At 42.1% G+C, this 144,179-nt stretch overlaps 1 protein-coding gene across 1 annotated transcript; it reads left to right on the forward strand.

The window, feature by feature from the left end:
* The first annotated feature begins 31,686 nt into the window (after nt 1–31,686).
* On the forward strand, nt 31,687–106,681 carry LOC121271705 (kinesin-like protein KIF18A). The gene is made up of 17 exons (XM_041177874.1): nt 31,687–31,745; nt 41,327–41,684; nt 45,717–45,874; nt 51,558–51,662; nt 55,501–55,611; nt 56,247–56,444; nt 58,422–58,598; nt 59,824–59,898; nt 67,161–67,267; nt 76,931–77,093; nt 80,827–80,991; nt 82,313–82,434; nt 84,355–84,602; nt 96,992–97,601; nt 99,365–99,478; nt 101,977–102,050; nt 105,313–106,681. The coding sequence occupies exons 2-17, from the start codon at nt 41,366–41,368 to the stop codon at nt 105,453–105,455; spliced, it is 2,889 nt and encodes a 962-aa protein (XP_041033808.1). The 5' UTR covers nt 31,687–31,745; nt 41,327–41,365; the 3' UTR covers nt 105,456–106,681.
* The last annotated feature ends 37,498 nt before the right edge of the window (nt 106,682–144,179 follow it).

The following is a 144,179-nucleotide window of genomic DNA, read 5'->3' on the forward strand; positions in this document are numbered from 1 at the left end:
TGAGATGCAGCTCCGAATTCAGGAATAAAACCACCAAGCCTCAAGCAGTTTTTTATATCAAACTAAAGTAAACATTTATTAATTTACCAACAAAGTTAAACATGTCCTCAAATTACTACCATAATAACTCTTAAACAAATTCCCAAATTAATCACTCCTGGGTTAATCTTCACCAATTCAACAAAACCCAAAGACTTTAAACAGACACCAGGCAAAGCACATTTGACCTTGCGAATTCAAAATTAGGTTCCTTTCAATTTTCAGACACTGTTGTTGGCTTACAGGTTAGTTAGATCTTGCATGCCTCTGACCTGCACACACAAAACTCCTTTCTGTTTATACTTAGATTCTGCTTTGAATGTAAATTTTCCATTGTATTACTAGGTCTTTTAATTTTACCTCTCCTAACAATAATCCTTTCACTCCACAAATTTTATTAGCAACATAAACACATTGCTTGGTGTCACCCATTCTTTTGAAAAATTTATTCAAAAAATGCAAATTGCACTTTACCTTTTACTCCTTACGTTTATCTAATTAACGTCTCAAACTACTATACATCAAAGCACCCAGACTAGCTGGCTTTAATCCAATTAAACCACACGCAGACGCACACACATAGGGCAGACTTTTTTCCAGTGTGCAGGGGCGGGCCCAACACGCCCACGTGTAAAATGATGCGCGATGACGTCGGGCATGCAAAATGTTCCAAACGGGACATTTTGGAAAGCGGGCGCTATGAGTCCAAGGCACGCCCGCCATTAACTAACGGTCCAGTTAAGGCCCTTGAGGCAGGAACTGACTGCGATTTTTCGCAGCCCGTGCGGTTTTCAGGGTGTCGCACGGACACAACGGGCAGATGGGCAGGCCACATTTTTAAAAACCTCGCCCACAGCCGGGATAAGAGGGGTGAGCGAGCTCACGAATGCAAGTTGTTAGTACTTTAGTTTTTTTTTAAACTTACTGCTACTTGCTTGTGTGAACAGGACAACTTTATTTCTTTTCAGGGCTGCTTTGACATAAAGAACGGCTTCAGTTGAGGACTCTGGAGGAATCATAACACTTAGGGCCTTGCAGGTATCAGACAGCCTTCCCTTACCCAGGGAATGGGGATTCTGCTCTCCGCTGGAGGCACCTCCTCTGAGGAGGAAGAGAGAGCCAGAAGGGGGAGGAGGCCAGGAGTCCAAATTCAGCCTCCAGGGGCGCAACCTTTGGGAAGACAGGTGCAGGCAGGGCCAACAGGAAGTATAAAGCGGAAGGGGCCGCAGTAGACACCACTATCCTGCTGCCAGGGTTTACAGGTGGCGATGTAGCTACCTCAATATGTCTGAGGTGCAGTGCCGAAGTTGGCTCCGTCTCTCAAGGGAGACAGTGACCTCCATCTATCAGCTGATTGGCCCTGAGATCAGCTCCAACTGTGTGGGTGGACACCACATGCCAGTGGTACTGAAGGTCATGGTTGCCCTCAACTTTTATGCCTCTGGATCATTCCAGGGGTCAGTGGGTGATCTTTGTGGAGTCTCCCAGTCAGCTGTTCACACTTGTGTCAAGCTGGTGACAGACACACTGTTCAGGCGTGAGTTGATTTTCATTCACTACCGCTCAGATGAGGCCAGCCAGGCAGAGCAAGCCAGAGGCTTTGCTGCGATTGCTGGGTTCTCCCATTGTCCAAGGTGCAAACGATTGTACACATGTGGCCATCAGGGTACCAGCGGGCTAGCCAGAAGCCTTCATTAGCAAGAAGGGAATACACTCCATGAAGGTGCAGATGGTGTGTGACCATAGGATGCAGATTCTGCAAGTCTGTGCAATGTACCTAGGCAGCTCCCATGACGCCCATATCCTGAGGCACTCACAGGTACTGAGGCGCTTCAGTGCTCCAGCCTGGCTGGATGGATGGCTGCTGGGTGACAAGGGCTATCCCCTCAAAAGGTGGCTCATGACACCTCTCCACCATCCAAAAGCAGCGGTACAATAGGAGCCACGCCTCCACAAGGGCTGTAGTAGAGAGAACCATCGGTCTTCTCAAGATGCACTTCTGATGTCTGGGATGTTCAGGAGGCACACTCCAGTACTCTTTCCACAATCTGGCATTGAAAAGGGGAGATACAGTGGAGGAAGATGTAGATGCAGATGCTCTGGCTGCAGATGATGAGGCCAGTAGTGAGTCCGAGGATGAACACGCACAGGAGAACGCTGAGGGGATAAACGCCGACCCGGACAACCTCCAAGGAGGCAGGGACACCCGGGACAACACTCCTTCAACTAGTGTGCCAAAGATGAACCACCAACACATGCCAGGGCTGTAGGCTCCATACTCGGTACCTGACAGCAACATTTGCCTGGTCAGGAACATTAACTATGTGCCTTATCAATATAGCTCAATGACAGGGAGCCGCGATTCACGCTGGACAGGCCTTAATTGGTCCGCCCATGTAAAATGACGGCATGGAGCTGATCACGGGTGGCGATTTGCTCTGCGCCTGCCCACACCTGCTCCCGCCCAACCCGCCCACCATAAGTAAAATCCTGGCAAAAGACACAGATCTTACTACAAGTCCAATTTAAAAATAATTTCTAATAACATTATAGACATTAATATACCTTCATGACACCCTGCACATTTTTTCTATCTAAATAATCATCCAATGCCCTCTTGAATGCCTCAACCACACTTCCAGACAGTGCATTCTAAACACTAATTACTTGCTGTGTGAAAATATTTTTCTCACCTTGCATTTGCTTCTTTTGCAAAACACTTTAAAACTGGGCCCTCTGGTTCTCAATTCGTTTACGAGCAGCAACAGTTTCTCCCTATCTACTCTGTCCAGGCCCCTCATAATTTTGGAAACTTCTATCAAGTTTCCTCTAGGCCTTCTCCTCTCCAAGGAAAACAGTCCCAACTTCTCCAATCTTTCCTCATAACTGAAGTGAACCATTCTTATAAACATCTCCTGCACTCTCTCCAATGCGTTCACATCCTTCCTATAATGTGGCGCTCAGAGCTGTACACAGTACCCCAGCTGAGGTCTAACCAGTGTCTTATATAAGTTCATCATAACCTCCCTGCTCTTGTACTCTATGCTCCTATTAATGAAGCCTAGAATACTGAATGTTTTAGAAACAGCTCTCTCTACCTGTCTTGCTACCTTTAATGACATATGTGCATCTGCATCCAGGTCTCTGTTCCTGCATACCCTTTAGAAAGTATCTTTATTTTATACTGTCTCTCCATGTTCTTTGTACCAAAGTGTATCATCTCACACTTCTCTGCATTGAACTTCGCCTGCTACCTATCTGCCCACTCCACCAGTGTGTCAATGTCCTTTGGCAGTTCTACACTGTCCTCCTCACAGTTTACAATTCTCTCAAGTTTTGTGTCATCCACAAACTTTGAAATTGTCCCCTGCATACCAAGATCTAGATCATTTATATATATCAGGAAAAGCAAGGGCCGCAATGCCAACCCCTGGGGAACTCCACCACAAACCTTCTTCCAGCCTGAAAAATACCCATTAACCATTACTCTCTGTTTCCTATCTCTCAGCCAATTTTGTATCTACACTGCTACTGTCCCTTTTACTCCATGACCTATAACTTTCCTCACAAGTCCGTTGTGTGGCACTGTATCGAAAGTCTTTTGAAAGTCCATACACACCATCAATAATGGCCCTGCCATCATCAACCATCTCTGTTACCTCTTCAAAAAACTCCAGCAAGTTCATTAGACATGATTTTCCTTTAACAAATCCATGCTGACTGTTCTGAATCAATCCACATTTTTCCATGTGACTATTAATTCTATCCCGAATAATTGTTTCTGCCACCCTGAATGGCATATTACAACACCATCCACTTGTTCAGTGGATGTAAAACACCCCAAGGCAATTTCAAAGCAGAGAACGGGAGTTCTCCCCAGTGTCTTGGCCAATATTTATCCCTCAATCACCATCACAAAAAATATCTGGACATTATCACATTGTTGATTGTGGATGTTTGCTGAACGTAAACTGGCTGATGCGATCCCTACATTACAACAGTGACTTCAAAAACTCTTCATTGCTGTAAAGTGCTTTGAGATGTCCAGGGCTCATGAAAAGTGCAAGTCTTTCTTTCTTTTGAAAACATTAAGATGTGATACAAGTGCTGGCCTGTATGTCACATTATGAGTTCTAAGGTAGACCGAGACTACTCTCTCATGTTAAGTTCTCGTGTAAATCATTTATACAGTGGAAATACTTAAGAGGAAACAATAGTCATCAGGCTATAATGAGAAAATTTATTTCAAAGCTCTTCACAACCAATGCAATATTTCTGAAGTGTGGTCACTGTTGTGGTGTCGAAACTAAGCATGAATCACATACCAATTTCCTACTTCAGGAGTTCTGTATACCTGTATTTGCCAGGTTGTTGACAAGGCACTTTACCACTTATAATGTCCTTTTTAGCACTCGACACATGTTCATTGTGTCTGCCTCAAGTTATTCATTGCGCACACGGGAGTTAGGATCAGAGACCTCTTGCTCCCATATTTTCGAGGTAAAATATAATCATTTACTTTAGACTCCTGTGTCAACAAGAACAGAAGTGCCTTAGGAATGGCTCTGCCTCCATGTGGGATGTTTCTGACCTCTGGTTAGCATTTCTCTCCAATACAGTTAAGGTCAGGAATTCAGTGATAGAGTGGAAATCAAACTTGCATCCTAACATTCCATGGTGCTGTGAATTGCACCACCACACTACATGACAATAGCCATATTTAAAACTGGTTATGGCATCCCTTATTTTCTAAGACTCAGATTTTGAGATCTAATGCACACAAACATATTCAAAATCTTGCAAAGGGTGTGCGTTTTTTGTCCACAAAACTGATGTCCTGTTATCACAATTCTGATCTCACTTTTGTGTCATTTACTATTATAAATTAGTATGTCAACATTTATGATTTTTTTCAATGTCAACCATCTTAGTGTACCTGTAGGCACTACCAGGTGGCTCTCTGGAGTGAATTTCTGGAGTCACTACCAGCTGCACCAATATATTGTATATAAAATAACTTTAAGGCACCAATTTTGACTTGGAGCACCAACCAGGCTGGCGGGAAATCACCTTTGACCTCATCAAGTGTGATACCAACCAATTTCTGTGTATAAAGCTGAACTCTCAACCAAATATGTTGGGAATCGCTACCTTGCCAGGAAGAAGGAATCTAATGGGGCTTTTGGGCAGCAGGAGGCCATTGCCAGGCACCTGAGGGAATAGTGCCAGCATAGATAAATGGTGAGAGGGGATTGTCCAGTGTCAATTGTATTTGCGGGAGAAAGAGGGAAGCCTAAGTCACAGAAGGCTTAAAATTTCCTTGTTGGGTCTCAGTGGCGTAGCACTCCAGTTCCTCTTCCCCAACAAGGAAATCATTTAAAAAATTTAAAATATCAATGTTTCTGGGTCTCAGCTGGTCCTCCTTACCCCTTGCCAGCATGTAATCTGGCACTGTGCATTGGGCTGGATTAAAAATCATGCCCAGGGGCCTAATTGTGCCATAAGTCCTAAATACCAATGTGGCTCTTGCCTACCTGTGGAACACACCTCAATGCTGCTGTTAAAACAGCAATAGGTATATGTGTGCAGGAATGCGTCACATAACTGTCTGACCACCATTTTTAGCACCTGGTCATCATGCTTCCGCCGAGGCAGCATGCTTAAAATCAGGCCCTTACTTTCCTCAACTAATTGTGGGCAATGCCAAAGGCAACTTACTAGTCTTTTTTTATTAAATTGGACACTTTACATAAGATCACACTCATAGTGCAGATATGACCAAATATCTCTGACACATCTCTCAACAGATAAAAAAGCAAAATACTGCAGATTCTTGAAGTCTGAAATAAATATACATTGCTAAGGGTATTTCATGCCTACCTTTTTGTGGGATATTTTGGAAAATAAATGTTCATGGTGTAGTGGGTAACATATTGGCAAGGATAGAAGATTGTCTAGCTAACAGAGAGTAGGCATAAATGAGTCATTTCTGGTTGGCAAGATGTAACAAGTGGTGTGCCACAGGGATCAGTGCTCGGGCCTTAACTTTTCCAGTTTATATAAGTGACTTGGATGAAGGGACCAAAGGTATGGTTGCTAATTTTGCTGATGACACAAAGATAGGTAGGAAAGTAAGTTGTGAATATGACATAAGGAGGCTACAAAAGGATACAGTTTGGTATTTCAAAATTCATTCATGGGATGCGGGTATCACTGGCTAGGCCAACATTTATTGCCCATCTCTAATTTCCCTTGAGAAGGTGGTAGTGAGCTGCCTTCTTGAACCGCTGCTAAACACCTGCAGTGCTGTTACGGAGGGAGTTCCAGGATTTTGACTCAGCGACAATGAAGGAACGGTGATATGTTTCCAAGTCAGGATGGCGGGTGGCTTGGAGGGGAACTTCCAGATGGTGGTGTGCTTGCTGTCCTTGTCCTTCTAGATGGTAGCAGATTTTGGGTTTGGAAGGTGCTGCCTTAGGAGCCTTGGTGAGTTTCTGCAGTGCATCTTGTGGGTGGTACACACTGCTGCCATTGTTCATCGGTGGTGGAGGGAGTGAATGTTTGTGGAAGGGGTGCCAATCAAGTGGGCTGCTTTGTTATGGATGGCATCAAGTTTCTTGAGTGTTGTTGGTGCTGCACTCATTCAGGCAAGTAGAGAGTATTTCATCACACTCCAGACCGGCTTTGGGGAGTCAGGAGGTGAATAACTTGCTGCAGAATTCCTAGCTTCTGACCTACTCTTGTAGCCACAGTATTTATATGGCTAGTCCAGTTCAGTCTCTGATCAATGGTAACCCCCAGGATGTTGATAGTAGGGGATTCAACGATGGTAATGCTATTGAATGTCAAGCGATAATAGTTAGATTCTCTCTTGTTGAAGATGGCCATTGCTTGGCACTTGTGAGAGGGCAAAGATCTAGCAAATGGAGTCTAATGTGGGAAGACATGAAATTGCCCATTTTGGCAGGAAGAATAAAATAGAAGCACAATATCTAAATGTTGAGAGATTGCAGAGCTCTGAGGTGCAGGGGGATCTGGGTGTCCTAGTGCATGAATCACAAAAGGTTAGTATGCAGTACAGCAAGTAATTAGGAAAGCTTACACTTGTGTGGCACAAATTTTACTTGCCAATTGTTAGCCCAAGCATAGATATTGTCCAGGTCTTGCTGCATTTGGACATGGACTGCTTCAGTATCTGAGGAGTCGCAAATGGTGCTGAACATTGTGCAATCATCAGCGAACATCCCCATTTCTGACCTTATGATGGAAGGAAGGTCATTGATGAAGCAGCTGAAGATGGTTGGGCCTAGGAACTACCCTGAGGAACTCCTGCAGTGATGTCTTGGAGCTGAGATGACTGACCTCCAACAACCACAACCATCTTCCTTTGTGCTAGGTCTAACTCCAACCAGCGGAGAGTTTTCCCCCTGATTCCCACTGACTCCAGTTTTGCTAGGGCTCCTCGATGCCACACTCAGTCAAGTGCTGCCTTGATGTCAAGGGTAACTTAGCAGCGAAACTGAAGAATAATTTTAATAGAGATGGAAACAATCAGTCTTTTAGCAATTGGCAGTTTAAAAAAATCAAAAATTGTCACAGAAATGGACATATGATGAGGCAATGCAAGGAAAGATTGAAGCAGGCTTGTAAACAAAAGAAGAAGCCCAATGAAATCTACAATGTAGAAGAGCCTGAAATAACAAATTCAGACATTTACTCATTGTTTAAGGTTGGAAAGACAGAGCCAATATTTGTCACAGTACCTTCAGACATTTGGATAATGGTGAACATCAATTAAGTTTGGAACGAACAGATGTCAAGCTAAAAACATATACAGGTGAAGACATTCAAGTAAAAGGCATAAAGAGAGCAACTGTCCATTATGGAAGCCAATCGGCAAAGCTACCCTTGATGGTGGGAGCAGGTGAAAGGCCAAGCCTGCTGGGCGAAATTGGTTCAAGGAGATTAAGTTAGAGTGGTCTGAAATTTTCCAGTTGAGAGCAAGTGGGCTACCAAAGCTACTTAGAAAGTACATCACCCTCTTTAAGGATGAACTGGGGAAAATATAATATGTATAGCCAAGTTAAAGGGGGAGGAATGTAGTGATTATGGGTTTATTTACTGTACAATGTACCTTTAAGAATAATACTTGTTAGGCACGATTATATGATCTGTAGTAACCAATAGGAGAGTAGCACAGGCTCTCACAGCAGTCAATGTAGAGTTAGAGTTGGAGTTGAAAGCACACGTATAGTTGCTGCTGAGTATATTGTAAATAAACTTAACATTTCCACACAAGACGTGTCTGCAGATCGATTCTATCACTAACATTACAACTCGGCCATCCTACAACAGATTATTAACTTATATTGACTACAAGCACATGGACTCCCACAGCTCCCTGATCACACTTTTCACACCCCACTTCCTGTAAGATCTCTATTCCATTCTCCCAGATTCTCCATCTCCATAGTGCCTGTTCAGACAATGCAACCTTTCATACTAGCATTTCCAATATATCTTCCTTTTTCCTCAAACAAGGTTTCCTGACGTCCCTCTCACCACCTCTCCCCCCACCCCACTGCGATTAACATGGCCTTCAGCTGTTTCCAATTTATTTAACATATTTCTGCTCTCATTCCTTCCTCTCCCTCCTATGATAAAAATCTCCTTGTCCTCAGTTTCCATCCTGCCAGCCGCCTCATTCAACAAATCATCCCCTACCATTTCTGCCACCTCCAGCATGATGCCAACACCAAACACAACTTTCCAAGCTCTGCCCTCTCAGCATTCTGCAGAGACAGTTCCTTCCACATCCCCCCGGTCCACTCCCCATTCACCCTAACACCCCCTCTCTTTCTTACAGCAGCTTTCCATACAAGCGCAGGAGATGCAACATCTGTCCTTTTACCTCCTCCCCTCTCACCATTCAGGAACCAAACACTCCTTCCAAGTGAAGCAGCTGTTTATTTGTACTTCTTTCAATTCAGTTACACTGTACTCGCTGCTCACAATGTGGTCTCCTCTACTTTGAGACCAAACATAAACTGGGTGACTGCTTTGCGAGACACCTCCATTCAGTCTGCAAGCATGACCCCAAGATTCCTGTCCCTTGTCATTTCAATTCTCCACCTTGCTCCCACTCTGATCTTGCTGTCTTTAGCCTGCTACAGTGTTCCAATGCAGATAAACGCAAGCTTGAAAAAGAGCACCTCATCTTTCAGCTTGGTACTCTATAGCCTTCTGGACTCAACACTGAGTTCAACAACTTTAGATCACAATCATCTTGTTTCATTTTTTTTGCTGGATTGGTTTTCCTCTTGCTTCTTTGTTAATCCCTTTGCATTTGGAAGGCTACTATCCAGCCATTCACACCTCGTCTAGGCACATCCTTTGTTCCTTTACTTTACCCATTACCTGTTTCATCCTATCACAGACTTTCCATTTTATTCTTCTGCTTGCTCGAAGCCTATCACATTTCTAAATGTTCTCAGTTCTAATGAAAGTTCAGACACCTAAAACATTTAGTCTGTTTTTCTCTCCACAGATGCTGCCTGACCTATTGAATATTTCCAGCATTTTCTGTTTTTACTTCTCCCAACAGGTTACTGAAAAATTGTTGGAGAGAGATAAATTATTTTAAGGCCACCAATGTAGATGCAAATCAACTTTCTGTACCTGTATCATCTCTATGCTCACTGATTGGCTTTGGTCAAGCAATGCCTTGGTTTAAAAATTCTCCTCAAAACCCTCCATGTCTTTAACCCTCCCTATCTCTGTAACCTCCACCAGCCCTACAACCTCCAAGATCTCAGTGCTCTTCCAGTTTTGCCATTTCTGCATTCCCAGTTTTCAAAGCAAAGCTCTCCACTGCTCTCCCTCTCTCTCCTCCTTTAAGGCACTCCTTAAAACCCACCACCTTGACCAAGTTTTTAATCACCTAAACTGTTGTTATTTGTGGCTCTGTGGCAATTTCAGAAATTCGGCAAATTTTTCTCACTGAAAAATACGTCAGAAGAACAACATTGTCTTTGTGAACAAAACAAACTCTGTGGTTCCTGTGTGAAATTGTCAACTGAACTGTATTAGCAACCTTTCTGGTTGAGCAAATTTCAAAAAATAATAAATATACTTTGCAGAACTTCTGATAGTTTAACCTCTCATGGATGGTAAACAGTGATTGAAATCTTCATGTGGCTTAATCAGTTTTAGAAATCAACTGTGTTTCAACAAACACTGATGTCAAACTAGCAAGGATGCTTGGCCCTTGACTCCATCTCTCAACTTATTTTCTATTGTACCCACCACGCAAGGTCTCAATCTATGGTGATCAATGATGGGAGTCTATAGGGTGTTTAATCTTGCAAATCTTATGTGACCTCTCACCTTCCACATGATTACAGGCGATGCAAATCTTATGTGACCTCTCACCTTCCACATGATTACAGGCCACTTCCAAGACCACCCAAATTGGTTCAATATAGGTCTTCCGGGCATCCACTTGTGGGACAGACCCCAGAATGTAAAGTTGGGAAGAGGGAAGCAATCTTTCATAAGAGAATATATTCTGTACAGTTAACAGTGGTTTTCCACCGAACTTTCACTTTCTCACAGCTAAAAATAAGTACAGAAAATACTGGAAAACTACAACATCCGAAAAGAGAAAAGGGAAGGTAACATGGGTGGGTGTCCTTGATAAGAACTAAGGAGTTCCAAGAAGTCTGTGGTGCATTTCCAGAAAATTCTATTTATTTCAGCATTCCTATGTGCAATGTTTACCATATCTATAGGTTTCATAACTGCTGTAAGATCATCCCAGAGTCTGAATTTCAAATTGTTCCTTGTAGCATCAAGCTACTGTGCTAGGAATGCAAATTTTATTCCAAAGAGTAATGTACATCAATGAGCAACAAATTCATTTGAAATTGTCGTTTGATGAGAAGACAGGCAGGCTGATCTACAGGAAAGGTACTGACTCATTGGACTGAACAGTCTTTTACTGTTCCTTCAATATTATTTGCTCTTAAATTCCCGCTTAAAAATTTCTGTAATAAATTAACTCTTACATGTTCAGTTAGCATCTGTTACTGCAGCATGATTTAATTAAACAACTTCACTCTTCATCAGGCTTGTCTATGTTTTTCCCATTAATGGATTTTTCTCTATACGGATATTTGCATCAATATCTTCTCTTGGATTTGGTGTCAATTTGTATTACATGCTGTTGAATGAATGCAGAACCATAACAACACTTAAGATAAAAAAGTTTGTTGCATAATCTCTTACCGCAAACCCTATGATGAATAGGTATCACGTTTCATAATCTTCTGAGGATTCTTATGAATTAATTTAAGTACACTTTACAATAGGCAGTATTTCCACACAAACGCAAACAAAACATTGCCTACTCTACTCACTCTCCTTTATATAAAATTTGCATAATTTCAAAACCAGTAAAGCCAGTCTTTAAACAAACACAAGAATTTTTTCAGACTTGCCAGAACAGTTCTCATGCACTCCGCTGTTTAGAGTAATCTTGCAAGATTGATTAAGGGGAGACTTCCGGAGCAAGGGGCCGCGACCTTAAAATTGGAGCTGAGCCTACCAGGGGCTGCTTTAGGAAGCATTTCTTCACATAAAGAGTACTGGCAATCTGCATCTCTCTCCCTCAAAAAGCTGTTGAGGCTTTATGAGTTCATAACTTCAACATGCTTTATGGAGAAGAGTTGATTATTGCATTTTCCGTAATGACTATTTGAAATATTCTTTTATTTATTTTACGAATAAAGTATAATTTTAGAAAAAAATACTGTTGACGATAGGGGTCTGTTAAAAATATCAAAGCAAAGTTTGATAGATTTTTGTTAGGCAAAAGTTTAAGGGATTACAGAATCAAGACGGGTAGATAGTTAATTTACAGCTCTAATTGAAAGGTGGAACAGACTCAAGGAGCTGAATGGTCTCCTCCTGTTCCTATATTCCAATTCCCTTCAAACTACATAACAGTAAGAAGCAGGAGCCAAGTCAACTTTCCTTGCCATAGTCTGGAGGCTATTTGCAGTGTGCCCAACACCAAGGCCAGAATCTTCGGGTCGGCATGTGAGGGCAGGTCCCGCTCGTCAACGTGTAAAATAATGCCCGGTGATGTCCGGCGTGTGTCCCGACATCACCGCGCTTCATTCCGATCTTCAGTTCGGCAGGCTCGCACTGGAGTCGGCTGCACGCCCGCTGAACTGTCAAAGGCCTATTAAGGTCAATTAAAAACTAATCAAAATAATTAACGGAGCTGCCCGTCCAACCTTAAGGTTGACGGGCAGGCGAACAGCCCAGGCGGCCTTCGCATTTATCATGAAACCTCGGGTGGAATGAGGTTTCATGAAGTGTTTATAAATGTAATAAAAAATTTTTTAAAAAATTCATTGACATGTCCCAGCTCATGTGACACTGTCACATGAGGGGACATATCTCAATTTTTTTTCTCTTTATTTAAATTTTTCACAATGAAATTAAACTCCCCGAGGCAGCTCCGTGTCTCAGGGAGATTTCTGCGCTCTTGCGTGCGCATGCGGAAGAGCGCAGGCCCCGATTCAGCCTCCTCCCCACCCCACCACACACCCCCCACCCCTGCCCGCACAGTGAGCGCTCAGTGCTTCTGGGTATGTGTCACGCTGGGCAGGCCTTAATTGGCCCACCCATGTAAAATGGCGGCAATCAGCTGCGCGCCCACCTGCGCCTTCTCCCACTCCCGCTCAGACCCCCCCCCCCCCAACGGGGAGAAAATTCTCCCCCATATGATTAGTTAACTCAAGCAAACACCAGGGATCAAACGTGGGTTCTTCCTGGTATATATGGTGCATTATCAATGATTTTTCACGCTAAGCACCTTGGGGGAGGCTAGCGGTCCACTTATCAATACGGTGCTTGGGGTTATTGTCAATGTTAAGGGAGATTTTTGTTGTCTTCTTAAAATCATAGTTCCCAATTTTAATGCGCCCACCCAAAGAAAAATGGCAGTTAAAATCTGATGAGTCGCTTACCCCTCCAATCCCACTGCCAGCCCAATCCTAATCTGCTCTTTTGAGCAGGACACCTGCAGGTAGTAAAGTGAGGTCCTGCTAAATGTTGTAGATGGATCCTATAAACCATCAGGACCCAATCTGTAATTTTAACCTGAGGCCTGAGTGGGGGAGAAATGCTGGCTCCCACGTCAGGCAAAGCTGCCAGCCAGATCGTGGGCCACAGGGCAAGTGCAAAGCCTTGGGCATTCCTCTCACCCTATCCCCCTCAATCCCGCCACCAATTTCAACCAGATCCTTACCCCTGTGCCTCCTGCCATCTATCACAAATTCCTTTTCCCACCCGTCGGCCAGCCAAGGTTTCAGGCAGGGGTCTGCACAATTTTATTTATAATACGGCTACCAAGTCCTCTACCTTGCTGCTACAGGGCTCCTTCATGCCACTTCTGCCTCCATCTATGTGAAAATACAGACCATTGAATCTTACAGCACAGAAATATGCCAATTTTCCCATCATTCCAGACGAGCTCTTTGAAAGAGCTCTTCATTTAGTCCCCCCACTCTATTCCAAGTATTAATTGAGGCGTTGGGATCAAGTTAACTGTCCAAATAAGTGCACATCCCTCATCTGCCTATAAGCTGCGGGGGAAGCAAACTAACAGAAATAGAATTTGAGAACATATTTCATAAAAATAAGAACTGTGACCTGTCTCTTGGATTGGAGTGTTTGATGCTATCATTGAGTTTTAAGGGAGACACCATAAGGATACTTCCTGCTGTTGTCCCAAACTTGAATAGGCACAATATTTAACATTTAAAGTGAAATTGGTTTAGAAAGTTCTACCTATATTCAGAATTAATAGACATAATGGAATGTGAAATTGAAACGTGCAAGTGTTATTCTACCTTTAACTCAAAGCAGCTGTGTATCTGGAAGGAATTTGGATTGCAAAAGGGTTTGGTGTACATGTTTGCTTGTACCAACGCATTGTTAATAATCCCTTAATTTAAACTTTGGATACATTTATGGAAAATCTTACTTAGTGGCAGACTTCACAAAATGATAAACCCGACATCTGAAAGATGAAAGGGTCACCAGGGTTAATCTCCAGTAATAAGATAACCATACCTTGTTTCATGAACTTCCTCAACATTCTTGTGGGAAGGCATTAACAGTGTAACACAGAGACCAGAAGGTCCCAGGTTCAAATCCTGGGTTGTGCTCGATTTGCTTGAGCCTCAGTGAGGGATACAAATGGCCTCAGTGCCCTGGTCTGCAGAGGAAGAAAACAATACTAGGTCAGTTCCCCACTTCCTAACAACTAACCAGGCAATTGCCCAGGTTTAGATATTGGGTTAGGATCATGCTCAGTTGGTAAAAAGATAAACAGCTTGTCAACACTCTCTGTCTGAGTTTGCACATGCCCAATATACTGGAGGACTGTTGGTCCTATGTTAGCACTACTACCTGGACAGAAAATTGGGGAAAGAAATCTAAATGATATATCAGATTTGTTTGTGCTCAGCGCTCACTTATGGGCATCTGACCTTTTTTTAAGTCACTGCAAGTGTTGTGCTCGATGACCTACATTAGCTCCCCAAACTGACAATGCCTCAAAATTCACACAGTTGTTATCAAATCCCTCCATGATCTCATCCCTCCCAATCTCCCTACCTCCTCCAGACCTACAACCCTCTGAGATCTCTGTACTTCTCCAATTCAAGCCTCTTGTACATTCCCGATTTTATTCATTCCACCACTGATGCCTTCAACTGACTAAGCCCTAAGCTCTAGAATTCCCTCCTTAAGCCTCTCAGCCTTGCTCTAATCCTTCAAACTGCCTCTTTAGCCAAATTTTTGGTCATCTGTCTTAATACCTCATTGTCTGACTTGGTGACAAATTTTGTTTCCTGTGGAGCTGCTCGGGATGTTTTGCAACATAAAGGGTGCTATGCAAGCACATGTTGTTGTGATGAAAGGGAACTGCTGTCAGGGTGGAACTGAGTGTGTGGGACAGGAGTGGAAAATGTGACCATATGAATAAATCAAATAAAAATACAGAAATGTTCAAAATTAAAAGCTTCCAGTTTGTTATGAAAACCGAGGAGAAGAAATACCCTTACATCTGTCAGGGATTAATTAAAGTTATCAAGTTTGTGGCTTACCTGTGTGACATGTGGTTAGGAATGTGCAGACACCATTCTTGCTGCTCCAGTTTCTAAACACAAATTGGAGACCTTGATCTCTGCATGTCATATGATATAAAAGTAATTTTGTGCTTTGCATATTATTGCTAAACCCCACTTGCCTAAGGGACAAAAGCCTTGCAGAAAAATTCAAACAGGTATTGTCACCATTAGGGATTCTGAGCTTTCAAATCAAAGTTTCCCAAAAACTAGCAATAGCTTGGAGAATCATGCATGTCTGTTGCAGATTTTTAGGGAAAGGAATTTTCAAACCATGCTTTATTAACTTTCCAATGAATGGAAATAGTAGGTTCAACCGCTGCCTCCTATTAGTGCCACTCGGCTCATGTGATTAAAAGTTAATGCTCTTCTCCCACTTACCTTTCAACACCCCTTACCTGAATGCACAATGTCAGTGGCCTCTTTTGTTACTGGACAACTAATTCAAAGGCTTGAACTAGTAATCCATGGAATGGAAGATCAAATCTGACCACAGCAGTTGGAGAATTTTATTCAGTTTAGAACAAAATCTGGGAATATAATAACCTGTGATCATTAAAATATCCTTGAAGCCCGATTGCCCCAAAATTCCAATGGGTTTCCTAATGTTGTTTAGAGAAGGAAAACTGTCATCCTGACCTGGCCTGGTTAATATGTAACTCTGGTCAAATGCTGAAGCGTTTGACTCCTAACTGACCTTTGATGTGGTCTCGCGAGCCCCAAGGTTACGCCAAACTTTAGAAGAAGTTCCACAGCCACCTTCTCAGGATAACAAGGCAACAAAAGGCAGCCTTGCCAGCCGTACCAACAAGCCATGAGTGATTTTATTAAAAATGTTTCTTGATAACCTTTGCCCCACCATTGCGTGGCACCTCAGAGCACTAGCCTATGTCATTATGACACAGAGCAATTACACCATCTCTCACTACTGCAGCAGCTATATAGATGCAAGTGTAAATATACGTACTATAGAATGTTTACATAGGGAAAAGATTATAGCAGATTAACATGGCACATACTGGACTGAGGGAACAAGACTTAAGCCAAATATGGGATTCTAGGGAGAATGTATTCTGCTACATCTTTGTGTTACAATGGGTCAGGAGGGTTAGGTGGAAAGTGTGACAGGGTCCTAATATTCTTGGTGCCCATGGCCCTCAGAATTCTTCATGCCGATCTGAGAAAGGTGCTGTATCCATGGTTCATTAGCTCTATGAAAAGATTGAGTTCAAGCTTAAACATGTCACTTTTTTAGCAAGTTACAAGACAACTTGTATTTCTTTTGCTTACCCAAGATTGTATTCGCCATCCTACAAGCCTCAGTTTGTATTTGTACAGATCTTAAAAATGTTATCCAGCATTTGTCATTCTGGACAATTTCTCAGTGCATTCCCATCTAATTCAGATGGAATATAAACTTACTTCATAAAACACATGACTGATCGTCTATCCAGATTCCTGAACAAATGAATGGATCTGGAATTTATCTGACAAGTCTTCCATTGTGAAGAGTAATGTGAAGATTTCAACATGCCTACCATTTCTTGATTAAAGCAAATTTCAGTAAAATATATTCTTTACACATCTTATGGGCAGGATTTTATGCATCGGCAAGCGGGGGTGGGACCCGCTCGCTGACGCATAAAATGATGCGCGGTGACATTGGGGGGAACTCCCCATTTAAATTTTCAGGAAGGTGGGGGCACAGCAAAATCAGCTGAGCGCCTGCCAACCTGTCAATGGCCAATTGAGGCCATTGATAGGGTCAATTAAGTGATTAAAAGACCTGGGGCCCTAGCAGGAACTAGAAAAAACATGATACCTCATCCACCAGCGGGATGAGGTTCATGTAGGCTTTAAAAAATTTTAATAAAGGTTTTGTAAAAATTATGGACATGTCCCAACTCATGTGACAGTGTCACATGAGGGGACATGTTAGGGAAATTTTATTTTTCTATTTTTATCTTTTTTACATTTACAGCCAATCTCCCTGAGGCAGCACTTAGCCTCAGGGAGATGAGTGCACTCTATCGTGTGCATGCGCGAAAGAACGCACTCTCGATTTTGGGATTCCCCCCCCCCAACCCCAGCACAGGTAGCGCATAGCCGGTCCATGTAAAACGGCACCATGCCTCTGATTGGGGGTGCCGATCAGAAGCGTGCCTATGTGCGCTCGCCCTTCAACTTCCCCCCTAGCGGGGGCAAAATTCAGCCCTATTTGTTTTCTGACTCTCCACCCATTTCACAAGTCACAAATGATTTCTCTTTGCTACTTCCCACTGTTTCGTATAGTCCAATTTTTGGATTTTTTTTTAACTTTTCCCATGGAAAAGATTTAGGTAAATATGTTCTTTTCAGTGGTGAGCTGTTAAAACAAACAGTTGTTACACAGGTTTGGAGGAGAAAAACTGCACAAATGAAGGGTGGTAAACATGCTAATAACACAGACATTGAAGCTATTTCCCCAAAGACTGTAACAAACCCATTGGCCTGAATTTTCAGCTTGGCGGCCAGGCCAATCAATGGGCCCAGGATCGGCCGGGAAGCGGACCGCTGACCTCGATCGGCACCCCCCGACCACGATTTCATGCTGGCTGGCTAATTAATGGCCAGCCAGCGTGAAATGCACGTTGAAAAGCTCAGCGCTGCTGGGGGGTGGGAGGAGGGCAGGCGAAGACAGAGAGCTGCCTTAGGGAGCTGAAGACCTGAAACAGCAGAAATAAAGGTTTCAAAAGCTGAAAAAAGTGTCTATGCATCATAATCAGTCACCTGAAAATTTAACTAATGAAAATGCTGAACACAGAAATTTATTTATATTTCATTTCATCACGGAAATCTCATCTCGCCCGTGGATGAGGTTTGATTAAAAATGCAAAGGCTGCCTGGCTGATTCACCCATCCGCCAACTGTAAGATTGGACGGGCTACGTAAAATGACAGGCAATTGTGCTGCTAATGGGCTTAACTGCCATCTTAATTGCTAGTGGGACGCTCACCCGACATCATCTTGTGCAATTTCACGCCCGATCGAGTTGGGCACATACCCGCCCAATCAGCATAAAGTTCAGCCCATTGTGCTGGGAAATTTCTAGTGTGTTGTGTAAGAAGATAGGAGGGCAATCAGTGATTATCTTTTTGAAGTCAAGGATGAATACCCAATGAAATGGCAAAACATGGTATGTTCCTTACAACCAGTTCTGATTGAATTGAGTTTAATTATTCCATCACACTCCTGACTTGTGCCTTGTAGCTGGTGGACAGGCTTTGGGATGTCAGGAGCTGAGTTACACGCCACAGAATTCTTAGCCTCTGACCTGCTCTTGTAGCCACAGTATATATATATGACTGGTCCAGTTCAGTTTCTGGTCAATGGCAACTCCCAAAATGTTGATGGTGGGTGTTAGCAATGGTACTGCCATTGAATTTCCAGGGGAGGTGGTTAGATTCTCTCTTATTGAAGATAGTCATTGCCTGGCACTGGTATGGTGTGTGTTATTGTTTTTGACAAGATTAGAGACACATGTTGGAGTGAGATGAGCTTGTTAAAGTCACAAATACCGGTTCAGATTACAAAGGAGTAGTACTGTCACACCCTGATTTGCACTATTGTGTAAGTACATACTGGGTAGAGTAAATCTTCTGTGTGGAAGAGGTGTTGGATCCAGTTACATGGACAACTGAGATGGCTGAATACAAAAGGTATATACAGCAGATCTGAATTTTGAACACTACATTCTATTATTCTCTCGTACCTCAACTGACTTTAGCATAATTCCAGTAAATACTACTTCTTTTTCCCTTGGTAACATTTAAGATAACTCTGTTTTGATTTTATGTTTGGATCTCCTGATTTCACCACTGTAATCTCAATATATTCCTTTCCACAGTCATTTCAGTAATTCTGCCCACCCCGATTTTAATCACTACATCTTTGGAGGCTGAGACTTCAGTTGCCTAGGCCCTAAATTCTGGAATTCTCACCCTAAACCTCTCCATCTCACTAACACCCCCAAGATACGTCATAACGGGGTGGAAATAGAGTTAGGAGGAGAATTATGTTACTAAATACACAAACGGTGAACCTAATTTTCCTCCTTTAGGATAGTCTTTAAAATCTGTCTCATTGACCAAGCTTTAGTAGCTCAATGTCATATTTTGTTTTATAATGCTCCTGTGAAGCATCTTGGGATATTTTATGTTAAAGATGCTATATAAATGTTATTGTTTTGTAATTCCATACAAAAACATTCATTTTCCACCCTCAATTTGTGTCCCATTCTACTTCATATTCAATTTCTCCAGTACCTTCTCCTTGGATATCCACCAAATCTCCTCTTCAGAAGTACCACACATCTGTTTTATTATTTTTACCTTTCTGTTATGATACTTCATATGGTGAGTGCCAGGCAGATCAAATCCATGAGGGAAACTTGATTGTGCTATCACAACAGTTTTGCAATTTGTATTTATTTCAATTGCATGCACTGATTTCAGAAATAATAAGTCCGCCAAGACTTTGAGATTTTTTTAAAAACAAAATTAAAATAGTTATTAACAAAAGAGAAGATTTCAAGCACATACATAGAACTACAAAGTACTACTATAATAATTCCTAAAATCTCTAATTAGTCTGACTCCTAGTTACATCCCCTTTAAGGCAGCGGTCCAAAAATTGATTTTAGATTTTAAACAGATCCAGCAAATTAACACAATACCCTGGACAATGGAACTCCAAATGGCTTTCTCCTCCAGCTTCAGTTTTGGTAGACAGCAAGCTTATGCACAAATACTGGAGGCTTCATTAAAGCTATTTCACACACTTCTGTTAGATATTACAATCCTTACTTTGACACAAAGCTTCATTCTCTTTTATATATGTTTCTCTCATTTTTAATGTGTAAATCTTATTGTTTCATTTGTTTTTGAAACTGTATCTTCCTCACAGTATAAAAACTTTTATGCTGTCACTATATATTGTCAGCAACCCTTGGGGAAAACAAACACATTCTTTGGCCTTGCTTGTCTGGCTATTTGTAAACAGACTGAGATCCCTTGGAAATCCAAAGCCTCCTTCACACCTTATATGCTAAGCCAGCATCCGTGTTTACTGTCAAGCATGTCAAGCACCTAGCTCCTTTTGATGAGTCAAAGCCTGCTCTCTATTTGACTTCAAATGTAATTAAATCTCACACACAGACAAACCCAACTATTTACCCCCACAAACCTACTTTACAATAAACCAGTAAAATATTATGAAAATTATTACACTCTCATGACATTTCACATTTGCAATTATGGGTAGATAACTAGATCTTTTAAAATGTTGTCAACTTGCAGGTCACTAATCATTTAATTGATTGTCAAAAAATAATAAATCTAAAAAGTAGAAATAAACTTGCAGAGCTATGGGGATAGAGCAGTGACATGAGACTGACTGGATTGCTCTAGAGCGCTAGCATGGACTAAATGGGCCAAGTGGCCTTCTTCTGTGCTGTAATGCCTTTATGTCAGCACCTGTTTACCATGTTGTGTGCAGAAACTGATCATTTATCATAAATAGATACAAAAATTGCTGGAAATACTCAGCAGGTCAGGCAGTGTCCGAGTCATGTATTACTCCTACATAATAGTTATAAATCCTTTCCAATTAAAGTTTTGCTTTTCTGTATATATCACGTGTGAACAGTTTGGAATAATTTGCATTTATTGGGTTTCAGGTTTAATGTTTTGACATGTCTGAAACTTGGCACAGAATTAAGCCACCCATTTAATTGTCTTTTGGCCTCAAGTGCCATTGTGGATTTTCCACAGATTGTATTGTGGACTGGAAAATCTGTGTGAATCCTTCTTTGACAAATCAGCATTATGGTCTTAGTGTATCAATACTTCATCTTCTGGGAAATAATTTAATTTGCACAATATAACTTTTTACCTCCCTATAGCAGCACTTAAAATTCTGTGTTAGGACCTGTGAGAGCATTTACACGCAGTTTTTGAGTCTAACTAGCTCTTCAGCAAACCCAGTACAGCCCATAGCCAGAACCCGCACATGGAGAGGTTGTTGCGCTGCAGTTACCATACAGTTCTGGCTAACCAGGAAATTTGCCCACTCTTACCACCTGCCATGAGGCATATTGGAAGAAAGTTACAAGTCAGTAAATCAATCTGTTTAGCTCCATTACAAACATACCTTCCATAGCCATCAAGTCCTGAAGTGGGACTTGAACCTAGAACTTCTCACTTAGAGCTAGGGATGCTACTACACCACCAGATCTCCTATGCTTCTAACTAGCTAGGTGTGGTGAAAGCCATCAAAGTAATTCCTGTATTATGCTCATAAATCATCAATGTTTTCTGAGCAAACAGATCATATTCATTGATTTCAAACTCTCATTGTATTATTTCTCCAGCAGTAAATTCTATCAGCCACATACATATTAAGATAAAATATTTAATTATCTTAAATAGGAGAATTAAAAATTGCTGAAACAATGGCACAGGTCATAGTTAGTCATGTGATTAAACAATGCGCTATTAACAAGGCTAGTTCCTTGCAAATTGTTTGATTGTGGCACAGATATTTCATATAAAAGGAAGCAAATTGAAAATGGCAAAGTTAGGACCAAGAAAAATCAGGCATAATATTTATTACTATGGTAGGGTTCCAGAGAAAATTAGATGTGTAACTGGAGAGAGGATGGATTGCAGGGTATGCAAGAAGGCTGGAGGTGTTAGTTCAGAGTAACAAAAAATGGCCAAGTTGCTTGACCAAATGGTCTTCATGTTATTATGACTCAGTTTCACTTCTGCGAGTCCCATTAGTAACCTCATCTCGCGTAGAGCTGTCCATAAAGATATCAAATGAAAACAAGATGTATCCCTAAAATGTTGACCATGTACTGTACCTCTCCAATGCTGGTGGTGAAAGATGCATGTGGGACCCAGGACTTGAGACCAGGTGAATAGATATTCCTACTTGTATACATGGACCTTACGTAGAGAAGAAAACACATCATAAAGAAAATTCAACTTAAAACTATATCGTTTTCCGTCTCACTCATCAAGACAAGTAACCTAAGCAGGTGGGCTCTCCACCCAAATGGGCTTTTATAAAAATATCATTCAACAATCTCCAAACAAAATTTGATGCAATAATTGTGGCAAACCCTTACTTTTCTGCCATCACGTCTAAAATTACTAATGTAGCTGCTCTGTCAGCATCAGTGTCCTTACAGACTGGACTCTAGTAACAAGGATTCCCTGGCCTCAAGCCAGGAAAATGTCTCAGATAGCCATGCTATTCCCTTGAGAAATGAGGGACATAGTATCGTACAAAGGGAACTCCTGATGCAAAATCTTTCATTGTTGCCCATGGTAATTCAGTATCTATAACAGCATTCCTGTTTTCCACCTTTTAAGGTAAACGCCACACAGCCCAACATCATCACCAATATCACTCATATCAAAAGTTTTCTGTCTGTGATGTCAAAGTTTGGTCTTCAAAAGAAGAGGGGGAGATGTAGGAAACAAATATGTTTACAATATCTGGAAAAATATGCTATGAGACATATGAATGCAATATACATATATGGAGGTGGTGGCATAGTGGTATTGTCACTGCTAGTGATCCAGCCTAATGATCTGGGGACACGGGTTCAAATCCTGTCACGGAAGCTGGTGGAATTTGAATTCAATTAATAAAGGCTGGAATTAAAAGCTAGTTTCAGTAATGGGGACTGTGAAATGTTGTAAAAACCCATCTGGTTCACTAATATCCTTTAGAGAAGGAAATCTGCTGTCCTTACCCAGTCTGGCCGACGTGTGACTCCAGACAAATAGCAACGTGGCTGACTCTTAACTGCCCTCTGAAATGACTGAGCAATTAGGGATGAGTAACAAATTCTGACCTTGCCAGTGAAGCCCACATCCTGTGAAGAAATACAGGAAGGAATTTTCCATTCCGGGACTAAATCCTGGGGACGGGGAGGCTGACGGGAATTCCCACGATATCATGTGACCCCTCATTAATCATGCAGTCGGGGGTTTCCCAATGTTTTGCACGGCACGGCAACACAGGCTGGATGGAGCGTGAAAGTGGACCAACTGCACATGGGCGGCCCTTTCCCAGCCAGCACTTGCGTGAAATCAATGAACTGCGCACGTGCGGCCATTCTCTGGCCGGTGCATGTGCAGGAAGCCCAAAACCCGCTGGCAACTGCAGTTCCCAAACTGCAAACTCCCGATTTAGATAAGTATTTTTGGGTTTCCTGACACGAGTATCCAGTACCCTCCGGCAATGACAAAACATGAGGAAGCCATCCATACAAACTACAAAGGCATTTGTTTCCAATACAATAACCTTTCTTCCCAAAAAGAATCCCACAATGGAACAAGCTATCAAAGGAAATAGTCACAGCCCCATCACTTGAAATCCACAAGACCCATTTTTAGATCATTTCCATTTATAAGTTTTTCATTATCATGGCCAGCATATTGGTAGGTCATGTCTGGTTCAGCAGGCACTAACCACATTTCTAAATATTGGCGGAATATGGATGTTAGCCTGTGATGCCAACAAGACGAAAGCAGAGGCAGAAGGCAGCGCTCCAGGTAGGCCCAGAGGCCCTCTCTACCTGCCTGGTTGCTGCAGCAGCCGCCCCGTATACAGGAGTTCTCCACACCAGGGGTCGAGTCTTGTTGTGGCATTGGGTGGGGTCTCGCCTACCAGCTGGAGGGGCAGCGAGAGACCCGCAGTGCCTTTTTTCAGGAAGGCCTGTTGAACCACATGACACTCGAGCAGTGGCGAGATCACCAGCAAGCCTTTCCTTGGAATCAAGACCCTGGCGACGGAAGTCCCACCTAGAGAGAGCTGTTGGCCAATCGGAGGCTGGCAGCTCTTACAGTCAGCAGCATCACCGAGGAGCCCTCTGTTGGAAGGACATTTTCCCCACCGGAGTTCTAGAATCGAGGACCCAGGCTACAGGTAAGTAATGTGGGTTGCAGAGAAAGCAAGAGCGGGGGTTAATCTTAGAGGGCACCACACCTTCCCAATGTCTAGTCCCTCGAGCAGGCACTGATTGCTTTAGATCAAGGGACACCACTGCCCCCACCCCCCTCGCCCCCACCTCTGAGATGACACAGATTCACCTGTCATGCACACCACATGACATCAGGCCTGCTTGTGGCTGGGTTAATCCCTGAGATGGCAATGTGAGGCCCTTAAGTGATCTACTTAAGGGCCTCAATTGGTTTGCCAGTTGGGGGGGGGGGTCAACCATGAGCCCTCCCGCCTAGGACTTAATTCTGGTGGAGACGGAAAGGTGGCAGGGTTCAGATATGCCACCACCCCACGACTAAGTAAATGCCCTTCCCGTCTCCAAGCTCACCACCAGTGAGAGAAGATTCTGACCAACGAGTGGCTTGCTTCCAATAGTCATTTTTTAGTTTCAATTTTTAAAAGTTGGAGAGAGCGTACCACCATTTTGAAATGCCCTCTCCCTCATTTACCTGTGGCTTGCTTTCAAGTTTGAAGATTTCTAATTGGCCCTCCAACTTTGAGAGCCTGCCAGCTGTCCTTAATTTCCAAGTCAGGGTGGTGAGTGGTTTGGGAGGGAACTTGCAGGTGGTGGTGTTCTCATGTGTCTGCTGCCCTTATCCTTCTAGATGATAGTGGTCGTGAGTTTGGATGTTGCTGCCTAAGGAGTCTTGGTGAGTTCCTGCAGTGCATCTTATAGATGGTACACACTGCTGCTACTGTGCGTCAGTGGTGAAGGGAGTGAATGTTTTTGGAAGGGGTGCCAATCAAGCGGGCTGTTTTGTACTGGATGGTGTCAAGCTTCTTAAGCTGTTGGAGCTGCACTCACCAGCCAAGTGGAGAGTATTCCATCACACTCCTGACTTGAGCCTTGTAGATGGTGGACAGGCTTTGGGAGTCAGGAGGTGAGTTACTCACTGCAGAATTCCTAGCCTCTGACCTGCTCTTGTAGCCAAAACAAGCCCATCTTCTGACTATTAATTGGCCAACCTGTGGAAGAAAACTCACACAATCGAGTGGCTGTTTCCCACACTAGGCAAGTGGCAAGTAACATTCACGCCACACAATATTCATGCCACCTAATAACCATCTTCAACAAGAGAGAATCTAACCATCACCCCTCGACATTCAATGGCATTACTATCACTGAATCTCCCACTATCAACATCCTGGGGATTACCATTCACCAGAAACTGGAATAGCCATATAAATACTGCGGCTACAAGAGCAGGTCAGAGGCTAGGAATTGTGCAATGAGTAACTCACCTCCTGACTCCCCAAAGCCTGTCCACCATCTACAAGGCTCAGGTCAGGAGTGTGATGGAATACTCCCCACTTGCCTGGATGAGAGCAACTCCAACAGCTCAAGAAGCTTGACACCATCCAGGACAAAACAGCCTGCTTGATTGTCACCCCTTCCAAAAACATTCATTCCCTCCACCACTGATGCATAGTGGCAGCTGTGTGTACCATCTATAAGATGCACTGCAGGAACTCACCAAGACTTCTTAGGCAGCACCTTCCAAACTCACAACCACTACCATCTAGAAGGACAAGGGCAGCAGACACATGGGACCAACACCACCTGCAAGTTCCCTTCCAAGTCACTCACCATTCTGACTTGGAAATATATCGCCGTTCCTTCACTGTTGCTGGGTCAAAATCCTGGAACTCCCTTCCTAACAGCACTGTGGGTGTACCTACGCCACATGGACTGCAGCAGTTCAAGAAGGCAGCTCACCACCATCTTCCCATGAGCAGTTAGGAATGGGCAATAAATGCTGAGCTAGCCAGCAATGCCCGCATCACATGGATGAAGAAAATAAAACAGTGCGGGCTTTCCCACATTTTAGCTTGATGGCAGGGTTCAAGAAAATCACAGAGAAAATCAATGTGGCGAATCTGGGCTCCTCAGAAAAACTCTGCTGACAGTCATCTAGATGTGTGTAAATCACAATTTTTTTTGTTTTTTTCTGCGGCGGGTTGGGGGAGCAGGGTGTGGTCTCACTTGCAATCCACAGTTGCCTTCACAGTAGATGTCCTACTGCAGGTGCCTCGTGCCTCCTTTTGTGGACTGCTCAGCAGTGGACAATTGACACAATGGCATTCTCTTCCTTTCTCCTGCTTACTAGAGGAGTCAATGACATTTTCCCTCTTTGCCCCATTCCTGCTCGCAATCAAAGGAAGGCAAAAGGCAAGGCTCTGCTAGAAAATAAGTGAAAGGGTTCAATTAAACAACAGGAACTACAGTTTTTAAAGAATATCATTAGTTGTATGATTCCTTCGGCAATAAACCTGACCTCCACTCATCAACTACCTATAAGAGCCTTGAGATGATTTCACTGCATTAAAGGAGCTATGTAAGTGCATGTTGTTGTTGGGACATAAGTAAAACCAAGAGTTTCTCTTGTGGACAATGGCAGGAGAATTTAGATGTCCCACTCTTCTGATGCAGTGTTTTGGAGTGTTTCTAAAGGTGCCCCCAAAATAAGATAATGCTGGGGACTGGGACTCCCAATGACCAGCTTGTAACATTTGTTTAAGCTAATGGAGCCAAATCTCCAATTGATTGAGGTACTAAAGTGTTGCCACCACATGTGGATTCATAGCACTTACAGGAAGTACAAAGGAAGGGCAATCAAAGCAAGCCTTGAACCTACTCCATCAGAAAATAAGTGTTAATTTTTGCTAATTAATGTAGCGAAGTCCAGGCAATAACTGGATGTTCCATTCTCTTTAGAATTAGTAAATTGATTAGGAGTTGGTAAAATATTAAACGCTTTAATAAAAACCTTCAAAAGTACACTTGGATCTGCAGCATATTAAGTTTATTTTCTGACTATCCTAGAATTTCATTACACAAACTCAATTGTATATCCTGGAATAGTTAAGGGGTGATTTGACAGAAGTTTTCAGTATATTAAGTGGGACAAATAGAGAAAAAAAAGCTATTTGGCTATTTCCGCTGGTTGGGGAGTCTAGGACTAGGGTGGCATGGTCTAAAATTAGAGGCAGGCCTTTCAAGAATGAAATTAGGCAACATTTCTACAGACAAAGGGTGGCAGAAGCTTGGAACTCCCTTCCGCAAATGACACTTAACGCTAGATCAACTGTCAATTTTAAATCTGCGATTGATAGATTTTTGTGAATCATAAGCGATAGAGGCAAAGGTGGGTAAAAGTTAGCCATAATCTCTCTGACTGATGGAATAGGTTCAAGGGGATGAATAGTCTCATCCTGCTCCTATGTAATGTTTTAAGGTAAATAAATTATGGCTGATATTGGAAAAAGCAGTTATGGCACAGAAGATCTCTTTGGTCTTAGTTGCTGTTGAGGAAATTAACTGGTAACATGTAAAGCTAGGGTACGTTTGAGCAAAGCACCAGCAACCTCAGGAATAATTGTAGATGTTGCTAACTCATGCCCCATAAGATTTAATTGATGTTAGCAACGTAGATGGTGAGCACATCTTTGGCCGTTAACAACACTGATGAGGCTCAAAACCCACATAACCACCTATCCTCCTGCTACCCACCAGCCCACCCCATACCAGTACACATAGCGTTTGTACAGCAAAACAACATGTCCTTATTCAAACACATTTTCCATGGCATTATCATCCTGGTAACACAAGAAACCAACAGTGAAACTTTTATAATCTGGCATGCAAAATGGTTGGCATTGTCTGGCACTATATGGGCAGGTCTCTGCAAATCATCATACCACACGCTCTCAGTCCCAGTTATGGCACCTTGAAATGGCATCAAGTGAAGCTCAAATTCTTTCCCACAGAGTAAGGAGGAGGAGTCACGCTCACATACGAAGAGGCTCGGGAATAGGTTGTTTGTGATAGGCTTCTTAAGGGAATACATGAGTCGAAAATAAAAAAAGTGCAAAAGCCAGAGGCATGGAACAAAATTCAAAGTGCGCAGGTACAAAGTCAAAAATGGGGCAATTCACAGCAATCATAAAGAAATTAGGATTTTATTTGTTCTCACTTGTATGCTAGGGAAAGGTAGAATAACATTCATTTGCCTGAAACAAAATACTAATTTCTGCAAAGATGGTCTATAATTATCAAACTTGAGAAGGAAACAAGCTTGTAGGAGTCTTGTGCCTGGTGCTGCAAGCTAAATTGATTCAGGAGGTTGATTTTGGACCTTCAAGTACTAATAATATTACAGGTTCCATCTCATGTTCCTTCAGCCATCTTAGGTTTCTTGTTTCCTTGTTTAAGGGAGAATATGAATATTAATTGACTCCTAATGCACAGTTCAGGTAAGTGATATCTTTGCCGGCAATGTTCAGTGTACCACACAATAATGTAACAAGAGATCCTCAAGTTCCAATTTTGCCAGAGTTCCATTGTCCCCGCAAGCCTTTGAAGTTGAAATATTTGAAATGAATTGATCACAGCGATGCTTGTGAACACCTGGATGGTGTTGGGACAACGCTTTAAAAGGTATCTATTTTCTAACCATGAATAGGTTGGATTTGCAAATATTTTCTCTTTTTTTGGTCCGCAACATTGAAGTGAACAGAACTTTTCTATCCCTTATTTTCCATTTCAGAATGAGTGACGTTAGCCAGCTGTGATGCAATGCCACCCTCCTGGTGTATAACCCGCTTGATGACACACTTCAGCTACATACTGAGAAATGCTCCTTCATAGGGCGAGACCCACATTTACATTTTTGGGCATTGTCAGTCTTGCAAACTTTCACAATAACTTTTTTTTAATGTAGTGCCTTCATCTTAGTCCCAAAGCACTACTCAGTAGCAATTATCAAACAAAATTTGACAGTGAGTTTCACAAAGAGATATTGGTACGATAGACCAAAAAGCTAGCCCAAAGAGATAGGCTTTAACGAGAGACTTAAAGGACGAGAGATATGGAGAGGCAGAGAAGTTTAAGGAGGGAATTTGGGATCTTATGGCCAAGGCAGTTGAAGGCACAGCCCCCAATCATGGAGCGATGAAAGTAGGAATTGTGTATGAGGCCAGAATGGGAGGAACATAGTATTAAGTGGAAGCCTTCAAACATCTGAAAACATCAGCTCGGCACATATGTTCAACTGAAGTCCACAAAGATCAAGTGAAATGCCAATTGTTGAAGTGGGTACACTTTACAGGGCTTCTCAAGCCAGACTGATTCCAAGCTGGTTCAATCAATCCTCACTGTAGGAACATAAGAAATTGGAGCAGTATTAGGCCTTGTGGCCCCTTGAGCCTGCTCCACCATTCAATAAAGCTGAAGATGATGATGTAAATTGCCTATCACTATGACATTATGAGCTTGAATCCGGTGGGCAATGACATGCAACAAGCCATCAAGCTTGGGAGAGGTGATCACAGGGCACTTTGAAAGTCATATGGCAATGTGAAAACTTGCTTCGATCCTCTTGATCTATGCTGAATTTAGGCCTCCTAAGTTCATATTTGGTCAAGGTATAAAGGTGTTCATTGTAATCCTATTCAGAGAGAAGGCCAGATGAATCAAGAAGTAATGTTTAACAAATTAGAATAGGAGGAGGCTATTTAGCCCCTCAAGCCTGCTCTACCATTCAATAAAATCACTGTTGATCTTCTACCTCAACTCCACTTTCTTGCACTATCCTCACATCCTTTGATTCCCTCAATGTCCAAAAATCTCTTGATTCAGTCCTGAATACACTCATCAACTGAGCATTCACAGCTGTCTGAGTGAAGGAATCTCTCCTCACCTTAGCCCTAAATGGCCAAGCCCCTTATCATGAGACTATTGCCTCTAGTTCTAGGCTCCCTAGGCAGGAGAAACAGCCTCACAACATCTACCCTAACAAGCAAGAACTTTATACCTGAATCTTGTCAATGCTTAACGTTAAAAGTCTGCATATCACAAGAGGGAGGGAGAAGAGAAACAGGTAAAAATCTGTACACATCTGGAGTCTTTAAAGACTGCTTTAGTGCACAATAACATGTAATGAATCTTTACATCAACACAAAAGGGTGCAGGAATGAGGAAGGATGTGTATGACAGCTTATTTTGAGCAAGGCAAGCCAAGAAAGTACTGCTCATAGTATACAGATGAAGCAGAAAATCAAAAAGGATGCAAGGGAGAAAGAAGTAGAAAGTTGAGGTTAAAAGACAATTTGATATAACGAGGTCTGTATTGCAAGAAGGTGTTGGAAGATCCTGTTCAGATATGTGGGGCAGTATTCAGCTATTTCATGAAGAGTTGAAAGCAGCCTCGGGCTGCTTTCAGGCTTCTTTGTGCAGCTGTAGAAGTGAAAATGTGGAATTGTATTTAAAGTCAGAGTGAAAGTAGCCATTATTCAAGGAGGAAGAAGAGAACTGTTTTGGAGCAGAGGGCAGGTTCTACCTGCTTCAACCTCATTGACTTCAGGTACAGCAGGCCTCATAGGATATTATTGTGAGTCAGGTGAAAGGAAGAATTTGCATTTATGTAGCACCTTTCACAATTTAAGGACATCCCAAAGCGGTTCATAGCCAAAGAATAAGTGTAGCTACTATATAGGTTAGTCACTGTGTAAGTGCAGATTATGAAGGTAACCTTTTAATTGAACCAGTCATAAAAGAATTAAAGACTCGCATTTATATAGCACCACTCATGAGAGCCAGATGTCCCAAGATGCTTCACAGCTGATAAAAAGTATTTTTTTTTTGTTGTTATAGTCACTGTCCTGATGGAAATGCGTTAACTGATTTGTACACAGCAACTTGCTCCAACAGCAATGTGATAATGACCACATAAGCCAGGGCAAAAGCAAAATACTGCGGATGCTGGAAATCGGAAACAGGAAGGAAAATTACTGGGAAGACTCAGCAGGTCTGACAGCATCTGCGGAGAGAGAGTTAACGTTTCGAGTCCGTATGGCTCTTCTTGAGAACTGGACCACACGAGCCGGGACCACCAGGGTTTACCATCCCCACTTTTCTTTAGAGATAGTGCCACGGGGTCTTTTACATCCAACTGGTCGCGTGGGTTTAACTGCTCAGCCGAAAGACAGCACCTCCGACAGTGCAGCGCTCCCCTCGGTACTGCACTGGAGCATGCGCGCAGGTTTTTAGCGCTTTTATTCTCTTGTGCAAGAGTGGGTAACATTAAGATTAGCCACAAATCCAACTACACTTTTTTTTCCCGAGGGTGGTGAACCTGTGGAATTCTCTACCACTTCTCACCTCTCTCTCTCTCTCTCTCTCTCTGCCTCTCAACGGAGCTACTCCATCAGGCGAGCCAGGAGAAAGGCGCTTGCGCAGTGGTCGGCCAGAGCGACGGCCGTTACACGCACGCGCGCCGGGCCGACGGGTGGCGCATGCGTGTTGCGAACGCGCGGAATTTTAAACCGTCCAAAAGAGGGAGTCAGTTGGGTGGGGGAGGGGGAAAAAAAAAAAATTTACAAACGGCGCCCAGGATCGGAAATCGAGCCGGGGGCGGGGGGGGCGTGCGGTGAGCGGCGCTCGGCTCGGTAGGTACTCAAACCGGGTTTGCCTGCCACTGGGTTCCGTTGCCGATGTTTGTTTTTTTTTTTGGAGGCGGTTTTTATTTGTCCCAGTCAGGGCCTGGGGCCTCCGCTCAGGCCTCGGCTGTTGTTGGTCACCGGCTGTTGTGTGTGGGAAGTCGCCGTTCATGAACCCCCTCCCCCTCTCCCCTTCTCTCCCCCTCCCCCTCTCCCTCCTCCTCCTCCCCCTCTCCCTCCTCCTCCTCCTCCTCCTCCCCTTCTCTCCCTCACCCCTTCTCTCCCTCACCCCTTCTCTCCCTCTCCCCTTCTCTCCCTCTCTCCTCCCCCTCCCCTCCTCCTCCTCCTCCTCACCCTCTCCCCTTCTCTCCCTCTCTCCTCCTCCTCCTCCTCCTCCCCCTCTCCCCTTCTCTCCCCCTCTCCCTCTCCCCTTCTCTCCCCCTCTCCCTCTCTCCCCCTCCTCCCCCTCTCCCTCTCCCCTTCTCTCCCCCTCTCCCTCTCTCCTCCCCCTCCCCCTCTCCCTCCTCCTCCTCCCCTCTCCCCCCCCTCCCCCTCTCCCCCCCCTCCCCCTCTCCCCCCCCTCCCCCTCTCCCCCCCCCTCCCCCTCTCCCCCCCCTCCCCCTCTCCCCCCCCTCCCCCTCTCCCCCCCTCCCCCTCTCCCCCCCCTCCCCCTCTCCCCCCCCTCCCCCTCTCCCCCCCCTCCCCCTCTCCCCCCCCTCCCCCTCTCCCCCCCCTCCCCCTCTCCCCCCCCTCCCCCTCTCCCCCCCCCTCCCCCTCTCCCCCCCCCTCCCCCTCTCCCCCCCCCTCCCCCCTCCCCCTCTCCCTCTCCCCCCCCTCCCCCTCTCCCTCTCCCCTTCTCTCCCCCTCTCCCTCTCTCCTCCCCCTCTCCCTCCTCCTCCTCCTCCTCCTCCCCCTCTCCCCTTCTCTCCCCCTCTCCCTCTCCCCCCCTCCCCCTCTCCCTCTCCCCTTCTCTCCCCCTCTCCCTCTCTCCTCCCCCTCTCCCTCCTCCTCCTCCTCCTCCCCCTCTCCCTCCTCCTCCTCCCCCTCTCCCTCTCCCCTTCTCTCCCCCTCTCCCTCTCTCCTCCCCCTCCCCCTCCCCCTCTCCCTCCTCCTCCTCCCCCTCTCCCCCCCCTCCCCCTCTCCCCCCCTCCCCCTCTCCCCCCCCTCCCCCTCTCCCCCCCCCTCCCCCTCTCCCCCCCCCCTCCCCCTCTCCCCCCCCCCTCCCCCTCTCCCCCCCCCTCCCCCTCTCCCCCCCCTCCCCCTCTCCCCCCCCTCCCCCTCTCCCCCCCCTCCCCCTCTCCCCCCCCTCCCCCTCTCCCCCCCCCTCCCCCTCTCCCCCCCCCCTCCCCCTCTCCCCCCTCTCCCCCCCCTCCCCCTCTCCCTCTCCCCCCCCTCCCCCTCTCCCTCTCCCCTTCTCTCCCCCTCTCCCTCTCTCCTCCCCCTCCCCCTCTCCCTCCTCCTCCTCCCCCTCTCCCTCTCCCCTTCTCTCCCCCTCTCCCTCTCTCCTCCCCCTCCCCCTCTCCCTCCTCCTCCTCCTCCTCCTCCCCCTCTCCCTCTCCCCGTCTCTCCCTCTCTCCTCCCCCTCCCCTCCCCCTCCTCCCCCTCTCCTCCCCCTCCTCCCCCTCTCCCTCCTCCCCCTCTCCCCTTCTCTCCCCCTCTCCCTCTCTCCTCCCCCTCTCCCTCCTCCCCCTCCCCCTCTCTCTCCTCCCCCTCCCCCTCTCCCTCCTCCTCCTCCCCTCTCCCTCTCCCCTTCTCTCCCCCTCTCCCTCTCTCCTCCCCCTCTCCCTCCTCCCCCTCTCCCTCCTCCCCCTCCCCCTCTCCCTCTCCCTCCTCCTCCTCTCCCCCTTCCTCCTCCTCCCCCCTCCTCCTCTCCCCCTTCTTCCTCCTCTCCCCCCCCCCCCCCCCCCCCCCCCCCCCCCCCCCCCAAAACCTGGGTGTCTCATCAGCCTGGCACCGATTTGAAATCCTCCCCATCAGACTTTCAGATCAGAGTTCGAGCACCAAAGTCTGGCTTTGCCAGTGCCGCTCTGAGGGAGTGCCTCACTGTCAGAGGTGCCGTCTTTCAGATGAGACATCCAGCTGAAGCTTGGTGTCTGCTCGCTTGGGTGAATGCAAAAGATCTAGTTGCACTGTTTGGAAGAACAGCAGGGGAGCTCTCCCCGGTGCCCTGGACGATATTTATCCCTTAATCGACGTCATGAAAGCAGATTGTTTCAGATTTCCAGCATCCGTAGTATTTTGCTCTTATCATTGCTGTTTGTGCGAGTTGCTGCGTGCAGGTTGGCGGCTGCGTTTCCTACATTACAACAGTGACTCCACTTCAAAAGTATCCCATTGATAGTAAAGTGCTTTGGGGTGCCCAAGTCATGAAATGTACTATATAACCATAAATCTTTTTTTGAAGGTGCAGTTACTGGGGCAGCGCTTTATACGTGAGGCTGACTCTGTTTTTCAGAACTCCCAATCTTGGATGGTGTTGCTTTTAGCTGTGAAATTTAGTCTGTGCATTTAGTTGGAGGAGGGGAAACTTCTGACTGGATTTGCTGGTGCTTGTCCAGTTATTGATAATTGTAATATAAAAGCAAAATACTGTGGATCTGGAAATCTGAAATCAAAAACAGAAAATGCTGGAAAAACTCCAGGTCTGGCAGCATCTGAGAGAGAAACAAAGTTAATGTTTTGAGTCCATATAACTCTTCTTCAGAGCATTGATAATCGTAACCTGGATGGGGTGAAGCCTCATACATTAAAACATAAAATCTACATGAGATCCATCCTATCGACACAAAACAGATTGATGAAACCTGTAACTAGCGCTAGTCCTGCACCTTTTTCTTTCAGACACATATCAAGCCTTTCAGTATTTTTAAATTTAGGTTTGTGGTATTTGAAGCTCTAATTCTTTTTTTCTAGGTTGTTCACATGCAGTAGTGTACATACAAAATGGCAGCAGATCAAGTGAAATTGTCCCATTTTATATTTTTGTGAGTTGACAGTTACAGGCGCAATCATGTCTCATTTTAAAAATAAAACAACATCCAGTCTAGTTGTGGACAAAGTAAATAGTCTCTTCTCTCATTACCTTGGAGCAACCAAATCAAGAGCAATACTGTCAGACACTTGTCAACAAATCTTCCTTGGGATAGAAATTATTGTATTAAGTGAATAAAAAGAGGAATAAAATAACCTGAATGAAGGACATGCACCTCAGTTGAGAAGCAGTGGGAAAAGACTTTTATTTCAAACCCAACTTTAGAATCAACTACTGAATAAAATAACCCCTGGCCTAATGTATCAAAAGAGCATTCTATATGAAGTAGCTAATATACAGTTTATTGCATTTGGGAACAAAGATTCTTTTCCCCTCCTTTTTGTCATAAACATATTCCTTAGTGAATTTGCTAATTCAAAATCTCTGTTCTCAAGCCACAGAACTTATTGAATGGCGGAGTAGGCTCAAGGGGCTGAGTGGCCTATTCCTGCTCCTAATTTGTATGTTCAGATGCTGTCTCTCCCTGGTCACTGGCTAAGTTTGAGTTTTGTAACCTCTGAGTCGAATTTGACTCTGAACTGAGCTGACCTTATATCCCTTCCATCATCAAGACCGCCTACTTCCACTCCTGTAACATTTCCACCCCAGGCTCATATTATCTTCAGCTGAAATCTAAATCTATGCCTTTGTGGTGTCTAGACTCAATTCCATTATTCTCCAAGCTAGCCTCCCACTGTCCATGCTGCAAACATGAGCTTATTTACTGCTCAGTTGTCCTTATCCTAACTCTTATCAGGACCCATACGCCCATCACCCTTGTGTTCACTAACCTCCCTGTCTGACAAGCTTCCAGTTTTAAAATTCTCTTCTTTGTTTTCAAATCCCTCCATGGCCTTGCCCTCCATGGCCTTGCCCTCCTTAACTTTAACCTTCTACATCTTTCCACAATCTCTATGTTCCTCTCATTCTTCCCACTTGTATGCCCTTGATTTTCATCGCTCCACTATTGGCACCTCTGCCTTCAGCTGCCTTGACCTAAGCTCCAGAATTACTTCCCGAAACCTCTCCCACTCTCTCTCCTCCTTTAAGATTCCCCTTAAAACCGTCCTCCTTAATCAAGCTTTTGTCATTTGTCTTGATATCTCATTGTGTGGCTTTGAATCAGATTGCTTCTGTAAATTGAAAGCAAAATACTGCGATTCTGATGAAAAGTCATATTAGACTCAACGTTGACTCTTTTTCTCCCCAGATACAGCCAGATCTGCTGAGTTTTTCCAACATTTTCTGTTTTTATTATTTCTTCTGAATTGCTTTGAGATGCTTTACTACATTTAACGGTGACCTATAAATGTAATTCCATGTTGAGTGAGACTCATTAATTAGGTTATTTGTTTGGCAAGTTAAGTAAGTATAGGTTGAGGAACTTCAGTTACATAGATTGGAGAAGTTTGGACTGTTCTCTTTGGAGAAGAGATGGCTGAGAGGTGATATGATAGAGGTATTCAAAATCAGGGGTCTGGACAAAGTAGAGAGGGCAAAACTGTTGTCAGTGGTGGAAGTGGTGCATAAAGGACAGGCGACATGAGGAAAATCTTTTTTTACACCACGCAGCAAATGGTCAGGATCTGGAATGCACTGCCTCAGAGTGTGATGGAGGCAGGTTTAATTGAGTGTTATGACCACATTAATTACTGCGCAAACCAAATCCCAGAGGGAAACTTGGCTTATGGGCCATACCCTATTTTTTTTGTATTCTGAAAATGAGAAGGGGATGTATTGATCTCAGCAGTAGGAAGTCCAGTAACACTTTTGAGATTTTAAAACTTAAAAGTAAAAGTTTTATTAGCAATAATAAGATAAAACTTAAGCACACAATATTACATATACACAGTTAAACTTAGTCTTACAAAATATTTCCCCAAAAAGACATGCTACTTGGTCAGACTTGCAAGTAAACACCTTCCAGACAATGCTCCCTTATAGATGTTTAACTTCAAAAAAATCCAGTAGGATTACCCATAGCAAACTGCTGTAGCTTCAATAAAGGCATACCACATGACCTGTGACTCTTCCACTCTGCTGTGAAAAATCCAAACTTCAGAATAACACTGCTTTTTGCAGCCCAAGACTTTTCTGGTTTGAATGGATGCTTGATTCAAACAGCACCCTCTCTCAGCCACAGCTCCAGCTGCTATAACTCACATCTCACAGCTCAACAGCTCTAAAATACCGTTTTTCCCTTTTATCTCGGGTTCCATTGTTTTCACACCTCTTTGAAACTCAGACCCTTCCAAATGTAAGATCTTTCGTATTTTAATCCTGTCTTTGCTTTTGGGTCAATAAAATATAATATCCCCACTTCTATTTACCTACGGCTATTTATGGATCTCCTGCAAGGTGCAAACATGACTCTTTTCACCTCAGACTCCCCTTTGATATTTAAACAAACTCTCCACTTACCTAAAAATGCAAATGTTAGATCTAACCTATTCGCTTATACCTCAAACCTAACACCTCTATCCTTTTCATGTTTTCAACCCACCAGTCAACCTATCTCCTATTAATAATCTCTGCCCCGCTTAATTAAGTCATACACACACAGTCTTCACAGAATGACACAATATTTCTGAAAAATATTTTTAAAAATCAATTTCTCACATGAGGCATTCAAGAAGGAATTGGATTATTATCAGTACAGGAAGAATGTGCAGGGCTACAGGTAGAAGGTGGGAGATCGGTATTCGGTAAATTGCTCCTTCAGAGAGCCAGCACAGACATGATGGGCTGATTGGTCATCTTCTGTGCTGTAACCATTCTATGATTCTATCTTTCTACTTTGTATATTTGCAAAATGGACCCATGCAGAATGTAGTCACCAAATCCACGATAAGCTGATCTGATTAAATGGAAATTATAGCATGTGGCAAGGACAGGGTGTGATGTTTATGTGTGTAACATTTTTTTATTTTCTTCTATCACCATTAAGGTTTTCCAGATCTTGTGTAAGCATGGGTTGGATGCAGGATAAAGCTCCCTCAACTACCCCAGCTTCATACTTTTTTGCTCCTACTGTTGTCAGCCTTATTGTTTAAGTGAGGTCTAAAAATACAATAGTCCTGACTGAATGTTGTGCTTTAGAGTTAACACTCACTATGCATTTTTCTGATGTCTAAAACACACTTTTTGGAATCCAGAGGCTAAACTATCTTGCCTCACTTTGTTCCTTGATTAGATTTCTTCTTTCATATTTCTTCGAAGAGGGAAACCACAGCAGCTGGCTGAATGTTAATGTTACTACCCAATTATATTGAAAGCATGATTCTGCAGAGATATACTGTTTTTGGCACTTCAAAATGTCAACCCAGCAATCCAGTCAAAATTCCAGCATTTTGGCATGATTGAGATTAGCAATCAAATTAGGATTTTAGGCTGGACCATCTAATTGGGAAACAGAAAGAAGTACAATATCAATAAAGCCAGCCTTTCCCAGGTGTTAAAATAATTAAAACTGCAATGTAAAAGTTTAAGCTTAATGTATGGCACAGTAATTTTGTGGTGAATGGCACAGTAATTTTGTGGTGAACCTTGCCTTCCCTCATAGACATCTCTTTTGGAAGTGTTCTTGTGGCTGAAGTGATGTACAGTAGAAAGTAACCAGGACAATCTGTCTAAAGTATGTATCTGTTACTAAGGAAAACTTGTCTGGCAAATGTGTGTATTGAAGACATGCTGTAGGTCTGCAACTGTTTAATGAGAAAGGCCAGCCACATGGCACAATGAAGATGGCCTAAATAAAAACAAAAAACTGCGGATGCTGGAAATCCAAAACAAAAACAGAATTACCTGGAAAAACTCAGCAGGTCTGGCAGCATCGGCGGAGAAGAAAAGAGTTGACGTTTCGAGTCCTCATGACCCTTCACTGCCAGACCTGCTGAGTTTTTCCAGGTAATTCTGTTTTTGTTTTGGATTTCCAGCATCCGCAGTTTTTTGTTTTTATCATGAAGATGGCCTGTTGGTTTGGCATATGTATGATCAGGGTAGTCTGAGAGTCCAGAATATGGAACCATATAATGGGAATTGCTAGTTATTATGGAGTGCGTGTATGTAATGAGATTAATATCCTTGTAGAAAGATTTGCTTTTGCTGCCTAAATACAAATTGCCCTACCATCTTTCTTGGGAGCATAAGTAAATGAGTGACATTGCAACATCTAAAACAGTCTCTTTTTGGAGGAAGGTTTTTCCCATCTTAATAATGAAGGGGAAAACTAGGAAGGAAACTTTCGCCATGCTATTGAACATTTGCAGGATAGTCAGTGGCAAAAGTCAGTTTGTTAGTTTATATAATTCTGAGTGAAAAGGATAACATGCAGTGAATTACTTTTGAAAGCCATAGTCAAAGTGCAAGTATTTTCTGGAATACATCATTCATTCATGTGTGCTCTGCCTGAAGGCAGGTCCTTGGATCGTTGGATCACAGAGACCCAAACAATCTCCAGCTACCACTACTCTCCTCCGTCTGGCTGAACTTGTTCTCACACTGAACAATTTCTCCTTAATCTCCTCTCACTTGCTCCAAATAAAAGGTGTGGCTATGGGTACTCGCATGGGCCCCAGCTATGCCTGTCTCTTTGTGGAGTATATGGAACATTCCTTGTTTCAGTCCTACTCCAGCCCCTTCCCACAACTCTTTCACTGGTACGTCGATGATTACTTCGGTGCTGCTTCATGCTCTCACCTGGACCTGGAAAAATTTTATTAATTTTGCTTCCAATTTCCACCCCTCCATCATTTTCACATGGTCCGTCTCTGACACTTCCCTTCCTTGACCACTCTGTCTCAATTTCTGGTGACAGACTGTCCACCAATATCCATTACAAGCCTACCGACTCCCACTGCTACCTCGACTACAGCTCCTCACACTCCATCCCATTCTCTCAGTTCCTTCGCCTCCGTCGCATCTGTTCTGATGATGCCACTTTCAAAAACAGCTCCTCTGACATGTCCTTCTTCTTCCTTAACTGAGGTTTTCCACCCACGGTGGTTGACAGGGCCCTCAACCGTGTCCAGCCCATCTCCCGCACATCCGCCCTCACACCTTCTCCCTCCCAGAAACATGATAGGGTCCCCCTTGTCCTCACTTATCACCCCACCAGCCTCCGCATTCAAAGGAGCATCCTCCGCCATTTCCATCAACTCCAGCATGATGCCACCACTAAACACATCTTCCCTTCACAACACCCCCCCCCCGGCCCAAACCCCCGGCGGCATTCCGCAGGGATCATTCCCTCCGGGACACCCTGGTTCATTCCTCCATCACCCCCTACTCCTCAAATGCCTCCCACGGCACCTTCCCATGCAACCGCAGAAGGTGCAACACCTGCCCCTTTACTTCCCCTCTCCTCACCGTCCAAGGGCCCAAACACTCCTTTCAAGTGAAGCAGCATTTCACTTGCACTTCCCTCAATTTAGTCTACTGCATTCGTTGTTCCCACATGTCCGTCCTTGGCTTGCTGCATTGTTCCAGTGAAGCTCAACACAAACTGGAGGAACAGCACCTCACCTTCCAACTAGGCACTTTACAGCCTTCCGGACTGAATATTTAGTTCAACAATTTTAGATCATGAACTCTCTCCTCCATCCCCACCCCCTTTCTGATCCCCCTCCCCCTTTTTTCCAATAATTGATATAGATTTTTCTTTTCCCACCTATTTCCATTATTTTTAAATGTATTTCCATCCATTGTTTTATCTCTACCTTTTAGCCTTTTTTGATTCCTTCACCCCACCCCCACTAGGGCTATCTGTACCTTGCTTGTCCTGCTTTCTACCCTCAATTAGCACATTCCTTAGATAATATCACCACCTTCAACAACTCTTTGTCCTATTGTCTGAGACATCTTTTGGTTATCTCCACCCATCACTGGCCCTCTATCCAGTTCTACTTGTCCCACCCCCGCCTTAAACCAGCTTATATTTCACCTCTCTTCTATCTTTACTTAGTTCTGTTGGGTCATTCGGACTCGAAACGTTAACTGTGTTCCTCTCTGCAGATGCTGCCAGACCTGCTGAGTTTTTCCAGGTATTTTTGTTTTTGCCATTGTCTGCTGATGCTTCATCCTGAGCCGTTTTCTCGGCAATTTTTAGTCAGTGGTGGTTTGCCACCACTGTCTTCCGCTCTCAGGGGCAGGGTGAGGAGTCAGATCCCAAGTCTACCCCAGCCAGAATGGCAATGGAATACACGCTGTGTTGGCATTACTCTGATTCATACGCCAGCAGTCTAGTCAACTGAGCTAACCGGGCCAATACATTAATCAGTTAAAGAACATAATTAAGTGAGGATTATTTACTTTAATTTAGAAAGGATCCACTTAGGATAGTTGAATGGCATCTCGGATCCTACCCCATGTGTCATACTTATACTGAGGATTGAAATATACAGAGAATTATACCCTTACCTGATGACTTGGTGAGATTTGGATCTGGGCAGTCAGACGCACACTCTCAGATTTGCTAAGAGGTAAATTCAGATGCTGCCCAACCTGCTTGCTTTCTGAATACTCTATCAATTCTTTATTTGACTTTTTTTTTGGGTTACAGGTACATGAGGCAAGATAGGTGAGAATTATAATCATTATCATGGCGCTGGAGGAAGAAGGAAACGTTACTGTAGTTGTCCGAATACGGCCGCAGAATCAACGAGAACAGGAGAATGATAACCATGCAGTTGTGGAAGTGGTAGATGAAAACGTTCTGGTCTTTGACCCAAAGGAAGACACAAACGATGATGTGTTTTCTGGAGCTAAGTTCAGAGACCGAGAGATGCCCCGTCGGAAAAGCAAGGATCTGAAGTTTGTGTTTGATAGAGTTTTTAATGAAACCTCTACACAGCAAGAGGTGTTTGAGTTCACAACGAAACCTATTTTGGAAGGTGTTTTGAATGGATACAATTGCTCAGGTAGGGTTTAAAGCTACATTACAGTTTGAAAACAGAGTCACTGTAGTCGCAGCACAGGTGTAAAATGTGCATTTGTGAAGCAATAAAATACAGCAGTACAGCTCCCTTCAGCTGCTGCTGCTTCAGTTCTCTGCCCAAAGCAGGTCCGACCCACAGTGTCATGACCTCTACCAAAGGTAGGGCAAGGAGACAGGTCCCAAATCCATCTCAGCCAGAATGAGGATTGAACCCTGTGCTGTTGGCACCAATCTGATCCACACTGGCTGTCCAGCCAACTGGCCCCCCACAAGGAGTCTGAGTTGCTGTGGCAACATACACTTTTGCATGCATGTTGTAGTCTGGAGCTATTTATAGTGATGGTAGAGGCTCCAATTTTTTTCCATAATATGGCTGACCAGGAATCTCCTGCGCTTACTGCCTGCCATTGGCTTACAAGTTGATACTTAGCCTGTTTGGCCACGTTATGAACATACCTTCCTTGGCCATCAAGCCCTGGAGTGGGACTTGAAGCCGGAGTTTCTGGCTTAGAGGCAGGGACACTGCTACCCACTGTGCCACAAGACCTCCTCATCCCTTTGGCTGAAATGAATTCCGATTGTGCACAAGTGCACCACTGATGACAACCTTTGATGCAGGAAATTTGCAAAGATGTTTGGGCTAAGACAATGTATCTATCTTGCTAAGCTGTTAACAATTGTCTTCATGTATTGCTTTTATCATAGCCTAGGTGTGAAAAGGAAACCAATGAATAAATTGCCAGCATATTTTAAATTCTGATAGGTAGACATTGCAGCCATTGATTACATGTTCTCAGAGATAAAGACATGTTGTTCCAGTATGTCATTTTTAATCCCTACAATAGCTGCCTCTTTCAGACACCACTTTGCGGCTTTTGTTGTCTCTTGAGACTATCCTACTTAGCAAATTGTGATGTGATGCTATGTAGCCTGGGTTAATTCATACTACTTCCAGTTATTTACAAAAGGTCTACAATGCAACCTGTTAGTGAATCAGGCTGTTTGCCTAAGGGTGGGAAAATCTTTGTAAAATAAAGAAAAACACTGAAATCACAAAAAGGTACTGCTGAGCAGTGCAAAATATTAAGTGGTGCTTGTATCATCCTGCATATTACCAGAATAATGCAAAATAAACTATCCCATCTATAAGTGCTATGGTTAAAAGTAGGGTTTACGGACCACTCTAACAAAGTTTTTAGCTTTCGCAAGTCATGGTTAAATGGATTTGGGCACATTTAATTCCTTGATATGTTTCTTACTTATGATGCAAGTTCCTACTTCCCAGTTTTCAAATGGCATCCTCCCATTACCCCCACCCCCCACTTCCCCTTGCCCCCCCCACTTCCCCTTGCCCCCACGTCCCCCACTTCCCCTTGCCCCCACCCCCCCCGACTTCCCCTTGCCCCCCACCCCCCCGACTTCCCCTTGCCCCCCACCCCCCAACTTCCCCTTGCCCCCCACCCCCCTACTTCCCCTTCCCCCCACACTTCCCCTTCCCCCCACTTCCCCTTGCCCCCCACCCCCCCACTTCCCCTTCCCCCCACTTCCCCTTCCCCCCACTTCCCCTTCCCCCCACTTCCCCTTCCCCCCACTTCCCCTTGCCCCCCACCCCCCCACTTCCCCTTCCCCCCACTTCCCCTTCCCCCCACTTCCCCTTGCCCCCCACCCCCCCCACTTCCCCTTGCCCCCCACCTCCCCACTTCCCCTTGCCCCCCCCCCACACTTCCCCTTCCCCCCACTTCCCCTTGCCCCCCACCCCCCCACTTCCCCTTCCCCCCACTTCCCCTTCCCCCCACTTCCCCTTCCCCCCACTTCCCCTTGCCCCTCACCCCCCCACTTCCCCTTCCCCCCACTTCCCCTTCCCCCCACTTCCCCTTGCCCCCCACCCCCCCCCCCCCACTTCCCCTTGCCCCCCACCTCCCCACTTCCCCTTCCCCCCACCGGTCCCCAGTCCCCCCTTATCCCACCCCTTTGTTTTTTTCTTTCATTTCTCGAAGACAGTAGCTGCCCAAAATCAAAATACGGAAAATGCTGGAAAAACTCAGCAAGTCCGGCAGCATCGAGAAAGCAGCGAAATCATCAGAACCAGTTTTGTTTCTTTTTCTGCAAATGCTGTCAGACATATGGGTTATTTCCAGCATTTTCTGTTTTATTTGTGTTAAAACATAGCTTTATCATGTATTCCACACAATTCATAAGTGCCAGCTATAAATCACTTAAGTAGCCAAAAAGGCTACTATTCTGCATCAGAGAAATTATCAATATAAAGACTTTCAGAAAATATTTTGTTTGGCTTTAAAATTTAGAGCTTAAACTAAATCTGGTCAATGTTGCTTAAATTTAGTAATAACCTCTGTAATACAGTCTGTCAATGATCAACAGCATAAATATGTTTGCAATTAATGCTGGAATGTTGAATTGTAATCACTGTTAACCCTTTCCATGATTGCTGCTTTATACTAACTCCCTAAGGTAACATTGCAATGGATCCATTACTGGCTGTAATTTTAAGCAGAGAGTATGGAGCCAGCCCCTTGAACATTTTTGAGCTTCTGCTATTTTGGTAGCTCACTTCAGAATTGCTTAAAATTCATTCTTGCTTATTAGTTAATATAAATCCTGTCAGCAATGGCCTAATGAGTTTAATTCTTTGAAGCTTTATAAAGCAACTATCCATTACTTGTGGTTAGGTTCAATCAGCTTGAAGGCAAAAAAAAGCTAACAGCAGTTACTTCTGGTTCACATTTTTGAGAGGCAAACAACAAGTAATCACTAGTGCATTCTTTCTCCATTCCTTGAAGAGTAATCCACAGTGAAGGCTTCATATGTAGAGTCGAGAAGACAGTTGTTTTGAGCAGAAGTGCGATGTAAGGGGATTAATCCAATTTAAACTATTTTGGCCCATTGAGCCTCCTTCCAGAAAAGCAGGTACAATTTGCTGATCATGTTGACCTGGTATAATATATCTTTGTGTAGGGTGCCTGCTAACCTCCATATTGTAACTTCTTATTGACTGATGGCAAGTTGCCCATTTGAGGAATATATTCAGGTCCAGGTCCTATGCTGGCCTTGTCTTTCTCGGTTGAATATTTACAGATATGATGGAGTGATTTTTTAAGTTGTAATTAAATGTGAAAATTTGGGCCAGTGGGCTGTATTCTCCCATCTGAGTCAGAAGGTTGTGGGATCAGGCTTTGCTCATATATCTAGGCTGACACTTTAATGCAGTACTGAGGTAGTGAAGCTCTGCCATCATTCAGGTGTGACATTAAACTGAGGTCTTGTCTGCTCCCTGAAGTGGATGTAAAAGATCCCATCGCATTATTTGAAAAGCAGGGAAATTCTCTCTCATGTGTTGGCCAATATTTATCTCTCAACTAGCATCATTAAGAGAGATTATCAGGTTATTTTACATAGAATATCCAGCCATTTGTCCCAAAAGGTCCATGCTGGTATTGATGCTTGACTTGAACCTCCTCATATCCTTCCTCCTTCCAATAATCAGCATAATCCTCTATTCCCTTCTTCCTCATGTACTTACCTAGCTTTATTTATTTATCATATTGCTGTTTGTATGATCTTGCTGTATGCAAATTGTCTACTAAATTTCCTGCATTACAACTTTAAAAAATTCTTAATTGGATCTAAAGCACTTTGGATCACGTTGAGGTCATGAAAGGTAAAAATATATTTGTTACTTTAATCTCTCTCTGCTCCTCTCTCCCTTTCCCTCTGTCCTCTTTTGTCCCCATTCTCCCCCTCACCCCACCCCCAGCTAACAGAAATACAACCTTTTACAGATATAACTGTACCTAACTAGATTTTACATTATCTTTGTCCAAAGATATATAGTGGGGGAAAAAAATTCTCATTTGACAGGGCAATACGACTTTTCATCACAGTTACTTTTTCCTTTCATGTTTGCTTAGGAGCACTGAGGTAAAAGGTCATTTGCTTGCTGGTGAGAGATTGCACTGAAAGAATTTCTAATGTGTTGTATGTATTATTTTTCCAGTCTTTGCTTATGGTGCAACAGGATCTGGGAAGACCCATACAATGTTGGGCAGTGCTGATCAGCCTGGCGTGATGTATCACACTATGATGCAGCTGTATGAGAGAATCGAAGAGATGAAGGATGAGAAAATTTGTGAAGTTGCTGTCTCATATTTGGAGGCAAGTGGACACACTTTTTAAGAAAATTCACATGCTAAGTATATTGACAGAGCCTGATGAACCTTGTTTAACATCACTCCTTTATATACCAGTTATCATTTTACAACAATTTATATAGTGTCTTTAGCATAACAAAATATCCCAAGGTGCTGCACAGGAACATTAATAAACAAAGCCACATAAGGAGATATTAGGTCAGATGCTCAAAAGCTTGGCAAAGAGATATGCTTTAAGGAGAGACTTAGAGAAGCAAGGTGAGGTAGGGAGGAAATTCCAGAGCTTGGGGCCTGAGAAATTGAAGCTGGGCCACCAATGCTTGAGCAAAGAACTCAACTGAATTGCCAGCAAAGAATTGATTAACTAAAGATATAGTCGATTTCCCTTAGGTGTAACTGTTCTGTGTGGTGGTGACATCACAATAGAGTATAATCAGCTATTTATCTACTCCCAACTCAAACTGATGAGTGCACAGTTGCCGTATTGAAAGGGGTGGATGTTTGTGAACAGACTACAAATGATAATGGCTACTGGAAGAAGCTGGTTGCCAGTAAGTTTATTATTAGCTTGTATTGATTATCAGATCTAATGAGCAACAGTCACGACTGATGGTGAGGGATAATTACTACTAAGGTTTGTGTGTGGGATAAATACTCAGCAGAGCTTGTGGATGTTTGCAGGGGCAGGGCATATGTACTTGAGACTGAAGATCTTCATTTGTGCCCAGCAGTCTTGGTTGGGGCTTTTCCTGGTCCACGCATATTTTTGTTTTTTGATCTTCTGGCCAATTTTGAACATTGATCCGCATCAAAGGCCAGTTCTATTACTAAAGATTCCGTACAGTTCAGAGAACTATGTAAATAAATGTGATCTTCTGTGTGGTACTGAAGCACAATGCACTTATTTGCAACCACTGGTTGAGCTGCAGTCACTGTTGTAACTCTTTTGAGTACAAACACGTTTCCATCTGTTTATACAGATGAGGTTACATTGTTTCATAGTTTGCCATTGTGAGATTTGAACTCTTGATCTTGGGGTTACAAACCCAGTACCATAACCACTTGGCTATTCAGGCCAAGCCCCACTGAAGCACAATGGATTAACTATCCAACCACCTTTTTACTTAGTAATCAAATCAAATATTCTAAACTAGTTGTTACATCACAGTGGTTGCATGGTAGCGTTAAAACTGAAACACTAACAATTCTGAGCACACTGGCTGTTGCCATTGGCTGTAATGTCAACTGTTGCCAAAACACCTGAGCCAAAATGGAATAAATTAAGCTTTCCCATTATGTCTTTTTTTTAAATGGGTATCTGAAAATAATGAGCAGCGATCTCATCTCTGGGTTCAGGTGATGATTATGAACCATTCGAGGTTTGCCCCTTCTGGTCCTCTGGAGTCCTCTGTGAGATTGCCATCTTGTAAGCCCTTCCAAGTTTCCTTACTGTTATCGACCGAAGTGGTTTTACAAAGTGGTCCTTTGTAGCTGCTTCACATAAATAGAGTTGTAGGCTGCTGAGCTGGATGGAGCTCTGCACTGATGTGTGAGTATAATGTCTGATGTAATAATGATTTTAGCTGTTAAATGCTGACAGGCCGCTGACATAAATTGGGATGTGTGAAATAATAATCTTCCCTGCCAGGGTTTAGCATTTGTCTTCATGCTATTAAAAATGTGTTGGGTGAATGCCATCAGGTTTGAAACTGCAAACTGTTGATCTGAACAGATTTAATACTATTACTACAGATTCTGGGGAATAACTGCCAGGGAGAAACAGGAAATTTTAAAATTCAGCAAATACAGAAAACCATGCCTCGAAGAATGACTTCAAGAAACTATTAATTCTCTAAATTGATCTTGTGTTTTATTAAACGGAAACTGCACTTGGATTCAACTAATGTGGTCCTGGCTAACATTTTCATGTGTAATGCCTTAAGCAGTCTTGCCACTTGTGCTCGTCAATAAAAACATCCTCAACCATGCTCCTTCATGTGTCAGAATAATCAGGAATTTTGGAGCCCATTTTAACTTACATTGCTCTGGTGTTAGATGGGGATTGGAGGGATAGTGAAACAAGATGTGTAGTGTTGAGCCACATTCTGTGAAATAACTGTCTGTTTCAAATTCTGGGATCAGCCAAGTAATCCATTCCTGGATATTAAAATGATTGCAGACCATGTTGTGACATACTGGCAAATTCATTTTGGAACCTTTGCTCTTGGACTTCTGCTAACTATGTACAAAAGCATATAATCATTTTTCAAAGTAGAGAGAGAATTGGGACAAAAATGGTAAGGGATAAATAGAAACTGGAGTCTGGAGGGAGAAATTGACTTAGAATCTGTTACATCAGAACAGGAACAGAATAGCTGGTAAAAAGACAGACCCAGACAACAGGGTAAAGGAGGTAAAAACAATATTTAACTGCTGAACAGGTCCAATGTGCAATTTATCTTGCAATTCTTGCTAGATGATGGTTCTTGACTTTGTTCATGGATTTATATGAATCGGGCTCTTGCCCTTGGGTGCATTGTCGTTTGGAGTTGAGTGCATGTTTTCCTGGCCGACGCACAACTTGCATTTATACGGCACTTTCAACGCAATAAAATGTTCCAAAGCATTCACAGGGTCATTAACACATGCAGTCTGCAGAACTCCCTCATCCATCTTAACTCATTTCCAGCCCCTTCTTTTCTGATGCTTGCATTGGTGATTGCTCCTTTCAGTCTATGGTCGATTATGACTTGTCATGCCATAGTACATGCAACCTAGTGCAATCATGCTGTGCTTTCCATTTGCCCTCAACCATGCACTAAATTAACAGTTTGCTGAAGCTACATCATGTCCAATTTTAATTGTTTTACTCAAGGAAGCTCTGAACCAAGGTTTTTCTTTGAAGATAAATACTTGAAATAGCTGGAAATCTGACATGGCTGCCTTGTGATTTCTGATTATTGATTATTCCATGTTAGAGAAAGGGGAAGGGTAGGAATATTGGCCCATATCAGCAGAAGGCTTGTTAAAATATTATGGATGCAAAACATTTAATTATTGTAGCTAGATTTTTGCTTTCGGTAACAGGTGGCTATGGCTTTTTGGCTTTCTTGGTCTCTTGGCTTTTGAGGAACTAATTCTCAATTCCACCTACACTAGCGTAAGCACACCCTTCAAAACCAAGCCACAATTTTGAGTCTTATCAAGCAGAAAGCACAGTTTTGTGGTCAGTCACATTAATGTATGTATAATACAAGGATGGATTTGTATAAGTTTTTTAAGATTATCAATCCTCAAAGTGATAGCTGTGCACTTTGTGCATGACATTGCCATTGTTCTCTAGGCCTTTCCTAGGTTGTACATGCTGTGAGCTCTAGTTCCTGTGATGATCAAGGCTTTTCTGAGAGGTTTGTGTCTGTATAAATCATTGTGCTGAGAGGCTTGTCTTCAGTAATTGTAACTTTCTCTAAGAAAAGGAAAGTGGAAGTAATGTATTCATATTTACAATGTAACAAGTACTTACATAATGGGCACACATTGCTTTGATATCCGCCCACATTCAAGTGCGTATGTATACTTGTAACATTGTTGTTAGATTTCAAATGAAATCATCTAATGAAAGGATGTTCTCTCACATCAGTTAACCATGTTTAAAGGAATGCATTGATTATTAATATTGTAATATATGCTGTTGTGTTTTGTTTTACTGGAATTGAATTTTCTGTGGCTGAACCTTTTTCCTGCAGGTTTATGCTAACATGTATTAGTGGGGAGATGGTGGCATAGAGGAAATGTCGCTGGACTAGTAATCCAGAGACCCAGAATAATCCTCTGGGGGCATGAGTTCAAATCTTATCATGGCAGCTGGTGGAATTTAAATTCAATTAATAAAATCTGGAATTGAAAGCTAGCCGCAGTAATGGTGACTATGAAACTATCATCATATGAACATATGAATTAGGAGCAGGAGTAGGCTACTTGAGCCTGCTCTGCCATTCAATAAGATCATGGCTAATCTGATTCTAACCTCAACTCCACATTCCCCAATACCTTGCTTATCAAGAATCTAACTACCTCTGCCTTAAAAAAATATTTGAAGACTCTTCCTCAAAAGGTGATGGGAGCAGAGAGTCCCAAAGACTCACGACCCTCTGAGAGAAAAGAATTCTCCTCATCTCTGTTGTAAATGGGCAGCCCCTTATTTTTAAACAGTGACCCCTGGTTCTAGATTCTCCCACAAGAGGAAACATTCTTTCCACCTTCACCATGTCAAGACTCCGCAGGATCTTGCACATTTCAATCAAGTTGCCTCTTGCTCTTCTAAACTCCAGCAGCTACAAGGCTAACCTATACAATTTTCTCATGAGACAATCCTTGCATTCCAGCTATTAGCCTAGTAATCCTTCTCTGAACTGCTTCCAAAGCATTTACACCCTTCCTTAAATAAGGAGACTAATACTGTACACAGTTCCAGATGTGGTCTCACCAATGCCCTGTATAACTGAAGCATAACCTCTCTACTTTTGTATTTAATTCCCTTCACAATAATCGATAACATTCTATTCGACAATCATTGATTGCCATAAAAACCCATCTGGTTCACTAAGGCTAAGGGAGGGAAATCTGACGTCCTTACCGGTCTGGCCTACAAGCAACTCCAGACCCACAGTAATGTGGGTGACTCTTAATTGCCCTCTGAAATGGCCTAGCAAGCCACTCAGTTCAAGGGCAATTAATGATGGGAAACAAATGCTGGCCTTGTCAGCAATGCCAACATCCCATGAAAGAATAAATAAATAAGGCATAAATAATGTACTATAATAAGATAGTTTTGCATAATTTCTAATATCAATGCAGGAAATAATGAATATCTATGGAAATTAAGGTTTTGTTTTTAACTGTATCTTGGATAACTGTATTTTGCATGGCATCTGACTGAGCAATAGCTCAAGGCTTTGCAGTGCACCTATTATCCTTGCCCAAGTGAGTGAGTCATCCTAGGTAAAGTTATTGCACTTTGGCTTGAATGAGTCATATTTTTAAGCTTGCTTGTTTATTTTTGGGGACATTGCTTTTCTTCTGGGGTTTTTATTTTTGCTTTTTTTCTAACATTACACTAAGAACATAATACTTTTTAATAAGTGTAATTTGAAGTAATATCCTTTCTCAAATGAGGGATAGTATCAGACTATACAGAAAAGGTCTTCATGTTAAAAAGGTCTTCTGAGATGAGAGATGGATATTTTTTTCTCCTTCACTCTTTTTGTTCTCTAAATGGTAGGACTTTGTCAATATGTTCAATGGGTTCTGGCATTCCTTTGGTACTTCCCTTAAGTAGGCAATATTGATAGACATTCTGGGTAGTAAGTGTTGACGGGGCAGTCATAGTCACAGGCAAGTTGCATACTCTCCTGTCTCAACATTGATCTCTGCTGTAAGGGTGATGTTATTCCTTAGTAATTCTGAAAGCCATTTGTGTTTTATACCTACTATTTATTACATTAAAAGTTTGAGCCTGTTGTGGTAACCCATGGTCCCTCTGGCTGAGATCAGCTGATTTGGTGCTGAGCAAGAATCAAAATAAGAGTCTGGCTGATTCGTGTAGCTCAGTGCGATGAGAAACCATGGCCTTTGCTCCTGAGCCATTTGGTATTAATTTTATTTGTTATTTTTCTCCTTTTTGCCAGGTGTACAATGAACAGATTCAAGACCTGCTTGAACCTAAAGGCTCACTGGCTGTAAGAGAGGATCCTCAGAAAGGAACAGTTGTCCAGAGACTAAGCTTTCATCAGGTAGGACTCACAGTCACTGTGATATTGATAAGTACCCTGCTGCTTTTTATTATTGCACTGCTGTTAGATGTTATCAATATAAGTTTTGACAAACCATATTTAACATGTATTGATAATTAAGGGAAAATATAATTTATCATAGGCTCAATCTTTAAGTGGTAAGGATGGTTTTTGGAGCATCAGAAAATTTGCATGCAAAGTTTAGCCATGTTCAAAAAATATGTTCCAAGATTCTTCATTATATGATGAATTATTGGTTGTTTTTACATTCTTTGAAGGTATTAACTATACACTAGGATGAACCTGTTTCAGTGCTGTAAGGTATTACTTTGTAAATATTTGAATATAAGAAGTGGGAGTAGACTGATCAGCCTTTCAATTCTGTTCTGCCATTTAATTAGATCACAGCCAATCTGTTTTCAGTGGTTTTGAGGGCTGTAGGACAAACAGACAGATATTAGATAAATGGTATTTCATTTATTTGTGTGTTGTATTTTTTTTTATTTTTGGTATGAATTAATTGCCATTTTCTTCTCACCGCCTGTCATTAAGAGCCGGTATTCTGGTAGGAGTTGTGCAGGATGTGTAATATAATGGTCCAGACAATCCAGATGCTTAGATGCTACACATTGTAAATAAGTTTTAAGTAGGATCACAGAGAATTAGGGAGGGAATTTGGAGTGTGGAACCTCCACAGCCAATGACATGACTATCAAAACTGGACCGAAGAGGAAGGAGATGCATGCTTAAGAAGCCAGAGAGGAACATAGTTCTGGGAGAAGGGGTAAATGTTTTAACATTTCAGGAGGTTATAGAAATAGAGGGCTGCGACCATGGTTGGATCTAGTTATGTGTATGTAGGCATTGATGAACCAAGAATGAATGTATGTTAATCAGTACAAATGCGGTAAAGGGCGAGTGTGTCTTGGTTCAGGGTAGGTTACGGGGATCAAAGTTGTGGATGAGCTGACGTTTATGGAGCATGGAGGCTGGGCAGGAGAGCACTGAAATAGTCAAATCAGGAGGCGGCAAAAGCAAATGGGTGAGGATTTAATTAGCATTCGGGCCAAGGCAGAGGCAGCCAGTGTTCAAGGTATGGGGAGGTATATGGAATGGGAAGTTTGGCTTAAGTCTTGTAAAGGTAGGCATGTATAATTATCAAACTGAAAAGGTAGGTTGACATTATATAATATTGAAATAGATAATAGTTACATGAGAAAACACTTCAGAAGGATGCATTGCTATACCAGATAGGCTCTTGGCATAGCTGGGAGGAATGTGGTATAAGAATGTTAATTACTGAATGGACTCCAGTGTAAACTGCAACAAGTCCCATTTGCAATAAAGGTTGGATGATTTAGGTTATTGTTAAGGATATGGCTGCTATGGATGTGTGTTCAGCAATCTGAAACGTTAAGGGCCACAAGTTACCCAGTGAAGTTACACTCAATGACCTAAGGGTTACAAGCTAAATTTGATGACTTAAGTGAATTGTAAAAGTCACAAATGTGACCATATATGGGAAATGAAATTAATATTCAAAGGGGTGAAAAGCTTATGATATTTGTCACTTTGGGAGAACAGGAGACAGCATCCGAACCCAGCCAGCTGTCCCAAGCATGTAAGTCTTTGGTCAACTGCTTAATTATTGCTTGTCTCAGAATAGGTCTGAGAGATTAATATTAGCTGCCTATTCACGACATGTACATGGCCTTTTGATTGAACCGATGTCTCATGAGTTAATTAGAACTTCAAGCTTAACCCATTCTAAGAGATTGTGTTTTATGCTCATTGACCTGATTTAATACAGGTATCAATCTAGACATTTTCAGTATTTCCTCATACTCAAACCTGTATTTGAGATAATGGATGTATAAAAATGTCTTACATTACCTCTGGTTAAAGTCAGTACATGGTAGAATCTTACATAAATCTAACAGATTGCAAGTAATCAACTTTACCCCAAGGCAATGCCTGGGGAAGGAGATGGAATGAAGTTTTAGATCAGGGTGACAGACAACAATTTTTATCTACCCAGTATTTAAATAGAGGAAATTTTGGCTCATCCAGGACAGGATGTCAAACAAATAGTCTGAAAACTCAGAAGCAGTGGAGCAGTTGAGAGACATGAAAAGGTTGAGCTGGCTGTTGTCAATGTACATATGCATGGCTTTGGATGATGCCACAATGGCAGCAGAGGAAAGGATAGGAAGAGAACATATTGCTGGCGATGGTATGGCAACAATCAAATAGGTAAGAGTTGATCCAAGTAAGGGAGGTCCAATTGAGTTGGACAGTGAAGAACTGTTGGAAAAGGATGGTTTGATCAACTGTGCCAAAGATGCAGTGGTTGATGAGGATAAATTCACCATATGCACTGTCACAGAGGATGCTGTTTAAGAGCTTTGGCAAGGGCAAAGATCTGATTAGAGAGGTTCAAATATGGAGTTGCGGGAAAGGCGGACATGGAGTTGCGGGAAAGGCGGACATGGAGTTGCGGGAAAGGCGGACATGGAGTTGCGGGAAAGGCGGACATGGAGTTGCGGGAAAGGCGGACATGGAGTTGCGGGAAAGGCGGACATGGAGTTGCGGGAAAGGCGGACATGGATTTGAGAGTGATGACACTTTCAAGGACCTTAGAGCCAAAGGGAGGTGAAGGTGAGGTAGTTTTGGAGGGTGGATTTTTTAAGGAAGGTTGTTTAGAAAAGTGGGGGAGAGTAGCTGAGGAGTGGAAACTATTTGGAATGTCAGCTAGCATGAGGATCTAGAAAGGAATTTGGGTGGTTGCAATTAGTGGGAATTGGAACTAAAGTTGTTGGAAATGGGTCTTGTGCTCAAGTTCAGTTTGGTGAGGGCATGACTGCAGGTAGTAGATAAACTATAGAAGGATGCAGAGAAAACACTATCCAGATGACCCCTAAGCAACACCATAGGAGATAGCCTGCATACTTTCTGAAATGGAATGAATAGTGTTAGCTGTGGCTTAGTTGGTAGCCTCTGAGTCACAAGGTTGCTTGTTCAAGTCCCATTCCAAGGCTTGAGCAAAAATCAAACCTAACACTCCAGTGCAGTAGAGGGAATATTGCATTGTTGGAAATGTCATTTTTTGAATGTGATGTTAAACTGAGGCCCAATCTCCTATGGTGTATGTAAAATACCCTATGGCATTATTTTGTGGAAGAGCAGGGGAGTTCCTGGTGTCTTGGCCAATATTTATCCCTCAATATCACAAAAGCAGATTATCTGGTCATTATCACATTACAGTTTGTGGGACTTCACTGTGCACATATTGGCTGCTACGTTTCATACATTACAACACTGACTACACTTTAATAAAGTGCATAATTGGCTGTAAAACACTATGAGATGTCCAGTGGTCATGAAATACCATGCAAGTCCTTTTTATACTGGTGACCAAATGGGAAGAGGAGGAGTGGCCAAAATCTCCAACACTTTGACAGGGTGCTTTGAAGTATTGAAAGCTGTTAATAGAATAATGCTGGGACATTGACAGTTTATTAATAAATCTATGCCTGAGGCATGAAGGGGTAGCAACTTAGAATTAAAATTACTTCCTCATAGTGCATACTCATTCCTTTAAAAGAGAATACCAGTGTTTGTTACCCATGACAGAGGAGGAAGAGTATTCTGTATGATCTAATAATGTTAAGCTTTTGAACCTAAATATTTATACATCTGCTCAACATACAAACAAGCAATAACACACTAGAAATCAGTCCTGATCACTGATAAATTTTTGTGTGTATCCTTTCACAAAAGTAAACAGTTTACTAAGTTAAAAAGTTGTCGTCTTAAGGACTTTTTTCTGTTCCTCCAGCCCAAATCTGCCAAAGAGCTTTTAGAGATGTTGGCAAATGGAAACCTGAACAGGACACAACATCCAACTGACGCAAACGCCACATCCTCACGATCCCATGCTGTCTTTCAGGTGAAAAAAAACTGTCAGGACTAAAATCATTGTCCTATTAAAATATTTCCAAGCTTCATGTCATCCATAGGATCTTTAAAGATTTGTAGCATTACGAGTACCAGTGGAATTGGGTGCTTGATTCATCTCAGACCACTTGTAAATGATCCTAATTTATTTTACTATCAGCATTCAGGCCTCACGAGTTGCTGTCCTAGCATGTGACCCAATTGGTCTTGGGACATATGCTATAATGTGTAGTTGTTTCAAGCTGCTACACTGCATGGTGGCATGCTACAAGGATATGATGTAGAGTTCTCCATTGATGCCTTACCAAGTTGCTGGGAAGGCAGAGAATCCTGCTCTAATGTTCTAAATAATAAGTTCAGATGGTAGTGCCAGGAGCCAGTGAATGGTACATGGGAGAGAATAGGGCGCCTTAAGAGCCAAGAAAAGAACATTGTAAATGAGGTGTAGGGGGAGCCCTGAAACAAATACTTAGTCAATAATAAACAGTTAACTTTTAGTGCATTGTGTTGTAGAGGAACAGATCTAAGAACTGATGGTGTTTGGCATGACTAACAGACTGAATATGTCTGGGCGTTTACTATATTTTGTGAGGCTTCCTTCTTTCTTTCTTTTTTGAAACAAAATAGGTCTATGTGAAGCAACAAGATCGTATTGCCAGCATCAGCAAGAATTTGCGGATTGCTAAGATGTGCTTGATTGACTTGGCTGGATCAGAGCGTGCCAATGCAACAAAGGCCCAAGGAGCACGGTTTAGGGAGGGGGCAAACATAAACCGCTCACTGCTTGCATTAGGAAACGTAATTAATTCACTGGCAGACAACAAGGTACAGCAGATTATTCGTTTTTAAAGGGAAGGGGCATACTTTTCATGAAATCAGATTTTGGTTAACTTTATTGGAACACACACCATTAATGATCGAAGCTGTATTGAAATTCATGGCTTCGACACCTCTATGCGCTGTATGGCAAAAATTATGTGTGGCACTTGTCACTTCCACCAAGAGTGACAGGTTAGTCAAATACCTTTTCTTGAAGGCTGTGCTGTTTTAAGAGTTACGAGGGATGATGGCATTCTACCAAATATTCGCCTTCATTCTTGAGAAAGTAACTCTCACCAGCAGGTTTATTAATTTGTATAGTTGAATGAATGAAGACACCAAGGCGGAATATAATTTGCCTCAAAATTACTACACTGCCTGTTATACCACCATTCTACATACTCAACAGAGAGTATCATATTCCCATTGGAGGGGGAACGTTGGTCTACTGTTGTTCCTCCCAGCAGATGGTGGAAATGCAGCAACACTGGTATCTGGGATAAGACCATAAGAATAGGAGCAGAAATTAGGCCAATCGGCCCATCAAGTCTGCTCCGCCATTCAATCATGGCTGATAAGTTTCTCAACCCCATTCTCCCGTCTTCTCCCCGTAACCTTTGATCCCCTTACCAATCAAGAACCTATCTATCTTGGTCCTAAATACACTCAATGACCTGGCCTCCACAGCCTGTGGCAATGAACTCCATAGATTCACCACTCTCTAGCTAAAGATCAGACCATCTGCCCACCGTTTTGACTATGGATGATGCAGAGCAAAAACTATTATGAAGGACAAAAGCCCTGTTGGGGTGGAAAATGTCAGATAGACCTGTTAGAATTCAGGTCAGCATTTCAAACTTGTGTCAGAGGCAAGTAAAACCATTGAAACTTAATCTCAGCTGTCAACCTTGACTAAATTGGTAGCTCTTGCTTATCCTCTATTTTGGAAGGTTTATAGGTTTCACTTCAGAGGCTTAAGCACATGATCTAAGCTGACCCTCCAGTACAAAACTGACTGAGTTGACACCTTTAAGATGAGACATTAAAGTGAGGCTCCGGCTACCCTTTCATGTGGATATTAAATATAACAATTTGTATTTATATAGCACTTTTAATGTAATAGAATGCCTGAGGATGCTTCACAGGAGCGTTATAACGCAAAAGCCACATAAGTAGCTATTAGGGCAGGTGAGTTTGGTCAAAGAGAGAGGTTTTAAGAAGCACCTTAAAGGAGGAAAGAGACTTAGAGAGGCGGGAGAGGCTTAGGGCTGAGGCAGCTGAAGACATCAATAGTTGAGGCAAATAAAATTGTGGATGTTCAAGAGGCCAGAATTGGAGGAGCTCGGATATCTCAAGAGGATTATGGAGCTGGAGGAGATTGCAGAGATAGGGAGGGGTGAGACCATGGATGGATTTTAAAACAGGAATGAGAATCTTAAGATTAAGGAATGGCAGAGAATCCTCCTTGGTGTTCTGGCCAATTTTTATCCTCAACCAGTGAACACTAAACTGATTATTTGGCCATAATTTTATGCTCATTGTGGGAGCTTGCTGTGCACAAATTGACTGCTGGGTTTCCCACATTACAACAGTGACCACATCAAAAAGTACCTCATTAGCTATAAAATGCCCTGGGATTTCACATGATCATGAAAAGAGCTATATAAATGCAAGTTCTTAAACTTACAACAAGCTGATACTAAACATAAAATTAATAGAGTGACAAATCAAGTTGAATTTGGATGCAATTCTGAGTGGTCAGGAATGTTATTACACCAGAATAACATGCTCCTGTGTGCAATAATCCTTTGGAGGGAAGGTATCCTGACCAGCTGCATGATATGTTTGGGAAGGATGCTGTCCAAATGCCAAATGCTTCATTATTATTAAGACACGACTAAACGTTGCATGGATTGCTTCGCAGAGGGGTTCAGCTTGAAATTTCAATGGATGATGTTTTCTTTTATTTATCTACGTACTCAGGCTAAAAAGTCTCATATCCCTTACCGGGATAGCAAGCTGACCCGACTCCTTAAGGACTCATTAGGGGGAAACTGCCGTACAGTGATGATTGCTACTGTCAGCCCTTCAGCCATCAGTTATGAAGATACATATAATACTTTAAAGTATGCAAACCGTGCTAAAGATATCAAATCCTCTGTAAGTTTATTCACATTTATCTCGTATGCAATTTCATATAATGTTTTAAATGTCCAATTGCACAATACTTATCTGTTTTCTCCATCTTCTATGAGTCCTTAAATTCTAATATTTATGAAAAAGCAACAGCAATTGTTTCACTAGGATAAAGATCCGCAAAAGTAATTTGTGCTGTTTTCAAAAACTACTTTCATCTTGTGACCTGGGTTCAAGCCCCGACTTGAGAGAGGAAGTGAAGGCAGCTTAAAGAAGCTGGAATGGAATGGGATTCCATGAGTATTCCCAATCCTCTATGCAGCAGAAACATAGGACACCAACTCGTATCTGGTTCCTGCAGATCAGGTTTAAGATTCTGCTCAGCAGAGCGGCTCAGCGCAAAGTGCAAGCTGCTCCTTTTTGCCTCCTGGAGGACAACTGGAGCATTTTTTGGTTGAGGCTCGTGCAATTCACCTGTTTGGTTGAGTTCTGAGGGGTTGCTATTGAAGTGAATGACAGCAAACGTGAAACAAAAATTGAGGCAACAAATCCCTCAGGGCTTTTTTTGTGTGAAGTTTCATGAATGCATAATTGGGAATGGTGCCGGTGCAGTCAAGGCATGTTTTTTTAAAGTCAGGATTGGACTTTGTTGTAAAGGCTCATCAGCTTAACTGCTAACCTGAGATGTAGTTGATGCTCTCTGGGTGCTGAAGAGGGGAGGAAAAAAAGGTGTAGCATGCCTAGCTTTATGATCTATTTACTTAACAAATGCAAAGCAGAATAAGCCACTCCTTATTTTCAGGGAACTTGTTTATAATGAATGGAATAAGTCAAATCTGTTTCATGGAAGGCTGGAATTTTTAATAGCGGTTTGGGATCATGTTCTTTTATATGAGAACTGCAAGCCAACAGCTTTGATAGGATTTGTATCTTACCTGCTCTCAAAAGATTGCTGAAAATCAGACAGATACGTGGCTTATTAGTCTCTGAAAGAGGAAGGAAGTATAATGATTCAGGTAAGTCCAACCCAAAAGGTTCAGATGTTAATTATGCAGCGCACTTGTAACATTTCCTATAGCTTTCTGCCATGAGGGTGGGCGAGAAATCATTTTCCAATATGGATAAAGGACCTCGGTGCTGATTTAAGTCTGTTCTGCAAAAAATAACAGATTTTCCTGCAGTTCTCAATAGTTTTAGGAGGGTGAAACAATGGTACATGGACATTGATCTCCATTTGTTTCTGTTACAGCTGAAGAGTAATGTTGTGAGCCTGGACTGTCATATAAGTAAATATGCAGCCATATGTGAGGAACTCCGGAAAGAGGCAAGTTTTTTTTTTACATTATTTGTATGGTCTAAATTTTATTGTGAATGAAATGGTCCAGAATCTAATAGGCTCTGGATCTGATTATTTTTATATCTCCTCTGCTAGCCACTTGCCATATCTAGAGTTAGGGGCTGTTCACTCCAATTAGAGAGATGCTAATATGGTTCCAGCTCTTAAAAAGGGTGATTAAAGTAGAGCTGGGTTACTATAACCTCATTAATTTGATCACTAATGGGTAAGGCACTCAATGATAAGAGGTGCCCCATATGACTACTTAGAGAAGGCGTCATCTGAGACACAATATGGTTTCTGGAAAATATGATAGTGTCTTTCTAATCTGCATTTTTTAAGAAGTTAGTAAATGAGCGGATGAGTATTGCCCACCTGAATTTTACGATCAGATGAAAAATGATGGCAGGAGAATGAAACAGATTACCAGAACTGAGCTCTAACTCCGAAGATAGATTGAACAGACCGGGCTAGTTTACTCTAGAAAAGAGAAATCTGAAAGATAACCTGGTAGGTGATAATGAAATGGTTGAGAAGAAAAACAGGGAGAAAATATTTCCACTTGTGCGGAGACCAAACCTGGAAATTATAAATATAAGATAGTCATTAATAAATCCAATAAGGAATTCAGAAGGAACTTCATGAACCAGATTGCCAAGAATGTGGAATGTGCAGCCACAAGGAGTAGTTGAGGCAATTGTTATAGATGCATTTAAGGGGAAGCTAGATAAGTGCATGAGGGAGAATGGAATAGAAGGGTATGCTGATGGACCTGGATGAAAAGTTGGCAAGAAGGCTCATTTGAAGCATAAATTCTAAGGTAGACCATTGGACGCAATGGCTTGCTTCTGTGCTGTATAGTCAATAAGAAGAGCTACAACAACTTTGCCCAATATGGTTATGATGCCTAATACATCATGATACAGATACTCCCCTAACCATCCACTTGTCATCTCCAGGGAAGGGCGAAAAACAAACTGAAAATCGTAGATAAAGGGGGGAAAAAATCAGAAAATTCCTCTATAATCCCTTCATATGATCACAACTCGCCCAAGACATTGCATTGACCTTGATTTATATTAGAGGATCTATCTCTTTTGCTAAGTCTCCACCCTAGAGAGGTCCAGCTGTCTCTTGAAGGTGAATCAACGGGTGGAATTTTCCGTGCCTGCTGGCATCAAGCGTGATCAGCCACATGAGTGGACATTATGGCACGATCGGTTTCACGATAGCATGAAACCAGTTCGCGATCGTCCACTCAGGCCGCCAACAGCAGTCCGTGTTTCCCGCCATTGGACTTCGGGAACCTCATTGTCATACATCAGCATGTCGTCATCAGGCCAGCCCGCCGGAATTGTCTCCCCTACCTTGCTGGATCATCTGTCCTCGTCGGCGAGAAAGCACACCAATGTGTTTCACATCAGCACATAAGTGATGTACACTTGGCAGCCTGCACTTTGAGGGGAACTCGGAGGTGAGTACACAGTAATGTTGTGCAGCACTCGCCAGGGTCGCCTGTTGGACTTCAAGCTTGAGGGGCACTGGGAGGTCGGGGTCAAGGGCAGCCCTGCCGTTGATGTGGCTTTTGAGGATGGGTGCAAGCGAAACCCTGCCACTGATGTGACTTGTGGGGGGCAAACGCAGCCCTGCTGTTGAGACAACTTGTGGAGGGGAGGTGGGGGCCAAGTCCCTGCTGTTTGAATATAGCACACAAGCATTCAGGATGGGGGGGGTAGGGTGGACGAGGGAAGTGGCCACGCATTAAGGAAACCTGTATAAATTGACCATTCCTCTGCAACTGAGACAGTTCAGGCGCAGCCACATTGATATGATTAGAGTTGGTCTTCTAGTTTATCAGCTCACTCAAGCAATGCAGAGGCATCAAAGTGCTACCAAGTGCTCCAGAGCTTTTCACCACCTCCCCTCGCCCCGGCACAGACTGCAAGGTCATGAGCTCTTTAGTGGATGGCAGAACAGTTGGATGACTGCCCACGTTGTACAATCTCTTCGCTAAAGCTGGTGATGGAGCAGTCACTGCTGGAGGTGCTCACACCCCCTTGGCAATGTCAGCATCCCGGTTTGGACTAGTCTCCCCCATGGTTCAAGCTAACAGTGCAGCCTTGCAGCGAGGGTTAGGGGAATGCCGGAGCTGAGATCACAGCATGCAGTCCAGTGGGCAAATCTGCTACTAATCAGTCAGGTGGACTTGGGTGGAAGTGTTGGGGTTTCGGGTAGCCATGCAATGCACTAATCTCTGGCCATCCAAGTGGTGGCCAGCATTCTCCGGGAATCGTTAAGGGACCTTCACCAGGACAGATTCTTAGTACACCTATGCTAACATGGCCCTCTCTTTCATCCTGAGTAGCTGGATTGAGATACCTACCTTTATCTTGTGCAGAAAGTTTTCACATCTGAGTGACAAGAACACCACTCATCAGAACAAGGAGCTATAGTCAGGGGGGCATTCTTGGGAGTTTATTGACAACAGTAAACAGTGTTAACACCCGGAACCAAGCTGTGCAACTAATTCTCCTTAACTTTCCTAACCCTGCCTTGGTGCTCCCTGGACATCAACAGCGGAGGCAGAGGCAGCCTGCTGACTGCAGCACCCAGTCTGTGATGACCTTGCTGGGCACCCTCTGGACCTGCTTTTGGGGTCCTGCTGTTTGGTAGTGGCATCCTCCTCGTCCTGTGGAGCTGGAGCTCCTGAGGTAACAGGAAGAGGGGAATTGAATGGGCTGGACACTCTCGGAGTCACATTGGAGTGGATGGATGGGCCTGGAGTGTGCACCTGCTGACCCTCGTCCCTATGGGTGCCCGGAGGCCCCAGGCTGACTGCTTGAAGAGCAGGGGTAGTTGGAGTGAGATCAAGCTGCCTGGCACCCCTCTGATGTATAAACTGTTGGAGGCCAACTATGGCATCAGCCATGGAGTTGAGAGGGCGCGGCAGTTCAGGAGCAACATCCTGGACCAAGGTCTCCATGGTGGCCACCATCCTACCAATGTTGACCTTGGTGCGTTGGCATGCCTGCGCTATTACCCCAGAGTGAAGGCAGACAGACTCCTCCATCGGGCCTTGCAATCTGAGGAATGTAGAGAACATCTCTTCCTGATGTTCCCAAGCCTGCCTTTGCAGCTCCAGCAACTGTGACATGACTGAGTCCAGACGCTTGCCATCTGACTCAGGACTCAGCAAATTCCTGGCCACCAGCAGTCCTCCAAGTGCCAAACACCAGGGAGGTCCCTGCTGCTGCCTGATGTGGATCAGACAGCGCAATGTGCTCACCAGATTGTGATCCCGAAGCTATTCTAAAACTAGGTCCCACTGAAGTGTGTGTCTCTGCGCTGGTGGAGGCTGTAGGTGAACACTGTGACGGGACTTCAAGGAGGGTGCCTCCAGATTCCTCTTCAGAGGTTTCTTCGAGGCTTGATTGGAGCCCTGGGTTATGGATTCCATCGGCTGTTTCCCAGATGTGCCTGTGGAAGCAAGGAGAGATAATTGATGCATGGCAGTAGACTGTGAAACAGGATACATTACTCACAGCATGGTTGTCTGATGTATGTTACACTGCTTGGACCCTCACTTAGTAGAGCAGCACCAACCTCACCGTTAGCACAGGAGCGGTCCCAGTCATCACCGGCCAGCTGGATGGCTCTGTTTTGAAAGCCTGTGAGGACCTTGATTTCAGGCATTCTGCCACTGGTCAGCGACCTCTCCCTCTTGTGTGCCAGCTTTTCCTGCATGAATAGAGATGGAGAAAGTGTAAAGACGTCTGCCAGGCCGGATGATAAGTATGTCTGGTCTTGTGTGAGTGGTGAGTGGCCCCATGGACTGGATGAGGACAATGATGGTGAGTGTGAGAGAGTGAATGGTGATGTCCCTTGAAATGGCAGCGAGGGAGATCACTGTGAATGTGTGATGGGATTGTGAGGTGAAAGTGATAAGAGTGATTTACCCTGGTGGAACGGAGATCATTCATCCCCTTGCGGCACTGAATGGCTTTCCGCTTTTGAAGGGCATTGGCTCTGACCACCGCTGGCATCGTCTCCCAAGCTGGGTTAGTGCTGTTGCTGCCCATCCTGCAGCCAGAGCCGGGGTAGAGGGCATCCCGGCAGGCCTCCATGGCATCCAAAAGGCGCTTGAGGGATGCGTCACTGAACCTGGGGGCTGCAGTCGTTTTCAGTTTCAGGGCCATGTCTTCCGTGCATCAGTGATGGCCTGGAAGCACTGAGGTGTGTGCTTGTGGCTGTACTTTAAATATGGTGCCTGGCATGATGCAGCGGCAGGATGATGGTGCCCGCTCACCATGGAAACGTGGTGTGCCCCGGGAGTGCATAAATAACTTAGTGCAAATCTGACAAAATTCTGCCCATTCACTGCATAAGTCAGGAACCTTTTCTGCAGGTGCTCTATTCTCTTACAAAGAATAAGTCTGACCTAGTTCTGCTGTGACTTGTAAACATACAAAAGTGTATACATTAAAAGTACTGTGTTGACTGTAAAGCACTTCATGTCCGTGGCCTTGAAAGGCGCTCTATAAATGCAAATCCTTTCAATCAAATTGCTGCACATCTGTGTTTCTCTAATATATGAAGGCCTGTTTCTTTGACCCTCTCTAAGTAACTAGGGTATTTTAAATAATGATTTAAGCATGTGGCCCTTCTCTGTACCCTTTCCAAAGCCTCAGTATTGCACACCATGTGAGGGGATCAAACTGGAGACAGTATTCCAACGTGAAGCCTAACCAAGATCTTTTATAAGAACAAAATCACATGTCGCCAAGAGGTTACAAAGTAGAGGTTACTCTAGCAAGGTAGAATTGTAATCTGCGCATTATATTAAGAATTAGCTGTGATGTACATGAACTGCAAATGTAATCTGCTTGGAGACAGCATTTATATAGCCTCCCACAGAGATTGGTGTTAGGACCTTTGCTGTTCATTATCTTGATGACTGACCTACATGTTAGTGGTGAGTGAATAAACTTCAAATTTTTCAAATAATAGGAGCATTAGGACTGTGGATGCTTCTGAACTACTGCCATCAAATTTTGATGCGTAAATGGGCCCCTACATGGTAAAAATGTGGTGTTGTGCATGTGGACCTATCCTAAACACATATCCTGCATGGAACAAAAATGAATGCACCCATGAAAGAAGAAAATTGGTCTGTTATAGTGTGTAACAATTTGAAGATTCATGACCAATGCCTTGTAGCTCTGTTGAAAGCAAACAAGGAATTTGGTTGTATTCACAGGACAATTCACTACAAAATAAAACCTACCATTTTATCTGTGAAATTTGAGACTATGATGTAATTCTGCATAATTTTCCAATAGTCAGTAGACTTCAGGCTCTCATTTAACTTTTTGTTTCCTTGCCCCTCTCTTTGGTTTACTGACCCCTGGCCTTGGTTAGTAGGCTCTGGGGAGGAGAGAGAGATTGTATCGGTGAGGGAGAGAAAAAGGCATGGGAGGGAAGGTGTTGACATGTGCGTAGGGGAGCAGACAGCCTGGACGGGGCAGGGAAGATACAAGCTGGGAAGGGTGGGTTACCAGACAGCATGGGCGGGAGAGTGTGGAGTGAAAGAGAGCATGGCATGGGAGGGATGGGGTTTAAAGTCTGGTTACAATAAAGATATTAATTTCACTGGAAATGTTTTGCAGGTCAATGCTAATTTATGCTAATGCATTAATATAAAATTAGTTGTTGTCTTTGAAATGCTTACCATTTCAGGAAACCTGCTGTAATGAAAGGGAGATGTCCTAGCACAAGCTTGCTTTAACTTTTTTTTCATTTGTTTTCCCCATATGCTGTGAAGATGTTTCTCCCTCTCCTGACATATCTGTTCTTCTCTTCATTACCAGCTGGGCACTCCTATTGCTGTTTCCCAAATAGAAAAGTCTTTGTTCAGATTTGTGTATTTGTACACTTCAGAGACATGTCTTTTTGCTTACTGTATCTTATAATGCATTTATGGTGATCAATTCTGACCGTCCTAGTGCAGAATGCAAAGGATTTATGATACTGTATTCTGACTGTCCTATAGGTTATAATGGGTTTTCCCTGTTCTTTTCTAGCTAGAGACTAATGTGTTTGTACTCTGATGTTCCAACTATCTCAGTACAAGCTGTAAAGTGTGTTATTCATACAGACCCTGTGTAGGATCTGTTGAGTTTATAGTGCTATATCTTGGCTTCCTATGAGCAGCACATTGCTTAACTTGTAGGTCTTTCTGAATGTCTTGATTTTTCTTTTACTTACAACAGGATCACATTTGAAGATTTTTTTAATGTTTCTAGTAGGCTTCCAGCTCCCCATCTGGGAAAAGCTATGTAAAAATCTGTTCTGTTTAACCTTTGGTCCAGATGAATAGATGCAATTAAGTTTCAGGCTTTAGGGCGCTTTGCTGGGAGAGGTGTGTTTTCTACTTAATGTCTTCTGTTAAAGGTGATTTCATGAATGTGCTGGTTAACTACAGTACACTTAAGGTTAGAAATAATTGTCCTAAAGGGCTTGTAAACTAATAAAATACTCCCTCCTTATTCTGTGTGTTCAGTCCTAATTATTGATCCCTTTTTATGGAATTTGAAGCCTATGATTTGACTTGCAATTATTTTTTTGCATTTAATGTGTGCTAATTTACAATGGATGTGTTGTATCTAGAAATTTCTATAGAATTAAGATGGAAAGAACATGCTTATTGTCATAAATTATCTTTCAAGTTTGCATTAACTACAAACAGTTGATACCACACTTGAGCACATGTGCATTAGCATCATGCTCTGATACTAACTACAGTAACACACAGGCAACAGAAGGAAAACACTTTTTGGGCTGTGAGACTGCACATAATGGTCCTAAGTGCAACTGCCTTTACCAGATAAATGGTGATTATCTCCGCTGCTATATGTTTCCATATTTTGTTGGGCCAAACAGATTGCAAGTATCCTTCCTCTTTTGTAATGTTCAGCATTAAAATTAAGCCCAATCATCAATTTCACATGAGATATTCCAATCATCAGTGTTGCTGTCTTTTATTATATTCTTTTGAGTTGAGAAACCTCAGTCTTGGGTGTGCCTGAGGGAAGGGGCGAGGGAGGGTTTGTGTGTGGCTGTCCTCTATGGAATTCTGTTTAGAGCATGGCCTTACAGCCCTTGGGTAGTAACAAATTCCTGCGTGATTAGCCACAGCCTAACTCAGTTAAATGGACAATAACTGACTCCTTTGGAATCTTATTTATCCTCAGGTCACACAACTGAAAGACAAGCTGAAGGCCTACGAGGAAGCAAAGTGTACCATCTCCAAAATTGATTGTAGTCCAACCCTGACAAAGCCATCCAGTCAGCAGCAGCGGTAGGGTACCTAATTTAACTCATTCATTGCACCAGTGTCAGACAACTATAGAATAGGTTCTTTTTTATAAAGAAAATATTTGCTTCACAGTAAATGCATGCGCAATCAAGCTACTGCATCAGTAATTCCAAACACCAGTTGGGTTTATTTATTTACTATAGAGGTGACAATCTGCAAAACTTCACTTATGGCAATTACAATTCATATTATAAAGAAGACACCATTCTATCAGATTTCACATTTGTGATCTGATAACTTCATTGTGCTAGATGTCTGCTCTCCCTGTTCAGCAAAAATATAACTTACATCTCTGTGCGTAATATTGTCCGTATTAAACTCCAATTACCCCAACCATTCACATCCATTGCATCCTGGAACCAAAATTGTTGTGATAATTGCAGTTTAATACAAGCTACACTTAAATTAACAGTGAACCTGTAATCCGTTCATATTACGGCTACACCCCAAAGGACCAGCTAAAACTTTCAACTATCGTTATTTAGTTCTCTGAATGTTTGAGTTTAATTTCCTCCCCTCCCCTCATACTTGTATTCAGATGGAGTGTCTTATTTAAATTGTTAACCGCCGTTGGTTGAAATACTTTATTTGCTGTCAACCTTGACATTTAATGATATTTCAATCAACAGGAGAAGAAGAAACAGAAGTTCTATTGTCAATTAAATTTTAGAGCCATGTTTGATTCCAGTTGAGTGCATTCTCTTATTTGGCAAGAAAACACTTGATTATGTGAGAAGTTGCCCCCATTGGGAACCTGTCTTCCTAATGCTATTAACTGAATTTTGGATCTCTGAACTCAAGCATTGGAAGAGGTTGTTTCAAAACTCTAGCAGCAGAAACACCTATAAGTCACAGTGCAACAATTTTAAAAAAGCTATTAATAATTAGACATTTCTTTTAGCATTTCAAACCTCTTTAGTACAGCAAAAATGTTAAATTGTGCTCTGGAACTGAAGGAAATTGAAAATAGTGTGGAAAAGTTTCTTGAAATTACAGTTCCATCTGTAAAAAGAAAAGGTGGGTTAAAATTACAATTTTTGCCTCTTTGAAAACTTGCACTATTTGAGCCATTGCATATTTTCAGCTATTTCTGCTTTTATTTCTGGGTTTTAGTGTTTACATATTCATTTTTCTACATGGAATTCAGTCCCATTGAAACAAATGAAACTGCACGGCCCTTGTGCAGATCAGGATTTTGAATACATTTAAGTAAGGCATAAAGGAAAAAAATGAATTTGGGAAATTGAGACTATTTCAGTCGTCTTAAAAGGAATGGTGGCCTAAACATATTTGGGGTGTGACTGTTCATCAGCACCAAAGCTGAATTAAAATCAGGGAAGAAAATAAAAGATGGTCTTTGTGATTAGAGGTAAAAGAATGCTATTTTTGCTCTAGAGAAACACCTGAGTTTGTTGAGGACACCTTAATAATCTACCACCTTGAGTATAAGCAGCTAGGATAGTCTCCTTTATGATGTGAAAATACAACAAAAACCGAAAATGTTGGAAAAACTCAGCAGGTCGGACAGCATCTGTGGAGAGAAAAAACAGAGTTAACGTTTCAAGTCCTTACGACTCTTCTTCAGAGCTAAAGAGAAGTAAAAATGTAATGAAATTTATACTGTTTAAGGAAGGTGGGGCAGGTGAGGCTGGATAGAAGGCCAGTGATAGGTAGAGGCAAAGGAGAGATTGTCTGCGATGTCATGGACAAAAGGGTGTTAATAGCTAAAGGAGGTGCTGATGGTGACATTAAGGTCAGAAAACAGAATGTGATAATAGCAGGCAAGGGTAAGCACTCTGGAAAAAACAACATGAACAAGTGACAGATGGCCCTTGTGGGGGTGGGGTGGGGGGAGGGGACGGTGTGGGAAAAAAGATTGAAAATAGGGTAAAAGGTGGGGATAAAACAATAAAAATGAAAATAAGTAAAAATCAGTGGATAAAAAATAAAAATGAAAATGAATATTGAAAAATAGGAAATAAAAAAGGGGTGAGGATGGAGGAGAGAGTTCATGATCTGAAGTGGTTGAACTCAATGATAAGTCCGGAAGGCTGTAAAGTGCCTAATCGGAAGATGAAGTGCTGTTCCTCCAGTTTGCGTTGGGCTACACTGAAACATTGCAGCAGGCCGAGAACGGACATGTGGGCATGAGAGCAGGATGGGGTGTTGAAATGGCAAGTGACAGGAAGGTATGGATCATGCTTGCAGACAGACTAAAGCAGTCACACAGTCTGCATTTGGTTAGGGTCTGTCTGCAAGCATGACCCAGACCTCCCTGTCACTTGCCATTTCAATACTCCATCCTGCTCTCATGCCCACATGTCTGTCCTTGGCCTGCTGCAATGTTCCAGTGAAGCCCAAAGCAAACTGGAGGAACAGCACCTCATCTTCTGATTAGGCACCTTATAGCCTTCTGGACTTAACATTGAGTTCAACAACTTCAGATCATGAACTCTCTCCTCCATTCTCACCCCCTTTTTATCTCCCATTTTTCAATATTCATTTTTATTTTTTATCCACTGATTTTTATTTTTATTTATTTTCATTTTATTCATTGTTTGATCTGCACCTTTTATCCTATTTTCAATCTTTTTTTCCCCACTATCGTCCCCTCACCCCATCCCCACAGGGGCCATCTGTCACTTGTTCATGTTGTTCTTTCCAGAGTGCTTACCCTTGCCCTGCTATTATCACATTCTGCTTTCTGACCTTAATGTCACCATCTCCTTTAGCTATTAACACCCTTTTGTCCATGACATCTCAGGCAATCTCTCCTTTGCCTCCACCTATCACTGGCCTTCTATCCAGTTTCACCTTCTCCACCCTCCTAACAGTATAAATTTCATTATATTTTTACTTCTCCATAGCTCTGAAGAAGAGTCATAAGGACTCGAAACATTAACTCTGTTTTCTTATTTCTCTCCACAGATGCTGTCAGACCTCCTGAGTTTTTTCAGCATTTTCTGTTTTTGTTTCAGATTTCCAGCATCCACAGTATTTTGCTTTTATCATGTGAAAATACCTCTTTTTAAAGCTGGTAATACTGCAACAGACTGTTGCACAGGTTCCTGCAGTGAATGACATGGATAATTGAAACTGAAACCTATGAGGATTGTCTTGTATTCAAATAGACTTGCTTCTAGTAATTTAATACTTTCCATTTTTTTATTTAATGGTAGTCAAAGATTATGGCTGTTTTTTAATTCATATTGTTTTTTCCCCCACACCACCCTTGCTGTCTTCTGAAAGTGATGATGGCCACTGAAGTGCAGTTCCATTTTTGTTGGTGCATTTACTTCAAATGGCCATTCGGCCATTGTGTGGTGTAGTTAGACTGTAATTGCCCTGCTTTTTTGATTGTATGCATTTTAAGCCTAACACCACTGAAGCCAAACTGTGACCCCTTTGTTGCTTACCAGCCAGAGCCAATCCTGAATACAATCATCCTGGATTACCTTCAGTGAAAATAGTTCTTTCTTCATGTCAGCTTTCATGAATCCAGTAGGTTTACGTTAGGATTGCTTTGGGAGCTGTCAGTTCAAATGCCCCACCGGCAACCATCATTAAAGTAGTCAGAGACGGGCGTTTACTACTGGCACAATCCAGGCATGAATAGCTCTGTAACACATCATCTGTTTAACCATTGAACCATAGATGGAGAGGGTAGGGTGAGTAGCTGATACTTGAGGCAGGCACTGGCATAGCCATGACCACATAGAATAAATTCTTCCAGGCCTTGCATAAAGCGGGCTTCGCAACCTCTACCACCTAGAAGGACAAGAGCAACAGGTGCATGGGAATCCTACCCCTGCAAGTTCCCCTCCAAGCCATAGGCTATCCTGACTGATGTTTTTAAATACAACACTCAAACCAAGTAAGAGATTATCTCCTTTTTTTAACTCTTAGTTTTCATAGAACGTGCAGATGAATCGGCAATGGCATATTCAATCTCTTTAGAGAGAAAGGACATTTGGGTGTGCGTATTGAATTTGTTCAGGTAGAGTCTTTAAGCTGAGGTGCTTTTGTTGTGAGCCGCAGAAAATATACTCAATGACAATGCAGTTTATAACCTTTTAATGCGGTCTGCTGTTTGAGCTGAGGAACGCATTCTTTTTACGTGTTCTTTGTATACTAGAGTTAGACAGCACTTAGTTTTGTCTTCAAGCAATTTCTTGCATATTTGTCACACGGGGGAGGGTGATGGCTGAAGGTAGATGGAAATGAAAATGTGCATTAAATCCATTTACGACGATCAAAAAGCAAAGGCCTCCATTATTTCAATATTTCCTGGTAAACCTTTCAATGGCCTAAAAGAACGAGGAACATTGGATACATTTCCTCTGCCCTGCCCCCACCCCATATTCTACAGTGTATTGAACAAGATAGTATGTGCAGGGAAACTCGGAATTTCAAACAACCACTCAACAGCCTCTGTAGTCTTAATTCCCCAAGACCACAATTCCTAAGGCTACTGTGGTCCCTGGCTACTTAATTCATAAGGACCTTTCAGTTGAATGTTTCTAAGACAAGACTGTAAACAGTATGAAAGATGGTGAGAGAGGAGAAGTGTTCATGCTGTTGTGGAAACAGAGAGGGATAAACTTTGCTGTCCTTGGCTGCCCTTTTATGGAGGCAAAAATAAAAACAAAAAAACTGCAGATGCTGGAAATCCAAAACAAAAACAGAATTACCTGGAAAAACTCAGCAGGTCTGGCAGCATCGGCGGAGAAGAAAAGAGTTGACGTTTCGAGTCCTCATGACCCTTCGACAGAACTTGAGTTTGAGTCCAAGAAAAAGTTGAAATATAAGCTGGTTTCAGGTGTGTGGGGGGGGCGGAGAGAGAGAGAGAAGTGGAGGGGGTTGGTGTGGTTGTAGGGACAAACAAGCAGTGATAGAAGCAGATCATCAAAAGATGTCACCAACAATAGAACAAAAGAACACATAGGTGTTAAAGTTGGTGATATTATCTAATTAGATAATATCACCAACTTTAACACCTATGTGTTCTTTTGTTCTATTGTTGGTGACATCTTTTGATGATCTGCTTCTATCACTGCTGGTTTGTCCCTACAACCACACCAACCCCCTCCACTTCTCTCTCTCTCTCTCTCCGCCCTCCCACACACCTTAAACCAGCTTATATTTCAACTTTTTCTTGGACTCAAACTCAAGTTCTGTCGAAGGGTCATGAGGACTCGAAACGTCAACTCTTTTCTTCTCCGCCGATGCTGCCAGACCTGCTGAGTTTTTCCAGGTAATTCTGTTTTTATTTTTTATGGAGGCTGTTAGTTCTGATGGGTTGGCAGTCATATTATGAGGCTTCCTATTTGTTTTGTGCATTGAACAATCTGATAGGTGTTGACTTCCCAAGCATTAACCCTCTGGTCGCTGAAGGAGCAGGCATGTGCTAAAGGTAACTGCACTCTGGTTGTCTGAGGTATGTAAAGAATGTTTCAGTAGATTTCCCAGGTAAAGAAGTTATTTCCCCCTACAGAATGTTAAGGAGATTGATTTTAGAGATGGGAATGGCATCAGAACCCCTGAAGGGGTTGCAATTAGACAGGTGGAATTATTACAATTGGTGCCAATAATTTCTTTGAGAGTTTGAAATAAAGTCACTTATTAATGAATCACCTAATCTTGATCTTTCTTCATTCTGCACTGTTGCCAAATGGTAATTCTTAGGTGGTTACTGGGAATATATTGCTAAAGTCTGCCTTGGGCATTCCAAATGTCTGTGGTCTTGGTTGTTAAGGATATGTTGACAAGTTTAACATTGCTGCAGAGTGTTTTGTATTTGCCTGGGCATTTCTGTTTGGCACCAGGTTAGGCCCTGACTTCAGATGCATCTACACTATCTGCAGCTTCGGTTGCTTTGCACAGGTGCTACAGTTATAGTATTGATGCACTCTTGAGAGGGAACTTTGCAGCTCCCATGTTTTTTAAATGTTGTTCACCTTTGTCAGCTTTTGTCCCATGTGCCCATGATATTGACTGAGAGCATGGGAAAGTGACTACAGATATCTCCCTGGCTCCCTCCAATACCACTGCTGTAAATGGCCTGGGGAGGTGTTGAAGAATTTGTGTAGCTGAGATAATTGTCTCCTTGGTGTTCTGCTTTTTAGCACAACTACAATTGACATGTCATCTGGCGATGAACTGAGAGTGTTGACTGAGTCCAGTTTTGTGTAATTGTGCTAATGGCCTATGAAAGCAATTTAACAATTGAGTCCTCCAGTGCCTAATGACTGATAATTCATGTTCCTCATGCTGTCAGAACATCAATTTAAGCTGCAGGTTTTGCTGCTACGAGAAACTATAGCAAGAATTTCATTTGCAACAGATTCTTAAGATTTAAAGCTGTATCGTGCTGTTCCATAATTATAATTTTGCTTTGAAAAAACCAGTATTGTACATTTAAATAGGTATGATTTATTCCCTCCCAGAGTTGTGTTCAATGTTCTCCTACAGTTACTGCTTTAATTTTTCTTCTTGTGTGAATTTCAACAGAAAACGTTAGGCTATTTAACTGAGGGGTCATTGATCTGTCTGCAGATGCAGATCATCTCTCTCTCCCCCCCCACCCACTCCCTAGCTCCTCCCTTCTCCTTCCCCGCTCTATTCCAGCTTGACATTGCTGAGGCCAATTGCGCTAGACCAATTTGTCATGCCTATAATAACCACATAAGGATGATAAGAAAAAATTGCAAACATTTATTTGAGGTAGTACCTAATTTCTTCACAGTAAGGCTATTTCATTCTGTGCACTGATCTGAATTATGCCCAGTGCGGAAGGGGCGCTGCGCACTTGGAGGTTTTGGGCTTGGTTTAACCAAAATACTAGTCTGCCAGTTCAGGTGAAAGTTAATGATTCTGTGGCTTTATTCAAAGAAGATCAGGAACTACTCGTGTTGTCCTGACCGATGTTTATCCCTCATTCAAAACAGATTAACTGGTGATTTATCTTATTAACTGGAATCTTGCAGCATACAATCTGACTGCACTTCAATAGTAATTTATTGTTTATAAAGTGCTTTGAGATGTGAGTATAGATTCCAGTCTTTCTTTATCATATGTAACATGCTCCTTGCCTCTCTTTTTATTACCTCAGTAGTTGTTCGTTGATGAACCACTTTAGGATAAGTAGACAAAGCTCTTTTCAGTGTACGTACAAAAGTGACCTGAAATAAGTTATTTCCTTGTTGTGGAGAAGCAATGGTCCAACTAAGATCAATGCTTGCAGCTTGTGTGAGGAAGGTTATGTACATTAAATTGAACACTCCCTGCCCCCAGTTGTAATGCAGGTGAATTGTGATTGGGATCATCTGAATTATAATCACAAGAACAAAATTCAGCACTTAAGATTTAACCCATCAAACTTTTGGCGAATTAAAAAGAGAAAAAGGTGGAAATATTGAGCAAGTCTGGAAACATCTGTGGAGAGAGAAATGGAGTTAACGTTTCATCCCTTATTCAGCGACTGTGGCTCTTAGTTCTAAATCCTCCCAGCATCTACCCTGTCAAGTCCCTTAAGAATTTTATGTTTCAATGAGAAAAATCCTAATGTTAGTTCAATCAATTTGATATTTTCAACATAGTTGTAATCGTCTTAAACAAGATAGCACCAAGAGCTGTGTAGCTTTATTATTTGTTAAGCTATCTATTGCAGAAATAAGCAGACAAGAACACAAGAAATAGGAGCAGAGTAGACCATATGGCCTGTCGATCCTGCTCCAGCATTTAATATGATCATGGCTGATCTTGAGCTTCCAACTCCGTTTTCCTGCCTGCTCCCCATATCCCTTAATTCCCTGAGAGACCACAAATCTGTCCATTCCAGTCTTAAATGTATTCAGCGATGGAAAACCCACAACTCTCTTGGGTAGAGAAATCCAAAGATTCACAATCCTTTGAGTGAATTTCTCCTCATCTCAGTCTTAAATGATTGGCCCCTTATCCTGAGACTGTGTCCCCATGTTTCTGAGTCTAAAATTAGACTCTTCGACCAGCGGAAACAATCTCCCAGCATCCACCCTATAAAACCCCTCCAGAATTTTGTGGGTTTTAATGAGATCATCTCTCATTCTTTTAAATCCAGAGAATGTAAGCCCAATTTACTTACCCTGTCATCATAAAGCAACCTCATCCCAGTGACCAATTTAGTGAACCTTTGCTACACGACCTCCAATGCAAGTATATCCTTTCTTAAATGTGGAGACCACCACTGCAAACAGTATTTCAGATGTGATCTCACTAAAACCCTGTACAATTGTAGTAAGACTTTATTCTTGTACTCCAACCCTCTTGCAATAAAGGCCAACATGCCATTTGTCTTCCTAATTGCCTGCTAAACCTGCATGCTAACTTTCTGAGTTCCTTGTATAAGCACACCTAAGCCTCTTAGAATGTCAATACTTAGAAGCTTCACACCTTTTAAAAAATATTCTGCTTTCTTATCTTACGACCAAAGTGAATAACTTCACACTTCCCTGCATTACACTCCATCTGCCATCTTGCTGCCCATTCAGCACTTAACCTGTCTATATCTCTTTGCAGCCTCTCTGTGTCCTCCCCACAGCTTACCTTCCCACTCAGCTTGGTGTCATCAGCAAACTTTGATATATTTCTCAGTCTCTTTAAATCAATAATATAGATTGTAAATAGCTGAGGCCCCAGCACTGATTCATGCAGAACTTCACTAATAACTGCATGCTGACTTGAAAGAGCCCTATTTATGCCCACTTTCTGCTTTCTTTCTATTTAAAGCGTTTGTTGCCACTTTAACAAAAATTTCAGAAGAGCTTTCCTGTTCCATTTGTCACCCATTCATTCCTGAGTATCTCTGGTGAATAGTATTGGATTATGGTTAATTTTGTGCAATGGGCCAATGCCCGAGAAAAACTGATTTCACTGTGATTATTTAGCACCTTATTGATGTCAAAGACCAGAAACTTTATTCCATCACTCTAGGCTGAATTTGAGTTCTGATCCCAGGTTCAATGGGGCATTATTCTACTTCTGAGGTGCCCAAACTATTTTTTTTGTCACAGACAGCACTCAAATTCTGGCAATCTAGCTATTCAGACCGAGGAAACTCAGACACATTTACTGGCTTCTCTTTTGAATTTTGCTTGACACCATTACACCATTGCAGAATAAATCATAATTCATAACCAAAATTCATTTGTATAAACATTTGTATAGATCAATGATCCCTTAAGCTGTGTGGCAGTGCAGCGATCCAGAAGTTCCTCGCAGGTCCCTTTAAGGACCTACGGACTTCAAATCGTCCACACACTCAAAAACAAAACTAGAGGGTATGTTACTTGAGATATTTGCAAATTAATTGCAAATAGGCCTGAGTTTCCTTGGTCTTGATGGGTAAATTGCCAGGGTTTGGGTGCTGCCTGTGACAAAAAAAATTAATTGCAACATGTATTTAAACTTTATTAACATTTGAGACTTACCAAAGCATGGACATCCTTGTTTTTCTTTAGTTTGGACTTCAACCAAAGACTTTAACATTTGCATCTTTGAGTTTACAAAAACAAAATTTTATAAATTACAATTCTTTGCATAAGTTACTGGCAGGTTCACCATTTTGAGAACAGCTTCAAACCATTCTTTTGTCTTCTCAATGTCCAGCTTAGTGAAGTCTTTGCAGGATGTTTTTGCTGACTGCCAAATGATTCAAAAGAGCTATTTTGACTTGGAAGCGAATGCTAAGGAAATGGAGCTGAAAACATTCTTTCGATTACGGGACCAAGAGCGGATTAAAATACTGTGTTCAGAACAGCGATTAGAACAGGTGAGACTTTCCACTTTAAATTGGAATATAAATTAAAGACCTCATTCTTATTGGATGCCAAGGTGCTAGTTAATCAGGCGGTTTAGGACAGCAGTCTACTGGGATGCCTTTTCAGGGATGCAATAATAAAGAAAAAGAGCCTTTTCCAATTTTTGAAGTGTTAATATCCTTTTTGTCATTGTTTTTGTGATGATTGATTCTCTACTCTATAATTTTTTAAAAAGTGGTGTATGTACACATTCCTTGGTCTATAAACCTCTATTTCCGTGTATTTTGTCACACTGGCCAACGTTTTCCCATTTTTCTTTATTCATTTACGATGTGGGCTTCGCTGGCTGGGCCAGCATTTTATTGCCCATCCCTAGTTGCCCCTGAGAAGATGGTGGTGAGCTGCTTTCTTAAACCGCTGCAGTCCATTATAAACTCCGGTGCTCATATGTTTAATGGAAGCTTTCTATGTGAACTTCTCATGCCATAATTGCACTCGTCATTTACTGCATTGTAGCACCCTAGCTCTTCACCTTGTACTGCAGAGAAATTCCTATCTTCACCAAATCTACTCCCCAAATTACCGGCAATTTTGCGATTTTAGTTATGAGATCCAAAGTAGTAAATACAAATGAGGGTAAAATGTAAGACTTCAAACAAAGATAAATTCTACTCCAGCCCTCCAGTGCTGCTTCATCTGATGCCTGCATTTGTTGTTGTTTGATGGTGAGGAATTCCACAGAAGGTAGATTAGTGTTTATTTTTAATTCTTTCATGGGATATGGGTGTTGTTGGCTAGGCCAGCATTTATTGCCCATGCCGAATTGTGCTTGAGAAGGCAGTGAAGCTGCCTTCTTGAACTGCTGCTGTTCATGTGGTGTAGATATACCCACAGTGCTGTTAGGAAGGGTGTTCCAGGATTCTGACCTAGCAACAGTGAAGGGACAGCAATGTAGCTCCAAGTCAGGATGGTGTGTGGCTTGGAGGGGAATTTGCAGATTGTGATGTTCCCATGCGTCTTCTGCCCTTGTCCTTCCAGGTGGTAGAGGTTGCCGGCTTGTAAGGTACTACCGAAGGAGCCTTGGTGAGTTGCTGCAGTGCATCTTGTAGATGGTACACACTGCTGCCACTGTGCTTTGGCGGTAGAGGGAGTGGATGTTGAAGGTGGCGGATGGGGTGCCAATCAAGCGGGTTGCTTTGCCCTGGATGGTGTGGAATTCCTTAGTGTTTATCTAATTATACAGCACAAGGAAAATGAAATACTGAAATAGTGTTGCTAGGTAAATTGTCACATTCATGGATTATTGAAATACACCATTTCCTCTCTAGGTCTCACTCTGTCTTGCCTGAGCTAAGGCAGTGAGCTGGTGAGTTGCACTTAAGCTTCTGAACAGCTCTGATTTGGCAACTGAATTGCATGGGATTTTGACTTGCCCTCCCTTTTTGGAAATAACCTTTTACAGTTAGGGGAAGGCACAGTCTGGAGCCAGAACTTTGAGACATTATCTATTCATTCTGATTTCTTTATTATCGGAATTATCTTCATCTTTAGGTGGAAGCACTGACGCAGAATAATGAAATTTTAACAACACTGGCCGAAACTGACTTTTCTGCATTTTTGCAGTGAATCCTGGGTAGTCACTCCTAACCTAATTTAGCTGCTTTACTGGATTTGCATGTCCAGTAAGATTTACTGATTTGTAGATAACAGTTGAGATATTCTCTGCATATGCTTGTAATAATCATTGCTCCTGTTGGTAGGTTCTTTCCAAATCAGTCTAAATTCAGACCTGCTGTGTATTCAGGAAACCAGAAAATGTCAGTGAAATAATTGTTGGGAACTTAGAAAGTCTGAGTCACTGCCTTAAAATTATGGCCGTTTTCATGAAATTGGTGATTAGAATAAAATCTCACTGTCTCATGAAACTTTGCGGCCTCTCATTCTGTCAGGAGGGTACTCTAAATGGGAGGCAAAGCAGTTTCCCAGAGATAATGACATAGATCATTAGAGATTAAGGCACTCTTGCAACACAAGCCCATTTGCCTCTCTACGTTTCTTCTTAATGTTTTAAGAAAATAAATTCAAACAAAATATCAAACCTGTTTTTCTGTTTCATTTAAAATATCTGTGATAAGTGCCTATCGGTATATATAATTCACAGCTGCCACAAAAGTACACTGCCCTAAAGTACGGCTGTAATTATCGGGTATACATATCCAGTAACCTTAAAAGCCATCTCTATAACTACTACCTAACTAAATTCAGGCTAGTTATGGCAACCTATAAGAAGTAATAAATAATAGATTAGTATAGTGCAAAAGATAGATGAATAGCCATCAAAAAAGCATTTATCTCTTTCACATTACTTGCTGCTCCATAGAATGCCTCCCCATCCAAGACATTTTCCTGCCCAGAGCAAAAGAAAATGCATATGCATATCTACGTGCCTGCAGAAACAAGAAAATGTTGCAAGGGATAAAACTGACTTGTGTACTTCACTTGGGTCACTATCAAAATTGCTATGACAAACCAAATTGGTGTTGATGAAATGCTGCACAACAGGAGGTCCTATCTTTCATAAGAGACATTGAACTGAGGTTCTGTCTACTCTTTTTCTCAGCTGGACGTAAAAAGTCCCGTGGCACTATTCAAAGAAGAGCAGTGCAGTTCTGCTAGACAATATTTATTCTTCAAACCAGCATTATCAAAAAATCAGATTATTTGCTGCGCACAAATTGGCACACAGTTTGCCAACATTAACAAAATAGCTACACTTCAAAAGTCTCCCATTAACTGTGACATGGTTTACAACATCCCATGTACATCATTGTCTTCAGTCTCTACAACAAAACCAATTCCCTAGTCGCTTACTCCATCTCACTCTCTGGCAACTATCTGAGGCTGAACCGGATTGTTTGGAACCTTGGTGTCACGCTTGACTTGAAAGATGAGCTTCCAACCATATACCCATGCCATCAATAAGGCTACCTGATTTGACCTGCATAACGTTGCCTGACCCCATCCCACCTCAGCTAATCTGCCTTTGTTACTTCTAGATGTGAACGTTCTGATGCAATCCCAGCCAGCCTCCCAAATTCTACCCTCCAAAAACTTGAGCTCATCCAAAAGTTCACTGGCTGTGGTGCACCAAATACTACCATTACCCCTGTGCTTGCTGACCTCCATTGGCTCTCGATTAAGTCGCACCTTAATTTTTAAAAATTCTCATCCTTTTTTCAAATCCATCCATCCCATGTCTGTAATCTCCTCCAACCCTTTGATCCTCCAAGATGCCTGTACTCCTAATTCTGGTCTCTTGGCCATTCATGATTTTAATCGCTCCAAAATTGATGGTTCCTAAAACTCTCTGCTTCTCTCCTTCACTTACCTCTTTCCAAGACACTCCTTAAAACCTACCTCTTTGACCAAGTTTGGTAATGCTTTTGTGAAGAGCCTTGGGACATTTTATTACATCAAAAGAGCAATATAAATATAAATTCATGTGAAGGATGCAATATAAATGCAAGCTTTTTTCTTTTTGTGCGTTATGGCAGATGTAAAGATCTCTCAAACTAAACATTCAAATAAAACTATTACTCTTTTCAAAGTTATAGAAAATGCAGTGCAATTTTAATTAATTTTTGTGGCTCATTTGGAATTTTTTGAGGCTAAGGATGCCACATCAGAGTTTCACGAATGATTCAATTATATGTTACCGTCATTCTATTTCTTCTATTTGGATAGGCCTCCTGTAAATTTGAGCGTAGCCAGGCATCCTCCAATCGGCGGCGTGACCACCTGCTGGAACAGATGCAACAAGTTGAAGAAAAGCTTAAAGAGAATGGGAATCTCCTGTCTGAACTGGGGACTAAAATAATTTCAGATGGCAAAAGTCAATCACTGGATCAGGTAAGGGAGGGGCTAAAAACAAAAAAACTGCGGATGCTGAAAATCCAAAACACAAGCAGAAACAGAAATACCTGGAAAAACTCAGCAGGTCTGGCAGCATCGGCGGAGAAGAGTACAGTTGACGTTTCGAGTCCTTATGCCCCTTCAACAGAACTAAGTAAGATTAGGAGAGGGGTGAAGTATAAGCTAGTTTGGGGCGGGGGGGTAGTTGTTGGGACAAGCAAGCAGTGATAGGAGGAGATAACCAAAAGATGTCACAGACAAAAGAACAAAGAGGTGTTGAAGGTGGTGATATTATCTAAAAGAATGTGCTAATTAAGAGTGGATAGCAGGACAAGCAGGGTACAGATAGCTCTAGTGGGGGTGGGGTGATATAAGACTAAAAGGGCATAAAAGGTATAGATAAATGATGGGTGGAATACATTTAAAAATAATGGAAATAGGTGGGAAAAGAAAAATCTATATAAATTATTGGAAAAAACAAAAAGGAGGGGGAAGAAACAGAAAGGGGGTGGGGATGGAGAAGGGAGTTCAAGATCTAAAATTATTGAACTCAATATTCAGTCCAGAAGGCTGTAAAGTGCCTAGTCGGAAGATGAGGTGCTGTCCCTCCAGTTTGCGTTGAGCTTCACTGGAACAATGCAGCAAGCCAAGGACAGACATGTAGGCAAGAGAGCAGGGTGGATTGTTAAAATAGCAAGCGACAGGGAGGTCTGGGTGATGCTTGCGGACAGACCGAAGGTGTTCTGCAAAGCGGTCACCCAGTCTGCGTTTGGTCTCTCCAATGTAGAGGAAACCGCATTGGGAGCAACGAATGCAGTAGGGAGGGGCTAACTTCTGCTGGAATGAGAGTCGAGTTTGTCCCTTCTGTTCTTTTCCATTGCTTTACCTTAAAGTAGTTAAAAGTGATGTTGGCATTAAATTTTGAGGAAAGTTTACACTATAGAGGCAGACTAAAGCTCAAAAATACAGTGTGATCTCTCAATCCGTGCATTTGAATCCTTGGACTGTGTCATTTAGACTTGCCTCCTGCTGCTACTGCATGAGTGCAGGTTTCTCCTGTGCTGCTGAATGGAGACCCTAGGAGAAAGAAAATTTCTCCACAACAGGGCTGATTTTGGGGAACTAACCACTGCAGTTTCACCTGACAGCAATAATAACAGTTCTGGGGAAGATTATGATCCAGATATCCTATCCTACCGGCTTAAATCTATGTAGACTACATGAGAGGATGGGAGCTTTGGAAAGCAATTGTGCCTTCAGAAAGCGAAGGGTACCATGACTATTGCATTAATTTATTTCAAAATTTATTGCTGAACAGGTCTTGAAATTGAGTTTGCAAAAACTTCTACTAGAGACTGAAATGAGCAGCTACAAGCAACACAACAATTACATGACCCACCTGATGATGCTTCAGGAACGAGACCGTCGACAGTCAGAAAAGTAAGGATGAATCAGTAATTGGCCATTAAGTGTGTGGCATACTAATTCATACAGATGGGAAGATCCCAAGCTTGATTCCTGTTCTGTAATAAGTTGGTCGATCTTAAAACAAAATGAGTCGTTAGGCTGCTAAAATTGTACTTGGTTCATAAGAATATGGGCTGGGATGGTGGGGGGGTGAAATCAGCCAGGATTCTAGCTTCTGCCTCTTGCTTTTGTGGTACACATGTGTTGAGTGAGGACAAGGTTGAGCATGGCTATAATTGCCTCCAAGTTGGAACAATCTGCTGACTCTCACTGTCCAGATTCTTATGAAGCACAACTTGACTAGTATGCCAGTCACCTGCACAGCTATAATTGAATTTAGAAGAGGATGGTAGAAAAGTGGAAAATTAAATGAAACGGTAAATGGAGATACACACCTGAAGTTAACATCAGCATAACTCCAAGTTCAGGAATCCCCTCCATAATTGGAACTGGAATGTTTGTGATACTGCAATCACCTTCATTTGGTTAAGGAGGGGCAAAGGGTTTCTTGATTCTATCAACTACGTTTTGTGATTGAAGGTGATTTATAAGGCACCAATCTGAAGATTTACTCAAATTTATTTGGATTGGGGCTGAATGTTTCTTCTGGGATATTTTCATCAGACATATGGATCTGTTTCTACCCAAGTGAGATAAAAGGGAGGAAATGGGGTGTTAATGAAAGAAAATGAAGATTCTTCACCTGGACCTTACTGGGATATCCTAGATCAAGAAACCACAGCTTCAAGAAGTGGCAAAATATTGCTTCCTCAGATCTGATACCAGCGATCTCATGTAATAACTCATGCCATAACCCAGGGGAGCTCTAGTAGGCAATGAATGGTGCTTTAATGTGATTCCCATTTAAGTTTGATTCTCCTTGTTGTGGCAATCCCTTGGTGCCCATTGCAATTGCAAGCAACACTAACCTAATCTGTTCACAAGTACATGGTTGACTTCTGTCCCACTCTGAACTAAAATGCCACATAATTGGTAATTCTCAGAAAGGAAGCAAAGAGCATTGCTGCCAAAAGGTGTTCCTATTGCCTTTTGAAATTTGAGACTGATTTATTCCAATTGCCTCTGAAGGATATACATCCAAAATGTCATAATCTGCCTTTTCTCTTTTCAGATGCTAACTGTCCTGCTGTATATTTTCAGTATTTTTTGTCAGTTACTGTTAGATGTTAGCCAAGATATAGATCAGGTAATGCCCAGGTCAGGCTGACTCATTTCCTGAAAGCCTATCCTTTATGGTTAAATCAAAATAAGCTTCAGTGAATAGCAGCCTAATCGGAATGTAAAGTGAAAAATACGACAGGTGCTGGAATTCTGAAAGGAAAACATAATGCTGGAAACACTCGATAGGTCAGGCAGCATTTATGCAGAGAATGGACTTGTTCACGTTCTGGGTGTGACCCCTTTGAAAGGGGAGGATATTGCCAAAGAAACAGAGCAGAATGAAGGGAATAGGGAGAGAAAATAAATAGAATATCCTATAAAATGCTTAAGTGAAAAACATGAGATGACTAAATGGTAGAAGTGATTTAAGGGCAAAACCAAATTGACCATAATGAGAAGGGAAAATTGTGTGCCAGCAACATGTCATAGTAAGATATAAACAGTCAAGTATGGAACCTCCGTTGACTGATGATTGCTTACTATAAGTGGAGAATGAGCAGCAGTGGATTTCCCTATCATGATAAGTGGTGGATGCCAAAGTACTAGCCACAGTTTGCAGATTAGTGGCAGAATCTGATCAAGGACAAACGGTTCCAAGGACTAAATCTTAGCCTCCTGGGAAGAGAGGGAGGGGGTTGTGAAAATTTGGTTGTCATTGTATTTGAGTAATAGAACTGAAAGATCGCCCCCCCCTTTTTTTTTCAATTTCAGGTTACTGACCACCCTGCTGCAGATTGTACGTAAGCAGTTTTCCACACTGAAAGAAGTTAACCTTGCAACTACAGAGGCAGTAACACAGTTTGATGAGCTAGAGCGCCTTGTACGTGGAGAGAAAGCTGTCCTATGGGCTGATCAAATAAATGCAGATGAATGTAAAGAAAATCAGCCATCGGAAATAACAGCTCTTGCTACGCTTTCTAAACTAAATTTTGTACCTGAAAACCTCTTTGAATTTACTGGTAAGCTTCTTTGCTCGATTTCTGTCCCGTGGTCACATTTGCATACATATTGCATACACTGCCACTATTATGTACCTGCATGATACATCTCCTCAAAACTTAATACCATTGTTTAAAAAAAAAACTTTTTCCACTCATTCATTATTTGAAATTAACCCCCATTGACTTGTAATTCAATTCTTACAGGTGAATTTGTTCATCTCATTTTTAACGAGCATTTAATACTGTGTTTTCCGATTTTTATCACTTAGAGGTGGCTCAAAAGTCAATAGCACTGTTGTTTCTTGTGGTGTTAATTTTCATTTAGGAGATGCCCACTCTCACCCTCATCTCAGCCCCTCATATTAAAGCTGCTTAAAGTATGAGGGTGAATATGGCAGAGATAACTTACTTGAAGAATAATAATTGCATTGCTCAATGGCCATAAGCCCACATTAAATTGAATAAACTTAGGTTCAGGTGATGATGAAGCTAAATTGACATTCTCAGTCTGGAGATGAGAAAGTTTACATTCCTTATTTCTGACCAAAAAAAAAAATCTGCTCTGAAAGTCAGCTTAATTGGGCTTATGAAACCAATATATTTCAAGACATAGATTTTTCATGTTCTTTGATAGATCCATATTTACTCCTCCTCATTTCTGTTAATTATAGATGACCTAGAGTCATGGTGCGCTATGACAGTAAATGGTTGGGCTTGTGTGTGACATTTTCCACTAACCACAGTCTAGCCTTTCTTTCAAATTGCCACCTTCATATGGTTCCCTTTTGCATGACAAATTTGTGAGGGTTAACAGTGTCCTGAAGTGTTAATTACAACTTATTTAAAAATGGAGTATATGTTTTCTGCTAAACAGAAGAACTGCTTTCAAAATAGTCTTGTATGGTTTTTAAGGGATTAACAAGGCTGAGGTAATTATTTTGCTAAGAATCCAGATCTTTCAAATCCATAACTTGACAGCAGGAGAGATTTTTTATTACTGCAATTTGAGATGGCTCGTAGTGTGCAGGCTTGCAGCATTGCTGCAGCTAATGATTGCTCAATCTTTTTAAAATGTGTTGTTAAAATTTTAATCACTATCCTGTACTTACTGTACCTACAACAGAAAACTGCCTGGTAAGAATTTAACTATTTGACTGCTGCCTTAAGATATAATTTAATTTAAACACTTAAAGCAAAACAGAATTTTTGCACGTACATAACTCACTGTGACTTCCACATTTTACATACTCATATTCATGGCTTCAGGTGGACAAGAGAATGTTGAGAATATTTCCTTCAAACCCTTTGGACCATTTAACACCAAAAGCAAAAATATTTGTAGTACTTTTGTAAGTGAATTAATTTGAATGCCTTTCTACTGCTTAGTAATATGAGCTATACATTCCTGCACTTGACAATGCTACAGCACCTAAAATCATAACATACACCATATTTTGGTTCATTTTTGTTATGTGTCTCATGGTTATGAAATTGAATAAGAAGGCTTTGAAACATTAGAACAGGAGTAGGCCATTTAGCCCCTCAAGCCTTTGAGGTTATGGCTGATTTGCAATCTACCTCCATTTACCCACCTTTGCCCCATATCCCTTAGATTTTTGTTAGCCAAATGTATTATTGATCTCGCATTTAAAATGAAGAATTAATCTCGCATCAATTGTTATTTATGGAAGAGAGTTCCAAACTTCTACCACCCTTTTTCATGAATTTATAGATTCTGTCTCCAGCCCTAGACTCACCAACCAACAGAAATAATTTCTAACTACCCTGTCTATTCCCCTTAATATCTTGAAAGCTTTGATAAAATCACCCCTTTTCAATTTAAATTTCAGGGAGCACCATCCTAATTTGTCTTGTCTCTCCTTGAGACATGCTTTACCTATTTGTATGTCATTATTTAACTTGCTATTTCAGCAACCACTCATTTAAAATATTTGTGTTGAAATAGTAAATCAATTTCACAAAATGCTATCAACTTTTCAATGCTAATATAACACAGTATAATTTCTAGATTCATGTTTTAGTATCATGTCTTTTGGCCGCAAATCTTAATCCTAATATTTGGCATCAAAGTAAATGGTGTCCACTGCAGCACACTCAATTGTGTGTTCATATCTTATCCATATTACCACACCCACTTTATGTTCATTTGTTATGTAAACTTTATATCTTTGTTTTATTATTCATAATTTAACCAAGTGTCTTCCAGTTAAGGGAATAGAGGGAGAACCATTGAGGTCATTGAAAATACAATTGGATTGTTTGATGGAAGAGTTAATGTGCAAGAAGGATTAATTTAGATAGGCACAAGAAAAGGCCTTTTAGCCCTGACCTACTTCACTCCCTTCTAATTACCTTTCCTTGAGATCGAAGGATCCCTTGGATTCCTTCCTTACCCTAATCACTACTTTTAAAAAAAAATGGCTAGTTAGTTTTCTAGTTTAGCTGTCAGTCACTTATTCCAACCAGGTTAAAATGCAGTCAGTTTTTCTTGTGCCACTCTGCTTTTCTCCAAAATCAGTTCTACATGTCTAATACTTAAGATCTTACTACTATGCCTAACTCCAATATTCTTTCTTATGAACAAATTATCCTTTTTGACAACCAGTAGCAGAAAAAGATGTTAAACAGTTATTCCAATCAAATAATACATTTGTAATCCTAACGGAAGCTTGAATTTGAGTCATAGCCAAAGACCAATGATTTTCCATTGCATTCCTTTCTTATTTGCTGAAGGATCAGAGATGGCACTGAGCACAACGTGTAGATGTTTCTGTAATTTAATTGCAACAACGAACTCCATGTATGCAGTCTAAATTGGACCTTTAGCAATATATGGGAACTTTCAACAAATAATCAGTGCCGCAGCTTCAGGACTTGCTTTCCTGATTCATAATTTTGGTTTCTCCTTCCCAAAAAAACCCCAATGTGCTGTCAGCAGTTACTTTGATTTTTTGAGAGCTTGAATGATTTTGAGAATTTTTAACCTTGAGAACACCTAAATCCCTACTTATTTGTATAAGTGAAAACAATCCAATGCTAAGGTATGATCCAAAACTCGGTTTCCCTTTTTTCTTATTTAACAGTGACTCTTTGACTGTAGATAATTCCTTTCCTCCTTTTCCTCTGTGCTACTGTATTGTTGAATCCCAGTTGCCAATCAAGTGCTTGAATACGAAACTAATTAGACAGTAGATTTGACTGAGACTTTTATATTCAATCGTGTAAAAGACATTCTTCCCTTACCAAGAGGTGAGCTTGCAGGCTATTTAAATTTTATTGTAGAATGTAATGTAAATAAGCTGCCTTTTTCTCTCCTGCTATAACGTAATATTGCAAACTTCAAACCGAAGCTAAGGTAGCCCACAGTCAGTACTGTCAAGTTGATGTTAAAAATAGGGCTTCAACTGAAACTGAAGTAGCTTCTTTATTCGTTGTACATTAAAAAAGTGTAAAATTTAAATGTTGGTGGCACAGCTAATGTGAAATTTACAAATTCAAGGTGAACATGTCAGTGTACTGCACGTTCTGAGAGCTGAAGGAATTTTTTTTAAATACTTCACTGCCATATGTGCTTGTAATGCCAAAATCTGCACAATTAAACTGCAGGCCTATTGAGGCCATGACACTTTATTTAGCCACTCAGCCACTCTTCCCATACCAAGACATTATTACATCTTTTAACAAGCAAAATATATCCAGACTGAAGGCCATTTTGGAAAGCCCATCAGGCCACAGAAACTTGAGCAGCTTTGCAGCCAGATAAGTATGAGGTTAGAAATTTAGGTAACTCCTATCAACATGATATATTTTCAGGAATCTGCATGTTGATACTCTACGCATAAACTATTTGCTCCTTTTTGCTGAAAGGGCAGTTTGGACTTAGCTGGTACTTATTGGGGACAGAGTTTTGCACGGGCATCATCTGACTTGTATTCATACAAGTTGGTATTCCACGATCATTGAAAAAGAACAAGCATAACCCATGAGGACCTAATTTGATATAGTACCAACTGCCTATTCTTATTAAGCAAATTCTGTCCCTATTATCTAAAATATAGGATGGCTAATGCCCCCTGGTTTGATCTTAGTCTGTGGTGAGTTAGCTAATCTGTAGCTGGGAAGTGAACTTGAAAATGTCAAACCTTCTGCAGTCATATAGCAGTTGACATCTACCCTCATGCATTAAGAATTGGCACTTGTGTGGCATTGTAGGATATTGGAGCATTGATTCATATGCCAGTGTGCCATCAGTGGGTTTGAGTAATGTATCAGTTATGTCCAAAAGCTAATGCATCATGTTACTGTTGAAACCAGACATGCACTACTTAATGTAATGTTTAGTATTTTGTCCTTACAAACTTTAAGTAATTTTTTTGGCAAAGTTGGCTCAATTCTTTCCTGTTGAATGCACTGTCCCCTTTTTTGTTTACAGATTTGTCACAAATAGCTTTTAAAAATGACTCAAAATGTTGATGTGTTCATTATGTGCTTACTATGAACTATACTCAGTGGCTAGTGTGAGTAATGATGCAAAAATTTAAGGTTCCAGCAGATAAACAAGATTGAGTTACCGCCTTATTACTCACTGTAAACGTTGTTTCCACTACCACTCAGAATTAAGATTAGAAAACAAATCGAGCTGTTAGGGTAAGAGCCACTTTAAAAAAAATGCAACTGAATATTATTAACAGAAAAGTTTTTTGTGGTAGTCCAGCATAGTGGGTATTTTCAGCCCTGCATTTGAATCCAACACATACATTTGTGGAAAACATTCCCCTCCCTTAGCTGTAAATTATCCTGTATGAAAGCCACCTCAGGCAGTGTCAGCCCGGTTCCCACAGGTGCAAACTCTGTACACAAAACTACAATCAATTTGCGCAATCACTCAGTGGGGAATGTATGCATTTCCCAGTACCTTAAGCTCACGTTTCACCAAAAGGTAACGAATTGTTAGATTTATGTAAAGATTTATTAGGGCTCATTGTTTACAACAAGAACTTCCAGATCAGATATGGTAATATCAGTTGCAAAGTCAAAATCCCTTGTATGGTTCAACAATTTGCATCCACCATATCGCCAGAAGACTACCGTTTTCAGTGCCTGTGTGGCATTTTCCCACACCAGCCAAATGCTGTTTCTCGGGGAGATTTACTGGCAGTGGTAAGTTAGAGGCACTTAGTGTTGTGACTTGTGCCTTATCTGCCGATGTGAAAGATCTCATGGTGAAGAGGAGCAGGTGAGTTCTCCCTGGTATCCTGGCTAATCTTTATTCCCAACCAGTATTGCTAGAACTGATTATCTGGTCGTTATATGTTGCTGTTTAAGGGAGTTTGTTATGTGCTGTGTTTCCCAATTACAACAGTCACAACTCTTCATTGGCTTTAAAGTGCTTCGGCATGTCCTAAGGTCATGAAAGGTAAAGGCCACTTGTATTGCCTTGTCCCCAACTTTAATCTTTTTTTAAATTGCCATCCTTTTGTTTGAGTAGGAGTGTATTTCACAAGCAAGTGTAATAAGCTAACTGCAGTTCAGGACCAAAGTACAGGAACTAAGAGCCGCATATGTTTGAACAAATCTCATTGTTTATAAATACAGAGATAACCCCATTTGTGGTTTTTGTTTAAATAAAAGTTAATTGCAAAAATTATCATTTATTTTCTAGAAGCACATAATCAAATAATAAAATTACGAAACCTCTAATGCAAGGTTATAATGCCCGTTTTTGTACTGTTTTCTGAAATGCAACATGACATTGTGTATCTAAAAAAATAGATAAAGAAGAAGCAGATAAAGAAGTGCTAAATGTTCTTCAGCCATTATGAAGCTTGTAAATAATTGTGAATATCTGCTTAGTTGCTTCCTCCCTAAAGAAAGAAACTAAGTTTGTGTTTATAAAGCACCTTTCATGACTTCAGGACATTTCAAAGTGCTTTACAGCCAATTAAGTGTTTTTGAGGCAGTCACTGAAATAGGAAAATGGCAGCCGATTTGCACACAGCAAAATCCCACAAACAACAATGTACAATAAAATGTCTCGTCTCCATTAACTGGAATTCTGGGTTTGGGTCTGTATTTGATTAGTGATGTCAAACTTATCGGCAATATTTAGTGGTGGCCCATCCTGGCTCCACTCTCAGTTTCCCACAGTTCTGCAGCACCATTTCCCTTTGGCCCTGCTCACTTGATTTGCATGCTCTCTCATCTCTTGTGAGGACTGAACACCCGCGTGATCATCCTGGAGCTTTTTCATTGAATGAAAACACAGAACTCACCTTACATAGCAGTTAACTGGCATATTTGATTAACCACCTCCCATTCCCGGAGCTTGCCAGATAACAGATTTTCCTGTAATAATGACCAGATAATCTGCGTTAGTGATGTTGGTTGCGGGTTAAATATTATCAAGGATATTGGGGAGAACTCCCCTGCTGTTCTTCAAAATAGTGGGCCATGGAACCTTTTACATCCACTGAGAAGACAGACCTGCCTTGGGTTAATATCTGATTTGAAAGGTGGCACCTCTGACAGTGCAGCACTCGGTACTGAAGTGGGCTTTGTGAACAAGTCTCTGGAATGAAGCATGAACTCTCAATCTTGGTGAGGGTGCTACTACTGAGTCATGGCTGTTACTCAGTTTATTCTGCAATATGTCTCTGTGCTAAAAGGTGTCTTTGTAAAAAGAATTCTGACAAGTTGAAAATAACGTGCAATCTGGGAAGGAAATCAAAGGAGTAAAATGTTTAAGAGAAACACGCAACATGTTAAGACCATAATGATTCAGTAAAGCGAGTGAAGGCTCCGAGCCACTAGCAGCTTTGCTAGCAGAAAACTTTTCTTTCAATAATATATTCATCAAGTTGACCCTTTCTGTCTGTAAGCCTGTGTTATTCCTGTTACCTGTGGCAATTTTAGTTCACCAATGTGTTTAGTAATCTAAACAGAAGCTCTCCAAATACCAGGTGTGCTCTAAGTAACTAAACAGCCTAGAGAGTAGGGAACGGAATGAGCAGATTACACAACAATTACAAACCTGCAAAGCAAAAAGCCCTCAGGAACTGGGAAACAGGTACTAATTTTCATTTTTAGTGGGGCTGTATATTGCTGCTAGTATTTTGGCACATTTTGGATAGATTTTCAGCTTGGCACTCATGATAAAACTGGTGTTACAGATTCACCACCATTAACTTGACCTTCCGCTTCTGATGGAATGTCTGCAACACCAGTTTTAATCCTGAGCAGCTGATTAAAAACAAACCCTATACAATGAGATGAGGCACTCTCACTGGATTCGAGTCTCCCGCAATGATCCTGTAAAAACTCAGGAGAGGGTGTGGCTTGTATAATTTTTCATCAAGATAATTATTTCTGGGCCAATAGTGGACTATATGATATTTTACCATTACGGCAGTTCTTGATCACTCCTACAAAGTTTCAAGTACAAAATTAGGGAGGACATGCTGAACCTTTATAAAGCTCTGGTTAAGCCCTAACTGGAGTATTGCGTCCAGTCCTGGTCATCACACTTTAAGAAGGATGTGAGTGAGGGTGCAGAAGAGGTTCCAGGGATGGGGGCGGGGGAGGTGGATTTAGTTACAGGGGTTATGTTGGGAAAACTGGGTTTGTTCTCCTTGGAACAAAGGAGATCGAGAAAAGATTTTTTCAGCGGTATGCAAAATTTTGACAGATTTGGAACTGGGTGTCCTAGTGCATGAATCGCAAAAGGTTAGTGTGCAGGTACAGTCAGTAATTAGGAAAGCTAATAGATACTGTTTATTGCAAGGGGAATTGAATATAAAAGTATGGAGGATATGCTGTTCCCATTAGCTGATAGCATAAAGACTAGGGGATACAGAAACAAGTGGTAATGACCTGGAAATAGCTGCCCACGAGGGTGATGAAAGTGGAAACGATCTGTGATTTCGAAAGGAAATTGGATGGGCACTTGAAAGCAATAAACCTGCAGGGCCACAGGGGTAGATTGGTGGAGTGGGACTGACTGGATTGCTGTACAGAGAACCAGCATTGACTTAATGGGCCAAATGGCCTCCCTCTGTGCCATACATGATTCAAAGCACTGCAATTTAGTCCCTTTGCTTTTCCTCAATAACTTTCCTTCCTTTGTTGTTATATTAGTGGGTGCTGCTTCATGGGCGAGTGGCTATCAGGTTCTATTTATGAACATAAGAATTAGGAGCAGCAGTAGGTCCTCGACCACTTAAACCTGTTTCGCCATTCAATAACGTCATAACTGATCTGAATATAACCTCAACACTGCATTCCAGCTTACTCTGGATAACCTTTCACCCCTTTACTTCTCACGAGTCTATCTACCTCTGCCTTAGAAATATTCAAAGACTCTGCTTCCACTTCCTTTTGAGGAAAAGAGTTCCAAAATCCCAGGACCCTCTGAGAGAAAAAATTTCTCCTCATCTCTGTCTTAAATGGGCCAACCCTTATTTTTTAGACAGTGATCCCTAGATCTAGATTCTTCCACAAGAGAAACCATCCTTTTCACATCCATCCTGTCAAGACCCCTCAGGATCTTAAAGGTTTCAGTCAAGTCGCCCTTAGTCTTCTAAACTCCAGCAGATACAAGTCTAGTTTGTCTAACCTTTCCTCATAAGACAACCCGCCCATTCCAAGTATTAATCTGGTAAACGTTCTCTGAACTGCTTCCAATGCATTTACATCCTTTCCTTAAACAAGGAAACCAATCCTGTACACAATACTCCAGATGTGGCCTCACCAATGCCCTGTATAACTGAAGCATAACCTCCCTACTTTTGTATTCAATTCCCCTTGTAATAAGCGATAACATTCTATTAGCTTTGCTAATTACTTGCTGTACCTGCTTACTAACCTTGTGCAATTCAAGCACCAGGACACCCAGATTCCCCTGCAACTCAGAGCTCTGCAATCTCTCACCATTTAGATAATATGCTTCTTTTTATTCTTCCTGCCAAATGGACAATTTCACATTTTCCCACATGACTCCATTTGCCAGATCTTTGCCCACTCACTTAACCTATATATACCCCTTTGTAGCCTCCTTATGCCCTTTTCACAGCTTACTTTTCTATCTATTTTTGTGCCATCAGCAAGTTTAGCAACCATAGTTCTGGTCTCTTTATCCAAGTCATTTATATAAATTGTAAAAAAAAGTTGAGGACCCAGCACTGATCCCAGTTGTCATCTTGCCAACCAGAAAATGACCCATTTTTGCCTACTCTCCGTTTACTGTTAGCTAGCTAATCTTCTATCCGTGCTAATATGTTACCCCCTACAACATGAGCTTTCATTTTCTGCAATAACCTTTCATATGGCACCTTATCAAATGCCTTCTGGAAATCTAAGTACAGTACATCCACCAGTTCCCCTTTATCCACAGCACATGTTATTTCTTCAAAGAACTCCAATAAATTGATTAAACATAATTTCCCTTTCACCGAAGTATGTTGCCTCTGCCTGATTATCTTGAATTTTTCTAAGTGCTTTGCTATAATGTCTTAAATAATAACATCTGTCATAAGGAAAATATTAGAAGCCAAGCTAACTGGCCTATAGTTTCCTGCTTTCTGCCTCCCTCCCTTTTTTAATAAAGAAGTTAAATTCACTATTTTCCAACCTAATGGAACCTTCCCTGAATCCAGGGAATTTTGGAAAATTAAAACCAACACATCAACTATCTCACTAGCCGCTTAAGTCCATCAGGACATAGGACCTTGTCACTGACCACATCACCTGCTGCTAAATTGGCTTTATCAGCAGTCACACAGACCCTGTCCCAGCCTTCAATATTGGTAGTAATGTTTTTAAGTTCTCCATAAATTATCAGATATTCACAATTAGATTTGGTATTTTGTGACTAAAGTGCTCGAGAATTCTGTTATCAGCACTTCAAGGCGACCACAAGCTTAGTTGCTAAAGGTCTTTATGTGGTTCTAACAGAAGGTATTGTGCCGAAGGCATAGTTCAGCCTAGTGGGCAATAGGCTGAAAGTATTTTTGTATTTTGCCGGCAAACTAGCCTGTACAATCAGAAGTATCTTCAGGCATTAATAATTACAGAATGATCTCATATGGGTTCTTACAGGCTTCCCGGATTTCAAGTAATACCACAAAATCGACCACAGTTTCATGAAATAACCTTCAGCTAAATATAAATCTGGCTTTTTATTTTTTTTTTTCAATTTCTCCTCCAGAAGGAGCCAAATCCTGCAAGATTGCAGGGCCATAGGTGCTGGCTGCTCTCCAGTTCTTCACTCGTCCTTCATTTATGAGCCTAGATAATATGGCAGTTACCTATCTGACCTTGGAAGGGAGTTGGGAAGGTGGTGGGTGTCACAGCTAAGCGCAAGCTCGCTCACCTGATATTCACTTGCGTACTTTTCTATCAGGAGTAATAAACATTTTGGGACCTGCCATAACACCAGGAAGTGTGTTAATCCACTAAGTGATCTAAGTAGCCTGCTTTATGGTCTGTAGGAGAAATATTGACTGCACCTCCAACTGTAATGTGTACATAGATGACTTCTTAACCAACAAGCAATTGTATATTGCCATTTATATAGTACTGTATTTGCTGTTTGTCCTATCTGCTCTAGACCCATAGAAATGTGGTTGACTCTCAATACTCAATCTCTGCAATGGCCTAGCAAAGCACTCAGTTGTATTCAAGAAAATGGTTTGCCAGCACCATCCCGAGGGCAGTCGGAGGTGAACAGAAAATGCTGGCCTTGCCAATGATACCCACATCCTGTGAATGCATTTTTAAAAATGTTTTCATTCTCTGGCTGGATTATTTGATAAAAGCAAAATACTGCAGATGCTGGAAATCGGAAATAAAAACAGAAGTGCTGGAAAAACTCAGCAGGTCTGGCAGCATCTGTGGAGAGTGAAACAGTGTTAATGTTTCGAGTCCGTATGAGTCTTCTTCAGAGCTGTAGAGCAGAGATTAGTTTGAACTTCACTCAGTTATGGATATAGTGTTCAATTTGGGGAATTGCACAGAAGGAACGATAAATTGTCATGTTTGTTACATAACTATAATCATTATGTTATAGGCACTTCATGGATACAAATTGTTGAGTACTACCAGTTTTTTTCAAAACAAATTCTTTTTGTACAGTTATCCTTATCCCTGTTCTACATCCTGTTTTGGATGTTCTTCTATTCTTCCACTGATTTGTAAACTGATATATCTGAGTGACCTTATTCTTTTATTTTTAATTATAATGGAAGTTGCTGACTACTTCCTTTCATACTCCCTGAACTTTCCTTAGAGAAAAACTATTTCCCCGATAGAGAATCGGGGGACCAAATGTTAAAATTGGAGCTAGACCATATAGGAGTGAAATCGGGAAATACTTACGCACACAAAGAATAGCGGAAAGCTGGACCCCTCAAAAAGCTGGATCGGTTGAAATTTTGATTAGGCAGATTTCGATTAGGTAAGAGTATAAAGGGATCTAAAAGCAGAAAGTGCCAGAAAAGCTCAGCAGGTCTTGCAGCATCGGAACTGTTCTGAAGAAGAGTCATGTTGGACTCGAAACGTTAACTCTTTATCTCTCCACAGATGCTGCCAGACCTGCGGTGTTTTTCCAATACTTTCTGTTTTTATTTCTGACCTCCAGCATGTGCAGTATTTTGCTTTTATTTTAGGGTATAAAGGGATATGGATCAAAGGCAGGTAAATGGAACTGAGATAGAGATCAGCCATGAATGGTAGCTGAACAGTCTTGAGAGAATCCTATTCCTGTAATCTCCTCTAGCCTCACAACCATCTGAGTTGGCTGCAGTCCTCTTGTGCATCTAATTTTAACTGTTCCACCTTTGCTGACTATGTCTTCAGTTGCCTGGGCCCCAAGCTTTGTAATATTCCCCCCACACCTTTCTGCCTCTCTACCTCACTTTCCTGCTGTAAGATACTCCTTAAAAGCTACCTGTTTGACAAAGTTTTTGGTCATCTCCTTATGTGGCTCAGTGTCATACTTTGGTTTATAATGCTTCTGTGATGTGCTTTGCAACATTTCATAACGTTATTGTTAAATGAATTGTGTACTTCTGTTTAATCATGAAACTAGAGTATTGGAGTCCCAACTAGAACATCAAAAGTTTCAAAATCAGTATTAGTAACTGTATAACTAGAATAATGAGCAACCAAACTAAAGGCCCAAATTTGAATCCCACTACCAGCATTTCCCTTCTGTAGGATTGAACTAAAAGTGGCACAGATTGTAGCCTTCACAAGCCTGAATACTCCCACCTTTTAAACCCATGAATAATGTTGGGGATGACAGTTTGGTAACATTACTAGATAAAATTATATCACATTTGGATATTTTCCTTTTGAATGATCAGGCTTAATTTTGTTCTCCTGTCTTTCAGCTCCACCTGAAAAAGAAGATGCAACTACACAATCAACTGAACAGATTCTGTTAAAGGCTGGCATACGGAAACGACCACCTACAAAACGGTGCCTAACAGAGCTCAGGTCACCATCCAAACAATCCCACAAGGCACGATCACCATTAAAGAGAAGGCGAACGAAAGATGAGATTTCTTCATGTAACTCAGGCATTGAAGGATTACAAAGAAAACGCAAAAGGACTAGAACTGACCCATTGACCATTGTGCCAAAAATGTGCACAAAGGAGACCCAACCATTTTCAAATCGGAGCAATACCTTTGGCAACGAAGGAACTAACTTGGTGACCTCAGCTCAACAACGCATAAAAAGAAACTGCCCACTAACTGTCACCAAGGAGCGAATTGTTCCAACCATCATCACTCCCAATGGCCGTAATTTCCCCATGGCCACCTGTGTTTCCATGGCAGCCAAGAATCCAAATTTGAATGAAACCTTCGAAACCACAGATGCAGGTGATCACGCTTGCTTAGATTCAACCATAACCATTGGTCCTTCAACAGCTCAGAGACCAGAAGTCACTGTGAGCCATGACACCTTTCCGCAGACCAATAATTCATTTCTACAGAGGTTTGTCTATTCTTTGTTTACTTTTCTTAATACTGCTGAATTTGTTTTTCATATTGTATTATCCCAATAGATTTTTAGGCATCATTGAAACAGGAAAATCATGATACAAAATAAAAGCAAATTATTGAGGATGCTTGAAATCTGAAATGAAAGCAGTAAGATGCTGGACAAACTCAGCAGGCCTGGCAGCATCTGTGGAGACAGTAACAGAGCTAACATTTTGTGTCCATATGACTCTTCTTCATATCATTAGTTATCAAGGTTTTATCTGGTTAAGTTTAAAAATTGCAGTAACTCTGACGGTTTCAGTTGCAGTCTCTTGGCAGCTTTGAAAAGTGTAATGACATGCTAGCTGCTGTGCAAGAAATGCCTTGAAAATGAACTTGTGGTAATATCAAAAAGGGATATGATGATTAGTTGCCAAAATACAAGAGCACCAAACCTGTTTTAGGCATATTACGACAATTGATTTGTTGGTATCCCTCGCTAGGTTCTCTTAGTTTTCTAGGAAGAAACCTTGTTGGAGAGATTTCCAGATTTTCCGCCGTCCTTAATTTTTAAAAATTTATTCATTCAAGGGAAGCGGGCATCACTGGCTAGACCAGCATTTACTGCCCATCCCTAATTGCCCGTAAGAAGGTGGTGGTGAGCTGCCTTCTTGAGCCTCTGCAGTTCATGTGTTGTAGGAAAACCCACAGTGCTGTTAGGAAGGGTGTGCCAGGATTTTGGCCCAACAAAACAGTGAAGGAATGGAATGTAGTTCCAAGTCAGGATTTTTTGTGGCTTGGAGGGGAACTTGCAGGTGGTGCTGTTTCCATGCATTTGCTGCCCTTGTCTTTCCCAGTGATAGAGGTCATGGGTTTGGAAGATGCTGTCGTAGGATACTTGATGAGTTGCTGTAGTGCATCTTGTAGATCGTACACACTGCTGTCACTATGCATTGGTGGTGGAGGGATGAATGCTGAAGGTGGTGGATGGGGTGCCAATCATGCAGGCTGCTTTGTTCTGAATGATGTTGAGGTTCTTGAGTGTTTTGGAGCTGTACTCAAGTGAGTGCAAGTGGAGAATATTCCATCACACCCCTGACTTGTGCCTCTTAGATAGTGGACAGGCTTTGGGAAGTCAGGAGGTGAGTAACTCGCTGCAGAATTCCCAGCCTCTGACCTGCTCTTGTATCCACAGTATTTATATGGCTGGTCTAGTTAAGTTTCTAGTCAATGGTAACCATCAGGATGTTAAAAGTGGGGGATTCAGTGATGGTAATGCCATTGAATGCCATGGGGATTTGGTTAGATTCTCTCTGGTTGGAGATGGTCATTGCCTGGTACTTGTGTGGCGTGAATGTTACTTGCCACTTAACAGCCCAAGCCTGAATGTTGTCCAGGTCTTGCTGCATATGGACATGACTGCTTCCAAATCTGGGTTGTTACAATTGATGCTGAACATTGTGCAATCATCAGCGAACATCCCCACTTCTGACCTTATGACGGATGGAGGGTCACATGTCACCTTGGCCTTTGTAGCATTTCCTGGCTAAGAGGGTGGCTGGATCATCTATTTCCAGGCCTTAATTTTTCCATAAGATAAAAGCAAAATACTGTGGATGCTGGAAATCTGAAACAAAAACAAAAAATGCTAGAAAAACTCAGCAGGTCTAACAGCACCTGTGGAGAGAAAAAAGGCAGAGTTAAATTTTGAGTCATTATGACTCTCCCTGTTTTTCCCGTTTTGCTCAGTGCTGTTCTTTTATTTCACACTTGCAGGTTGGTGCTGCCACACTTAGCATCTCTGAGTCAGCCCGGAGCGCTGTTCAGAGGCAGAAATCCACCAGTGTCTGCCACTAGGCCAACAATGCAACGGAAGAGAAGGTCTTTAAGGTCTGTCAACTGCATATGGAATTCATAGCAGGCTTTAGTTTTGAGATTATGTTCAAGATTCCTACAAGCATTTTTTAAAGGATTAATCTTGGACTGAGACGCTATTGTTAACTTTTGCAAAAAGTTAAGATTAGTTTTTAGAGATAAAGTGCTATTAATGGTAAGTGCTCATCCACCAGTTAGGAACAATAATAGATCATTTAACCCCTCGAGCCTGCACTGCAATTACATGCAATCCTGGCTGATTACCACCAAGACCTTTATTTGCAATGTGGATAGAATCCTGTTTATTGAGCACTGTGGCGTTTTGCACAGTAGCCATTTCTTTTTGGGGAAGATTGGGGTGAATTTAAAACTAAGAGCCTCCATGGCACCATATCTACTTCATGGGCAGGATCTTTAGGGCGGGGGGTTGGGACCCGCTTGCCAACGCGGGATGAGGTCGGTGGGAACTCCTGATGGGAATTTCCATTTTCAGGTCGGCGGGGGCGCAGCCAAATCAGCTGTGCACCCGTCGACCTGTCAATGGCCTAATGAGGCCATTTAAAAAGTACTTCACGTAATTAATGGACCAGCCCATCCAACCTTAAGGTTGGCGGGCAGACCGGGAGCCCTGGCGGGCTTAAGAAAAGGCACAAAACCTCATCCACGGGTGGGATGAGGTTTCATGAGGGTTTTTAAATATTTAATAAAAGTTTCACTGAAAGTGATGAACATGTCAGGGAAATTTTATTTTTGTATCTGTAACATTTTAAAATTTGGAGCTGATCTCCCTGAGGCAGCACTTAGCCTCAGGGAGATCAGTGCGCTCTTTCACGTGCTTGTGTGAAAGAGTGCGCTCTCGACTGAGGGAATCCCCCCTGCCCGCACAGAGAGCGCATAGTGCTTCCTGGTGGACGTCACGCTGGCCCGCCCACGTAAAATGGCAGTGCGCCCCCTATTGGGGGCGCTGATCGGAGGCGCGGCTGCCCGCACCTGCTTCTGCACTTCCCCATAATAGGTGAATGCAGGATTTGTGCTTTAAGGCACTAATCACTGGACTACTGCACTTTGTCGGGAAAATCCTACAGACACCAATGTTTTGAGCAAGTGACACAATTTTCTTAATGTTTGCAACAATTACTGTTTAACTAAAAATATTGCCAAAATTCAGCAACGAATACAAGAAATAGTTGATACTAATTTGTTTCATTTTGTATTTTGAAAAATATCTCTATTTAAAAAAAACAGCTTCTGTAAATGTTTTCGCAGGTAACAAAAAATAATTGGAATATTGTACTTATCCTACCAAACATCAAAAACTAACTCGTATTCAATCACAAAATGGTTGCAGCACAGAGGGAGACTTGTCGTCTACTTGACCATTCTCTGCGAGAGCAATTTAGCTAGTCCACAAACCCAGCCCCTTCCCTATTGCCCTGCAGATTTTTTCCCTTCAGGTGTTTATCCAATTCCTTTTAAAAACCATGATTGAATCTGCCTCCACCACCCTTTGAGGCAATGAACTCACTGCATAAAAAAAGATTGTCCTCATGTCATCTTAGGTTCTTTTGCCAATCATTTTAAATCTGTGCCCTCTGGTTCTGGACTCTTATTTTTATTTTCATCTTATGTTTTGCTTAGTAAGTCAGATGCTATTTGCATATAGTTTGTGTGTTATGAACAGTATTTGTGAAGCTGGGTATATTCATTGCATGTGTCTGAGCCCTATATCATTTTTTAATTTGCACCTAAACCTGACTCTGGTGATAGCAGAATCTGTATCGATGTAGCTGCCACAGGGTTGAATTTTCTGTAGAATTGATGACAGCTTTTGGGCCCCACTTAATATCAGGGACTTTTACCACTTCTATAGAGAAGTTTCCCACAGGAAAAAAACACCCTAGTGAAGTTGCCCTTTATGTTGAAATGAATTTATTTTGCTCAACAGCATTGGTGTTTTTCTCTCGATTGGTGATGATTTTTCATACAGGTCAGTTAGAAAGTCATTTTTCCCAGATTAATAACGATTTGCACTGTGTGCTACTTTCTGGAAGAACTTTTGGAAACCTCACGCTAAATATGCTCTTGGGCTAAGCAGGCTGCTGCACATGATGGAGTGCTGATCTTAACCGTAGAGCCCATCATCTGCTTGCCCTCCTTGTCAGGCGTTAGCAGTGATGAGGTTAAATCAGTGCAGCTCTCATTCCACCCATTATGTGGGACTCAGTTTTCACTCGAAAAGCAGCTGACTGCAAATTTTTCCAACAAGTGCAGAGTTGCTTTTGATTGGTACAATATTGAAACATAATATTCCTAGATACTGAGAACAGATGTTTAAGATAAGTAAACTTTTCAATAGTTACTGTAATAAACTGAATCTGAAAGTCATAGCAAGAGGACTTGCTTTCTTCAAGCCCATCTTATTTATGATGGTTTAAAGGTAAGTGCTTCATTCTGTAAGTTCTTTGTAGAATCTCACAAAATAATCATTCTTGCACTTGTCCTTTATTTCCTAGTGGCATCTCATCCCACATCAATGGCCAGAATAAATCTAGGAGGTCACAAGTCTGCAAAAATCGACCATTGTCAGGTATCTTAAAAGAATTTTAACAGGGTCCTATGTACTTACACCATCCCACAATATTCAATTACAGTGGTCTAGAGGTTTGATAAGTATTCCTTTTGATAGTGCTGATTGGAGTTTTGTTTCTAGACTGAAGGAAAATGCTAGGGCAGGTGCAGGAGATTAAAGTCTTCTGCCTCTGATGGCTACTATATGAGTCAGTGACCCAACTGTTCTCTTGCCCTTACTCTTTCTTTGCCCAATGTTTACTGACATAGCCTTTAAAGGAGGAAGCCGAGCATGTAATTGTCACCCAACTATGTACCCACTTTTCCCAACACTCTTCCTTAAAATTCCTGCCATATAATTTCTGCCCTGTCCATTGCACTGACCCACAGCCCCCTTGTTCTAACATTGAATAGAATACATCATACTTCACATCGCATGGTATAATCTCTGTGACAAATATAGACACGTATTTTGATTAACTTGTTCTGTGTATTGCACCATTACATTTTTGTCCTTTTCAGAAATAGTTAATTTCTGTCTGTGAAAATGTACTGATCGCTTGATAATTTCATATAAAAATGTCAAGTTTATGGATAAAACACCTTGCAAACATTCTACTGCAGTGCTGCCCTTTGCCCGAAAAGCTTCCTTAGCTGCATCAGTAGATGAACCTCCAATGGTTCACTCCTTTATTAGGTCCCGCAGCTTTCTAGGGAACATTTTTTTGTAGCACTTGGGCTTTGTCTGTGCGTGATTTTTGACTTGTGCATTCTCTCTTGCTTTTGTAAATGTTTTCTCTTTCTCTGGCTCACCCCATACTATCAAGTTCATTGTCCCACAGAGTGCTGATTAACTAAGTCCATGTCTGTATACTGTGATTTTAATTAGGAAGTTGTATTAGGAAGTGAATAAAATGATTCTTCACCATCACTATTTCAAACCCAAATATCGAGTTGTTGGCAAGAGACTGTTTAAAAGTGTTGTAGGACGTGGATCTGCTCTACCCTGAGTGGACTCATCTTCCAGCAATTCTGTTTGTTTATAAAAGTTATTTGCTTTCTTTGTTTTTGGAAAGTGGTCCATTTTAAACTTTAGAAATTCTTATTTTCCATGTTTTAACCATTTTACTACAATTGGTCTTAGCCTATGGAAAAGATCTTCAGATTTTCAGAGTGACTTCCATCAGCCAGTAGGAATTAGTCATCAAATCAAATGAAATGTTGGGCAAATATAACTGTTTATAAACATCATAAGTAAAATGTTAGTTTTTTTCTCTTTTTGGTTTTCTGTTCAAATTGCGACTTTTGCAGTCTGCGAGAAATGGCTGCCTTGCTCACTGAAACTGAAATTTGAACTGTAAGTAATTTTAAGCACAGATGCAAACATTTATTCCTTCCTTAGTATAAAGGTTGGGATCAACCAAAGTATAGAATAAATGTTAGCATCTGTGCTTAATGTTCGAAGGTTCAAAATTGTTTGATTAATTTCAGCCAATGCAGTAAAGAATTCAGAACTGACCTCCTCCTAGATGTAGTGGACCTCAGTAAATAAAGTTTATTTTTAACCATGAAAATTACCTAATTTTCAGTAGTAACAGAAACAGTGATTCATCAATTTAGAATTACATTTGGAGCCCTGAATGCCTTTACTCTTTGGCTTGAGCCCAGACCTTGATGTATCAAAGTAAATTTGCAGCAGACTTAAATTTGTAGTTCACCTCATCCACTGTTGACTCCCCAGTGCATTGCCTTGTTTGTAATACTCATGTATTTGCACTGTGAAAACCTACCTAATTCTATCGGAATGAATGATGTGATAGCATTCTGCTGCTTTGCTTTCAGTAGCACAGACATTGACAGCAGTCAGAGTTCTTGCATTTTAGCCCTTTGGGTACAGCTTCAAATTTGGAGGATCCACCAGCATAGGGAACACTGAGGGTGATTGAACAAAATTCAAGTGAAGGTGGTGGGGGGTGGCCGGAGGGTGGGGTGGGGGGGTGGTGGGGGGGGGGTCCGGAGAAAGCATCAGGAATGGAAACAGCACTTTAGAGCAGTGCTCATCTTACAGCAGCAAAGGCTTTACATTTGGAATTCTGTAAAGCTCAAAACCCACAAGTGAATGCCACAAAAATGTTTTCCAAATCTCCATCCAGCTTTTCCCAACTGCAGCTAAGGATCCCTTGAATTCTTGCTTTTAGTGTTCACACCCCAACTTGAATCGCCATGGTGGTGGCTAGGAGCTGAACACGACGGTGTTCAGGCGAGCAGGGATGGGAATATGACACCTTAATTTCATCATTACCTCCTCGATTTGCGTGCATCAGTACCCCAGTTGTTTCTGACAGGAGCTCCAGTAGCCTGAGGGGTCCACCCAGACATAATGACAGTGGCTTATTGCGCCCATTTGCTCTCTGCCTAATTTTGGTTCAGCCTCTGTCCTGTTTTAAAGTGCAAATGTAGCAATGCAAAATCTCACCTTCACTCTGCCACCCACTGGATCTCCATGTTGCTTTTTTTAATGAGGAAACCAACAGGTTAGAGAGTTATAGAAATGCCTGCACCAAGTCTGGCCTCAATGATCAATGGCCATGGAAGAGATCACCAGACTGCCACTGGACTGCACTAGCTATCACCCCATTTATACCAGGTGAAGCAGATCAGTTTTAAACACAAATTACTGTACATCAGCTTGAGAGCCAATAGATCAGGACTGGACCAGAAATCTCAGTGCAATGAAATTTTAAAATTCAAGGATTTCAGCCAGTCCTGTGAACTTCACTCCACTGCACTAGAGAGGGAGAGAGTACGTGTGTTCAGCATTGAAACATTTACAGCTTTTGAAACAGGATTTGACTTCTCCACCCCTCCCTGCAATCCTAGTTGCAGTTCATCCAAGAGCATTTCCTGGGTGCAAAGAGAAAATCATTTCTTGCCTTGATGAGCACACAGTTTACAGAACAAAGTAATTAGAGTTATACCAATCACTCCCTATTCCCTCCCAATATATAGAATTCTAATGAATGTTCCAGGTTTCCGTGTGAGGCCGGCAAAATGTTTCTTCTTTTAGGTTTGTGCTATCGGAACCTTTTCATTGAATAGGAAGACTGCCAATAATTGATTAATATCCCTTCATTGATCCATACACCGGACCCTGGTCCAAGTGATATGGAGTTTGAGGTTCCATCCATAACTGTTCGACATAAAGCAACAAGTATAGGTAGGGTGGATTTCATTTTAAGTACAATTATCATGCATAGCCTAATCATCTTTTCCTTACACAGCACGATACAGCAGCCCAAGGTTACGTCCGGTGGGCAAGAAAAGTACGATCAGCAGTGAGTTCCCAACATTCCCAGTCAGCCAGGACTTCAAATTCCTGCCGCAATCCAATTCGAAGAATTCAAATAAAGCATTTGCTTTCTGACCAGTATCTCCTCTGAAGGCATGATACAGTAATTAATTGTGTTTGCTTGTTCTTGTCTAGATTCTGCATAAGTTATCATCTTACAGTATTTTGAATAGTGTTAATTCTTTTAACTTTTTTCAACCTTGTTAAGTCTTGCATTGATGCCTTTTTCCCCATCATAATTCACCACTTTTCTCCAAGAGGGTATGGAGCTCTAGATCATGGATATCTCTGTGGTCATTCTCTGCCTCGCTCTGTAGATGGCCAGCAGGAAATTTGATTGTGAACTGTGTTTTATCATGTACCCTGATGGAGTTGTGTGCTGTGCTCCAGTTTCATCTTATGGTCTTGCTGAATTCTGGTGAAATTTTCCCAATGAGCAAGGTAGCCTTATCGCAAAGCTGTACATGGCTTTTGAAAGATTGTACAGTTGCTTTTTAATCTTTGTTACCCATTATTATATCACTCAGCTTTGCTGTAAATCTGCTTTCTTATTACTTTACAAAATAGAATGCTATTTTATAGGGAGAACTGATTTTATCTACTTGATATTGGATGTGCTAAAGCCATTTAAACTGCAGGCATATTTGGGAATTTGCAAAATGGATGAGAAATAAGTCCTATTAAAACATGACAAAGGGATTATTTAGATGAAAATTAATTGGACAACAAGCTCCTTACTCCTTATCCTTTAACATACAGAATGACTTCCAAGAGTAGCTGTCAGATCCAGATCATAAGGTGCAAAGAAGTGTTGCACTTCCCAAATCTTACTCAGATATCCAGCTGGGTTCACAGCTTCAGCTACCTCTGCAATGTCCTGCGACTCTGTTCCCCAGAGTGTGTTGCAGTCAATGGCATTCTGTAAAACAAATCTCTGCTGATCTTGGTAGTTTTTCTTTTCTCTGTTTAGCATTTTCTGGTAGCATATGTTGCACAGGGGTGATGTTTTACAGTACGATACACCTTTGACAGAGCAGAGATAAGTTTGTGATGGCATGGTTTCTGCTTTTTGATCTGTGGCATAGGATTCAGTTCCACTGCCTTTGTTGAGATATATTGATCTTATCCAATGTTGGTTACCTTCTTGTGTGGCAGTTTTCAGAGTGAGGAATGCAGCATTGTATAGCATGAGGAAGGGCAGTATTCTTTCTATTTGAATGAAGCCACAACTTTTTTTTTACATGAAACAGAAAATGCTAGAAATACTCAGCAAGTTTTGGCAGCTGCATCTTTGGAGAGAAGCAGAGTTAACATTTCAGCTCTGTAACCTTTCATCTAAACTGGGAAAAGTTAAAGATGTAATAGGTTTTGAACAAGGGGTGGGTGGGACAAAGACAAAAAGAAGGCCTGTGATAGGGTGGAAGTCAGGAGAGATTGAATGACAGAGGAGTTGGTCTTATAGGGCCAAAGGAAATGGTGATGGGCAAGGATGGAAACGAAAGATGTGCCTAGAGCAGGCGTGCTGCTGACTGGAAGATAAAAGAAGCAAAAAAAAATAAAATGGAGCAGAGATTATGGCCTGAAATTGTTGAACTCAGTGCTGAGCCTTTAAAGCTGCAGAGTGCCTAATTAAAAGGTGATGTGCTATTCCTCAAGTGTACATTGAGTTTCACTGGAACAGTGCAGTAGGCTGCTTGAGGAATAGCACCTTATCTTTCAATTAGGCACTTTCAATTAGCCTTCCCGACTCAACATTGAGTTCAACAATTTCAGATAATCTCTGTCCCATTTTATTTTCTTCGCTTCTTTCAGTTTTTTCTTCCAGTCAGCAGCACACCTGCTCGAGGCACATCTTTTGCTTCTCTTCTTGCCCATGACCATTCCCCTTGGCCCTAGAAGACTGAGTCTTCTGTCATTCAATCTCTCCTGACTTTCAGCCTATCACAGAACTTCCCTTTTGTCCTTGTCCCACCCACCCCTTGTTCAAAACTTATTATATCCCTAACTTTTCCCAATTCTGATGAAAGGCCACAAACCTGAAATGTTAACTATGTTCCTCTCCACAAATGCTACAATAACCTGCTGAGTATTTCCAGCATTTTCTGTTTTTATTTTCAATTTCCAGCATCTGCAGTATACTGCTTTTCCTTTTTTTACACATGGGTGTAGAACTTATGTTAACTTTCACAAACGATGTGGTCAAATTCTGATGCCTGAGTAATGATCGATCAAACTGTATTGATAAATGTTTCTTGTTTTCCTGGGAATTAATATTCCTGCACATATTCATGATTCTGAAGGTGCAAGTCGAGGGAACTGCATTAATTCTGGTGACCCCCCCCAACCACCCCATGCAAGCAAAGGAAAGTTTCTTCAGATCTTTAGATGTGAGCATAAATCAGTATCTGACCTCTCAACAACTATTCAATAAACTGCAGGATGTGCAAATTTACTAACCAAGAGCCATCCTCCATTCGTGGCATGCTGCTGAAGTACCATTAAAGCATACAGTGCAAAGTGAAGAGATTTGTTTCTGATTTCTAAGGCAAAATACAATTTAATTAAAATTGTCTCTAGGGCACCAAATTTGACCAACAGAAAGGTTTGATATTTAGGGCGGGGAGACTAGAAACAATGTTTTGTTGCTGCACTGGCTTGTAGCTATTGCCCCTTTTAAAATATGGCATTACTCATTTCTGTGTGTAAAAAAAAAATAGATAAATAGTTCCTTTGAAAGTGTTAAGTGATATATATATATATATATATATATATATATATATAAGCAGAGCTATATTTTCATCTGCCTTTACCTATCAGTAACCAGAGTTTTTCAAAGTCTAGGTTTAGGTGCTTGAGATTTTTAAACTTCTCACTAATATCGGGATGAACCTGTGGCAGGAAATGGCAGTATTTCACTGGTGGCATCGTGATGGTGGTTGCTCTGAAAGAATAATGACTCAATAAATGTACCAATGGTCTCTAGCGACATCCTTGCTGCAATTCCTATAGCATTGCTGACTGTTGCTGTTCTGACCTATATAATACAAAGTAATGATGGCAGCACTCAGTGCCGTGGTGATTCCACCATGGTTCGGTGGTTGGCTTTCTGGCATTACAGTTAAAACTTAGTGGGTTTTAGAAGCTGTATTGCTGCTTCGCAATGCCTATTTCGCTCCAGAATGAAAAACTAAATGTGTCCTATTTCATCCAGGTTTATGGGATTTTGTCTCTCAGAACAGTATTGACTGCTGGACCTTAAAAGGAAAGTTATAACGTTTTCAGTTTTTTTTTCCCTCCTTTCCCCCTATTGATGCCATTGCAGTATGTGAAGGTGAAGATCCAAACAAGTTGGGGTCAATTTTCAGTAACAGCAATAAAGGTTTTCCCATTGCAGAAACTCCCATAGATAATGTTTAGATTGTTGGATGCAAGTAATCTGCACAACGAGAGGAGTGCAGGTTTCCTTTTTCATGCATATTTGTTCTTACATCTCTCTTTTTCATGCTCTCTTCTCTCCCATACGCTGCTTTTTGAAAACTCTTTTAATACTTCTCTTAGCTGAGACACAGATGGAACTAAAGCAGGGAAAAATTTTTTTTTTTTTTAAAAATGATAATTTGTAGCTAACAGATTTTCTTTAAGAAAGGGCTCTGATGTTGATTATTCTTGTTTAAAAATTGTATGCAAGTACACAATCACTCACGTTGCAGCACAATGTACTTTTAAAGGGAGAAAGAAATTATTTTTAAATTGTACATGACCTCGACAGTGAAAATGAATGAATCTCAGTAGCTTTGCAAACAAAATTGTAGCTCTTCCACCTGTCAATGACATCTCACCACTTGTTTCCTGCCAATGGTGGAGTTGATTTTTGTCAGCTACTGATGTTGGGTGGTTAAGTAACACAGACTTCAGAATACCACAAGCATTCCACAGAGTGAGTCCTGTCTGAAATGAATGGAATTTATTGTAAATAGGCTGCAAATCACATAGTGATGTGGCACAGCAACTTCAATATGATTTCATTGCTGAGTGGAACTGTAGGTCAAGATTGGCCTTCTGATTTTACTGCAAACAAGTAATTCATAACATTGGATATATGTATATAATTTGAAGGAAGTGATATATAGTTTTGTTAAAAGCTTTTATTCATCTCAGCGCTGTCTGTTGTTTTTTTAACTAGTCTCTATGTGCATGTTGGGTGCAAATCTCCTTTGTCCCATGGTGTGGTTGAAATATAAAAATACTGATTTTATTAGTGTTTGGAGAGCAGCCATAAAATGCCATCATGAAGCATGTCCACTGCAATAAATCAGCAAATGTAAATTATTTTTTATTGTTGAATATTCAACACCAGGTAGCAGTAAAATGCATGAATATTTCCCATAGTTTGTTCAAATCAAACACTGCTTAATTTCTCTGCTGTGTTCTACATTCTCATCTTCAGTGACCTCAGATTCTGATACAAACACAATATGCAAATAATAAACAGTTACCTCATCTGAATCTTTTCAAACTGCATACTCTTCACTAGAAGCTGTCCAAGACCATTGCCCAGTGGTGTCCAGTGCATCACCACATCATAGCACGTGTCAGAGCTCACCCCAGTGGTCTGAACCTTTTGGTTAGTGCCAGCAGAGAGTTGGCCAACAGATGTAAACCATGGAGACTGGATCATACTGGCCATGTACAGGGGGCACTCCAGATTCCTCTGAAACATGGATTCCTCTGGTGCATAGGCATAATGGAAGTCTGAGGCAGCACAGTGTACTGCAAGTTCCAGAGGAAGCCAGAGGTTACATGTTGCTAATATAACTTGGCTAGCACAAATGATGTGTGCCACTTATGCACTTAAGTGCACTACTTAATTGCAAATTGTTATGACAGGAATCAAACCGGGGGTTGTTTCACTGCTATTAGCTTGCCTCTGGATTTTCTTCAAGGATCTTTAAAATTCCTGCTGATTTACTGGTACTTACATTTGCCTTTCACTCTATCAAGTGAGTGTTTGTGATTAGGCAAGACTCATTAAAATTGGCAGTAAACTCCCATTTCATTGTGCTGCATCAAAGCTACTACTGTGAAATGAGAACTGCACACGACATAAAATTCCACCTTGCTACTGCAGTAATGGACTCTAGTGATTTTTGGAACACCACCATCCGTTTTAGTCCTGGGTCTTCTGTCAAACCAGAACCTGGCATGTCCACAATACTGATGTGCCCAGTTCAACATTACTAAAAAATCCACATCATACAGAGATCTTGGAAATGTTTCAGTTCTAAGCATCACAGTGCTGTTGTGCCAGCACATTGCAGCTTTTTGCCAATACAGCACTCAATATTATTTTTTAAATTATAAATTGGGCTAACTTGCTGTGAAGAGACTCCCGCAATTTCTTGGGACTGAATGCAGTTTTAGTAAATTGTATTGTAAGTGGGCCATGTTTTCATTGAGCATGAAGAGTTTAAAGCTGGGGACAAAGTTATAATTCTAAACATTGCAAAGTTGCGTTTGGTGACTGCTCCCCTTGTGTTGTCAAAGGTGATAATTATCACATTTTATGTCTAATTTTTAATAAAGATTATTAGTGATTCTGTGCGTGAATTTTTTTGTGGATATTTTTATTTTGTCTTAATATCCCTCGCGGGTTCTTCCTCTAACCAGGATGCCGGGTAGTTTGATTCCTGAGTTCTTCTGTACCATGTGCATTTACTGTAAAGTTTGGTATATAAATCTCATCCAAATGTATGTTTTTATTCCGCTGAATGCAAAAAGTATGAATAAAAGAGCACAGTGTTTTATTGAAATGTTGACTGAAATTGAACTTCATACGTTACACATGCAAAGCCAGATCATATGGTAGGGCTGCAAACAACCGATGTAAGACTTATGTTTTACAGCCTGGCCAAGCTTGCCAGCTTCCACAAAGTGAATTTAAATCTTTAAGCCTGGGATATTAACCCCTGATATCATAAATTGTAGCTGTCCTCATGTTTTCAGATTTTCAGTGTTTAGAAGGAAACTGGACTGGTTCTTGACTGAAACAGATTGCATCATTTGGACAGCATATGCTTTACAGATGGGCCAAGTGATTTCCTGAGCTGGCTTTGATTGCTTGAAGAAACAGGAGAGAAATTTTACATAATGTACTTCTCTTGCTAACCTTGGTTTTTTCCTTGTGTCCTGGGCAATTCCATGGCTGTGGGGACATGTCTGTTCATGGTGCTCCAGGAATTGAATGTGACGCAGGCTTAGTGGAGGAGCTGACACTTTTGTAGGTTATTTGGTATTGTGGCAAGTTCGATTGTTGATGAGGGTGGAGCAGCCAATTGCCTGGCCGATAGGAAATGTTTAACCATTGTAATTTCTTTTACAACTTGCTGCACTTTTATTTTCGGTTTCAGCTGTGGCTCAGTGGTTAGCACACTTGCCTCTCAGTCAGAAGGTTGTCAGTTGAAGATCCAACTCTAGGGGCAGAATTTTACAGCCCCATTTCGGCAGGGAGGGGGTTGTAAAATGTGACGAGACATTATAAATCCCGTTGACGACAGCGGGAACGTAAAATCCCACTGTCATAAAATTCTGCCCGAGAACTTGAGCACAAAATCTAGGCTGACACTCCAGTGCAAAACTGCACCCTTGGAGGTGCCATCATTTGAAAGAAACGTTAAACCGAGCCCATGTCTTCGCTGTCAGGCAGAGGTAAAAGATTCCATGGCACCATTTCGAAGAAGAGCAGGGTAGTTATCCCAATGTCCTGGCCAGTGTTTGACCCTTGGTCATTATCACAGAACTAGATTATCTAGTCAATATGACATTGATGTTTGTGGAAGCTTGCTATGTACAAATTGGCTGCTGTGTTTCAACAGTTTCAGCTATAACAACACTTCAAAGAGTATTTCATTGGCTGTAAAGCACTTTGGGATGCCCACTGATCATGAAAGTCCCTTTTTAAATGCAGGTCTTTTTAAAATCACCTTTCTCTCTTGTGAAAGTATTGACTCCAGCTGGGATACAGCTGCCCACAGCACTCCTTACCTTGGTTGTTTGAGCATGAGATGGAAACGTCACAGTGTAGTCTGATTATGCCCTCAATGAACATTGAGTGCCTTTTTAAGTTCTTTAGTTTTTTTTTCTGTAGGTGGCTGCTTTGCACTATTTACGGCTGCTAGTATGACCCAATGCCTTCAGATGAAAGGTCGGTATTAGAGACAGGATTAATCCTGGCTTGTTCTGGAAAACATTGAATGCAATGGATTGTATGATTGAAATTTCTACAATGGCTTAAATGTATTCTCTAATGCTATGTGAATTTCTGTTAATTGCATGATTAATATTTTATTTAGAATTTTTTTCTCTCTGCAAAATCCATCTGTATTTGACTGCCATTTCCTGAAGCCTATTTTGCCTGGTGATAAAGTCAATAAGATGATCCACAAGTGCCCTCTGGGACCAATGGGTAAAGAGTCAAAAAGCAGAAGAATGTTGCTTTGTTTGCAAACATCTGCCTCTAATATTACGCTAGCCATACTTAAAACCCATTAAACCTGGAACTCAGTAGGATTCCAAGCCTGTTATCTTGATATCTTTGTCAGTACTGATTATGTTATTGCAAATGGTTGTTATTTTGATTACATTAGAAAAGTGTTTGGATAAGCTTATCAGAAATATCGCATTACAGCAAAATGTCCTCCGAGGATACAAGGAGTGCCTTGATCCACAAATTGGGTGTGAAAGATTATTTCGGTTGGCCAAGGGCAAGATTGTTTGTTTGCTGCAGTGAAATTGATAGTTTTTAAAATCCCTCTCTTTTACATCTCTGGCAGCAGAATCGAGGCCTTGACACCAACTATTTTCGACTGCTGTTTGTTTGCTTTTGCAAACCACATTTTGGAATACTCTGTCCCAATGGAGGTGAATACTTCCTAGTGATTGAATAAATTGCTTGCTCAGTGTTCTGGTGTGTTGCTGGGGGGGGATCCCCAGTGGACATTGCTTTCTCTTGACTGATTTGAATGTTATGTTTGGATGCTTTGAGGAGTCAGGAATTGAGTTACTTGCCACAGATTACTCAGGCTTTTCAACTACTCTTGTAGCTTCAGTATTTTTGTGACTGGTCCTGTTAAATTTCTAGTGACTCTCAGGACATTGATGGTAGGGGACCCCACAATGGTGATATTGATGAAGGTCAAGTGGAGATGGTCATTGGTGGCGTGCATGCTACTTGCCACTTACCAGTCAGAGCATTGCCCAGGTCTTGTTGCCTGCAGACACAGACTACTTAATTACCTGAGGAGTTGTGAATGAGCTGCTGTCTTGTGCCCACTGAATGGCTTGCTAGGCCATGTCTGTGATTCTAGAATAACATATAAGCCAGACCTGGGTAAGAAAAGCAGACGTTATTCCCCATGAAGTACATTAGTGAAATGGACAGGTTTGTTGCAACAGTCTGGTAGTTTCACGATCACCGTTACTGGTATCAGGTTTTTACTTCGGATATATTTAATTCACTGTATTTATGTTTCCCATGGAGAGATTTGAACTCATGTTTCAGGACCTTTGGATTACTCCTCCACCACCACAACCAAAATGCTGTTGTACTCATATTTATTCCTAAAAACTAATTCACGTGAAGCAATTCTCAGCTAAGCCTTTCTTTTAGCAAAACATCACAAAATACTGTGAGGTGTTAAGTAGTGGTGTGGGTTGCCTCTTCCTCCTATTTTACTATACACTTGAGAGAAATGTCAAATAAGGCTACCTGTGGCTGTGAGCTTGCCATTGGAGGAAATGATATGGAGACTCATTCTTTCTTGCTGTTTTTAAACAAAGTACCTGTGCATTAACTTGCTGTGACACAGTGCAGCTAACCGTATAGAATCAAATAGGCAGCGAAGGAGACCCATTCAGCCTGTTGTGCCTCTGAAAGCTCTTTGAAAGGACTATCCAATTGGTTCTCCTTGCTTTCTCCTCAGCCCTGCAAACTTTCCCTTTTCAAGTATTTATCCAATTCCCTTTTGAAAGTTGTTCAGGCAGCAACTCACTACATTTAAAGAATACTTTTATGTCCCATCTGGTTTGTTTGCCAAAAATCAGTGGCCTCTGGTTATCGGCCCTCCTCCCAGTGGAAACAGCTTCTCTAGCTACTCTATAAATACCATTCATTATTTTGAACACTTCTATTAATTCTTAGATTTAAAAAAAATGCCAGCTAAGTTTTGCTGTATAAACCTGCCCAAACATTTTTACAAAATCTGATCCTTTCTTTCAGAGACAGGTGTGGTTTAACATAGACATCCTTAAGGTTAAACACCTCTAACATATAAAGCTGAGTGAGAATATTTTAACAAATGTTTAGTCCACTGGCAATAAAGAACAAATGAAAGTGGGCTCATTCATTTATACCCCAAAACTTCAAAATTACAGCTTAGCCGAGTGGATGATCGATCCTCCTCCTCATCTCCCCAGCATCATAGCTATTAGTCTTCACCCAGTTAGATTGCTTGCACACGAAGGCACTGGATGCAGCAAAAGCTGTGGACTCTGGCAACATCCTTACTGTAGTACCGAAGACTTGCCCTCCAGAAGTAGTCATGCTCCTAGCCAAGCTAGTCCAGTGCATCAACACTGGCATCTCCCCAACCATGTGGAAAATTGCCAAGGAATGTCCAGTCCATAAAAAGCAGGACAAATTCAATCTGGCCAGTTACTGCCCCTCAGTTTGCTCTCAATCATAAGCAAAGTGATGGAAGTTGTTGTCAAGCAGCGCTTATTCACAATCTATGTGATGGTGCTCAATTTGGTTCCCACCAGGGACACTTGGCTCCAGACATTACAGCTTTGTCTAAATATGGACAAAAGAACTGAATTTCAGAGGTAAGGTGCGGGTGACTGACCGTGACATCAAAGCTTCATATGGTCTGACATGGCAGCAAGGAGCCCTAAGCAAAATTAAAGTTAATGAGAATCTGGAAAACTCTTCACTGGTTGGAGTCATGCCTAGCACAAAGGAAGATGGTTGTCGTTGTTGGAGGCCAATCATCTCACCCCGAGGACATCACCACAGGAGTTCCTCAAGATTCTGTCCTAGACCCAACCAATTTCAGCTGCTTAATCAATGACCTTCCCTCCATCATAAAGTCATAGGCAGTGATGTTCGCTGATGATTGCACATTTTCAGCTCCTCAGGTACTGAAGCAATCTGTGCCTGCATGCACAAAGAGCTGGAAAACTTGCTAATAAGTGGCAAGTAATATTCATGCTAAGCAAGTGCGGGGCAATTACCATCTCCAACAAGGAATGGCATTACCATTCATGATTCCCCCACCACCAATGTCTTGGAGGGGTTTACCATTGACCAGAAGCTGAACTGGACCAGCCATTACAACACTGTGGCTACAGGAGCAGGTCAGAGACTAGAAATTATGCATTAGTAATTCAGCTCCTAACTCCCCAAAGCCTGTCCATCACCTACAAGGTACAAGTCAGGAATGTGATGGAATTCTGTCCACCTGCCGAAATGAGTGCAGCTCCAACATGACTAATGAAGCTCAACACCATCCAGCACAAAGCAACTTGCTTACATGGCACCCCATCCATCACCTTAAACATTCAGACCCTCCAACACTGCTGCACAGTGGCAGCAGTCCATATCATCTACAAGATGCACTGCCGCAACTCACCAAGGCTTCTTCAACAGCACCTTCCAAATGTGCAACCTCTACCACCTAGAAGGACAATGGCAGCAGACACATGGGAACACCACCACCTTCAATTCCTGTACAAGCAACACACTATCCTGACTGGGAACTATATCGCTGTTCCTTCACTGTAAGTGGGTCAAAATCTTGGAGCTCCTTAACAGCACTGTGGGTGTACCTACACCACATGGACTTAGAGGTTCCAGAAGGCAGCTCACCACCGCCTTCTCAAGGGCAATTGGGGATGGACAACAAATGCCAGACTCGCCAACAACACACTTCTCTGACTGAATTTTTTTTTTTAAAAAGCATGCAAGTCTTTTTCTTTCAAATGTTGAATGTTCTGCTTCACTTAAAGCTTCATTTGTGCTGAGCTGTTAGTGAGAAGATGTAGAATTTACGTTAGGCCCAACAGAACTGTGCCTGTGTTTATGCTCCACACAAATCTCCTTCAACCTACTTCATTGAAGCATAAACTTCTGTTCCGTTCTGTCTCCTGTACTTGTCTATCTTTCTTGTTAAGTGCATCACCTCCTGACTCCCCAAAGCCTGTCCACCATCTACAAGGCACAAGTCAGGAGCGTGATTGAATAGTCCCCACTTGCCTGGATGAATGCAGATCCCACAACACTCAAGAAGCTCAACGCCGTTCAGGACAAAGCTGCCCAGTTGATTGGCACCACATCCAGAACCATTCACTCCCTCCAGTGACGTACAGTAGCAGCAGTGTGTACCATCTATAAGATACACTGCAGGAATTCACCAAGGCTCCTTAGAGAACACCTTCCAAACCCACGATCACTACCATATAAAAGGACAAGGGTAGCAGATGCATGAACAGCACTGCCTGGAAGTTCCCCTCCAAGGCACTCACCATCCTGACTTGGAACTATATTGCCATTCCTTCACTATCGCTGGGTCAAAATCCTGGAACTCCCTCCCTAACGGCACTGTGGGTGTACCTACACCACATGGACTATAGCGGTTCAAAAAGACATCACCTTCTCAAGGGCAAAAAAGGATGGGCAATAAATGCTGGCCCAGCCTGCAAAGCCCACATCCCACGAATGAATTTTTTAAAAACTCTATGCTGTTCACCTTAACTACTCCATGTGGTATCAAGTTCCACATTCTCAGCCCTCTGGGTAAAGAAGTTGCTCCTGAGTTCCTTATTTATTAATGACTGCCTTATACCCTAATTTTGAGCTTCCCCACAAACAAAACATTATTCTGCCCATTCGACCCCCTTCATAATTTTAAAGAGCTCTATTAGGTCACTCCCTCTTTTCTCGAGAAAGAAACCCTAATTTGTTCTGTCTGTCTTATGTGCAACCCACTGCCAATAACTTTATAATAATGGCACAAGCTTAGCTTTTGAATCTATTGAAATGAGTTGAAAGCTGAACTTGTGCTTCTGGATAGCTTCTGAGTGACTTAGCACAAAAAGTTTCTGCAAAACGTGCAGATTTCATAAGAGATCAGTATTTATCAGTACAATCTACGTATAAATGGCGAACTCTGCCACATTGTGCATTCTTATTGTGTGTCATTGTACACTTCTAGGTGGATTATACCGTGTTGACTATTGAAAAGTGTTTACAATCAATTAGATTCTCCAGAGGGCTGTCTGAACTTGAACATCATGGCCTGAATTTTTCCCGCTTAGGGTGGGCTCGGCGGGCAGGGTGGTGCGGAGCCAACGGCTGCCTGCGATCAGCTCTGTCCTGCCATTTTATGCGGGCGGATCAATTAAGGCCCGTCCATCGTAATACGCAAGCAGTAGCACTCAGCGCTGCCTGAACAGGGAGGAGGGAGAGTCAGGCCCAGCGCTCTTACACGCACGCGCTTCGCTCTCCCTGAGGCACGGTGCTGCCTCAGGGAGATTGAAGCGAATGGTTTTTTTAAAAAAAACCTGAAGACATTAAAGATTTAATGAAACATGTCCCCTCGTGTGACTGTGTCACTTGAGATGGGACATGATTTTATTTTTCATAGAAACTTTTCAGTTAATTTGTATTGGCTTTAGGAAACCTCATCCCACTCGCGGATGAGGTTTCCTAAAAAACGTAAAGGCCACAAAATAGCGCGATGATACTGGGAGGCACGCCTGAAGTCATCGCGTGTCATTTTATGTTCCGACATGTCAGGCCTGGCCGCCCCCCCCCCGCCCCAACACACTGAAAGTAAAATCCTGGCCCATGAGTAAGCCATTGGGGGCGAGGGCGGGGTTGCTGTTTCTTTCAGACAGCATCCACTGGCTGCTTTTTTCAGGGGAACGAAATTTAAAGCGTACGGCAATTTCATTGGGCTCTTTGCTACGAACTCCGGCCCCACATCGTTCTTCTGACCTGAAAAAGGGCCAGTGTTCAGCCAGGGTGGCAGCTGCATAGTAAAATCCAAAATAAGGAAAGAAACTGCATTTATGGACTGCTCGGGACATTCCAAAGTGCCTTTACAGCCAATGAGGTTTTTTTTGGAACTTGTGGCCAAAGTTGTAAGTTAGGAAACGCAGCAGCAAATTTGCGCACAGCAAGCTCCCACAAACAGCAATGGTCGGATAATCTGTTTTCTTTTTGGTGTTATCACTAGAGGAATAAATATTAACACAGTCTGTATTTTCTACGTACCATGCATGCTCGGGGTGCGGACGAAAGTATTCCAGTGTGCAAACATTACTGCAACTGGAGATTCACCATTGAACATCACAAGGCCCCAGGAGTGCAAAAGCGTATGTGCTACCCCAGCTTGGCAGGAGTCCAATCCCTGTGCACCAAACCGAGATGTGGTAGGATTCCAAACTTCTAACCTAAGGTATGAGGATACCCTGGAGAAAAGTTTAAATGGCTTGAAAATCATAAATACTTGGCAGGTGTGGGTGGGTGGGTGGGTGGGAGCAGCATCTTACTCCAACCAATAGGAATTATCTGAAGAATAGAAGGGTTTTCACAGTGTAAATAGGGAAAACTGATTTCATTGGCAGGAGGGTTGGTAACCAGAGGCTGCAGATTTAAGGTAATTGACAAAAGAACCAGAGTAGAAATCAGATTTTTTTTTATATAAGCAGAAAGTTATGATCTGGAATGCCTGAAAAGGTAGTGGAAGCAGGTTTCATACCTATAAAAGGGAATTAGCTGTGTACTTGAAGGGAGGTAAATGGGGAAGAGCAGAATTTAGGACTCATTTGATAGCTCGTAAAATGTGACAGCACAGATATGATGGGCCAAATGGCCATCACCTGTGCTTTATGATTTTAATAAAATCAGGTGAACAACCAATTGTGAAAAAAAATTATGGAAGGTGGTCATTATTTAACTGATAAAGCAAGGTATAATTCTACTGAAAAAGTAAATAAAATGTATGTGTAGGGTTTCCAACATTTCATTTATTTCTCCTTTAAACATTTGCAATTACCCAAACTTTTGTACTCCAAGGGGAAGAGGATTGGCATATGTTTTTTTGCCATGTACAGCATTCATTGAGGTTGAGGAGTGTGTGTGTGTGTGTTGGAAACCTAACTGGTGCACGCTTATGAGATACAAACTAATGTTTGTATGCATGTTTATGGTCAACGTGCAAAAGAAACGTGTGTACATGTGTCTTTATCCAGAGATGTTTACAGACGAGGATGTGTATGCTGTGCAGAGATCTGAGAATATGAAAGGGCCAACGTAATTGAGTGGAAAATTCTATGTGAACTGCGCAGTGCATAAAGATTTGAAAGCGAGTTTGTTGAGTGTACATATATGAAAGTTAGATTATCGAAATACAAAAGGCCATTGTCCTCCTTATAGAATGAAGGAGACATTTAGCCTATCAACCCATGCCAGCTCCTGGGTAGAGCTCTGCAATTAATCTCACTTCCCTGCTTTTTCTACCTGGCCCTCTGAAATTATTTTCCTTCAAGCATTTATCTTAGAATGTTGTTCATCCATTTTCAAAACTGCGATTCTCCTTCATCAGTGCGTTTGCCCCGATTGCGGTGTTACCCCGATCTCCATGTTGAAACCTTCAGTCAAAAGCAACAAAGATCACTATTGACAGAAGTGGCTTCCCACTTGGACAATGGATATGATTCACTTACAGATAGAGAACCAGCTATGCAGAATTATATTAGATTTATAGTACAGAAACAGGCCCGATTGGTCTATGCTCCTAACGACCCCCCTCCCAACCCCACTTCATATTGTCTTCTCAACACATCCTTCCTTTCCTTTCTCCCTCATGTAATTATCTAATTTCCATTAAATCCATCTGTTATTCTCTACTATAACTCCTTGTGATAGCAAGTTTCGCATTCTAACCATTCTGGGTAAAGGAGTTTCCTCTGAATTCTCATTGGATTTATCAGTAAGCATCTTATGTTTATGATCCCTGCTTTTGGGTTCCCTTAAAGCTGGAAACACCTTCTCTGTCTATGCTATCAAACCCCTTCATAATTTTAAGGATCTCTATTCAGTCACTCATCAGCCTTCTTTCTAGAGGAAAGAGCCCAGCCTGTTCAGTCTTTCCTGACATGTATAACTTCTCAGTTCTCATACGTGTAAGTCTTTTTACACATAAATACCAAGGGTGAGAAGACTGTGTGGAAGGAGAATAATTTTTTCATCTCAGGAACAGCAAGATATTATTTTTAAAAGCAAAATACTGCAGCTGCTGGAAATCTGGAACAAAAACAAAAAATACCTGGAAAAAAACTCAGCAGGCCTGACAGCATCTGCAGAGAGGGACACAGTTGACGTTTCGAGTCTGTATGACTCATGATGAAGGGTCATACGGACTCGAAACGTCAACTGTATCCCTCTCCACAGATGTTGTCAGACCTGCTGAGTTTCTCCAGGCAGTTTTGTTTTTGTTCAAGATATTATTTTTGTTAGCTTAAACGGTTCCCAGATCCTGGATGTGCAAAATGTTGATTCAAGGATTTGCTTGTTAACTGGCTAGATGACACAGACTTCAAAAATGCATAATTTCTATATGGTTGTTTATCTAACGCTTTGAGGCAGCAGGTCAAAAAAGTAAAGCCTACCAGTATAAGGGCTTGCTTGAATGCCAGATCTTTTTGATATTCCTTTTCCGTGATTGGAACTATTTGAGGCTTCACTTTTGCACACCTGCTACTACTTCGAGCTCTCGTGTTCCAGCTGTGTCCCATATGAAGCTGAGCAGATCCTACCCTGCTTCCACAATCCGACACTTCCCACCGAACCTTGGAGGACCCTAACGAGAGCTGGTGCAGCTTTATCGGCATAAGCTTTCGAATATCTCAGAATGACCCTTGACCTATGAGACATATCCTACAGAAATGTCACTTCTGTATTCAGGATCTAATGGTCACTTCCATTTCTATAACTGGTAGGCTTTGTGGGCCAATTTCACCTTAGCCACCTGGCACCATGATTGAGCAATACCGCATTCCGTATTAAATCAAGTTTTATTTTGCCTTTTTGAAATAGTGAAACCGGGAACCAGTGCATTGTCATGGTAACTATTGCACACACTTAACAAAGATAAGACATTCATTTTGCAACTGGGTGCACAATGTTGGATCCTAAGTCCAAGTAACATATATAAAAACAAAACAAAACTGCGGATTCTGGAAATCCAAAACAAAAACAAAAACAGAATTACCTGGAAAAACTCAGCAGGTCTGGCAGCATCGGCGGAGAAGAAAAGAGTTGACGTTTCGAGTCCTCATGACCCTTCGACAGAACTAGTTCTGTCATGAGGACTCGAAACGTCAACTCTTTTCTTCTCCGCCGATGCTGCCAGACCTGCTGAGTTTTTCCAGGTAATTCTGTTTTTGTTTTTGTTTCAAGTAACATATATGCCGGCTGAAAACTGGGTTGGTTTGGTTAACCTTTACTGATTTTTCATGGCCTTGCCTGCCTCCAGACTGAATTCAATAGAAACCTCACCACAACAGGCATTTCCTAACAGGAAATAAAATGGCTCCTGGTCCCTTGTTTAAATGGTTCAGATGAGCTCGCGGTGTAGCCAGTCCTCTTGATTCGAAATCTGTGCAGCAAGATGGTGTGAAAACTGAGGCTCTGGAAGTGCTGTATACCGTGAGTGGGCATGATACTCCCAGAAGGTGAACCTTCCAATGCAGTTATAGGGTAGCCCAGAAATTAATGTATTTACAAGACAAACCTGCCATTGCTTTGTTCAATGGACAATGAGTTTAACATTTGCTGCCACCACCTCTTCTCTGCAGAATGTAATTATATAGTTCTTGTTATGAAGGCTTCTGAGAAAAGTGGCAGCAGGGTGATAGTTGTTTCAATTAACTGGGTGCCACTGCACTGATTCCACTGCCTCATGGAATGATCCATCTTGCCTGTAAGGCCACATAGGGCACTCAGCACTAACATATCTATCTCAGCCTACCTTCCCTAATCGAGACCTGGATAATGTCTGGAACATCATCTACAAATAGTGTGTCGAGTCTCAAAGGTTTATTATTTAGTTCAAGTGTTGATGCTCGCGCATTTCAAGAACAGCAGCTTGCATTTATTAAACTGCTTTAATGTACGAATCTGTTCCAAGGCATATCATAGGATGATTATCGACGAAATTTTACACTAAGCCCCATGAAGAGATATTAGAACAGGTCCACCGGAAGCTTGGCCAAAGAAAAGAATGACTCCAAGGAGGCGGGGGTGGGTGGGGTGGGGGGGGGTAGGTGGTGTTGACAGGGCTTAGGTTGGGAATTTGAGAATGTATGATCTAGTCAGATGCAGGTACCAATTGGTACCAATGGTGGAAGGATGAAAATCAGAGATGGATGAGACCAGAATTCAGAGGAATTGGAGGGCTGGAGGAGGTTTAGAGCTTGGGAGGGTCCATGTGGAATTTTGCAGCGCCTTGTATTTATGTGCTGCCTGGAGCTTGTTCTGTTTCTATGCAGCACAGTATAACGTCCTCATTCTTTTTTAAGCAAAAGTTGCCAGCATGTCAGAATTTCCATTTAGCAGACCAAGCTATATCTTGCCATCTTTTTAAACTGGGCACCAAGCCTAGATGAACACTGCATTGAACTTCTTGCTGCAACCTGACTTTCAACTTGTCCAGTCATTTTTACATCAACCCAAAAATTCCTTTGAAATTTTTTTTGGCATTTGGCATTCCATCATCCATGTTAACTCATCCTTGTGCCAGGCAACTACTGGCCCGAAGTGACAGTATAACTGCACCCTTAACTCGACTGATTGAAATACACGGAGACCTCACGATAAAATAGAGGTGAGGAGGGGCTTGCCTGGAAAAAAATTATTTTAAGGTGTGTTCGTGTGTAGATGATTTGACATAACAATCATTATCTCTAATCATTGTAGTACTTGCAACTTTTTTTTCAATTCTGTGTGATTTACCTTGAAACCATCGTGTGGGTTCAGAGAACCTCCTGGATAGTGTGAAGGCATTACAGATCCTGTCGTGTAAGTTGAATATTCTTTTTTAACCTGTTCCGTTTAAGTACATAGATGCCTCCTGAGCCTTTAGGCAGAGCAGTTGGGTAACTCTTGATTGGAGTTGGCACCAAAGAATTGGAGCAAAATGGAACATAACAAAACAGTGGAATGGGCGAGTCAGCAAATAGAGGTGAATGATAGGTTGATGCTTCAGAAGGGTCTCCTGTGTTATGCTTTACTCTTGAAATTTTTCTCTGGTTCGACACCTGTGATCACATCCACAAGATAAACCCTGGCGTTTCGTGACCTCGGGCTGCTCAGTATCTTGATCATTCGCAATGAGGCCAAAGATCCAAAAAAGGACTCTCTACAATGGCTTTGGTCTGGTGTAACGTTATTCTGCTGGTTAGTGTGCAGTACACCACCCAGGGGAAAGGGGAAAAGACCAGCCCATCTCATATTAACATGCCTTCCACCAGCTGATGCAGAGAAGCATTCTGGTCCCTTGGAGCGGGCAAACAATAACGCTGGTGAGGAAGGAGCAATAGGTGATTTTTAATGGCTGCCTTGTGACACCAATGTAATTAATTCATAATGTGGGTTGAAAAGTGTAAGATGACATGGTACCAGACTGTGTTACGCATCAATCCCATTCCTCCACAGAACATTTACAATACACTGCATCATAAGTTACTTTCTAACCTCTTTAAGGTGGAAGTCCTTTCAACCTGTTCACTAGGCTGCAGGCTGAAAGAAATTGCTTTTCAGCTCAAGTCTAGCTTGCAGCTTGTTAATTCTAAACTTCTAGTTGTTGAATAATTGGCTTGTGTCCACATTATCTACTCCTCTCGGCCTTGCTTAAGCTTAGATCATATCTCCACAATCTTTTCCACAGTTAAACATTCATTCAACTATGGGAATCATAGCTTAAGCTGTAAATACTGTAATCATCCTTTTACTGATCTTTGCTGAGCTGCTTTGCAACTTGTTAATGCTCCTTTTTTAGGTAGATTGTCCAAAACTGTGTGGGTCACTTGAAGTATTATGCAAGAAGTTGTTTCAACTAATAATTGAATGTCATGTACGTGATTAGACTCGATGATAGCTTCGTGCTGATTGGACACTTTCAGTGAATGATCAATAATTAGATCCAGGTCTATTTTCATCTGAGTTAATGAATACCATTAATTTTGTTCATAAAAGGGAAAAACGTATTTTCTTTTATGGCATATTTCATGACCTGAAGATGTCCCAGCGCGCTTCATAGCCAAGTAACCATTTTGAAGTGTAGTCACTGTTGTAATGTAGGTGATAAATGTACATTAAATATTATATAATAATTTAGATCTCAATTTATATTCATCGAAATACATCTTTGAATGTCAATCTCTTGACCTCTAAATGTCTTTCTACCTATTGTTAGGCATGGTAACATAGTGGTCTAATAATACTTAGTCTTGAGTTCAAATCCCATCATGACAGTTGGGGATTTTAAATTTAGCTAATTAAATAAATCTAGAATAAAAAGCTGGTAGCAGTAATGGTGACCATGAAACTACTAGATAGTCATTAAAAATCCCATCTGGTTCACTAATGTCCTTTAGGGAAGAGAATCTGCCAACCTTACCTGGTCTGGCCTGCATGTGACTCCAGACCCACAGCAAAGCGATTGACTCTTAACTGCCCTCTGAATTGGCCTAGCCAGCCACTCAGTTCAAGGGTAATTAGGGACGGGCAACAAATGCTGTCCTCGCCAGTGACTCCCACATCCCATGAAAGAATTTTTAAAAAGTTGGCCTCGCAAGCAATACCCATATCTTGTGAATGAATAAATAAAAATCTCCATCTAAAATATGTATCTATATTAAATATTATATAAATGTTTTCTGTCCTGGCATTCAACAGCTGACCCCTGCTGACTCCCCCCTCACCCCTTTCTCTTTGCACAATGCTTAAGCAGTAGCTACACTCTTCACACACACACACACACACACACACACACACACAGGCTGAAATGGTTTCCTGTACGTTCCCCAGTTTTCTGCTATCCTAATGCAGCGCATTCAGGAAAAAGAAAGGGAACCAGCTTTATGGACTACTTTCAGGAGTATAGCAATCAAAATAAATTCAACATAAAATAACACAATGAAATAATCTGCCAGGCACATTAGTGTCATCTGGAACAGTCAGCTAATAAATCATTTTTTATTAAAATGAACATCCAGTTGGATCCATCGTTTTAAGTTAAAATTGACTGTTTTGATCCCTTGAAGTTTTATTTTGGTTGACGATGTCTCAACTGCTACAACCTACCCCACTCATGCCTTCTGTAAGAGGCAAATAATTTTATTGGACCCTTATCAGCAGACTGAAGTTATGAATACTAGAATTAGTACATGGAATGAATCCAAACCACCTATAAATACAATTCCAATGCAATAAAAGTTTTTAGGTTGAGCAGAACGAACGAACCCAGTGTGACCACACATTTGCAAATCCAAACGCAGGACTTAAAGGAGGTAGCACCAGTTATCCAGTCTAGAAGGCAGTAGTTATAAGGTTGTTCGTAACAAGTGAGGCTTCAAGGAAGTAGAACTGATTCTAGCCCTTCTGGTTGCGCAAGGGAAGTTGCCTATTGTTGCCAGTTTGTAATGTGATCGTTATAATTTTATTTTTCATTGATAATTTTCTCTGCCTATCGTTTTTTCCTGAAAGAGACTGAATGCATCTATTCTGGTCCCCTGCTCCATTTGAATTTGCCCATCCTGGTATCATCGTGACATGGGTTCCTGTTTTGTTCTGAATTTGTTTCTGCAGTTGCTCTACCTTGACTACAAAAACAAAAATATCTGGAAAAACTCAGCAGGTCTGGCAGCATCTGTGGAAGGAAGCACAGTTAACATTTCAAGTCTGGTAGTCAGTAGTCTACCTTGACTACGCTGGTCTTAAAACCTCAGTGAAAACTGAGCTCGTTGAGCACAACGGGGTCTAATTTCTGATCTGTCGGGGAGTATAAATCAGCAGGAATTGGTAATAAAACCTTTAGTGTGGCCAAATGGTATGACTAAGCCTTCATTGCAAAATAATGATGGAATCATGTCAGTAAACAGCCAGCATTGAATGCAGCTTTGTAAGATCTCCTTAGCCCCAAATCAAAATCTTTGTACTTGTTAATGGGGTGGTGTATTTTGAATTGGTTCCTGGGCATAAAACTGCTCTGTCTCGAAACTGCCCATTTTTTATTTTTACTAAATCCAGTGGAAGTGAGCAGTTTTTACAGCAGGTCATAGCTCTACACCAGCAATTGGTAGGCAAGTTGAAAATCTACATCGAAAATCCTTCAAATGCAGTCTGTCTGCTGAAGTGAACATATGAGATCCTTAAGCTCTATTCAGAGAAGAGCAGGGAGGTCTGCCCTGGCTAATGTTTATCTCGTTTATCTTGATCTTATCGAGCTGTTTGCAATGTTGAAAGGATCTAGATAGGTTAGATATGGAGAGACTCTTTTTTCCTCCCGGGAAGGAATTCAAGAACTGTGGAGAAGAAATAATCTTAGAATTGGAGTTCGGACATTCAGGAACAAAATCAGGTAGTAGTGTTTCACCCACCTGCTTCCCAGCCCCCCTGCCCAACTCCATACAAAAAGACTATAGATGAAAGGACAATTGAAGCTTTAAAGAATGGTATCGATAGATTTTTGTTGAAGAGTGGTTTGAAGCAAAGGTGGGAAAATGAAAAAATGAAATAAAGTGGATGCTGGAAATCTGAAATAAGAACAAAAAATTCTGGAAGTCCTCAGCAGGTCAGGCAGCTTCTGCGGCGAAAGAAACTTAGTTAATGTTTCAGGGTCGATGACCTTTCATCAGAAAATGGAGTTGATGTACAGATCAGCCGTGATCTAGTGGAGGTTTGAGGGGCTGAATGGCCTCCTTCTGTTCCTAATGTTACCTTTCTCCTCGCACCTCAGCTGCCATGCTTTGCTATATAAAAGTGACAATACCTCAAAAGTCATCAGTTGATTTGTGAAGTGCTTTGGGATGACCCAAGGAGAGGAAATATGTGATAAAGATGCAAGTCTGTTCCATCACTCCTCCTAGCAGAAGTATTTGCCATCGACAAGACCCCCTATCACGAAACATTTTTTTAAATTGAAAAACATACACCCGTCAAATCATTCAGCAAATACATCAAAACTGCCCTTGAGACAAAAATCTCAAAGATGACTTATTTCCAAACACTGTAGCTTCAGCAACATATTTTAGCGTTTGATTCAAATTCAGACCATTAATCATCTTGCAAAAAAAATGGAAATTATTTGACTTCTTGAAGGTACCCCACCATGAATCAAAGCCCAAACTGAATATCTTGTACCAATTTTAACCCATTAAGAAAGGCCTTTCTCGATCCTTTTCACTAGGACACAATACATACTGCAGATCTAAACTTGCCTATAAGTTTACACTGTGTAGCAGTTAGGTTGAGATGAAGTCATGTTTTAATGAGTTTTTAAATTTATTCTTTCACGGAATGTGGGAGTTGCTAGCTGACCAGCATTTATTGCCCATCCCTAGGTATAGTTCTGACTCAGCCAGAGGGCAAAACAGTTTGTCCACAAAGCCTACATGTCTTGTCTTAACAATAGGTTAGGTTTGAAAGCTGTCTCTCGCGGTTGTAGGACTGCATTTTTGTAAGCTTCACTATATGATTGTAGATCATACCTCTCCAATGGGCGAGCTCTACATAGAAGGAAAAGACATCCATCAGTGTTTCAACCTTAAGCTGAAATAGAGGCCTAGCAGAGAATTGGTAGGCACAGGTCCTAAATCTGCCATTCACCTTCCAACCGAGCGAACTCATTTCAGACATTAGCTATGAGAACTATAGTTTTAAAATAGACTTGTGCCCTAGTCTAGTCCCAAAGCTATGGGGTGTGTTCCCCTTTTCCCCTCCACACTTTATAGCACCTGTAGAACCTCTCGGGAAGGGAAATTAAGGAGGATGAATGAGCCAAGGATCACAGCCCCTCACCAATAAAGCCACATGCAAGGTTGGATCCTTTGTAGCCTCGAGTCCAATCCGGACCAAGAAGGAAATGTTCTCCACCCATTAAACATACTTTATGTCAGTTGCACAACAAGAATAACAAGCCGTGTTTGTGTCGCCTTTCACATCATAAAATGTCCCAAAGGCGCTTTGCAAATGTGTCATCAAACAAAATTTGACACCAAGTCACCTGAGGAGATGCAAAGCCTAATGATCAAAGAGAGAGGCTTAAGGGGTGCCTTAAAGGAAGGGAGAGCAGTGACAACAAATCTAAAAGCGTCAATAAAATGCACTAATTTAAAAAAATAGAAGTGATAATTTACAAAATGACGATGGAATGACTGCCACTTTGCTCACTGCCATAGAACCATAGAAAAGTTACAGCACAGAAGGAGGCCATTTGGCCCATCTTGTCCATGCCAGCCCAAGGACACCCAGGTGCCCTTTCTAATCCCACCTGCCTTTTAAAAGAATTTTTATTCGTTCATGGGATGTGGGCATCGCTGGCTGAGCCAGCATTTTATTGCCCATCGCTAATTGCCCTTGAGAAGGTGGTGGTGACACGCCTTCTTGAACCGCTGCAGTCCTTGTGGTGTAGGTACACCCACAGCGCTGTTAGGGAGGGAGTTCCAGGATTTTGAACCAGCGACAGTGAAGGAACGGTGATATATTTCCAAGTCAGGATGGTGAGAGACTTGAAGGGGAATTTCCAGGTGGTGGTGTTCCCATCTATCTGCTGCCCTTGTCCTTCTAGATGGTAGCGGTTGTGGGTTTGGAAGGTGCTGTTGAAGGAGCCTTGATGAGTTCCGACTGTTTAACCAACATGTGAATTTTTCTGAGCTTCAGTTTTGAGAGATATTTTGGGGATGATGTGAATGGATGTTGAAAAATTCCTGTTATTTATGTTGCATAAACAAATATTGTGACAGAACCTTTAGTGGTAGAATAAATTTGTAATAATATGTGCACAAATTAGCTTTGTGTATTGATTAAATTGCAATAATTGGATTATTTGAAACACACTGATTTGACAGTAAGCTGCTGTGACAGGTCTGCTTGTAACAGTGGCTGTTTAGCCTGGTCTGGAATATCGATTACCAGCTCCACCGTCCAACAGCCTTTGGACAGCCTCCTTGTTAGACGAAGGACGATGGGAACAGCACTCCATCTGGCAGAAACATAACAGGTTTACAATCACGTGAAGTTCACACAAATAAAAACAAAGGAAGCAGAGGTGGGAGGAGAGCTGTTCTCGATGAAGATGGTTGTTGGTAAGCACCCTATCCTGTCTCCTTCCCAATCACCACGCCCCCTCTCCCCCCACACCCACCCCCACTTCTTGCATGTGAAAAGTCTGAGGCCTCAGAGGTGCTAGGCCTTTGCTTCCGGGGGAATAATGTGACGCTCCGTCTCCACATAAAGCAGCGTTCTGTAAAGCTGGAACTGTACAGAGAAGGGGCGATGCAGCAAGATGTCAAGAGAAGGCTCAGCGAGGCTGATCAGGGGAGTTTCAGGTGATCATTTGTCTAATTTCATACTCTACCAATTGCTGGAAGGATTAAATCCATATCAGGTGCTCCCTGCGCTTCTACAGTGAGTGAAAGCAGGCCCTGAAGTCATCGGTAAATTCTGTTGACCTGTTTAGCGTCCACAGTGACTGCTTCATGTGGTTGGAAAGTGTTGAGCAGAAAGCCAAATGCTTACCTCGACAGTGGTGTGTTCCCACAGGGAATTCCATGGAGGCTTTGAAGTTGCCCAGTAGAAATAGAAACCGTTCTTGTTTTGTTTATTCTCCGGATGCGGGTGTCATTGGCAAGACTGGCCTTTTATTGCCCATCCCAAGTTACCCCTTTGAGAAGACTGGCTGCCTTCTTGAACACCTGAGTTCACTTAAAAGTCAACCATGTCAGTGTGGGATTATAGGCACCATTAGACTACACCAGGTTTCCTGCCCCAAAGAGACATTGGTGAACCAACCAGTTTTACAGACAGCCCAGTAGCTTTGGGGTCATCCTTACTGACCCCAAACTGAATTCCAATTCATGAACTGGGATTTCAACTCATGTGTTGTCTGGGTTGTGAGTCCAAGCCTCTCGCCTACAAGGCCAGGAACATCACCACTGCACTGCTGTATTCAAGCAGGCACCTTGTGCACTCTCTCCTGTTATGTTGCTGTTTATTTAGTGCAAACCTCCCCCTCCACCCCCTCCCACCCTCCCCACCCCATCTGACTAAACAACAGTTCTTCAAAATCATGCCTTGTGACCTGGCAATGCCAAATTTTACTCTTTCCTTTGCCAAGCATGCACTATTCCCGCCGATACACCAGCTTGCTACTAATCTTTACAGCAGGAATGGGCCCTGTGTAAAAGTGTGAAGTATAGAAATTTGTGGCAGTTTTAAATGTACCGACCCAGAATTTGCTGGCAAAATATGGGCGAGTTGGTGCGTCATTACCATGGAAACCTAAGGTGAGGAAGAGAAAAGCCATGCATTGCAGATCACCACAATTTGCTGTATAATTTTCACCATTAGCCTTGTAAAGACAAGAACTCTCAGCCAATCTCTCCACGGAGTTCAAAGCACTGCTCCATTTGCCTGATTAAAATGATTTATATAGGCAGCAGAGAGCTAGGGCAGATATACAATGCTATGAGGACCCTGTTAATGATGAGATTTGTGTCCCTGCAATGAATTACTCAACCTCTCAGCACAGCAAGAGAGCAACTTTGTTTTGCATTTGTTCTTGTGATGTGAGCATCGCTGGCAAGGCCAGCAATTATTGCCCATCCCTAGTTGCCCTTGAGAAGGTGGTGGTGAGCTGCCTTCATGAACCACTGCAGTCCATGTGGTGTAGGTACACCCACAGTGCTGTTAGGGAGGGAGTTCCAGGATTCTGACCCAGCGACAGTGAAGGAACGGCTGATAAATTCCCAAGCCAGGATGGTGTGCGAAACTGAGACTGGAATTTTCCAGCCCTTCTTGCCGGCCGGATCTCCCGGTCCTGCTGATGTGAACGGAGATCTCAATGGCTCTCTAGCCCCATGGCGGAATAGCCCGTCAATAGGGTGCTGGAAAATTCCGGCTGGAGTTTCATTTCTGCAGGTGGTAAATTGTTCCCAAGAGAAATATATATATATATATATATATATATATTAAAATGCTTTCTTGCTTTTCCGTTCCGTCTCTTTTCCCTAACTCTTTCCTTCCCACTATTCTTCTTTCCCCCTAAGATTTCCTCCATTTCCTTTCCTAGCATTCCTCTTTATGTCTTCAATCTCATTGGTTATGGAGATAGAATGTTGGCCCCAGTTGCACATCCAGTGATTAGCGATGGAGAAAAGTTTTGTGCTGTCATTCGAGGAAAGCAATTCGAAAAAACCAGGACACATTACAAGACGTTACAACCTAGTACATTCTGGGACATTACTTTTGACCCTTGCAACTCCTTTAGCCACTAGTTGCATTCCAGACACAACTTGCCCCCAAAGTTGAATTATTTTTATTAAAAATCTTTGACTTTCTGCCTTTGTTTAGCTGTACTCCATTGTAAAATTAATGCCCTGTAACCCAGGGTGGGGGGAGGTGTGATTAGCACAGTTGGTTGGATGGCATGCACATGGATAAGATTAATGCCAGCAGCATTGGGGTTCAGTTCCTGCCCTGGCTGAGGCAGACTTGGGGCCTGTCTCCTCACCCCACCTGTGGTAAAAAAAAAATAATCATAGTACTTTGCTATGGTGGAGTGAATAATTGCCCAGGACCTGCCTTCAAACAGACAATGCAAGAAGAATTAGGAAAAACATGGAACTGTGTAGAAATCCCCCCACAGCCTTGCTCCTCATTATCTCTGCAACCCCCTACAACCCTCCCAATAACCCTGCCTTCCTCATGGGGAGGTGATGGTGTAGTGGTATTGTCACTGAACTAATATTCCAGGGACTCAGAATAATGCTCTGGGGACCCAGGTTCAAATCCCATCATGGCAGATGGTAATATTTGAATTCAATAAAAACCTGGAATTATAAGCTATGAAACCATTGTCAATTGTTGTAAAAAAAAAAGTACCATTTGGTTTACTAATAACTCTGCCACCCCTTACCTGGCCTTCATGAGACTCTCAACTGCCCTCTGAACAAGGGTAATTAGGGATTGCCAATAAATGCTGGCCTACACATCTGATGAACAGATTTTAAAAAATTGCTCCTTAGCCATCAAGGTCTGGAACCTCCTCCCTAAATTCCATTTCTCGTCCTTTAAAATGCTTTTTAAAACTTACCCCTTTGACCAAGTATTTGGTCACCTGGTTTAATATTAAGTTTTAAAACAAAGAAAGACTTGCATTGATATTGTGCCTTTCATGATCACCAGGCATCTCAAACTGCCCCTGAAGTACCTCTGAAGTGAAATGTGGCAGCCAATTTGCACACAGTAAGCTGGCAAATACAGCAAGGTGATAAAGACCAGATCATCTATTTTGTGATCTTGGTTGAGGGATAAATATTGGCTAGGACACCAGGGATAACTCCCCTGCTCTTCTCCAAAAGAGTGCCATCCACCTGAGAGGGCAGATGGGGGCCTCCATTTAGCACCTCATCCAAAAGGCTGCATCTCCAACAGTGCAGCTCTCCCTCAGTACAATACTGGAGTGTCAGACCTTGATTTTTGTGCTCAAGTTGTGGAATGGGTCTTGAATCCACAACCTTGGCCTGCTAATACTCCAGAGAGGTGCCTTAGGATGTTTTACATGTTGTTGTAGTGATGTAATGTGTGTAGTATTTTAAACAAGCCTGTGCATGATCTGAGCTGTTTCATTGTTCCATGGATTCTATTTAGCAGTGCTCATAAGTACTCTGTTCAATATAATGTGATAACCTTATGTGCTGATTATCATAAGCCAACTGTGGATGTGGAAGCCTATTCCCCATTCAGAACATCCAGTTATTTATTGATCCCAGGGTTTTGTCTCCATTATAATATCTGAGAATCCATTCTATGCTCTTTGTGCGAACATCTTACCTTTCATACCCATAAAAAGAAAGAGCTTGCATTTACATAGAACCTTTCACAACCTCGGGGCACCTCAATGCATTTTTCAGAGAACGAAATACCTTTTGAAGTGCCTCGTTGTTGAAATGTAGCAGCCAGTTTGCACACAGCAAGATCCCACAAGTATCCCTGCCAGAACGACCAGATTTTTTTTTTGGAAGTGATTTAGCTGAGGGACCGTTGTTGGCCAGGTCACCAGGAAAAACTCTCCTCTTTTTTGATAAAGTGCCACAGGATCTTTTACATCCACCTGGGCAGGTATATGGATGGTGGGGGGGGATGGTGGGGGGGTGCGTGGGGGGGGGGTGGGGTGGAACCTTGGTTTACTGTCCCATCTGAAAACAAAGCCTGCATCCTTGACATATACTCCTAGCTTAAACCCTGAGAACCTGGAATGTTCCTTTTATTGCTTTTGTACTCTGGCAAACAATAATATTCCTCCCATGATTGAATAACTACAACTGGAGACAGTTCTCCGCCTGAAGTTCACCATACACATAAATAATAAACTCTCTTGATTTGCATTTTATCTCTATCGTGATACAACGTGGTACCTTGTTTGCTTTTGTTATTGCAGTTACTCAGGCAGATTCATGGATTTATCTCCACTACACACTTGATCTCTTCCTGATCAGTATACAATCCTAAGACCAGGTTTTAAAATGGCAGGCGGGACCGGGATGCAGAAGTCCTGTCCACATTTCCTGACAGATCCAATTTTTGCTGGCAGGGAAAGGGGGACGGGGTGTGAAAAGAGGGCACAGAACTCGGGGCCATTTGAACTTAGCACTGAGTTCAAACAGAACCCGTTTTGGCTGATCCAAGGGCCTTAACCTGAAGTGTGGGAATCACAAATTGATGAAGTAAAACACTCTTGAAGGATGGATAAGTTCCATTTAAGTGCCATGATCTGAAGTTTTTTTTTTAAATCCCCTGCTCTTTAAACATGAGAAAAAAAAATGGGCTGAAGCTGTTAGTGAGAATCAAAAATTTCTTCTGTTGGACTGCTTTGATTGACAGGCCATCTGGTGTAGGTTGGGAAGTAAAACATTACTATCTGGTCATGCAGTTTCAATAGAGGTCTTTGTTGACATTTGCCCAAGGGCTATTATGTTACTATGAATGCTTGGATGAGTTTCAGAAGCTACAATTATCTTAGGGGTTTTCTTCAGTTTGACTGACAATTTAAAGAGTTTATTAAATGGTTAGCTGCCTTTGTGGGGTTGGAATAGAAGTGAGTTTGTTTTTTTATAAGAGAGTAACCACTTGAGATTTAAAAGTTTAGAATGTGTTTCTCAAATGGTAGTTTTTTTTCACTATCCAGTGTGTGTGTGAGTTGTATTAGATAGTTAGAAGTTTATTTTTTTCATCTCCACATGGCTCCTGAGGCCCATTGTGGATACTGGGTGAGTGTCTATGGAGCTGTGGGATGCATGAGGTGATGTAGGATGGCTGGGGGAACATGAGTTGGCATGATAATGACATGGAGGTTTGAGGGGGCTTGGGGATGGGTGGGTGGGAGTGGGTGTGAGAGATGAGGAATAGAGGGCCTAATAGCATCTAAAACGACAAAGTCCCAGAGAACTGAGGTTGACCTCCTAACAGTCCACCTCAGCACTCGCCCATTCCCGTGGCTGCCTAGGATCTGCTTCTGGGATTGGTGGGACTTGATCCACCTCCGCCTACCTGGAGTAAAGATTGGCTCTAATGGGGCCCTTTAATCTGAGGAAAGTCTACCAAGTCAGGAAATTTTCTGACCTGGGCCTCAGTATTGAAAATCTGCCCCTTAGGGTCATAGTGGCACAGAAGGCCATTTGGCCCATCAAGTCTATGCTGGCTCTCTGTAGGATAATCCAATCAGTCCCATTCCCCAGCTCCAACCTTGTATCTCTCAAGTGCCCATCAAATTTTCTTTTGAAACCATTGATTGCCTTTGCTTCTGGGCAGTGAGTTCCTGAATATACTGCACAACTGTTCTATTTAACATATTCTCTGCCTTTTTGTTCCTCATTCCAATACCAGATATGGTGCAACAACAACCTATAATTACGTTGTGCAATTAACGTAATAAAAGGTCCCAAGGTACTTCACAGGAGGATTATAAAGTAAAATGTGATGCTGAGCTGCGGAAGGAGATGTTAGACCAGATAACCAAAAGCTTGATAAAGTGTAGAATCCTAAAGGAAGAAAGTTAGATGGGGAGACTTTGGGCGGGATTTCCAGAGCTTAAGGCCTTAGTAGTGGAAGGCACATTGCCAATGGTGGAGATTTTAAAAAAAAATTCACAGGATGTGGGCACCATTGGCTAGGCCAGCATTTATTGCACATCCCTAATTGCCCTTGAGAAGGTGGTGATGAGCTGCCTTCTTGAACCGCTGCAGTCCATGTGGCATAGGTACACCCACATTGCTGTTAGGGAGGGAGTTCCAGGATTTTGACACAGTGACAGTGAAGAAACAGTGATATATTTCCAAGTCAGGATGGAGAGTGAATTGGAGGGGGACTTCCCAGTGTTCTACTGCCATTGTCCTTCGAGGTGGTAGAAGTTGCTGGTTTGTGCATATTATAGCTGGTACATACTGCTGCCACTGTGCATCAGTGGTGGAGGGAACGAATGTTGAAGGTGAATGGTGAATGTTGAAGGTGGGCTGCTTTGTCCTGGATGGTGTTGAGGTTCTTGGGTGTTGTTGGAGCTGCACTCATCCAGGCAAATGGAAGGTGTTCCATCACACTCCTGACTTGTACCTTGTCGATCATGGACAGGCTTTGGAGAGTTAGGTGGTGAGTTACTCTCTGCAGAATTCCCAGCCTCTGACCTGCTCTTGTAACCGCAGTATTTTTTTTTTGGCTGGTCCATTTCAGTTTCTTGTCAATGGTAACCCCCCAGTGGGAGATTCAATGATGGTAATGTCATTGAATGTCAAGGGGATATGGTTGGATTCGTTCTTGTTGGAGATGGTCATTTTGAGTGATTAAAGTTGGAGATGTTCAGGTTGCTAGAATTAGTAGAGCCCAGATATCTGTGGTGCTGGAGCTGATGGCAAAGATGGGGAGGCTTTGGAGAGATTTGAAAACAAGGATAGAATCTTAAATTCAAGGTATTGCTTAACCGGACGACACTGTGGATCAGCAAGCAGAAAAGGAGATGGGTGAATGGGAACTGGTGTGGACACAGGCACAGGCATTCAGCTTTGGATTGTCTCAAGCTTACAGAAGGTAGAATATGAGAGGCCAGCCAGCAGTTTGTTGGACTAGTCAAGTCTAAAGATAATGAAGGCATGAATGAGAGCTTATGTTCAAACGGAACTGCAAGTGTCACTGTCACAGGAAGGATGGAGCCTTGACCTGCCAGCGGGCTCAGTAGTGGAGAATGGAAACTGGATCAAGTGGGAGATGAGCAGAGCAATCCAGAACTTGGTACTGTTTGAGCCCGGGGGGATTGGTAGGTATCTTGATTTTAATTCCAGTTCCACAGTGAGGTATGGAGACAGATGAGCGTGCTTAAATATCTTGAGTCCTGAGTTGAAACTCAGCTGCAAATACAGCCTAGACTTTGTATTTAGGTCAATTAGTTATTCTGTACTAAGAATACTTCTTTGTGTTTCTTTAATAAACTAAGTTAACCACAAACCATCTTTTTTCTGACTCATACTATAACTGTCACTAATCCCAGAGGAATACTTGAACAGTCCATGAAAAGGTAGCGGATTAAACAAGAGTCAGCAATCCATTGCAATTGATTTGACAAGACTGAACATGATACCTTTTGTGGAGAAAAAAGACACAATCCCCTTAGGCAGCATTTCCTGATGGAAAGCCGTGCAAACTGTCAGACATTTCACACATAGTGTTTGTTGTCTCTTTTTTCCCTTTTTGTCATTTGAAGTCTCCCCTTGAAAGGTAATCGAAGCAAAGGATATTATCTTTGGCAAAGCACAAACTGTGCTCGGAATTAAATCTCCAAACCACAGAGGATGGTTTTATTGGTTGGTCATTAAATCTGTGCTCCCATGATGCGGTCCCAAACCATTTGTTTAACCGCTGATTCTGTTATCGCACATGTTCCCAGTGAGTACCTGACCCGAACAAACCCTAATGTGCAATATATTCTGTGCATACTGCGATCATCATACTGTAGAATTGCTTGCACACTTGGGCCTTTTTTTTTTATACAAACAGAAGCATGACCACATTTTCTACAAGAGGGAACTTGCATTTGCATAGTGCCTTTCACAATCTCAGGATGTTGCAAAACGCTTTACAGGCGGCAAAGTGCTTCTGAAATGCAGCCACTGTTGTAATGCACAGAAACACAGCAGTCAATTTGTGTGCAGGAAGATCCCACAAACAGCAATGAAATAATGATCAGATCAACTAGTTTATTTTAGTGATGATAGTTGAGGGATAAATGTTGGCCCCAGACACTGGGGGAACTCTCCTGCTCTTCAAAGTAATGCCATAGGTTTTTTTTTTACCAGAGATGGTGGAAGGGCCCTTGGTCTTGTGCAAAAAGATGGTACCTCCAACAGTGCAGCATTCCCCCTGTATAAGCTGAGATTGTGTGTTCAGATCTCTGAAGTGGAGTTTAGGTCCACAACATTCTGGCTTGAATGAAAAACACTGAGCCACAGATAACACAATTAGTAAGTAAGCATCCATTGCGAGACCAGAAATGCCAGGACCTGTACCAGTTGGTATTATTGGATGCCAGTATAGGAACAAACAACATAGGTGGGTCAGTGTTATTGGGCTGAAAGACTAGCCTGTTCAGAGGCAACACGTTCTGTTTCTGCACAAATGGTTACAGAGGATTGGGATACACTGAGATCATGAGGGGCTCGATATAAATGCAAGTTCTGTTAATCTTGATCACATTATTTATCCCGTTATCTATTCTGTTATCTTGGGAAGCTCTTCGACATTCCATAACCCACAATGTCAGAAGACCAACAGCTCTCTCCAATGTGAATATCATTGGGTACCTGGTGATTTCATGGCATCAGGTTTTAAGTTCATGCTCAGGAGTGGAGTTCATGGGGCAAAGCTGGCATTTAAATGGCGATCAATATGGCAAAGGGACCCCCATAGTTGGGTGCAAATCTCAAGGTTTTGACTCAGCAATGACATTTCTTTTTCTTTATTCTCTCATAGGATGTGGGTGTCGTTGGCAAGGTCAGCATTTGTTGCCCATCCCTAATTGCCCTTGTGCTGAGTGGCTTGCTCAGCCATTTCAGAGAGCAGTTAAGAGTCAACCACATTGCTGTGGGTCTGAAGTCACATGTAGGCCAGACCAGGTAAGGACAGCAGATTTCCTTTCCTAAAGGGCATTGGTGAACCAGATGGGGTTTTTACAGCAATCGATGATAGTTTTCATGGTCACCATTACTAAAACTAGCTTTATAATTCCAGAACCAAAATGAGTGGGCAAATGCGTGGCAGATGCAGTGTAATGTGGATAAATGTGAGGTTATCCATTTTGGTAGCAAAAACAGGGTGGCAGATTATTATCTGAACGGCTATAAATTGAGAGGGGGGAGTGTGCAATGAGACCTGGGTCTCCTTGTACACCAGTCGCTGAAGGTAAGCATCCAGGCGCAGCAGGTGGTAAAGAAGGCAAATGGTATGTTGGCCTTCATAGCCAGAGGATTCGAGTACAGGAACAGGGATGTCTTGCTGCAATTGTACAGGGCCTTGGTGAGACCACACCTGGAATATGATGTGCAGTTTTGGTCTCCTTATCTGAGGAAGGATGTATAGAGGGAGCGCAGCGAATGTTTACCCGACTGATTCCTGGGATGGTGGGACTGACATATGAGGAGAGATTGAGTCGGTTAGGATTATATTCGCTGCAGTTCAGAAGAATGAGGGGGGATCTCATAGGAAACCTATAAAATTCTAACAGGACTAGACAGGGTAGATGCAGGAAGGATGTTCCCGATGGTGGGGGAGTCCAGAACCAGGGGTCACAGTCTGAGGATACGGGGTAGACAATTTAGGCCTGAGATGAGGAGAAATTTCTTCACCCAGAGAGAGGTGAGCCTGTGGAATTCACTACCACAGAAAGTAGTTGAGGCCAAAACATTGTATGTTTTCAAGAAAGAGTTAGAAATAGCTCTTGGGGTGAAAGGGTATGGGGAGAAAGTGGGTTTCTGTGTATTAATTGAATTTAAATTCCATGCCATGGCAGGATTTGAACCTGTGTCCCCGGAGCATTAGTCTGGGCCTCTGGGCTACTAATCCAGTGATGCTACCACTATGCCACCTTCTCCCTCCCACCTCCCTCTGGATATAGTGAGTTATGTCCAAGTCAGGATGTTGTGTGACTTTGAGAGTGGTTGTAAGGTGGAGGGTTGTGTTGTTCCCATGTGCCTGCTGGCCTTTTCCTCCCCAGTGGTGAGGTGATGGGTTTGGGAGGTGATGCACCTCTTTCTTGGACTTCATTCTCACAGTTCATAACATCATTGTGCTACACCACCACCGCCACTTGCCAATGTTATGGTAAAAAATGCTGGAGCTACTCAGCAGGTCAGGCAGCATGAGTAGATAAAGACAAAAGCTTCTCTATACCCAGCATTACCAGTGTAGGGAGGGAGAAGCCCATGAGTGCATCTTATATCTGTCTCCACCACACCACACCCACCACCCACCACCAATGCCCAATTTATAACCTTTCATATGAGCTATAGCTGAAGAATTGGAAGGTGAAGTGTGTTTTGAGGCAGTGAGTTGGGTCATCCCACTGCTCCACCCTTTCCCCCCTTGGCCATGTTAATTACTTTCCCTTCAGTTGCTTATCCAATTGCCCCTCTCGAAAGCCACGATTCAATCTACCTCCCTTTCGGCCAGTGCGTTCCAGGTCCTAACCACTCATTGCATTAAAGAGGTTGTTGCTCATGTCGTCTTTGGTTCTTTTGCCAACCGCTTTAAACCTGCGTTCCCTGGTTCTCGGCCCTTCTGCCAATGGGAGCATGTGATTCTATCTCCCCTCATGGCCCACTCCTGGGATAGCCTGGGACCCTATCAACTCTTTACACTTTGGACACGAGGCGTGTCCTTGTGAGATCCCAACAGAATATTTCTCCTAGCAGTCCTAGTCTTAGATTCCAGTTTGACAGCTGCTTGGAATCCCTCAGCAGAGCACCGAACGTAGTTTTTGAGGGAAAGGGTAGATGAAATGCTCACTGGTAGCCAAAATACGCTAGTTTCCCACACACCCCTCACACTTGGAATGGTTTCTGGCTCCTGATTGAAATTTGAGTTCTCCTCGGAAAAATAAAACACAGCCCAAAGTGTAACAGCACAACCAAAACCATATTTGCTCCTGAAGTAAACAGAATATTTCAAGCAGATGGGGTGAATGTGTTTCTGTTTCCCTTCAACAAGTTCTGCCTCGGCCGCCTGGGACTGCCGTCCAGATCTCTCCTACCTGTGACCAGTTCAGCATTACCTAGTGGGCAGCACTCTCACCTGAGGAGGAAGGTGGTGGGTTCAAGTCCCACTTGAGACGACGGCGCAAAATCCAGGCCGTCACTCCCAGTGCGGTTCTGGGGGAGAACAGCACCGTTGGAACTGCTATCCTTTGAATGGGATATTAAACCGAAGACCCATTTGCCCTCTCTTGCTGATTTAATCTAGGAAACGTGGCAGCCAGCCAGTTCCCACAAACAGCAATGTGATAATGACCAGGTGATCTGTTTTTTCAGGTGCTGGTTGAGGGTTAGAAATTGGTTACCGTACCTGGAGAGAACTCTACTCCGGTAAAAAGGAGTGTCGTGGGGACTTTTCATAGCATGATCACTGTACAGAGGAGGCTATTTGGCCCGACATGTCTGTGCCAGTTCTCTGCAAGTGTGATTCACCGAGTGCCGTTCCCCTGTCAATTCCCCACAGCTCTGCAATTTTTTTCTCTACAGATAATGATCCAATTCTCTTTTAAAATCCACAAATGAATCTGCGTCCACCAGCTGAGAATACGTTTCTCAAGCCTTGAGAGCATGTCCACCTGAGAGAGGAGACGGTGTCTCAGTTTAACGTCCCATCCAAGAGATGGCACTAACTCAGTATTCTGTATCAATTGGATATCTGCTGTAAGAGATCTTAACTTTTGTTTTAAAAAATAATCCATATATTCATACTTAAGGGCCTGTCCTCTAGGCAAAAGGGACATGTCCAGGCATTACACCTTTTTTGAATTAAACAAAAGCGTGGCGGATAATATTTCCCTAGTGCGTTCTCCATGGCAACGCCTTGACCAATCAGAGGCGACTTGCCAACCAATCAGCATCCTTTTCTCATCAATATAAATCAATGCTTCTTTTGAAATTTGGTATTCTTGCATCTGTCCTGATGAGTGCAAGATGAAAAACTTTGACAGTCTGTCTCTTTTCTCAGCAATACTCAAGTTCTGTACTACTTTCTTTTCTCAAGCTACTGTTTTAACTAATTTCATTAAATTGCCCCAACATGTCTGAATTATGACAAGTTGAAATGTTTATATTTCAGAATAAAAAAAAGTTTATAAAATGAACACTTGGCTGGGCATCATTTAAGTGAAACCTTAGATGTTTTTACTCAGTTGAAAATGGCTTTGTGCCTGGAGCTATGTCAAAGAGCCTCAAGGGCACAGTTTAACATAAAATATTTTAGTCTATCATCGTCTGGTGCCAACGTTTCTACAATGTTAAGTTCAAATCAGTGCGTCTGATTTATGTGTGTGAGAGATACCATGTGCTGTTCAGTGACAGCCGGTACCACCCCTGAGTGATTGTATCTTGGATTTATTGCTCCTTCCTTTAAATAGGCAGGTTTGTGCCTTTTTTTGCCAAATTGTGGAATCACTCTCCCATGACGTGCGCACAGTTTCAGAGAATTTGGCTGTCACCCTCCCACTGTGTTTCTTCCCTTCTGAAGTGATTTAAGGTTGGATTCAAAGACTTTGGGCACTGAAGATACTCTTGTTCTTTACCCGATCGGCCATTCTGCGTGCCAGAGTGTGGACGGCGAGCTGGCGGGCATCTCGACCATAGGGGGCATCGCAAGCCCAGCCCACCCCAGTGCCAAAAATGGCGAGGGCCAGGGGCTATCCCCAGATGGAGAATCTTGAACATCGGCTGAATTGCTACGCCAGGCCAACGCAGATCAGAGTTTGTATGCTCAGTGGGTGCTGCCATCTTGTTGTTTGCAGTGTGGAAGCTCCCTGGCGGCATGGATCAATCAATATAGCCGATTTTAACTCCCAGCAGGTGAGAAGGGGGGGGGGGTGGGGGGGCGGGAACAGGACCTAGGCAGGTGGTAAACTATCCAAGCCTTGCAGAGCAAAGCCTTAGGGCTTTAACTCCTGAGCCTCATCGTTAGGCCTCAGTGGTGTCCTGCCCAAACCTGGAGGAGCGTGGTAGTTGGCAGGTGAGGGCCTGCAAGAGGCCACTGCCAGGATCCTGGTGGAATGGGTCTCTGCGTTTTGGGATTTCCAGGAGGGTGTCATGGGTGAGAGGTGGGGCAGAGGCCCACATGTTTGTGTGGGCCCCACTGGAGCCCATGCACAGCTCCTGCTCCACAATAAAACTTTCACAAAAGCTTCTTCTGGCCTAAGGCCCCTCTTGGCACCATACTAGCCCAACACCATTGTTAAATTTGTAGTCATGTTAGGGTTGCCAACTGCGATTAAATGTACTCTGGAGGTTCCATCACATGACTTGCTCCCATGCTCCAGCCATTAGTTGGACAATACATGCATCCTTGTGACGTACTGCCTTCCTCCACCAATCAGAAAGCAAAAAGACTCATTACCCAATTGAGTGATGCTTGGCAGTCAGCCAAACAACATTTCTCCCCATATACTATATTTTTATATCTGGTAAAGAGCAATGTTCAAAGAAAATGGCAAAAAAAAAAGCAATCTTTTTTAATGTCCCGATGATTTTTCTCCAGGGCTGCGCGCACAGCAGTGTCCTGGAGATTGATCCTCAATTCCTGGAGACTCCAGGTCAATCCTGGAGGGTTGGCAAGCTTAAGTCATGGCCCCAAAGTTGTCAACACATCCTGACCTGCATGGGTAAAGCAAGACCTCCCCGCCACCACTACCCAAAGCTTGAAGGCACAACAGAATGGGAAGGAAGGGCACAGAAAAATGATCCCTTCATCTCATGGAATATCAAAGTCTGTTGCTCATCTCCACTCACTGCTATTTTGCTGTACTATAGGTGACAGCCAAGGCTCGGACACGGAAAGGTGCCTCAGAGCCAGGAAGCCTTGAGTTCAAGACCTACTTCTGGGACTTGAGCACAAATTCTAGGCTGACACTCCCGGTGCAGTACAGAGGGAATGCTACACTGTCGGAGGTGCTGTCTTTGAGATGGGAGGTTAATCCAAAGCCCTCATGGGTGGAAATATAACATTATGTGAGCCCTATTGCAAGGAAGCATCAGTAAAGCAGTATGACTGCGTCCAGGGTAATGCTCTGGGGACCGGGGTTCGAGTCCCATCACGGCAGATGGTGAATTTTGAATTCAATAAAAAATCCGGAATTAAGAAGTCTGATAATGAGCATGAAACCATTGCCGATTGTTGTAAAAACCCATCTGGTTCACTAATGCCCT

Source organism: Carcharodon carcharias, chromosome 31, assembly GCF_017639515.1.
Source record: "Carcharodon carcharias isolate sCarCar2 chromosome 31, sCarCar2.pri, whole genome shotgun sequence".
In the NCBI taxonomy this organism is placed as follows: Eukaryota; Metazoa; Chordata; class Chondrichthyes; order Lamniformes; family Lamnidae; genus Carcharodon; species Carcharodon carcharias.

Bases quoted from the DNA above. Each gene is read 5' to 3' on its own strand.
- LOC121271705 (XM_041177874.1), top strand. From the start codon at position 41,366: ATGGCGCTGGAGGAAGAAGGAAACGTTACTGTAGTTGTCCGAATACGG. The intron at 45,875-51,557 runs GCAAGTGGACAC...CCTTTTTGCCAG, and splicing joins TTGCTGTCTCATATTTGGAG to GTGTACAATGAACAGATTCA. The intron at 102,051-105,312 runs GTATCTTAAAAG...TTCCTTACACAG, and splicing joins CAAAAATCGACCATTGTCAG to CACGATACAGCAGCCCAAGG.